This window comes from Anabrus simplex, chromosome 8, assembly GCF_040414725.1.
Source record: "Anabrus simplex isolate iqAnaSimp1 chromosome 8, ASM4041472v1, whole genome shotgun sequence".
Lineage (NCBI taxonomy): Eukaryota > Metazoa > Arthropoda > Insecta > Orthoptera > Tettigoniidae > Anabrus > Anabrus simplex.
Genome location: NC_090272.1, coordinates 236,869,829 through 237,014,007, shown reverse-complemented (window position 1 = coordinate 237,014,007; position 144,179 = coordinate 236,869,829). Strand labels below are relative to the sequence as shown.

Sequence of the window (144,179 nt, the reverse complement as noted above, 5' to 3'; positions counted from 1 at the left end):
CTTCTCCATCTCTCGTTCACATTCGTTGACTGACCGACTGAGGCCTCTTCATCTAGTAGACTTCTTCACTGTACTGCTTCCGTTTAAATAATGACTGACGCTACAATATGCATCCACCTTTTATAGACGTTGGTTGACACAGCTACGTAATCTCCAGAAATAACAATGACATACACCCACAACGCCTCAAACTGTTGCATGTAATGGTGAAATCCCCTGGGGCTCCCTAAGAAACTCAAAGGAACAGATCTCAGTGCTAAAAGCTTACGATGACGTAGCCATGACGTAGCAATGACTTGGCAGAATCGCCTGCAATATTGCACAATGTAACGATGCCATATCCAACATCTGATATATAACAATTCTCACTGTACATGTATTGAGTGTTATTTTACACACACGTATATATGCATACATCCAAGTACAATCCTGTAAGCGACAAGCATTGCGAATTGAATTGAACAAGAATTATAACAAAATAATAGTAATCTCACAGATAAAATAATAATAATAATAATAATAATAATAATAATAATAATAATAATAATAATAATAATAATAATAATAATAATAATAATGAAATGAAATGAAATGGCGTATGGCTTTTAGTGCCGGGAGTGTCCGAAGACAAGTTCGGCTCGCCAGGTGCAGGTCTTTCTATTCGACACCCATAGGTGACCTGCGCGTCGTGATGAGGATGAAATGATGATGAAGACAGCACATACACCCAGCCCCCGTGCCATTGGAATTAACCATTTAAGGTTAAAATCCCCGACCCGGCCGGGAATCGAACCCGGGACCCTCTGAACCGAAGGCCAGTACGCTGACCGTTCAGCCAACGAGTCGGACATAATAATAATAATAATAATAATAATAATAATAATAATAATAATAATAATAATAATAATAATAATAATAATAATAATAATAATATACATATTATCTTGTAACGGGATTTGAACCGTTACAGTACCTTCTTAGTTTCTTCCTTTGTAGTGTTTATACTGTATGTGTGGACATTAAACTCAGTTGTAAATTGTGATAAATAAATACATAAATTTATTGTATTTACGTTTGTGTTTATTGCACTGTTTGCAGGTTCGATTCGCCTGGTGGGGGATATTTATATTTGACGCCCGTGGGCAACCTGTATTTCTGGGTGTCATGATGCGATAATGAGTTAGAGAGCGGCTGAAAATCTGTGTCAGCACATAACCCACACCTGTCGAATAACGCATACGGATCTTCTCAAGGCTTAACGCTTCCATCCGGCGGATCGCCATCAACAGCGTGCAGATTTAGGATTAAATAAAACCGTATGGAACGCAACTCAGTGATTATAAATCGTAAACCACCATCTCTCCTAACCTGCCAGACAACATTCTAATGGTGAAAATTTTTCCCACCAATGGGACTTCAACCAGCCAAGTGTAATGTCACATCATAGAGCTTTGACGCCTTAAACGATCGAGCCACCATTCGAGTAAATCAATCAATCAATCAATCAATCAATCAATCAATCAATCAATCAATCAATCAATCAATCAATCAATCAATCAATCAATCAATCAATCAATCAATCAATCAATCAATCAATCAATCAATCAATCAATCAATCAATCAATCAATCAATCAATCAATCAATCAATCAATCAATCAATCAATCAATCAATCAATCAATCAATCAATCAATCAATCAATCAATCAATCAATCAATCAATCAATCAATCAATCAATCAATCAAGCAATCAATCAATCAATCAATCAATCAATCAATCAATCAATCAATCAATCAATCAATCAATCAATCAATCAATCAATCAATCAATCAATCAATCAATCAATCAATCAATCAATCAATCAATCAATCAATCAATAGTGAATACATCTCTTCACATAGTGTTGGCATCAAATAATTGGGAAAAAGGCAAGGAAGAAGGATAAGGATAAGAATAAGAATAAGATGACTTGCCATTCAGTTTAGAAAGAGATAAAAATGTGGTTCTTGATTTCACTTGATTTAAAAAAATATGCAAAATAATTTGAAATTTTAAAATGTGTGTGTCAGCCAATATTGTAAATAATGGTGTAGAAAAAGAGTTTGTTTTGGAGGTTTATTAATAATAGATTTCCACCCAGTAATGGGTTAGATTTCAACAAGCACGCACGTAAGTACAGTAGGAAAAGTTGCAGAAATATTAGTTGTTTTTAAAGATACGTGCCCCTAACGTTTATGCAACTCTTTAAACAGGGGCGTTTTGTGGACCTGGAAAAGCTTTCTATTCGTTGTAATCTAACCTATCACTGCTTACAAATCCGCTCCCAAGTTACAAATAAATGAAAGATCTTCCACAGCTGACTGGATCCCTCGCTGCGCTCCTTATACCGACCTTGACGATCGCTTGTAAAGCCCAGCATAAAGCTGTAATTGGAAAGTTTTACCATAATGCCGCTGAAGGCTGCCCTCCTACGTCACTGACAGGAATACGTATACAGCAAATTACCGCATTTCCAGTTTTATTTATGTTGTTTTCCGGTCGTAAATGTTGGCAATGTGTTCGCAATGTGGTGTTTATTGGCTTGATATTGACGGGTGATAGTTATGCGCTAATCAGTTCAAAACTAAAATGGCAATGGGTAGGACACGTAGCTCGACAAGACTACAACAGGTGGACCTCTAGGATTGTTCACTGGAGACCATGGGGACACAAGAGAGGCATTGGAAGACCCCTGAAGAGATGGCTCGACGACATAAAGCTGTTGGCTGGAACACGCTGGTTCCAAGTGGCTCAAGACCGAAGACGATGGAAGCACATGGAAGAGGCCTATATCCAGCAGTGGATTGAAATAGGCTAGAAAAGAAGAAGAAGAAGAAGAAGAAGAAGAAGAAGAAGAAGAAGAAGAAGAAGAAGAAGAAGAAGAAGAAGAAGAAGAAGAAGAAGAAGAAGAAGAAGAAGAAGTTCACTTTTTATTGTGTAGTGTGGTGATTTGATTTGTAAAGTTGTGTTTATAAATCGTGGTATACGTGATATTATTGTGTGCCTTTTTGTGCTTCTAATAAGAAAAAAAGAGTAAAAGACCAGGACAAAACTACGGAGTGGCTCAAAGCAGTTAGCACTTTCATCTCAGTTTTCTGTTTCTATTTAGGGTACTTACCTTCTTTCTTTAATTTGTTTACCCCTCCAGGGTTATTTTTTCCCTCGAGCTCAGCGAGAAATCCCACCTCTACCGCCTCAAGGGCAGCGTCCTGGAGCGTGAGATTTCGGGTCGGGGGATACAGCTGGGAAGGATGACCAGTATCTCGCCTAGGTGGCCTCACCTGCTATGCTGAACAGGGGCCTTGTGTTGAGGATGGGAACATAGGAAGGGATAGACAAGGAAGAGGGAAGGAAGCGGCCGTGGCCTTAAGTTAGGTACCATCCTCGCATTTGCCGCGAGGAGAAGTGGGAAACTATGGAAAACCACTTTGAAGATGGCTGAGGTGGGAATCGATCCCCGCGTCTACACAGTTGTCCTCTAGAGGCTGAGTGGACCCCGTTCCAGCCCTCGAACCACCTTTCAAATTTCGTGGTAGAGCCGGGAATCAAACCCGGGTCACGGGTGGTGGCAAATAATCACACTAATTGGGTATTTATTATCTGTAAATTTTCTTTCATTGAATAAGCCTTTAGGTGGAGTCATATTTGCCACATGACAGCAAAGCAACACATTTTTATCCAAGATAACCTGAACTTTAACATGTAAACACTGTCAAGTAGGAACCATTTCTGTTATGATAGCAAGGTCAATATATGAAGTGTTACCTCTGCAATGAACAGTTTACAACGTATTTACTTAAAAAAAACAATATTTTCTCCCACAGAATTTGTAAAATTCTTTTTTTGCTATTTGTTTTACGTCGCACCGACTCAGATAGGCCTTATGGCGATGGTGGGATATGAAAGGGCTAGGTGCGGGAAGGAATCGGCCGTGGTACAACCTGGTGTGAAAATGGCAAACCACGGAATACCATCTTCAGGGCTGGCGAGCCGACAGTGGCGTTCGTACCCATTATCTCCCGGATGCAAACTCACATCTGCGGGCCCCTAACCGCACGTCAACTCGCCCGGTATTTAAAATTCTAGTGCAGGGTATGAATGAAATGTAATCTGAAACTATATATATATTGAAATTAAAATTTAAACATGTTTGAGTCAGAATATTTATGTTATCCATACACCGAATATAGAAAAAGTAAGACTTTTATGATTTGTCCATTCCCCTTCCTGACAGCAGCACTTGAAGAATTTAAAAACTCTAATTGAACAATGACTTTTAATCTCAACATTAACATCAGAAGACAAAAGTATTTTGATAAGTTCTGCTATGTATCTAAATGCTATGGATAATAAAAGTGATTACTATTATTCCTCACAGTTAACGAACGTCAGTTGGACTACTCCATCTCTCCGCAGTTTCATTTCATGACATTATTTTCTCAAATATCAACGAAAGTAACCTTTAAGATTAATCGTTTTAACAGTATTAACCTATGTAACATTCTCCGTACCTCTAAATTACTATGAATCGGCAATCAAAGTCAATATCTTTTCCATAAAGGAGTATGCATTTCTACCGCAAAAACTTAGGTCGCCAGCGCCACGTGAAACTACTCCGATTACAGTGCGTGGACTCAATTGTCAAGGTCGGTAAGATCTCTCACAAGTAGCTCCTACGAATTGTCAGTGTAAGCCACCCACTATGCTCTAAACTTAGCTGCTGTTCCAGCCCACGTTATGTCTTCCCTTGTAATCTCTTTTACTTTTTCTCTCTATGGTAGACACTTTATTTACAAACTTTGACAAATGAACTGCCAAAGGGTGATGAATTGATTAAAGACGCCGTCTTGACATAAATTTATAAGTTCTTGAAATCACATGTTCTGGCCCCGTGGTCTAGGGATAACGAGGCTCAGGGTTCGATTCTCGGTTTTGTCAAGGGTTTTTGCCTGGTAATCATGTCTGAATCACCGACATGCAGCCTGATTTTTATGTCGAGTTGTCAATATTATTCTGGCTCTCTTACTCAATGTGAATGTTCAGTCTGATATAGAATATGCCGAGAGATAGTTTCTCACGGACAAGTTTCCAACCTGCTTACAGTTATACAGTTTTGTTTGATCGTCTGAAATTTTGGAAGATATCCGGCTTTTAAATTATAATCCAGAAAATATGAAATTTTATTTTCGAAACCTTTCCGTTAATAATAATAATAATAATAATAATAATAATAATAATAATAATAATAATAATAATAATAATAATAATAATAATAATAATAATAATAATAATAATAATAATAATAATAATAATATTGTACCATGGTTACATCTTCCCCGGCTATTTAAACTGTGCGCCTTCTCTAAGGCCATCTATGCCAACGGACTTGAACTTGTGAACTTCCAAAAAATTTTGTCTTCTACCGTTAGATGGCTAGACCATCGATTTATAATTACTTGATAGAGTAATGTTTATTTTGGAGTTGGTAAACCTGGTACGGAGACTTTTTTTAATGCACGGAAGTTGTCAGCACTTCAGTTGGTTCCTTGTCGATTGTAATCTGCCTGTCAGATACTTGGAAATATGTTCTCAAGTCAATTAAGACCGGGGGTGTGTATAAGAATCCAGCCTATCAGCAAAGAGTTCTGGAAGCTTCCCCTTATGGAACTATAAAAGTATGGCATTTTAGGTCAATCCGGTCTGAATTGCTCCCGTGCTTGGGGGTGCGACTTGAACTAAGGGAGACAGGGGCGAGGCCTGCGTGAGGAAGATCCAGCGGCACCAGGTAATGGCAGAATTTACCTACACATGTGATAGCTCCTGCGGGTAGTTTGAAGGGAAGGTTTCGACCTCTTTTATTTTCATGTAATTTTGTAAACTGGTGGTTTCATTGTAGAATGTTCGGTGAAGTCTGGGAACTCTGGTTCTCTTCTCTTCTGGGAAATATGTAATGTAGGGGAACAAAGAGTGATGATCCTCTGGTGTTTCCCATTCAACCTTGCATTGGCTGACTAACGTTTTTAAAATTTCAAAATTTCGTAAATCTTGTCTCGGCCTTAAATGTACCTCCTATAGTCACACTTTGTAGTATAGGATTAGCCTCTGTAGCATTGGTCCATAAGCCCATTTAGTGTTTTAACAATTTCTGTAAGGAGTACAGGTGTTTCGCCTCCTTCCCTTTTGTTAGGTGCAGCCTTTCCTTTATTATTAAGGCCACGTAGTATGGGCAATGCTGCTCCTGTTTACTAGGTGTTATTCTTAGGGTATCTGTTTCTCAGTTTCGGTTTCCTTTTGGAACGGTTATCAATCTCATTGTGAAGCAATGGATAAGCCCACAACGGGGCCACTGTGTACGACTACTTTACTGCTAGGCCAACCGATAACTTGTCTGATGGAATTTTAGTGCGCCATAAGAAACGGGTGCCTCTCCGAGGCTGTTTTGAAGATAGTTTCCAGTGGTTTTCGATTCTCCTGCACCAAGGCGAATGTCGGGCCAGTTCCTAGTGTAGGGCACCACGGCCAACCCTTTCACCTTCTCGGCACATCTCCTTCTACCCTACAAATCTCCTGGCCTAAGAAACTGAGTTACCGTCTAAGAGGCCCGCCTCCTGCTTCAGGGGAGGAATGAAAACATTTAGTAGTGGTAGTCTCTCAAGGACTATCTTGACTGTTGCATGGACGAGTGAGGTTCACTTCAAACCTAGGACAGCTTGCGTGCTGGGACAACAGATAACGTAGGCGGCTTCTTCGTACTAACCATGTCAATAGTGGTGACGGGAAGATAACAGCTGTACCTTATTTTATTTTAATGTAGGGAGTTTCTAACTTATATTACATTTGTATAACGTAGTTTTTCTAGGTTTTGAAGACGCGAATGTAACTGCCCTAATGGGAGTTTTGTACTATAGGGAAGCACGAGTATTGACCCTTGCTTCCTTTTATCACTTTTGTTCTTCTGATTACACTTTTCTAAATTAATTCATTCTTCAGTCGTTAATTTTTTGGAAGCTGCTTTACGTCACATCGACACAGATAGGTCTTATGGCAACGATTGGATAGGAAAGGTCTAGGAGCGCGAAAGAAGCGGCCGTGGCCTTAATTAAGGTACAGCTCCAGCATTTGTATGGCGTGAAAATGGGAAACCACGGAAAACTGCCGACTGTGGAGTTCGAAACCACTATCTCCCGAATGCTCAGTCGTTAATTTTCCCCCTCTTAGTAACCTTAGTAAGCCTTTGCTCTGTATCACTGAGCCTTCTGCCCCATTACATTTTATTACGGCAATGCCATGGGATCGCTACTGTGTGTTCTACATCCCTTTCTACTTGTACGTGGCCTGTTTTTCTATTCTATTAGTATTTAACTTTGTCTTGGCCAATTGTTTAGCATGAGCTTTAGCTCATGTATTACTTCGGATGTTTCCGATTCTAGTATGCATTTTCTTGGCGTCGCTGAGGAATAATGAACAGCGAGTGTCAGAAGAGCCTGTGAAAGTGGGAGCTCATTCTTTCTGGTCGATGATGAAGCTCTAAGAGCTGTTATTTGTGGGAACATTTGTAATTGTTGTTGCTAATTAAAATTATTTACAATCTGTTATTTAACGAAATCAGTCACAATCGTTCTATTTGCTGAATTATTGAATCGAAAAGAAATCAACGAGGGAAGGAAAGTTAGAAAATGAATTAAAAAAATTAATTTTAATGCAGTGATTTATTTGTTCAGTCCTTCAGCCCTGGCGTTTCTTTCCTCACCCCCAGCTCTCCACTGTAATAGTAATGTGTTGTTGGATCATCAGTACATGGACTGCTTTCATGCAGCTCTCCATGTCACTCTATCCTTTCATTTCTACGGAACTACTGCAGCCCAAATTTACTCTAATCTTTCTTTCATATTCATACCTTGGTCTAACCATACCATTCTTACGGCTTAAACTTCCCTAAAAAATAACTGAACAAGTGTCTTAAGACATGTCCTACATTTTATCTCGTCTTCTCGTCAAATTTAGCCAAATCGATCTCCTCTCTCCAATTCGATTCAGTATCTCTTCATTCGTGATTAGATCTACCCATCCCACCTACAGCATTCTTCTGTAACACTACATTTCCAAAGCTTCTTTTCTCTTCCTTCCTGAGCTAGTTATCGTCCATGTTTCACTTCCATACAATGCCACGCTCCAGACGAAAGTCTTCAAAAACATTGTTAAAATTCCAATATCAATGTTTGAAGTGTGAAAATTTCTCTTCTTAAGAAAGCTCTTCCTTGCTTGTGCTAGTCTACATTTTATGTCCTCCTGACTTCCGCCATCGTTAGTTATTTTACTACCCAAGTAACAATATTCATCTACTTCCTTTAAGACTTCATTCTCTAATGGGGTATTTCCTCCATCAGCTGAGTTCGCTCGACTGAACTCCATTACTTTTGTTTTGGACTTATATATTTTCATCTTGTACTCCTTACCCAAGACTTCGTCCATACATTCAGCAATTTCTCCAGATCTTCTGCAGATTCAGATAAAATAATAATATCATCGGCAAATCTCAGAGTTTTGATTTCCTCTCGTTGAAGAGTGATTCCTTTCCAAATTCCTCTTTGATTTCCTGTATCGTCTGTTCTATTTAAGCATTGAAAAGCTGGGGGCATATTGCAGCCCACCCTCACTCCTTTCTGGATTTCTGCTTCTTTTTTTCATGGTTTTAGTTTCTCATCACTGCAGACTGATTTTGTTCAGATTGTAGATCATCCTTCGTTCTCGCTATCTGATCCGGATCACCTTCAGAATGTCAAATAGCTTGGTTCAAAAAACATTATCGATCTGCCTTTCTAGATCTCTGAATGGGGCCGATGACCTAGATGTTATGCCACTTTGAATAACGAGCATCATCATCATCATAATCAGATCTGTGAATGCCATGTGGGTAGGCTTGTCCTTCTCAATTCGATTCTCTTAAATCACACGTAAAGTCAGGACTGCTTCACGTGTTCCTAACATTTCTTTGAAGCCAAACTGATCTCCTCCCAACTCTGCTTTAATAATAATAATAATAATAATAATAATAATAATAATAATAATAATAGCGAGCGAGTTGGCCTTGCGGTTAGGAGCGCACAGCTGTGAGCTTGCACTTGGGATATAGTGCGTTCGAACCCCACTGCTGGCAGCCCTAAAGATGCTTTTTTCCGTTGTTCGCCATTTACACACCAGGTAAATGCTGAGGCTGTACCTTAATGAAAGTCGCGGCCGCTTCCTTCTCACTCCTAGGCCTTTCCTATCCCATCGTCGCCATTAAGACAATCATAAAAGTGTGAGTTATCTCCATACAGACCATGAAGTCCCCTGTAGAATGTATGGTATTCACTATTCACATACTGTATGTGCGACCTTAAACAAATTGTATATTATTGACTTTGTTCACGGGGTTCGAAATAGTATCGCATTATACTTTCCCCTCTCCCCACATTCACTGGCTAGACGATAGGATATTAAACAGGGTTGCTTTTAATCGTCTAGACTAGCGCGATTAATGCCTGTGTTCAGCTGTGGGGTCAGCATCGCTCCATACATCAGAGTATAGGTCCTCGTCAATCACTGTGCTGACTCCCACTCCCACCGTGGTACGGATATTGGATTCAGTCTCTTCAACTGAGGTAGAAAATTCGTGGATAATATAACACCGAAATACAGACTATTGCTGTAATAGCTTTGAAAGAAAATTCTGTTACTTTCTTCTCTAAGGCTTGTATTGACCAACGCGAGAAAAAGTTTGGTTTAAACGTAAGAAAACCAAGATAACAGTTATATTTGTATTGACCAACAACATTATCTCGGGTAGCAGGTGTTGTCTCGGTTTAAAATTTTACTGGAGAAAGGTCGGCAGGTAAAATAGGAAATCTAAGACAATACCTTTTCAAGATGGCAGTTCATAGACGATTGGAATATTTAACTGGAAGAGAAAATCACAGCGACGAAGAATATGACCAAACTAATGCAATAAACGTAGGTGAATTACAAGCTACGATGACACACATTTTGGGTTATCTAAGCTTCGACACTGTCAGTGTTATGCATCATCCAAAATAACCTGGAATTCCCAACACATAGGTAGGCGTAAGATGAATTCCCGATTATATCTTGTATGGTACACGATTGTGTACGAATTATTAATGTAGAACTAAGAAATATCACCGTATTTTTTAAGTGGCATAATTCAATGTGTAGGCTCTATTTTGTTTCCTTATTCTCTATGTTAATGTTCTAATGGTCAGCATTGAAACCTTCGGTTCAGTGGGTCCTGGGCTCGATTCCCGGCCTGGTCGGGGATTTTAATCGCGTGTGATTAGTTCCTTTGGCTCGGAGATAGGGTGTTTATGTTTATCCCAATACTTCCATCTTCATATTCAGACAACGCACTACACTACCAACCAGAAAAGAAACACGCTATAATGATTACATCCATCCATATACAGTTAGCGTCAGGAAGGGCATCCGGCCGCAAAACAGGACCGAATCCACATGTACGACACACTTCGCACCCACAACCCCACAGATGTGGGAAGATCGGTAGAAGAAGAAGAATAATAAGATTCTCTATGGTAATGTTTTTTTAAGGTTGCTTTACGTCGCACCGACACAGATAGGTGACGATGGATTAAGAAAGGTTTAAGAATGGGAAGGAATGGCCGTGGTCTTAATTTAGGTACAGCCGCAGTTTTTGTCTGGTGTGAAATGAGAAGCCACAGAAAACTATCTTCAGAATTGCCCACAGTGGGGTTCGAATCCACTATCTCCCGAATGCAAGCTCAAAGCTGTGCGCCTCTAACTGCACGGCCAACTCACTCGGTTTATGGTAATGTTTTGTGCCACCAAATTTAATAAGATTTCCTTCTCTTGGAACGCCATATTAGGCTTTTTTCTTTGTTTCTAGTCAATAGCGGACATAATTTATGATATAATATTTGCTAGCACCGAACGTAATTAAAAACTTCTTTACATTTCGAATACGGGGAAAGAACGTGTTTTCGTACGTCCGTATGAAAAAAATTAAGGTTCAAATTCATATTGAAAGGAAATCGTAGTTTTCTGTGGTGAATACAGAAGTGGCGTCATCCGAATACTGACATTGTCCGAGTTTTGGGAAAACAGAAAAGTCAATTTATCTGTGTAGTTCTATCCATCGTCCGTTACTTTCTTACTGTACAGTATAGTCAAATAATTTGATTGTCATTGCATAATAACGGCGTAGTTCTAATTAATTGTAATGCATATCTAATTGTTCCTTTCGTGAACGTACTGTATGGTACTGAATCGAAATCACAAAATCTATTATTACCACACTTAAGTTTGTAAACTCTGTCGAAGTTCACTCAGAGAGCATCAAAAACTTAACATATTGCAGCTTTTTAAAAATTCTCTTGTCCACCCCTCCCCTTCCGAACTAAAACCTCCAGAACACTGGTACTTTTGGTTGTCTGTAAACATTTTAGCCGTCCCACTTCTAATTCCCAATGGCGGCGTTTTTCCTTTTATTTTGATGCACTTAGACATTTTTCTAGGAAGTCACTAAAACACCACAATGTACACTTTACTCAACTGAAATGTTTGGCTATAGCTTCACGATGCTCAAAAGTCGTTGTTTGTATATCCATAGCTACAAAGCTACCCCTTCCTTGCGTTTTAGCATGCTTTAAAGACGCTTTGCATGGATAATCGTTATTAAATGACGATTGAAAGCACTCGATCAGTTACTGAAGACATTTTATCATAACACTCTGTTTTCTATGTCCATTTCTGTGGCAAATACGCATCAGATTGATAAAGGTAAATAAAGCTGTTCCTGGATAAAATAGAATATTCAGCACAAAGGAAGAACATCATCATAATATGTCAATTATTCAAAACTAATTCATGCATTGCCGCGAAGTGAGATAACGTTGCTAGGGTGAGGATCGTTTAGCATACATTTAAAAGTTGCGTAGAATATAATTTGTTGTTTGTTCACAATTTTAACGGATAAACCGAACAAATTCGTAGACATGTGAGTATAATTTAGAAAAGGACATTATATACTCATATTATTTAGTTATCATGAGGTCCTTCTTAGCTTCAATCAGTGGGCGAGTCCATTATATCATCACTGAAGTGCTGATGTTCATTACTGAAGACATTTTAGTTTAACACCCTATTTTCCTTGTCAATTTCTGTGGCAGATGCCCATCAGACTGAAGTTCTTTAAAGCATAAAATGCTGCACTTACCCCTCGAGCACGGGTTTCCGGGCTAATCTTATGACTGAAATTTTATCATGATCCGATTGATTCGATCGTAAATGCAATAGCATTTTTGAGGAATATATCACGTTCCAACTTCCGTACGAGATGAGATAGTCACCATAATCCTGAAGAAGAGTTGTCAAATTTTGAATCAGCATCTTAATCCTCACCTCTAGATGATGTTCGAAACCTTAATTCATATTTTGCCATTGATGCTTTCACGGCCCGTACTTATAGACATGATAGTGTATAAGCTTTTGGGCTTATGCCGTGTCAAGAAAATGAGGTGAAATTCTTTACGTTTCGCAGAGAACTGTGCTCTGCGTCCTCAGGAGAAAATCTCGACTGTCCACGAGAAAGGCTTCTTAAACCTTATTTTCTTGACACGGCATAAGCCTAAAAACCTATGCAGTATCATGTCTACTTATATCATATTATTATTATTATTATTATTATTATTATTATTATTATTATTATTATTATTACTTTTACAAGCTGCTTTACGTCGCACCGACACAGGAAGTTCTTACGGCGACTATGGGTTAAGAAAGGGCTGGGAGTGGGAAGGAGCGGCCGTGGCCTTAATTTAGGTACAGCCCCAGCATTTGCTTTGTATGAAAAGCGAAAACCACGGAAAACCATCTTCAGGGCTGCCGTATTGTTATACCTCTGAATTTTGTAAGAATGATATTTAAAAATTAAGAATAGATACATTTGCTGTGTTTATTTTTAATGCTAGGGAAACAATGTAAATTACATATAGATTTTCTACTTAAAATATTAGTAAGAAAATAACATTTATAATATTTTAAATTTTAACAATTATTTCATGAAGTTCAATAACTTGTTTTTTGTATATTTGTACCAGGGGTAACTTGGCTGCTTCAAGTTGTGACTGATCACACACAGTTATGCTCTCCTTCGCCTTCAGCGGAAAAGAGCTGCAAATTCTCTTGGCAGATGATTAAGTAGAATATTTGAAGATAATGAGCTTTCTTTAGTGTACTTCTAGGATTTGCATTAGGAACACAAATAACAAAGTCTATCACAAGATAGGGTTTCTTGTTATCAAATGGCACTCTGGACGATTTTCTTGCAGGAGATTTCGTTATCTCTCTTTCTTCTTATCGACAACCGAGATAAGATGGCTGGTGACCTTAATTACTTCGTCCCTGAAAAAGAGAATACAAATTTAGAACATTCCGGAATGCCATAAACTAAAATTATACAAACACGGAAAATTGAATACAGATCTTCACTAACCAATTCATGGCTAGATGATGCATAAAAGAGAATCGGGAAGGAATTTTAAAGAACAATATGAAAATGAAAAAGCACTTTCTGGCTTATCGAGGAAAGTAATAGCAAACTTCCTCACTACTTGTTCTGCCGAATTCGTCTTATTTGGCATCGCCATCAGATTTTTCTCTTCCTCTATAACTATGTACACCTCGGTGGGGCTCTTTGAGGATCCAACAATTCTGCTGGCTGATGACCTTAAAGCAGAAGTTTGCTATTACTTTCCTCAATAAGTCAGAAAGTGCTTTCTCAGCACACCTGTCCCAGACAAGTAGAGGTGCTCCGAATGTCGTTATTCAGCACCTCCGATACCTCACTCTAAAATAAACACGAGACTTGAGTGGAAGCTACAAGAGAGGGTGCATCCGTCAAAACATAGCAACAACGGAGATTTGAAAGCAGACAAATATTTGATAAGGAAACAAGTACACTAGAAAGTAGTTGTAAAAAATCCTGAACCTGTTTTCTGTCATTCGACCGGGTCAGTAATGGAATGAATGAAGCCCCCATCTGGCGGCTAGGATAGTTATTGTGCCGGTTGCCGAAGCTTGTCGCACTCCTCTGCGGGTATGATTAATGACTTCACAGATGAAATGATATTGGAGAGTGTTGCTGGAATCAAAGTCGACAGGAAAAACCGGAGTACCCGGAAATAAACCTGTCTCGCCTTCACGGATTTGAACCACGGAGCCAAGCGGTCAGAGGCCGGTGCTCTATTGGAGTAAATTAGATTATGTTAAAGTTCAAATGAACGTAGATGTGAAGACGAGAATCAAAAAACAAGTAATTAAGTCCTATCTCCCTGTGGATGTGGGTGGTAGAATATATCCACGGTAACCCCTGCCAGTCGTAAGAGGCGATTGAAAGGGGCCGCAAGGGCTCTTAAGTTGTGAGCGGGGGTGGGGGGTGGGAGGGCTTGGCACCCTTATCTGAGTCCTCATATTGCTTCTACTTACTTGTGGCAGGTTCCTATCCGACCTCCCTTGATCAATTCTTGCTCTTTTCTGAACTCGACGGTATTAGAGCATTCGAAGCCTAGGGAGTCTTTCATTTGCATGCCCTTCGAATCCCTTGTCTTTCTTTGGCCAATATTTTCAATTTTTGAAGTGTCGGATCCCTTCCACTTTTTCCTCTGATTAGTGTTAATGGAGGTTGGTTGCCAAGTTGTACTTCCTCTTAAAACAATTATCAGCAATACTAATACTGTTCTATTGCTTCTCGAAATGAAGAGCTTCCAATAGAATTACGTAAAATGGAATTCTTTTTACCTGAAAGTTGTTAAACACTACATACTTGTTGCTAACAAATGATTTAGCAACTTTATCCTGACATTTTACATTATATTGTAGAAATGTCTAAGTGTCCTATATTTTAAGATTCCGATTTTAGTTTAGTAAACGGTAGGACTACGAATCAAATCCGGGCCAGCCAGATAGGAAGATATAAAGCTTAGTCGTAGATCAGACTGATGGTCTCTACCGCAATCTTCAAAATTAGGTACAATTGTTCGAAAGTTAGAAAACCAAACAGAAATGTAACACAACACGTGCTACCATTCCCCATTTCTACTAGTATTCTTTTCTTAATTTTGAATGAGCAATATCTCCCAGCTTTACTTGTGTCGTGTGTAACGAAGTTATTTCTCTTTGCTGTTTCTCGCATTTCCTGTCCTTCTTTGTGTTTTTAATAAATGCAGAGCAATTTCCTTTACCTGGGAGAATCATAACTGGCAGTAATGAGCAGGAGGGGGAAAGAACGTCTGAATAAGTAACCGGATGTGAGGTGCTGCGTTGCGCTGGCTTCTCTAAGATATGAGACACGCACCAACATCGCCGTGTTTTCATTATTATATTCCTGCACACTCCACCACGTGGTATGCGGCCACTGGAACTTTCCAAAACTTCAGGAATCACAATTTCTTCACCTTGTTATTGCAGTTTCTGCCTGAGTGATTCACTGTCACAGTAGTCAAGCCATTCGTCTCTCAATCCGAGTATCCAAGGTTCGAATACGTGTCGGGTAAGTTTTTCAATAGGACCAGTGCGTAGCGGCATTGCATCTCTGCCCAAGTCCTTCGCCTATCCGATATGAACATGGGTGGCGGCATTCGTCTTTGCTTCTATTTTGTTTGTCAATCTCCTCCAGTCTTCCTATACCGAGTGAGTTGGCCTTGCGGTTAAGGGCACGCAGCTGTGAGTTTGCGTTCGGGAGGTACTGGGTTCTAACCCCTCTGTCGGCTGCAGTGAATAGGGTTTTCCGTGGTTTCCCATTTTCATACCTAGCAAAAGCTGGGGCTGTACCTTAATTAAGGCCCTGGATGCTTCCTTCCCACTTCTAGCCCTTTCCTATCTCATTATCACCATAATACCTTCTGTGTCGATGCGACTTAGCAGATTGTAAAACAAAAAAAATCCTTCACAGTTCTAGCCATTCAGCAAGCAACTCATTGTTGAAAACATCCTAAGGATATGAGCTACGGATTTTAGGTAAATAAAATATAATATAGTATGAGAATATATTCTTTATTTATTCCTAAAAATTACAAAAAATACAATCCTTTTCTTAATCATCCTTATCCGGTCGATTAGATTTGCAGTTTGCCTTTTTCTACCACTACGAAGGCTAATTTTAATCAATGAGTTGTTTCATGTAAGCACCACTAGGAGCGCTAATGTGGGTCAATGCAGAGTTTCACTTAAGTACCACTCGGAGCGCTAATGTGGGTCAATGCAGAGTTTCACTTAAGTACCACTGGGAGCGCTAATGTGGGTCAATGCAGAGTTTCACTTAAGTACCACTGGGAGCGCTAATGTGGGTCAATGCAGAGTTTCACTTAAGTACCACTGGGAGCGCTAATGTGGGTCAATGCAGAGTTTCACTTAAGCACCACTAGGAGCGCTAATGTGGGACAATGCAGAGTTTCACTTAAGTACCACTAGGAGCGCTAGTGTGGGAGATTGCAGAGTTTCACTTAAGCACTTATAACTACATTCGGTGTGGAAATTTTTCAAAAATCAAAACAACATGTCTCAGGGTATTGAACCAAGGAACACATTACAGAAAGAATTATGTAAATAAGTTAATTTGGCTACGATTTGAATAAAGAAAACGAGTAAAGAAACAAGTGATTTAGGCTGTTTTTCCGGAACTGCACTTAGAGCGGAAATACTTTTCGAAATTTATTTTTTAAAAGTTTGAATGAGCTATCCAAGGCTCATAATTTGAAACATTTCCGTCCCCTTTAGCCCTTCAACTTACGGTACAATTGAGGAAAGTGCTTAATTTTACATTTCGCATAGTATGGGTCCCCTACTTTGTCTGCTAAGGATTTCTTTCAACATATAAAACCTCCTACCTGTCTTGTTTCTCTTGATCAACACTCTGTGTTGTCACTGCTATGCTTTAAGCATATAAAACCACAAGCCCTCGTTACTCCGACACAAGTAACTTAGTTGTGAATGGAGGTTCTGTGTTCGAGTCCAATTCAAGTTCGGATGTTTTAAACCAGGGTGTATATGGATGTTTTGGGGACACATATTTGAACTCCCACCTTGGAATGTCCTTTGCCGTTATAGATGGACCACAAGGTCTTGAAGTGGTTAGTGTGATTGAAGCGCTGTAATTTAGGACACAAGATGAGTATGCAAATGTGAGCCTGACCTCCATCACTTGAGCCGGAAGTACTCCGAACAATAGCTGATGGTAGTGAGAGAGTTGGGTCGACCTTGGAGTAACATGATAGGACTGACCTACTTAATGGGCTACTAAAAACAAAGCAAGCTGACTGTTCACCAATAGGACCACAGTTTTGCGTCAGATCCGAAAAACAGGGAAGATGATATTGTTATTTTATCTGAGTCTGCAATTGATCTGGAGACTTTGCAGAATGGTGTGGACACAGTACAAGATGAAAATAAACAAAACCAAAATAAAAGTAATGGAGTACAGATTAGATTAGAAAATGAAGTCTTAAAGGAGGCACATGAGTATTGCAACTTGGGTAGTGAAATAAATAACGATAGCAGAAGTAAGGAGGACATAAAATTGAGACTAAGAAAGGCAAGGAAGGAAATTTGCTCACTTCAAACATTGGTACAGGAATTACAAAGATGTTTTTGATGACTTTCGCCTGGAGCGTGGCATTGTATGGAAGTGAAATATGGACGATAACTCGCTCAGAAAGAAAGAGAATAGAATTTTTTGAAATATGCTGTTACAGAAGACAGGAGATGCATTTGGCTAAATTTGACGACAAGAGATGGAATGATAGGACACATCTTAAGACATCCACAACTTGTTCTGTTAGTTTTGAGGAAAGTATAGGCGATAATAACGGTGTTAATATGACAAGAAGATTAGAGCAGATGTAGAATGTAGCAGTTAGTATCACATGATAGGGTGGAGTGGAGAGCTGCATGTGCCACTCTATGGACTGACAACAGCAACAACAATAGGTAAGACAACATAATATTAATTAAGGAAATAAAAAATAAAAAAACTGATTCAAACTGAGTTCTTAATTCTGGAATTGTGGCTCTTTATTTTCGAAAAGAATGGCATGTTTTCAAAATTAATTTCTTGTTTTCAGGTTTACAGTTTGGTTGTAATATTATACTTGTTATTAATTAAAAACCATATTTTAACAACATTTTTCTTGAAACGGCATACTGAAGGTATTTCTGTGCATTTTCAAGGCTGTAAAAATGGATACTGTAAATTGTGAAAAACATACACGCACGCTTTTGCCAATTTTTAAGGTAATACCGAACGCCAAAATCTGAAAAAAAAAAGACTTTTTTCGTTGATTGACATGTTACAATTCGGACTTTATCGAACATTTTGGTGTATCATTTATATAGAAATTCGTCCTAGAAGTATTTTTAATTTTTTTTAAAATTTACATCTACACTGCATGGATTTTCGTTTAAGTTGCACCGATTGGTATAGTCATTGATATATCAGGAACTTCTTGACCTAGAAGGCTGTGGTTTGGCTCATTTTAAAGTTCCGGAAGTTGCGCTCTAGGATGTCAGCCTACTATTGTTTACGAACAAATAAGTGGCGATAAAGTTATATGCTTATTGAATCCTTGTTGTGGCTTCATATTTCTTTCAGTTTTTTAATAATATCTTCTGGACCAGGGTTCGTGGGATATAATACATTAAAGTTAGGGGTCTCAGATGCTGTAATAACCTTAAATCATGGAAATTCAGGCAGACTTAAGGTTCTTGAGGAACTGGGAGTAGAAATAGGAAGGCATACAGCATCTGGATTGAAAGTGCTATACAGGTTAAGGGTGCAAAAAGCAGAATTTGGGGCAAATCTGGCAACAAGAGAAGCAAGAAAGGAGAAAAAAGGAGAAGATTACCCAGTGACGAGTCAGATTATGATGGTGGATGCTTGTAATTGGTCTAGAAAAACGTATAAGGTAACTTTTAAGATACTTTTTCACTGTTCAACTTTGGAGTTGATTTCCTCGAATCTTAAAAAATCTCAATAAATGCTCCTTTTTCTTCAAAACTATACAATGTATAACCATGGAGTGTTGACAGGTGCTTAATGTATATACAAGACAGCTGAAGATCTACAATCAGGTCATTGCGACTAATACCTTGGGAGTTATGCCTTATTGTTAATGATTTTTTCATTGGAATGTATCTTTTCAATAAAAAAATATTACTCCCACATTTATTGAACCACAGTTTCGATTGTAGATCCCAGCACTTAGTAAGAGTTGAGGAATATACTGTAAAAATTTCATGCATTTATCTTTAGCAGTTTCTGAGAAAAAAGAACATAAATTATACAAAATTAACATTGTCGAGATAGGTCACTCGGTCTTACCTTAAGCTAACCAGGTTAAAACTGGTTTTCCTGGAGCATGTTGAATTTTGGAAGAAGTTACTTTTGAGAAAAAGGCATGTCGGTGTGGTGTACATGGTCCAAAAGTGGTACCACCATGTGTCCCAGTTTTGAGTGACTATTAACGTCATATTACATGTTATAAACCTCATTTTAGGTCCGTATTGAAAATTTACAGTTCAACAACAATAAAGGTGTTTTAATTTGTTCCACCTATTCAATACTTTTATTTTCACTTATAGTGGTTACATATATAGACTCTTAGTTAAATGGGACATGTTTCTCCCTCAATTAAGGGCATCTTCAGCCTAAAAACAATCATCAAGTATACAACTAATATTAAAAGTGAAAGCTAAAAGTTTAGCCAGTTATTAAAATTCAGAACATAAAAATGTGAAAGATGATACAATATATAAAGATGCTAATGGAAAACTGTCTATGATTAAACTATAATCTTGTCGGAGACTAAAACTTCTTCCATTAAAAATCTAATTAAAAACAGTTCATTTAAAATATTAGTGGAAAGCCAAAGTGGTAATAATATAAAGCCAACGACATGAGGGCGTGAACACAAGCATAAGCATGATTGTCATAAATACAATCTGTCGAAGGCCGCTGATGAAATTCGTCAGCATAAAGTGAGACAGAAGCATCCGTTGAAAAATTGTAAGTGGCCCTTAGCACCGGTAGGTAATACAATTGGCTGGAACCTAGCCAGGAAATGTCAGTAGATGCAGAAATAATGTTTTATGTTAGTGGAAGTTGTTATTTGTTATCTACTGTTGTGTTGGTTGCTGCCTGTCTGTTGGCTCTGTTACAACACCAGACTCAGGAGTAAACGTTGCCTGTAATTAGTTGAGGAATCGAAATGGTTACTTATGACATAAAGAAACCTAAAGCCTAATGCAACTAAATCGTTACAGATTTGACTCGAAACTTTGTGTATATAATGTACAGTGACATAGGCAAGAATTAGGACATAGAACTGAAAATAATACTCTAATTTCTTGAAGGATGTAATAATAAATAATTGGAGATATGTGGAACTTGACACGGTTTAGTGAACTACTAAGTAAGTAGGGTGCTCAATTTCTAAGAAAAATAAAATTGCATTGGAAACAAATGAATTTATTTCGAAATATAACTTTGTTATTTGAGATGGTAAGAATTTTCACTAATGTTGAAAATTTTGATTGATTTCACCTTCGTTGGCTGGAAGTAGAGTACACAGACGATAACAAATATTTTTTGATTCATGAGTAAAAATCGTAGCGAAGTTCAGGAGGTATAAGCACTTGTAAATATTATTTTTTCTTCTTCACATTGAAGGAAAAGAGTTAAAATTTTAGTTGATGGAATAATGTCGAGAATTTTCTTAGTGTTAAATAAATATCCATTTTATTTTTGTTTTGTGTAATTTCTTGTGGCATCCATCGCCTATCCTGCCACCAATGCCCTGCGAATATATATATTATTAAAATGTTCTGATATAGCAATTTCGGCTCTATGAACGTTCCACCCTTGGAACTCTTGTGCAGTCGGCTGAGCGAGCCCGGGAAAGGGGACAATATATAAGATAGATTTGGGTTAATTTTAAGGCAGTGGCTGTATACTGCATATGTATAAGTAGTGTACCGAAATCAGTTATGTATTCTTTCATTTTATGAAGCGTAATTAGAGATATTATGATTTACTTGCTTTATCATTTCGGCAATATCAAGTGTCTGTGGAAGAATTTTTAATTCTGAATATTATTGAAGTATTGTTGGAAAAACTCATTATGAGGCTGTATGGCTCAGGCAGCAACGCGCCTGACTCTCACCACTGAGTTCCGTCGTTCAAATGCCGCTCACTCCTTGCAAGAGTTGTGGTGGACAATGCGGAAGCGGGACAGGTTTTTCACTGGGTACTCTGGTTTTCCCAGGCTTTTGTCGATTTTGGACTTGCTCTCTCTCTCTCAAGTTTTTAATAACTATTCAACTAAACACTAGAAGGGTCTTGGCCTTCCAAGCGACCGCTGATTGTCGGTAGGCACGACAAATGTTCCCGGCCGTTATTCCTGGGCTTCTAGATCGGGATTAAAATCTACAAAGAGCAATTTACCTCAATATCCAAGTCTCTTTAAGAGAAGGGGCGGAATGTTTATATATATTTTGAAGAGAGGTGTGTATAAGACGTCCCACTGACTGTATCACTTTCAGAGAAGAAGGAAAGTCATTTTCCGCATCAATGAGAGAGTTCTAATTACTTATTTTAATATCCTAGGAGCTCATCATCTTTGACTTGATATTTATTTTATCGTTCTAGATATGCAAATTCTAGTCGTATCATTGGAACTCTCGATCTTCACTTGTAACTAATGGAACAACACTTGAATGAACAAAGCTAAGTCTTGTTCGTCGAGCCCTCGGGGAATAAGACTCGTCTTCGTTAGCAGAGTGTTGAAGGAAGAACAAAGGAGAAGTATTCCTGGTATCTTTGAGTATTTCCCATGTGATTACACGTTTTAGCTGTTATACACCGCTCCCCCATGCGATTGATGCATCATTTCCTGCACTTATCGGGATGAATGAATGAATGAATGAATGAAGGGAGGAAGGAGGGAGGGAGGGAAGGAGACTGTGACACTTGTATGGAGGTAGAATTGAAGGACAATAGTACTCAGAAGGATGAGTGTTCTTGCACCTAGAAGGAAGCAAGGAGAAAAGGATAGATGACAAGAACGTAATGGATTCGACCATCAAGGGCAAAGGAAATAGTCGCAAATCAAGGTGGCGATGGTTAAACCCAGTTTTTAATCATTTAAAATGATTTATGTATTTATTTGTCATAAGTCGGTAGAGAGTTCTCCTCCACATTCAACAGACACTATGCATGAACTGAATAACTGAATGGCTACATGAATGCGTGAATGAATTAATTAATGAATGATTCCGTGACCGAATTGTCATGCTTGCATGAAAAGAAAAGAAAACTCTTCACTCGCAGTAACGGATAGCCAGTAACTGCGGAGAGAGCCCTCGTTATTGAATAAATGAATAACTAATTGTATGAATGAATGAATGTTTTCATCCTACAGCTACGGAACATGAGCAGCTGAGGAAGAATCATTCCATCTACTGGACGGTGACCCATTTCATGCAATTTAACAATTAATTACATTATAGAGTAATCAAAACAATGACAATACAATGATACTAACACTATACTAATTTCCAGTATGGACAGATTCTTAACTCACCGGTTCATAACTCAAACATCCACCCGTAATCTGCTCTATCCGCGTTACAACTTTCTTCTATGTGAAATGAAAATCCACAATCTGTTTTCACACATTCGACCGGTCAGGAATGGAATGAATGAAGCCCCAATCCAGAGGTGAGGATAGGAATTGTGCCGGCCGCCGAAGCCTGTCGCACTCCTCTGGGGCAATGATTAATGAATCAAAGATGATATGAAATGATATTGGAGAGTGTTCCTGGAATGAAATATGACAGAGAAAACCGCAGTACCCTGAGAAAAACCTGTCCCGCCTCCGCTTTGTCTAGCACAAATCTCACATGGATTGACCGGGATTTGAATAACGGAATCCAGCGGTGAGAGGCCGGCGCGCTGCCGCCTGAGCCACGGAGGATCCACAACTTAAACATTTCTAATTACAATTAATAACTTACTGAGATTACTAGCTTATGCCATTCTTTGCTTATCATCCTATTCTATAGCCATTCTCATCCTCAGTTCTTTGCTATTCAAAGATTTCCTTCTAGCCTCGAGGGTTTCTTTACAGGATTTCAGCATGTGAAATTCTTCTCTATGTTTACTACAGAGAAGGCAACATCCTTCCCCGTAATCCATCTCTTATTCTTATAAATTCTCATCATCCACCATATCAAACCTCGGGTTTCTCCTCTATTTACATTCACAATATTTATGCTCATACTCTGCCTTATCCAACTGAACTCTGAGAGGGTCCCCTTGCTCCTACATTCGGATACCAATCACTGTCTTTTAATATCCCTAAGTCATATAATGATTAGTTTGCTCGTCGATATCGCCAACTTCTCGAGGTCCTTCTCCGAATAATTTCCGAATCCCAACCTGCCTAGTATACTTTAGTTAGCCAGTAACCTCCCTGAATATTTGCACTCTGATGTCGATATGCAATCTGCAGAAGCTCGCAACCCTCTCTTCTTTTTAATCTTAATAAATATTTGAAAATTCTTTTAAGAATATCTACTTGAATACTTTCATCGCATATTAATCGTACTCCACAGTTCACTGTACAATTTTTTAACCCCATTATAGTTTTATAAAACTTATTTGTTACCTGGCTAAGCATTTCACACTCTTTCTGTACATCCAAGAGTTCAGCTTCATATAACATTGAATTTTTCACTACAGCTTGCAGGACATTTTTCTGACTCTTTTAATCAATATTTGGGATTTTTTCAAGAATTCTAATTACTGATAATGCTGAATGACCCTTCTATTTTGCTTTTTTTATCTGGTGGACCCATTTCCCGTTACTTGCTATGTATATTTTCAAGTACTCCAATCTATTCGTGACCTTCACTTTATATCCATCTATCATCCATTGTTCATCCTTCGCTCGCTTACAGTCATTTTTACAAATCAGAACTTGCGTCTTGGAGATGTTAATTTTTAATGACCAATTTTTGAAAACTCTGCCACAGCACTGGTGTTCTTTTGCATGCCTCCGGCCGTTAACATCATCAGAAGGTCATCGTTCGCGAAAATTTGGCCTGGTATTTCATGATTTACTAAAACTGGACTCGTCCACTTACCTCCTCCATGTCCAATTAATATATCGTTGATAAATAACAAAAATAAAATAGGAGATAGCTTACATACTTGTTTCAAACCCAATTTAAATTATATTTGACCACATGCTACCCCATCACCTACCATAATACTGCATTGCACCTTCAATAGATCGCCTCAATCGCTTGTATCATCTTTCTAGGCACCCCTAACTGGCGTAAGTTCGCGACCAATGTGTCCCTGCTGACTGTGTCGAAGGCTTTTTAAAAATCTATAGCCGTTGTATATAGTGTTCCTGCTTTCGGTTTTATATATTTATCTATTATTGTTTTTGCAATCATAATGTTATCTACTGTTCTTCTATCTTTCCTGAAACCACTCTGATATCTCGAGAGGATGGAAAATTCTTCCGCCCATTTCAACAGTCTATTTGCCAAAATTCCTGTATATAATTTACTTAGGGAGTCCAATAGTGTTATGCCTCTGTAATTACTTGGATTACTTCTCTCTCCACGCTTCTGGTACATTGGACATATTATACCTATCTGCTGTTATTTAGGAAATTCCGAAGAATCAAATACCTTATTGAATAATTTTACTAATATTTACAGCATTTGTTGACTTTTGACTACTTCTTTCCGAAACTCATTTGTTATACCACTTAATCCCCCGCTACTGCTTTTTATAGCTACCAGTGTACTACACATGCTAGTCCCCGAGCATTTACTCACAGGTTGCCCCTCGGCGCTGGAGACAACGCCCCCATTTTCAGTTGGTGTCTGCAAACCCGTCGGCACGTGCTCCACTCGTATTTCTTTCGCGTCATCATTCATTCTTCCGTGTTGTGATGGTACTGCACTTCCTTCTTCCGTCAAGGCTTGCAGCTGGGATGACGAGTAGTTCTTTCCCCAACCATCGCCTATGATGAAGAGTCCCATGTTCCTTATGAACGCTGTAAGGCACTCTCTTCTTGCTCTCCCTAGGTGGAATCGAAGAACTCTAATCTCCTTTCTTCCTTCAACTCCCAGGTCTCTCTGGATCCAAACTTCCGTCCCTTTTAAATTCCTGGCATTCCAGAGGATTTGATAAGCTTTCATCCCGGATACCAATTGTACTTTAATGGGCCATTTCCCTTGTGTACTTCCTATTCTCTGCACGTCATTCACATCGGATTCCGTGCAATATACTTTCACTCCTGCCGTAAGCACTTCCAACACAGATAATAATACCAGTTTGTCCTCGCTTCGATTCACTTCAATCCCATATATGAACAGGCATCTGCACCGTTGGGCAAACATTGACCTCCGGACCTGCATCTCCAGCTCTCGTGTGCGCTGCTCCAACACCAAGCGATGTTCCTTTGCAATTTACACTTCCTCCTGGTATTTATCCAGGGATTCTTTTATACCTGCCACGTCACCCTTTAGGCTATCCTTCATATTCTCAATGTCGTTATTCTGCGCCATGATGAGCTCCCTCGTTGTGTCTGTTTGGCTGACCTCTTTTATCACCTCCTTAATCTTTTCAATATCCTCCCAATTCAGTGGCCTGGGATGGATTTCCACTCCTCCAGTTACTAATAGCAGCGCAATCACTATCGCTGCCAGCAGCATTTCAAAGTACTTTACATCGCATTTTAGACCACTTTATGCTATTGTTCCACTGGCCGATGACCGCTCGGTAGAATTCATTATTTGTTGAAGGCAAAATAAATGAGAAAGCCTTTTACTCATCTGTTTCCGCGAATACCCAATGAGTCGCAAATTTTTTTGTTTACTGCAATGGCGAGAGAAAATTGATCTGGCTGGGAGGCGGTATTTTCCATCCCACCAAGGAAGAAAACCCCTCATCGCTCAATTATGTTTTGAAATTTTCAGGTCGGATTGTTTGAGGGGGGGGGGTGGCGGGGTTGGAGGGAATACCTCCCTTATCAACGAACGGTCCCTTTAATTTTCTTTAGTTCTTTAGTTAGAAAAAGGATCAACATTTGGAAAAGACCGAAAGGATTGATAATTTCTTCTTAAAAACAGGTGGTCACAGAGTCAAGGGCCACGACCCGTTTTTATAGTGGGATGCTAGGATCGGTTGAGTGGCTAAGGAGGATTCTAGGTTTCCTGATTCTAATTGAGGAGAGAATAAAATAAAAATGAAGCCTATCGGTCCAGTAGACCGGACGGACGGATTTGACAAAGCTGTTTTTAGTAAACTCTTTTAATATATAGATAATATCTCTCATAAACATCAAGCTGCAGGTTCAACCGAATCCAAAGGACTGCTTGCGCTCCAAGGAGCGAGCAGTAGAACTTAGAGCGGGCGTACTAACTGACTAAAATCGGATATAATACGAAGATACAGAGTATTCGACATCACCGCTAAGTGGTGTGTATGCTTAGGAGACGGCTTGCGTGAATCGGGAAGGACAAGTGGACCGGCTAGTTACAAGAGAACGCAGGCTACAGCAACAGATGGGCTGTTAAGGTCTGACAAAGAAGTATACAGCGAGACAACATGTTCAGCACTTCATTATGTATCATAAGTAATAATCAGAGAGTAGATTTTTATGTCGAAAGTTTAAATAAAACAAGCATACATCACATACAAAGGTAATATCCAAAACCAATTCACAAACTCGTTATTGTAAAATAAATCAGTGTAATGTTTAATTATATTCGGAATGGCATAAACCGAGATATTTCTTCCCCAGATAAAACATAGATGGGTCATAAATAACGCAAGGAATATTCTAAGGTCAAACCAGATTATTATTGTTATTATTATTATTATTATTATTATTATTATTATTATTATTATTATTATTAACAAATATTTCGCAATAGAGAAATATCACGGTGGCAATGGTCACTTACAGTAGTGTGATAAGAAGGTAAAATTAAAACCGAACTACCCAACAACACCACTACAACAACTAGGGTACAATAAGCAATTCCGTGGAAAGAAAATTTTACGAGAAATAAATCCTACTAGTTCAACATTCTAAATCCAACATCATAATATATATATATACGAATCCACTCACAACTTAAACATTTCCAGTGCGTAACACTACGGCTTACAGTGCTATAGGCTTCGCGTACATAACAAGTTATAATAAGGTATACTTAAATCATAACAACCTAACAACAACTACAGCAACAGGAGTACAACAAGCAATTCCATGGAAATAGAATATTACAAGAAATACTACTATAGTTTAACATTCTAAACCCAGCATCATCATAATAAAATTCATATACAACTTAAGTATTTCCAGTGCTTAACACTACGGCTTACAAAACTATAGAACCAACAACAACAGCAATTGCAAATAGAAGCCTCCTGTTCAACGGGCACACTTTCCGTATGAATAACGAGCTGGTGACAAAGAAAATCTGGAATTTTCTGAATCAGAAGGCATTCAAGTTAACTCTACAAAGACGAAGGTTTGGTTGTTACACGGAGGACTAAGAGAAGACGAGTAGGGGAGGCTTCTGAGACCCATTCTAAAAATATATATAACAAACCTGGATTCTACTGACATAAATTATCAAACAGAATTTAATTAATAATTTGTAAGGTAAACTTACGTATAAAATATTAAATTGACATTCACTTCGCCCAGATATTGATTACGCACACAAATCAATCACGAATACTTTTCTTGTCGGTCAGCGTTATTTACGGGATCATATAATGTATGCAGATTACAGTTTTTCATCAGTCAGAGAGTTATTTGTCAAGAAATTTAGTTCATTATCATAAGCATCTTTATCATTAGCATCATTTGACCCCGAAATTAAATCCACCCCAATATTAGTCACAAAGGCAAACTGAACACAAATTTATTCGTCCGAAGAATCTAAAATATTTTGCTCCACATCGTCCTCCTTTTTCTGTTTATGATTCACAGCTTATACATCGCCTGAATCTTGATACATTGGCAGGTCTCTAAGTTTAGCGAACTTTGAGTAATAATAAAATAAAATAATTAAATAATGACCATTCCAGTAATTGAAAACGAAGGCTTACCCCAACCCGCAGATTACTAGCAGATTACTAGGCGACTAACACTTTGATTAATATACGATGGGTGATTTTCATCCTTAGTAATGTGATTGAATGCAGCCATGTTTGATTGCTACCTGTCACGCCAGAGACACTTCCTCTGATCATGGAAGAATACTATTCCCTGCTAGATACTCTTTTTTTTCTCTAACCTCACCAAGCTTCCAAATATATTCAACAGATGACATAGTGTTCCTAATAACTTACGTGCTGCTAAGAGAAAAACGTCTACGTACAAACAGACCCCATCATGACATACGCCTTAGACATTATCTGAGTCCACCTATCGAAGAATAACCTAGCAACACTAGAAAGAGTGAAGGCCATGTATCTCAAGAATATCTCTGCCTGGCAAAAAAAGAAAAACGCTCCTTAGAGGCTAAACGATGAGCTAAAAAGACAACCGTTCTGTATAGAACTGCGATTAAAAATACCATTGCCTTTTAAGACAGAATGCCAAGCTTTACATCAAGAACTGCAGGATAGGAAAGCGAATATATGGACTGATTTTTACCAAACAGACGGCGTGATGACGTCATAATGGATGGATTCTGACTACGAACTGCGGCGCTTCTTATTAAATGTTCATAAAACCATTAAAAATGGCGGGCAAAGCAACATGACTACGAGAGGGTTATCAAGACGAGTTATCTGACCTATCTGCGGGTCCTCTAATTATTATTATTATTATTATTATTATTATTATTATTATTATTATTATTATTATTATTATTGTTATTGTACCTGGAGGTACACCTCAACGCCGCGCATTCAAAATCAGCGCCTTAAGAACTCCCCTATCGATCAAAAAGTGAAACTAATAACACAACAAGTTGGAACTTTAATCAGAAGATGTCACCACCGAAATATTAAGTAATTTTGTTGTTGTGAAGTTTGCTAAACTGACTGAATTTCTCCTTGTTTTGTTTTGCTATACATCAAGAAGTTTGGACATTTTTCTACAGATGGCACTACTAAAACTTATGATCATGCACTCTGGTGCAAAGTGAAAGAACTTAGAATTTAAAGAAGTTTTGTATTTCTAGGTTGTCCATAACTGATCTCTGTTCTTTTATTTGTGGATTGACAATACTTCCGTTTCTTTCCGCCAGTTTTGAATCGGACCAATCATAAATTTTTGTAATTAATTTTCAACCAATCCCGCATTTCTTGTTCACTTTGTGTTAGCCAATAAAAATTAAGAGGGTGTGTCCTGATTAGTCTTGAATGATCTCGAACCTTCCCTGAGGGTGTATAAACTGCGGCTTTTCACATTTCTTTGCCAATTGATCGTCGTCCCTCTAAGTGTGTGTGTTTAAGCAGGAGGCGGGCGGCCTCTTTCGTAGGCCGCAGAACATCTATAAGGTAATGGCCACATAATTTCATTATTTCTTGCTACCTGCGCAAATTATTCCGAGGGGAAGGTCCGAATCTTTACTATGTAACCCACTTTTCTAAAAATGTAACTTTTCTTTTGGCTAATGTAAAAATTTCATATAATATTTAATTGAAAATTGTGGATAGAGAGTGAGTTACCCTCTCGAGCTCCCCTTGATCTTAGTTTGAGGTGTCTGCGATTTAGCAACCTTTTTTCCTGTAATGTATTACAGTTATTTCCATGCGCGTCACCTCAAGTAGCTTGGGATTAGCCCCTGTTTCATCGGCCGAGAGCCCTGTAGGTTTTAATTTTCAATATCTGGAAGTGCAGTGTACGCCTCCATTCAGTTTGTGTTTCGGGCCGTTTACTTAACCTGTTCTTTTTCGCAAAGGCCCTGTAGGTTGGGTACTGGATACCCTGTACAAAATGATTTTCAATTTGTTTGCAGTGCCTTGACAGGCCAAAGATTGCAAATTTTGATGTTGCCTTGTGTGGGCCGTAAGAAACTGAGAGCCTGTCAGCTCTTTTTCCAAAGTTTGTAAAAGAAACGTGTGAATCTGGAAGGCCAGATATTGTATTTTGGGAGCAAGTGCTCTTGGATTAGGGGATTTCTGCTCTTAACTAAAGGATCCCTTATTTTTAATTGACGTTCTGTAAACTGGATCCGGTATATCTGGAATTGTAAAACTACGGGCCTGAAGCCCAGAATCTGTAAAGTTCACTGTTTTCGAATTTTCCTAGTCTTGCTTCAAGATTGCTTTTGTATCTGATATGTTGTTATATTCACCTAGTGAAAAATTGTTAGGTTTTAAGTTCTAAAAGAAATATAATCTTCAGTTCAAGTTTTAAATTAATTTTGATATTGTAGATAGACCCATTCACCCCGGCACATTCTTTAACCTCTTTCTGCTCCACGGGTATCCCCGTAACAATTATTGTCATTATGATTATGATTATTAATATTATTTTCGTTATTTGTATTATTATTACAATTATTTTTATTACACATTGGTTCTGTGCTAGTAAACTTATCACCTGTGCGATATGTTTAGCTACACAGATAGAAACGCGATATTATTACGAATTCTTCATTGTACGTTTCACGTCCCACGAGGGTTTGTTTGACTACGCCCGCGCTTTCTTGTTATGTTGTGGCATTCATATCCATTAGTACTAACGAGACAGCTCGACGCTACTACTAACGAGGCTTTGCTGTGGGTGATATCGGACGCACAGGGAATTCCCTGCTGAATTAAGCATGTTGCTGTTGTAACAGGTAGTCAGTCATATGGACTCACTGAGTACCTCCCTTCCTCTACTTGTGTGAGAGATATATTGTCGTCGCATATGACAAGCCTCATTCATCGTTCTAAAATTATAGATAATCCCATATGTCCATGTAATGCCAGTGACTGTTTATTATTTCATTGGAAATTAGTTGAGAGGGAAAGAAGGTACAGAGTCATGGCCAGTGAGCAAAAGGGGCTAGTCAAAAAATATTTTAAACAGTTCTTACTTTTCAAGAACTCAATTGTATTTGAAAAACTGTGAAAGAAGGATATGGTTTTGTTTACATAATCATATTGTTTACTTATGTACATCACAAAACCCATCGTATTAAGAATGTATCTCACATGCAATTAGATTATCAGGTTTTGTTTGTAATATGATTACTCAAGCATGTAGCATTACTGTCATGTAATGAGGCATGCTGTGAATAAACGGTTATTAAATAAAGCCTCACTCATGTATATAACGGCATACTTCCATGGGACATAGAACAATACAGACACCTACAAGTTAAAACGGAATAGCTCGGCCACTTCGTGTATACATACTGGAAAAATCAAACTATGGCGTAATTGCCTTCTTCCCGCACTCAAGAGAGCACGAAAAATGACACATTACCCTACTGTATTTACTTTCCGCACTGTTCTATTATAACTCGTCTCAAAGAGCACGGAAAATGGCGCTTTACCTTACTGTAATAACTTTCCGCACTGTTTTGCTAGAACTCGTCTCAAAGAGTACGGAAAATGGCGCTTTACCGTAATGTAATTACTTTCCGCACTGTTTTGTTAGAACTCGTCTCAAAGAGCACGGAAAATGGCACTTTATCGTACTGTAATTACTTTCCGCACTGTTTTATTAGAACTCGTCTCAAAGAGCACGGAAAATGGCACTTTATCGTACTGTAATTACTTTCCGCACTGTTTTGCTGCAACTCGTCTCAAAGAGCACGAAAAATGACACATTACCCTACTGTAATTACTTTCCGCACTGTCTTATTATAACTCGTCTCAAAGAGCACGGAAAATGGCGCTTTACCGTACTGTAATTACTTTCCGCACTGTTTTATTATAACTCGTCTCAAAGAGCACGGAAAATGGCGCTTTACCGTACTGCAATTACTTTCCGCACTCTTTTGCTGTAACTCGTCTCAAAGAGTACGGAAAATGACGCTTTACCGTACTGTAATTACTTTCCGCACTGTTTTATTATAACTCGTCTCATAGAGCACGGAAAATGGCGCTTTACCGTACTGTAATTACTTTCCGCACTGTTTTGCTAGAACTAGTCTCAAAGAGTACGGAAAATGTCGCTTTACCGTACTGTAATTACTTTCCGAACTGTTTTATTATAACTCGTCTCAAAGAGCACGGAAAATGTCGCTTTACCGTACTGTAATTACTTTCCGCACTGTTTTATTATAACTCGTCTCAAAGAGCACGGAAAATGCCGCTTATCCGTACTGTAATTACTTTCCGCCCTGTTTTATTATAACTCGTCTCAAAGAGCACGGAAAATGGCGCTTTACCGTACGTTAATTGCTTTCCGCACTGTTTTATTATAACTCGTCTCAAAGAGCACGGAAAGTAGCGCTTAACCGTACTGTAATTACTTTCCGCCCTGTTTTATTATCACTCGTCTCAAAGAGCACGGAAAATGGCGCTTTACCGTACTGTAATTACTTTCCGCACTGTTTTATCATAACTCGTCTCAAAGAGTACGGAAAATGTCGCTTTACCGTACTGTAATTACTTTCCGAACTGTTTTATTATAACTCGTCTCAAAGAGCACGGAAAATGGCGCTTTACCGTACTGTAATTACTTTCCGCACTGTTTTATCATAACTCGTCTCAAAGAGTACGGAAAATGGCGCTTTACCGTACTGTAATTACTTTCCGCACTGTTTTATTATAACTCGTCTCAAAGAGCACGGAAAATGCCGCTTATCCGTACTGTAATTACTTTCCGCACTGTTTTATTATAACTCGTCTCAAAGAGCACGGAAAATGGCGCTTTACCGTACGTTAATTACTTTCCGCACTGTTTTATTATAACTCGTCTCAAAGAGCACGGAAAGTAGCGCTTAACCGTACTGTAATTACTTTCCGCCCTGTTTTATTATAACTCGTCTCAAAGAGCACGGAAAATGGCGCTTTACCTTACTGTAATTACTTTCCGCACTGTTTTATCATAACTCGTCTCAAAGAGTACGGAAATTGGCGCTTTACCGTACTGTAATTACTTTCTGCACTCTTTTATTATAACTCGTCTCAAAGAGCACGGAAAATGCCGCTTTACCGTACTGTAATTACTTTCCGCACTGTTTTATTATAACTCGTCTCAAAGAGCACGGAAAATGGCGCTTTACCGTACGTTAATTACTTTCCGCACTGTTTTATTATAACTCGTCTCAAAGAACACAGAAAATGACACTTTACCCTACTGTAATTACTTTCCGCACTGACGGATAGTCAGAGAGATCATGAATCAAGGAGCCGCAAACTTAACCTTGTTGATTGATTCTCCACTTGATTGCAGGACTGTGGTTCCGGACTCAAGTGCACTAAAAATGGCGTCTCCCATCTCATGTAATCTGCTGCAATCACAATTCTGAACAACGTGTATTTTAATCCGTTTCCAACAGATAAATACAGTGTATCATAAAGTTCGTAGTACCTTCATTAATCCAGGACCATGTTCATGACTCCGGTAGCTTAGGGGATTGTTCACTGCTTCAAATAACGTTCATTTCTTTCTTCTATTACAACGTGACGCCATGTACATATCTCTCACGTCTTCTATAGCAAAAGAAGTACAACGAAACATTGATCAACCATGGGCGACTGGCGTCGTGATGAATACAAATTATTTACAGTTAAATTCATTTAATTTTAAATAACTAAATTCACCTCAAAATGTAATAAAATATTGTACGGGACAGCCACTAAAGTGATAAGTTTACGTTACTCGTTTAGAAATCCCGCACTCGCAGTGAATATCTCACTCGTAACGTTAAAGATCACTTTCTGTTGCTGTTGCGTGAATAACTATTGCATTACAACTTATACTGAATGTATGAGGAAGCCTCTGTAGATTCTTCTTAGATGATATTGTTTGTACCTGAAGTTAACGATATTTTCAATTCTTTCTACAACTGGTTTTACGTCGCACCGACACACATAGGTCTCTTATGGCGACGATCTGATAGGAAAGTGCTTGGAGTGGGATAGAAGCGGCTGTAGCCTTAATTAAGATATAGCCCCAGCATTTGCGTGGTGTGAAAATGGGAAACCCTCGAAAAACCATGTTCAGGGCTGCCGACAGTGGGATTCGAACCCACTATCTCCCGGATGCAAGCTCACAGCTGCGCGGCCCTATGGACACGGCAAACTCGCCAGGTATTTTCAATGTTGCTTGGAGGACTGAGTGTGTAGTCTCCCCGCATTAGTTACGCAGGTTTCGAACAGATCAGTCTGGTTCGTATTTTACTACTGTAGTTGTGAGGAATGCATCCTGGAAGTTTGCACGTACCTCATTTTTACATCCTGTATACCAGCCAACGTGCTGAAACGGACGGCTATACACGACGTTTTTAATTTGTCCTGTCCACTTTTATATTTCTCATTCTGTCTATCCATTTTATGAGATTCATATGTGTATAATGCCACGCTTCACATAAGTACAGATTTTACAGTCAGTCCGAGTTGCGAACCAGCAGATTGGTGATGGAATAACGAGGTATTGAAATTAATTTCTTTAATGCAATGTACAGTGAGTTGCAACTGTGAACATAGTCCTTATCTTTTCTGCACATTAACTCAATATTTCTAAGTTGGAACTAAAGTGTCTGCTTCAGTAATTGTAGGAAATGAAGGGTGATGAATTCTAGTTCAAGACATAGTGAGTGTTTGATACTCATCGATACACAACTATTCATGTAAAGGCACATGTCGAAGTCTGTCTTAGATTTACATCATGTGACACATCAGGGGTTAAATTAGCACATCATTTAAGAATAAGGCTGTGATGTAAGATATTGTTACCTAGCAATCGTGCAGGCAGTGATGTAAGATATTGTTACCTAGCAACCATGCAGGCAGTGATGTAGGTAAGATATTGTTACCTAGCAACCGTGCTCACAGTGATGTAAGATATTGTTACCTAGCAATCGTGCAGGCAGTGATGTAAGATATTGTTACCTAGCAACCATGCAGGCAGTGATGTAGGTAAGATATTGTTACCTAGCAACCGTGCAGGCAGTGATGTAAGATATTGTTACCTAGCAACCGTGCAGGCAGTGATGTAGGTAAGATATTGTTACCTAGCAACCGTGCTCACAGTGATGTAAGATATTGTTACCTAGCAATCGTGCAGGCAGTGATGTAAGATATTGTTACCTAGCAACCGTGCTCACAGTGATGTAAGATATTGTTACCTAGCAATCGTGCAGGCAGTGATGTAAGATATTGTTACCTAGCAATCGTGCAGGCAGTGATGTAAGATATTGTACCTAGCAACCGTGCTCACAGTGATGTAAGATATTGTTACCTAGCAATCGTGCAGGCAGTGATGTAAGATATTGTTACCTAGCAATCGTGCAGGCAGTGATGTAAGATATTGTACCTAGCAACCGTGCTCACAGTGAGGTAAGATATTGTTACCTAGCAACCGTGCTCACAGTGAGGTAAGATATTGTTACTTAGCAACCGTGCAGGCAGTGATGTAAGATATTGTTACCTAGCAACCGTGCAGGCAGTGATGTAAGATATTGTTACCTAGCAATCGTGCAGGCAGTGATGTAGGTAAGATATTGTTACCTAGCAACCGTGCAGGCAGTGATGTAAGATATTGTTACCTAGCAATCGTGCAGGCAGTGATGTAAGATATTGTTACCTAGCAACCATGCAGGCAGTGATGTAGGTAAGATATTGTTACCTAGCAACCGTGCTCACAGTGATGTAAGATATTGTTACCTAGCAATCGTGCAGGCAGTGATGTAAGATATGTTACCTAGCAACCATGCAGGCAGTGATGTAGGTAAGATATTGTTACCTAGCAACCGTGCAGGCAGTGATGTAAGATATTGTTACCTAGCAACCGTGCAGGCTGTGATGTAGGTGAGATATTGTTACCTAGCAACCGTGCTCACAGTGATGTAAGATATTGTTACCTAGCAACCATGCAGGCAGTGATGTAGGTAAGATATTGTTACCTAGCAACCGTGCTCACAGTGATGTAAGATATTGTTACCTAGCAACCATGCAGGCAGTGATGTAGGTAAGATATTGTTACCTAGCAACCGTGCAGGCAGTGATGTAAGATATTGTTACCTAGCAACCGTGCAGGCAGTGATGTAAGATATTGTACCTAGCAACCGTGCTCACAGTGATGTAAGATATTGTTACCTAGCAATCGTGCAGGCAGTGATGTAAGATATTGTTACCTAGCAATCGTGCAGGCAGTGATGTAAGATATTGTACCTAGCAACCGTGCTCACAGTGAGGTAAGATATTGTTACCTAGCAACCGTGCTCACAGTGATGTAAGATATTGTACCTAGCAACCGTGCTCACAGTGAGGTAAGATATTGTTACTTAGCAACCGTGCAGGCAGTGATGTAAGATATTGTTACCTAGCAACCGTGCAGGCAGTGATGTAAGATATTGTTACCTAGCAATCGTGCAGGCAGTGATGTAGGTAAGATATTGTTACCTAGCAACCGTGCAGGCAGTGATGTAAGATATTGTTACCTAGCAATCGTGCAGGCAGTGATGTAGGTAAGATATTGTTACCTAGCAACCGTGCAGGCAGTGATGTAAGATATTGTTACCTAGCAATCGTGCAGGCAGTGATGTAGGTAAGATATTGTTACCTAGCAATCGTGCAGGCAGTGATGTACGTAAGATATTGTTACCTAGCAACCATGCTCACAGTGAGGTAAGATATTGTTACCTAGCAACCGTGCAGTCAGTGATGTAAGATATTGTTACCTAGCAATCGTGCAAGCAGTGATGTAAGGTATTGTTATCCAGCAACCGTGCAGGCAGTGATGTAAGTTGTTGTTACCTAACAACCGTGCAGTCTGTGATGTATGGTATTGTTACCTAACAACCGTGCAGTCTGTGATGTATGGTATTGTCACCTAACAACCGTGCAGTCTGTGATGTATGGTATTGTTACCTAACAACCGTGCAGTCTGTGATGTAAGGTATTGTTAGCTAACAACCGTGTAGTCTGTGATGTAAGGTATTGTTACCACCTAACAACCGGGCAATCTGTGATGTATGGTATTGTTACCTAACAACCGTGCAGTCTGTGATGTAAGGTATTGTTAGCTAACAACTGTGCTCGCAGTGATGTAAGGTATTGTTACCTAACGACCGTGCAATCTGTGATGTAAGGTATTGTTACCTAGCAACCGTGCAGGCTGTGATGTAATATATTGTTACCTAGCAATCGTGTAGTCTGTGACGTAAGGTATTGTTACCTAGCAACTGTGCAGGCTGTGATGTAAGGTATTGTTACCCAGCAACCGTGCAGGCTGTGATGCAAGGTATTGTTACCTAGCAACTGTGCAGGCTGTGATGTAAAATATTGTTACCTAGCAATCGTGCAGGCTGTGATGTAAGGTATTGTTACCTAGCAACCGTGCAGGCTGTGATGTAAGGTATTGTTACCTAGCAATCGTGCAGTCTGTGATGTAAGGTATTGTTACCTAGCAACTGTGCAAGCTGTGATGTAAGTTATTGTTACGTAGCAACCGTGCAGGCTGTGATGTAAGGTAATGTTACCTAGCAACCGTGCAGGCTGTGATGTAAGGTATTGTTACCTAGCTACTGTGAAGGCTGTGATGTAAGGTATTGTTACCTAGCAACCGTGCAGGCTGTGATGTAAGGTATTGTTACCTAGCAACTGTGCAGGCTGTGATGTAAGGTATTGTTACCTAGCAACCGTGCAGGCTGTGATGTAAGATATTGTTACCTAGCAACCGTGCAGTCTGTGATGTAAGCTATTGTTACCTAGCAACAGTGCAGGCTGTTATGTAAGATGTTGTTACCTAGCAACCGTGCAGGCTGTGATGGAAGGTATTGTTACCTAGCAACAGTGCAGGCTGCGATGTAAAATATTGTTACCTAGCAACCGTGCAGGCTGTGATGTAAGGTATTGTTACCTAGCAACCGTGCAGGCTGTGATGTAAGGTATTGTTTCCTAACAACAGTGCAGGCTGTGATGTAAGATATTGTTACCTAGCAACCGTGCAGGCTGTGATGTAAGGTATTGTTACCTAGCAACATTGCAGGCTGTGATGTAAGATATTGTTACCTAGCAACAGTGCAGGCTGTGATGTAAGATATTGTTACCTAGCAACCGTGCAGGCTGTGATGTAAGGTATTGTTACCTAGCAACCGTGCAGGCAGTGATGTAGGTAAGATATTGTTACCTAGCAACCGTGCAGGCAGTGATGTAGGTAAGATATTGTTACCAAGCAACCGTGCAGGCTGTGATGTAAGGTATTGTTACCTAGCAACCGTGCAGGCTGTGATGTAAGGTATTGTTACCTACCAACAGTGCAGGCTGTGATGTAAGATATTGTTACCTAGCAACCGTACTGGCTATGTCTTATGGCTGGTTGCCATCTTAAATTAACAGCCGTTGATGGATGGGCGTGACCGGGAGACATACTTATGATCATTCTCTTTTCGCAAAGGGGAAAGTGGTTTTTTTTAACTAACCCCATGTTACTATAGCCCTGAAGGGCCTTAGCCTACCAAGCGACCGCTGCTCAACCCGAAGACCTGCAGATTACGATGTATCGTGTGGTCAGCACGACGGATCCTCTCGGCCGTTATTCTTGGTTTTCTAGACCGGAGCCGCTAGTCAGGTAGCTCCCCAATTCTAATGAGGTAGGCTGAGTTGACCTCGAACCAGCCCTCAGGTCCAGGTAAAAATCTCTGGTCTGGGCGGGAATCGAACCCGGAGCCTCCGGCTAAGAGGTAGGCACGGTACCCGTACACTACGTGGCCGGCGCGGTTTCTTTGTGCTAGTGGTTTAACGTCGCTTTAACACATTTTTGAATTTTCACTCGACATTCCATATTTTCTGTGTTCCCGACAAAACCTTTTAAAATTCCGCCACAGATCGCCCGAACTCCCACGCGGTAGAGGGAATCGGACGTCGAATATGACATGCACGCAGCTGGAACGGTATCAAATCAAAATAGCTGAAAGTCTCTCGCTGAATTTATATGTTTTATAGTTTCTTTCCCGTGGATTGGTGCGCACGTCTCCTAAAATATCAATAGACAATTTAGAGCTTTAATGGATTCACAGGGGAAAATAATATTTCGTATACTTGATACTCTTCCTGTAAGGTACTAGAACCACCTTACACATACCTAAGAAGATTTTCCTAAGTAGGACATCAATGATCTGTGATAACAGTCACTCAAAATAATGTTCTATTTACAAATTTGACAGCATTTATTTGTATGCGATTTCTTTTTGGTACAATGTAAATACATATAATAAATTTCATAATATTAAGCTTAAAGTTCCTTTAAGAAGATTATATTATTTCTAAAGGATGTCACTGTTTCTTGCAAGAACCTCAGTAAAAACAGAGTCACTACAGTAATGCCGTTAACATCACTAATGTCCCAGTCGCCAGCTGGCGATCGTATCTCTGTTAACGGCGTTACAAGCCTTCACATATGACTCAGTTTCTAGTGCGATATCGATTTTCCACATCCCGTTAAACTTTTCACTTTATATTTAAATATTCAGAAAAATCAAGAGAGATATTCAATCATCAGTGGTGTTTCTTTGGTGAGGCAAAGAGCCACACAATTTGATCGAATCTTACAACGTGTAGACAACTTCATATACAACTGTGTATACAATGTAGAATTCCGTAGCGAAGCACGGGTACGTCACGTATGGGGGTTCACACCCCACCTTAGATTAGTTGGCAATTTTATCCGTCTTAGTATTTCCAGTGTAGCACTGTACTGTACCTTCAGACACATTTTAGACTAACGTTTACAGTGCATAATCAATATTTGTGTATTCTATTGTACAACAATACGTCTCGGCTTGCAGGAGGTGATATTTTACAGGAGCTGCTCTCTCATTTTGAAGAGACGGTCTGCAATGAAGAGGACATACCGGATCTGGAACCAGGAATAATGGAGACGCGAACTGAAGAGAACGAAAAGCTACATATTTCTGTTCCCGCCGGTAATACTGATGCGGTGGAACTGCGACAAGACGTCGAGAAAAGACAACCTCGTAAGTGAACACGAAAGACAAGCAAATTAATGTGTAACTATGATCTCGTTTATTGCAAAAGTATCAATAGCACACACATTCTCAATATTTCTGCTCATGACTTACACAGAACTGAAATTTACGTGGGAATTTCTGTAACGTTAAACAATAGTATAATTTATATTTCAATAATTTGTGTTTATAAACGCCATTTGATGATGTTTTAATAAATTATAAATACGCATAATAATATAAATAAATATCAAAACAATTTTTATATGTGCTGTTTTCTAATGTGATTTGACAGCTTACCAATCTAGGGACGAAATTTCACCTTGTCGTTCTAAGGCTAGAATGCCGAAGTCGATTGAAATAAAATGTATACTTTCAATGTATGCTCTACAGCACAATTCATGTACTCCTGGAAATGTGCATAAGTTTAATCGCTCCAGTTTTGGGATGGAAACATGTACACACTCCACATATCTGTTAAATATCTCTCTTGATGATCGAATGGGAAAGTCACTGTATGGCAAGCACAGAATGTCACTTGTTGCTGGTGGCAGGCGCCTCAGACTTGTCCGCCTCTTCTACCGCCGCTGGTGCCGGCGCCGGGCTACTAGTGCTAGAGGTGGAGCCGTTGCGGTCGTACAGGTATGACAGATAAGCAGTTGGCCCGCGATACAAGGAACTGCTGCCCCCACCACCTCCGCGGTTACTGCCCCACGAACCACTCCCGGAGTCACTGTTCCATGAACCGCCTCCACCGTTTGACCAAGATCCTCCGGGTCCTGACGGCGGTGGGCCATGACTGCCGTGGGCGCCATGGCTCCCATGATCACCATGTGGCGGTCCCCCATGGGTCCCATGATGTGGGGCTCCTCCCTCGTAGTAGTACTCCCGGTAGTCAATAGGTGGCGTGCTGCAGGGAGCAGAATCATGTGGTAAGTGTCTGCAACCAACAGACAGGGAGATCCTCAGTGGTTAGACACTGATACTGAAGAAGAACACAGTGTCTGGCAGCAACATGCGTTGTCAAGCATCATGCTTAGAAAAGAAGCAGCAGAAGGAGCAAAACGAAGACATTCATTAACCATTGCGGAGAGATGGATACAGAGAAGACAAATTCAGAAGACATCAAGAAATATTTTAGAAATTAATACTGTAAATCTAATTTAACACAACAAAACATTTCGAGTATAGATCTACTGAAGAAAGATCATCATGCTATGTAAGAAAGCAGATTGTTCGATAAGCACTACAGATAATGAAGGCAGCTAAGTTTTACTGAGCACAGAGAAGAATATATTGAACAGACTATTGCTAATAGAGGTAAAAAGCCATGCGTTGGAAGAAACGAAATTTTGAAAGTGGAAAGTTTCAATAATTTGATGAACATTACCATAGAATAAGCATGCGTATTCTATATGCTAAATTATCTTGTAGAACATTATAATATAAAGATTTTCATTCACTAGCGTATATTCTTATTTATAAATATGAAGATCGTCTAAGAATGAGGGAAGCAGTGGGACCAAAACAGTAAATTATGTGCTGATGGGTGTTGAAATCAATTTTTTTTAATAACATTGATAAATTAATCAACCGTAGAAGATAGTATATGGGGGTAAGCAAGATAAAGCTTAGGTAAAATGCACTGCGAATCAAGGAAGCTTATAAAACAAAATATTTGTAAAGAACAGAAGAAAATGCAGGAATACCATTCGGAAATAATTTTTTGAACGAATTGTAAATATTGTCAAATGCTGGAAAAACTCGTCCATAATGCAGACAGAAAAATGAACTACGTAAGAAACAGGAAGATCATTGTCGAATATGGTATAACGTAGTGTTCGAAACCTAGTATCCAACAGCCGAGAAATGGATTTCTGCTGTGATGAAACGTAGACAAATGGGGGACTCATTATTAAGATGGATGGTTGCTCATATTTTATGAGCTGTCTGAAGGACGTGCCACGAAACAGAATGTTTTCTACTGACGATGTTTTCAGGGGATCATACCATGTTGTTAACTTTACGCCTTTCAGAGGCAAATTTTAATACTTATTCCACCAGAACAAAGAACTCCAGTTCGTTTCTTTGCTTGACTTTTATATTCTATTCACATCTATGCGGGTTTCATTCATCTTCTTCTTCCCACTGGGACACGGCTGTACACAATTAGTGCGCGGACAGAAGTTCCATCAAAAGAAACGCATTTTATACTATTATCTACTCTTCGTCTTTAAATGAGATTCCTATGGCTAGAGGAAATACAGGATGTTCCCATTACAAATTACTTGGGGTTGTAGAGGGAACCGTGCTACACATACAACTTCAAATCAAGAATAATCTCCGCCTTGCGCTGACTGAAGGTCCGACGTGTACCTAGTCTGGTGTAAATTCTGTCAATTTTTTCGCTAACGCCGGGCGACTCAGACGTTAAGCAGTACCACCCCCTCCCCCCGCCAGGCTGAGTGGCTCAGACGGTGGACGCGCTGGCCCTTCTGACTCAAATTTGGCAGGTTCGATCCTGGCTCATTCCGGTGGTATTTGAAGGTGCTCAAATACGTCAACCTGGTGTCGGTAGATTTATTGACACGTAAAAGAACTCTGCTGGGCTAAATTCCGGCACCAGGGTGCCTCCGAAAACCGTTAAAGTAGTTAATGTGACGTAAAGCAAATATTATTAAATATTACTACCCGCCCCCAGACAGTAACCAGATTTATGATTGTCTACAGTCGTCTCTGTTGTAACCAATAGCAGATGTCTCTTGACCAATAGCACGCTTGCTTTGTCAGTGACAGTCCACGTAGAGTACTCCAAATGCGTGCCGGCGCTGGGGCCGACTCTAGTGTCCAGTCCAGTCTCACTGCTTCAGAGACTAAGCTGATGACGCTCTCTTGAGTTGGGGTAATCCTGGCGCTCCGCGATCAAGAAATGTAAACACAGCCTGCCAGCTAGGCTTGAAAAGCGTGCCGATCGTTGGCGAGAACTATACGCGAGCGGTTAACGATGTGAGGGTTGTCTAAGTTACACTACGGCGATCATCCTGTGTGAAGTGATCTCTACCCTGCCTCATTCACTAGCTATTGCGTCTCCGCCACGTGATTAACTCAGTCAAAACTATCGCGCCTTCGCCCAGCAGATAGGAGCTTTAAGCAATAGATCTGAAATTGTTGGACCTATAGAATGGAAACGGTACGTTTCTGGACATCGGTTTCTTCTGAGAATATTATCAACTCGACACTCTCTATAACCGCAAGGTGATGATTTCCGTGCTTTACCACTTTTACACCAGGCAAATGCTAGCGCTCTACCTAAGGCGTCCGCCCCTGTGGTATAGTGTTAATGTGATTAGCTGCCACACCCGGAGGCTCAGGTTCGTTTCCCGGTTCTGACACGAAATTTGAAAAGTGGTGTGACGACTGAAAAAGGTTCCACTGAGCCTCGGGAGGTCAACTGAGTAGGCGGGTAGGAGTCTGTTCCGACCTCAACCATCCTCTAAGAGGTTTCCCACGTCTCCTCCAGGCAAATGCCGCGATGGTGCCTAACATAAGACCACGGCCGATTTCTTCCCACTCCTAGCCTTTTCGTATCCCATCGTCACCATAAGACCTATCTGTGTTGGTGCAACGTAAGGCAAATTGTAAAAAAGGAAAAAAAGAAAAAAGAAAAGTTTGTGTAGAGACCTACCGAACACTCTCTCTTTCCCTTCGGTCATGTACAGTCCTTTCCATCTAGTCCAGCAAGTGCTATGATACCCTTCATCCTGAAGGGGAATATACGAGATACTCGCGCACTATCCTTGGTAAGACTGGTGTAGATGCACATGTGCTAGCGAGTTCCAAAGAACAGACTACGTTGTTGCCATTTTTCCTTGTACGCCCGTGGAATTCCGTGCTTCTTGACATAATAATGGTCACGAACGACTACAAGCATCAGTTATTGAAAACTGCACTGTAAGCTGCTAAATGACTTTAAAATATTACAACGCTCTCCAAATATGGGGTATCAATCAATCAATCAATCAATCAATCAATCAATCAATCAATCAATCAATCAATCAATCAATCAATCAATCAATCAATCAATCAATCAATCAATCAATCAATCAATCAATCAATCAATCAATCAATCAATCAATCAATCAATCAATCAATCAATCAATCAATCAATCAATCAATCAATCAATCAATCAATCAATCAATCAATCAATCAATCAATCAATCAATCAATCAATCAATCAATCAATCAATCAATCAATCAATCAATCAATCAATCAATCAATCAATCAATCAATCAATCAATCAATCAATCAATCAATCAATCAATCAATCAATCAATCAATCAATCAATCAATCAATCAATCAATCAATCAATCAATCAATCAATCAATCAATCAATCAATCAATCAATCAATCAATCAATCAATCAATCAATCAATCAATCAATCAATCAATCAATCAATCAATCAATCAATCTATCTATCTATCTATCTATCTATCTATCTATCTATCTATCTATCTATCTATCTATCTATCTCGAAGATTAGAAAGATTAGAAGGAAAGGGAATCATAAAAGGATTGGGGAAGTGAAAGACTCCCTAGGCCTCAATGAGGCCAACCCACAAGAAAATAACGTAAAGGTCAATAAGAGCCGTAATTTCTAAAACTAATCAACAATGCCCTTTCTCCATTCACCATCCCTAAATTGTAACTACAATTAGTGGAAAATAAATAATAATAATTGTACCGGGCGCTACACCTCCACGCCGCTAATTTAAAATGTGCGCCAGTTGAAACTCCTCTTCTGGAGGAAGTCTGAACTTTATCTACGGTATTAATTTTCTACTTTCTCAGAAGATGTCACTACGTGGAAAGTTTGGAGTTTTTGAACTGTGTCATTTTCGACGTATTTTTGTTTTGCTTGTAGTAAGAAGTGTGAACTTTCTCTTCTAGAGGACACTACTGAAGATCAACAATAGTGCACCCTAGTGCGGAGTGAAAGAACTGTTTTTTTTGGAGAAAATTTAATTTCAAAAGTTTGTTCTTTGCTAAATTTCCTTCAGTCATTGTTTAAGTTGGCAATATTAACCCTTTCTTTCCCCTTGTTTTGAATTTAGCCAATCTCGAATTTCTTAAATTAATTTTCCATCAATGATGTGTTTCTTCTTCATCTTGTGTAGGGGTTTTCTTTAACCACCAATAAAAGATTGTGGGCGGGTGTTTTCCTTCCTGAAACGCCTCGAACTTTCCGCGAGAGTATATAAACTGCTGATTTTAGGGTCTCTGCGCCACTTCTGTTCCATCTTTTCGTGTGTAAAGTACATAGCAGGGGGCGGGAAGCGCCTCTTTCTTCGGCGGCAGTCAACAACCAGGTAATGGCCGATTAATTACTTCTTTTCTTGCTTGCTCAGCAGTTTAACTCTCGGGGCGGGTCCGAAGTTTTTCCATTATGTAACCTTCCTTAAAATGTAAAGAAACTTGTATCTATTCTATCTTTTAAACTACATATTGGGATAGAGAGTGCTTAACCCTCTCGAGCTCCCACTCATATTGTTTTGAGGTGAACTTATTTTCTCAACCTATTCTTCCTTAACATTTTGTAAATTTGTTTCTTTCTAAAGTCACCTCTTTAGTATGGGATTAGCCCTTGCATCAGTGGCCTAGAGCCAAATTAGGTTTTGAAACAAATACATTAGGAGTGCAGATCGCCTCCTCTCAAATTGTTATTTTAGAGGTCATGTAATTATCCTTTTATCGCTTAATAGACCTCAGTAGGTTGGGTATTTTACCCCTGTGCTTACGTCCTTAGAGGACAGCTTGAAAGTAGAGTTAGGTGTGGCCTTGTGATAGGCTTAAAACTTTGAGAGCGGATCGCTCTTTTGCAATTTGTTTCTGCGTGCCTCTAGGAGGTATTACTGTGTAATTCGGAGCAAGTGCTCCTGGGCATGATTGGGGTTTTCTGCCCCTTTGCTAAACCTTATGTACATGTAAATTCGGGCTAACTGCTCGAGAATTGGAAGTTCGGGGCCCGAAGCCCAAAACCTGTAAATACTATTGTTGCTCTTTGTTGCCTTGCTACTCTGTACCTGCCATTCTTGTTATTTCTGAGTTTGAAAAGAAAATATAACCTTGTTAAATTTTAAATTAATTTTACTTTCGTAGCTTGAGACCTGTTCACCACCCCGCACCTTCTTTCACCTCTAACTACCACAAAAACACGGTAACAAGTGGTAGCAGAGCGTGGTTGAATGGGTCTCAATTTAGCCCCTTTTGACGGCTAAACATTGTTTTGTTCCGAACTCTAACCATTTTCTCAGTTGCTGGAATTTTTTGAGTTTTTCAAAATTGTTCTGTCATCATGCCCGGCCCTCGCGATGTTCTCCATCTTAACTATTTGCGCAAAGAGGAGTTGATCTATGAGTTAACTATCAGAAATGTGCAATCTGGAGGCACGGTTGCAGTAGACACAAATAAGCTTAGAGAGTCCCTTGATTTGCCCATTTCCATCCCCACCTTGGGAGAGAAAGAAATTGACGACTCTCTTTCCACGATCGTCGAGAATATTACTGGGCTAGCATCTGTAGTTAGTTTTTTTGATGAAAATGATCCTTCTCCTAATCAAATTAAGCGTGTGCAAGCCAGGCTGTTTCATTTTTCAAATAGAGTTAACGATCTGTTGTCTCTGAAGTTGAATGACGTTCAGAGGAAGGAAGCTAGTACGTTGCTTGAAAGTATTTCTGAATTATCTAGCAAGGTCACTCAATTGTTAACTGGGGAGGTTCCTCCCAAAAATTGATCAACCCACCACGATAAATGTAGGTAGCGAGGAAGAGCCTCCTAAGGGAGAAGCCAATAGGATAACCGTTGCTGCTCAAACTATCTCTGCCCCATTGGACAACGAGTCTGAACGCCGTGCATCGTTGAATAATATACGTTCTGAATTAACTTCCTTGCCATTGAAACCTTTACCTACTATGTCACCCGGGTTTAGCAGCTTGCCTCATCCATTGGCAATGTTGCTCAGAGGTATCTCTAAGTTTTCCGTTAATACCACCAGTGACGTAATTTCATTTTTAAGATTTTTAGTTGAATTTCAGGATCATGCCCTTGTGTTTTCTCTGTCCCCATGTCAGATTTTGCAAATCATCTATCTCTATGCAATTGATATTCTCTCAGACAAAATAGTAAGAGCCATTGCCGAGCAATCATCTATTGAGGATTTCCACGCCCACTTGCTAGCTAACTTCATCCCGGCTAGGGCCAGGTCCTCCCTTATTCAGAAATACTATTATCGTGTACAGCGTTTGGATGAAAACTTAGCAGACTTCATCCAAGATATTAAATTCTATACTAGGGTGTTTGCCCTTCATTTTCCTGAAGATCAGATTGTACAGGCTATTGTAGAAGGAATTTCACCATCCTATAGGTCATATTTGTGTTTCGCGGCGTGCCCGCAAACCTTCTCTGAACTTGAAGCATTGGCCGTCTCAGCGGAAGGAGTTAGATACGCCGACTCTTTGCGCGTCGCGAAAGAACCCCCTCCCTCTTTTAGTAATCTTTGGCCTCCTCCTCGCCGACCAGTCACACCCCGTAAATGTTATGCTTGCGGGTCGCCCGACCATCTGCGCAATAAGTGTCCACTGATCAAGTCGAGTGGGACAAGGAATGGGGCTGGTTCATCACAAGGCTGTTTTAAATGTGGGGCTTTCTCACATATCGCCAAAAATTGCCCAAATTCAAATAGCACCCCCTCCTGCTCAACTTCTGGTGCAAACTCCACCAATGCCAATAATAAAAAATGACTAGTGGCTTCGGCTGAGTCGACTAATCCCTCTTCCCGAGGCTCAGCCCCTGGTAAACAGGTCGAAAATTCAGGGAATGTTCTATCTTCAAATTCATCTTTCGAATGCCCCAAAGAATGTCTTAGGATTGCGGCGGATACCCCCGCAGCTGTTCCTTTTCTTAAGATTGAGTTAAATAACGAGCCTATAACAGCTCTATTAGATTCAGGCAGTGTTTGTTCAATTATTTCGGACCAATGGTATTCAAAATTGAAATCTGTTTGTAAACTACCTGACTATATCTCATCTCCTGTTCAATATGTTTCGGCTAATTCATCCCCATTGGAAATCCTAGGTTCTGTAAATGTCAAAATTCGTATTTTTAAATTTACATGGAAAATCAAATTGTTTGTGGCTAAGCACTTGTCTTGCCCCATTATATTGGGAGCCGACTTCATTTCTTACACTGGTCTTGTGCTCGATCTTCAGAGTAGGTCGTGCACATTCAAATTTGCGTCCAATTGTAAAATTCCCTTGTTAAAGTGTAATTCTGTATCATGTTCATCTATTTCGCCTACCCAGGATGAGATGTTGTTAGATCTTAGACATCTACCTGAGGAGCAGGCTGATAGTATTCGTAAATTATGTCAGTCATTTCCAGAGGTGTTCTCTGATACTCTTGGTGTTACTGACCTTATTGAATACAAAATTGAGGTCACGGATTCGATTCCTGTCCGTTTTCCACCATATAGGCTATCTCCACCTAAAATGAAGGCATTGAAAGAAATCATCGATCAAATGTTGAAGGATGGTATTATTAGGCCCTCTAAGACGGCGTATTCTTCGCCTATTTTTCTAGTCCCGAAACCCCAAGGAGGCTTCAGGCCTGTCATTGATTATAGGGCTCTCAATCGGAAGGTGGTGTTGCAATCTGTGCCCCTTCCTGACCTTCATTCTTGTTTTTCATGGTTTCGTAAGGCCAAGTTCTTTACTATCTTGGACTTGAATCAGGCCTATAATCAAATTCCCCTTGCCGAAGAGTCTAAACATCTTACAGCGTTTGCCACGGACTGGAACTTATATGAATACAACCGCGTGCCTTTCGGGCTCCCCACGGGAGCAGCTGTACTCACTAGGCTGCTAGATAGGGTCTTCTCCGACATCAAATTTGAGTACTTGTATCACTACTTGGATGATGTCGTCGTATTTTCGGAGACCTTTGAAGAAAATCTAGATCATCTGCGAGAAGTTCTCAATCGCCTTCGTAAGGCTGGGTTAACTGTCAAGTTGTCCAAGGTTGCCTTTGCTAAGCCCTCTATGTCATTCCTAGGGCATATTGTGTCACCTGATGGTGTGGCAGTCGATCATTCTAGAACACTGGCCATCCGTGATTTTAAACCCCCTAAGGATATCAAAGGTATAGCCAGGTTCATTGGTATGGTGAATTTCTTCAGGAAGTTTATTCCTAACTTCGCTAATAGAGCGGCGCCCTTAAACCTTCTTCATAGGAAAGGCATCAAATTCGAGTGGGGACCTTCTCAACAAGCCGCTTTTGAGGATCTTAAATTAGCTCTCTGTAATGCCCCTGTACTTGCTATGCCTGATTTCTCGAAGAAATTCATCGTCCAAACCGACGCGTCGTCGTCAGCAGTAGCTGCAGTCCTTCTTCAAGAGACTGAACTAGGGAGGCGACCCATCGCCTATGCATCTAGGACTCTATCGGCTCAAGAAGCCAAGTATTCTATCTATGAGCTCGAAGGGTTGGCAGTCTTATTTGCCTTAGAGAATTTCCGTCTCTATCTGGAACATGTCAAATTCGACCTGGAGACAGATAATCAAGCCTTAAGCTGGGTCTTAGGTAGGCCGCGTCGTACTGGTCGTATAGCCCGTTGGGCCATCCGTATTTCTGCCTTCCAATTCGATGTCAGGCATATCAGAGGTACCGAAAATGTTGTTGCTGATGGACTCAGCCGTATGTTTTCCAACGACGTTGAGAACCATGAACCGGTCGATAGTTCATCTCCTCCCGAGTCCATGCTATCTGATGTTAATGCCATCTTAACAGATGCTCCCATGCTCTTTAGGGATATCGAGAAATACCAACGTGAAGATCCGACGCTGGCTCCGATAATGGAAACCCTTTCTTCTGGGGAACATGTTGTCCCTTATGTTCTGAGGAATGGTGTTCTATGTTGCCCTTCGAGGCATGATGAGATGATGAAGGTTGTCGTTCCAGCTGTTCTTGTGCCTATGATCTTCAAATACTATCATGAGACCCCATTAGGGGGGCATCTTGGAATTTTTAAAACTCGTGAAAAGATTCGTGAAAGGTTCATCTGGAAGGGTATGGACGGTGAAATCCGTGAACTAGTAAAAGCTTGTAAATCTTGTTTGCTCAGTAAACCCACCATGTCCACCAAGGTAGGCCTTCTGTCTTCGCATCAAGCGTCGCGCCCCATGGAACGCCTGTGTATTGATTATGTAGGACCCTTCCCCCAGTCAAAGGGAAATGCCAACAAGTTCATCTTTGTATGCGTAGATGGTTTTACAAGATTTTCCTGGTTATTTCCGACTAAGCTGGCTACCGCTCAGTCCACCATTACTTGCTTAAATTCTATTTTTGCCTCTTTTGGTCCGTGCCAATATATTGTGTCTGATAATGCTAAGGCGTTCACATCAAATCTTTTTCGTAAATTTTGTTTTGACTTGTCCATCTCTCATGTAACTACTTCTGCTTATTACCCTCAACCATCTCTGGCTGAACGGGTTAACCGTAATCTCAGGTCCGCGCTTATTGCCTATCATCATGAAGATCATTCCAGGTGGGACACGTCCCTGCATTGGTTAGCTTTTGCTTTGAATTCGGCGGTTCATGAATCACATAAATTTACTCCAGCCTCTTTGATGTTCAAGTTTGTTCCCAACACGCCGCTCTCTAACCTCTGGTCCCTGAGTGACATTCTACCTGAGACAATAGATCCGGACAACATTAAAGATCTTTGGAAGAAGGCTAAAGCCAATCTTAAAGTGTCTCATGAAAAGGTTAGGGAAAGGTATGATCGTGGACGGAGACCCACCCATTTGAAGGTAGGTGACCAAGTAATGGTCAAGAATTTTGTTCCCGCGGGCAAGCTTGCCCCCAGATTCCATGGGCCGTGTGTCATTCTCGATTTCCTTACGCCGGTTACGTTGTTATTAAGTAATCCAGCCACCGAGAGGATATTTAGGGTTCACTTGTCGCAGGTGAAACCTGTATAATTTCTGTGCTAACTTGCCTCATATTATCTTGAAAGAAATCGGAAGGTTATATTTTTTTTTCTGTTTCTCTGAGAAGTTTCACTTTTAAGGCTTTCTGCCCCTTCTATAGTATTTTGTTTTATATGTAAGCATTTTTGTAAAACCAGCCCCGAACCGTTAAACTGCCATCCTGTCCTTGCCACGGCCATTACCACGCTCCCGTCTCCTGCTCCACTCTACACAGTGGCTTAATTAATGCCATGGATATCTGCACGCCGCTGGCCCCTCAACCTCTCCACAAGCCTGTGCCCTCAAAAAAGATGATGGTGCAACAAATTCTGCCGCCTAGCTTTAATGTTTCAGTGCCCCCGCAGCCGCGCGGCGCTGTACCGCTACTGGAATAGAGGAAGGGCCCCCTCTCTTCCAGCGAGGTCGACCAGTGTACGGCGAGCCGGAGCCCTCCTCCCGGCCAAAGCTGATGTGCGGCGCACGACCTGCTACTTGCCCGCAGCCTGTATATGTTCACCGCGGGCGCGGCGTGCTTCAACACCACTGCTCCCCTCATAGTGCGGGCGAGCGGTATCTCAGGGTACTTGTGGGGTCCGAGCGGCCGCCTTTGGACGCAAGCTGCAACGGCCGGTCTGGCCATCCAACTTAATCAACATTAACTACATGGACAATTACTATCAGCAATTACTATACCTGAGAATTCAACAACAATATCTGGTGGACTTAGAAAATTTTTCCTCAACTTTAAAACTAAAGTTTTCCTTCTCAATTCAACCTTCTACAAACATTAAGACAGTACTTCCGCTCTTACTAGAAGAAATTTTGAAACTGAATCAAACTAAATTTCAACCATTTCGATAAATGCTTCTGCAATCAATCTTCATATCCACATCATAACTTGGACCTTGTTTTCAAACAAATTTCATGTGTCACCCCTGGAGGAACCTTTGGGGGGGGGGGGAGGTCTGTACCGGGCGGTACACCTCCACGCCGCTAATTTAAAATGTGCGCCAGTTGAAACTCCTCTTCTGGAGGAAGTCTGAACTTTATCTACGGTATTAATTTTCTACTTTCTCAGAAGATGTCACTACGTGGAAAGTTTGGAGTTTTTGAACTGTGTCATTTTCGACGTATTTTTGTTTTGCTTGTAGTAAGAAGTGTGAACTTTCTCTTCTAGAGGACACTACTGAAGATCAACAATAGTGCACCCTAGTGCGGAGTGAAAGAACTGCTTTTTTGGAGAAAATTTAATTTCAAAAGTTTGTTCTTTGCTAAATTTCCTTCAGTCATTGTTTAAGTTGGCAATATTAACCCTTTCTTTCCCCTTGTTTTGAATTTAGCCAATCCCGAATTTCTTAAATTAATTTTCCACCAATGATGTGTTTCTTCTTCATCTTGTGTAGGGGTTTTCTTTAACCACCAATAAAAGATTGTGGGCGGGTGTTTTCCTTCCTGAAACGCCTCGAACTTTCCGCGAGAGTATATAAACTGCTGATTTTAGGGTCTCTGCGCCACTTCTGTTCCATCTTTTCGTGTGTAAAGTACATAGCAGGGGGCGGGAAGCGCCTCTTTCTTCGGCGGCAGTCAACAACCAGGTAATGGCCGATTAATTACTTCTTTTCTTGCTTGCTCAGCAGTTTAACTCTCGGGGCGGGTCCGAAGTTTTTCCATTATGTAACCTTCCTTAAAATGTAAAGAAACTTGTATCTATTCTATCTTTTAAACTACATATTGGGATAGAGAGTGCTTAACCCTCTCGAGCTCCCACTCATATTGTTTTGAGGTGAACTTATTTTCTCAACCTATTCTTCCTTAACATTTTGTAAATTTGTTTCTTTCTAAAGTCACCTCTTTAGTATGGGATTAGCCCTTGCATCAGTGGCCTAGAGCCAAATTAGGTTTTGAAACAAATACATTAGGAGTGCAGATCGCCTCCTCTCAAATTGTTATTTTAGAGGTCATGTAATTATCCTTTTATCGCTTAATAGACCTCAGTAGGTTGGGTATTTTACCCCTGTGCTTACGTCCTTAGAGGACAGCTTGAAAGTAGAGTTAGGTGTGGCCTTGTGATAGGCTTAAAACTTTGAGAGCGGATCGCTCTTTTGCAATTTGTTTCTGCGTGCCTCTAGGAGGTATTACTGTGTAATTCGGAGCAAGTGCTCCTGGGCATGATTGGGGTTTTCTGCCCCTTTGCTAAACCTTATGTACATGTAAATTCGGGCTAACTGCTCGAGAATTGGAAGTTCGGGGCCCGAAGCCCAAAACCTGTAAATACTATTGTTGCTCTTTGTTGCCTTGCTACTCTGTACCTGCCATTCTTGTTATTTCTGAGTTTGAAAAGAAAATATAACCTTGTTAAATTTTAAATTAATTTTACTTTCGTAGCTTGAGACCTGTTCACCACCCCGCACCTTCTTTCACCTCTAACTACCACAAAAACACGGTAATAATAATAATAATAATAATAATAATAATAATAATAATAATAATAATAATAATAATAATAATAATAATAATGACTAAACATTGCTAGTCCCATTAGGCGCAAATACTGTTGCAATAATTGTACAGGAACTCAAAGTAACCTATTAACTAACGGCGGGTACGATAAGTGGCTCTGAAGGTAGATGGAAACTGAAGTGGTGAATTGGAATTAAATTGCTAATTCAGATTTCGGAATGAATACTGTACTTTAAAATAGAATGGATACAAGGTTTACTTGATGAAAACAAGCGTACGTTCATATTGTACGTGTTCGTAATTGCTGAACCGTTCAAATATGGAGTAGTCTAAAGTGTGTTTAAAAGCTAATGAACATCTCTGCGGACACAGGAACAGAACTGCAATTGGAATCTCGAGGGCTAGTATTGAAATCCGGCTGGTATTACCATCACAAGCACGTTCATGTAATGCGGATTTCTATTAAATGAAACCCAATCTACGAGAAATTCACAAAGTACAGGTTATTTCTCCCAGCCCTTCACATTTAATTCACTTCAGGACAAACTCCTTGTGTTCTGAGGATACATGGTCTGCTGTACCTATTTTATGCCAGAATGTAATATCATTTCTTTATTTGAAGTTTGAAGTTATGAACATCACAAAAAAAATGAACAAGCGAAAGGAAAATCATGAGAAACATCTTGAGACCCAGAATTAAAAATGGAATACATTGCCCCAAATCCAACTCGGAAATATGTTTAAACATTTCTATACGTACTGATATAATGATACTGCGACGAATTCAACTTTTAAACCATCTGGCAAGAATGAACAAGACCAGACGTACTTCTCGAGAACAAATCAAACATACGAGATAAAAATGGAATAAGCAAGTAGAGAAAGGTCTCACTGAATTAGGATCACCAAATCTACAGGATAGAAATATAATGAGAAAATTGTTCACACAAGGGGATTTGAAGAAGACGAGAAGAAACCAACACGACGTACTCGGTCGGAGGAACAGAAATTACAATAATCTATGAAAATAAAGAACTATTGGGGAAAGATCAACAAATGTTGATATATAACAGCATAACAATCGTTAAAAGAGGCCCCAATGTGATAGATCTGCACTATATAGGTAACTTCCTGTCGAGCACGGTGCTTCGAAAAGTAGATTGTGCGTTGGTTGCTTGATGTGAAAACTGTTGTTAGAAATGATGAAACACAATGGAAGGGTCTAAGAAGACCACAGAACAAACTGATATGGTTGCTGACCAATAGTTAGCGACTTTTAGGGACTCAGGTGTTGCTTGCATGCATGGGGCCTTCCATAGTACATGTAGTTGGACACAGTTTGCGTTGGAGAAGATGACGCGATGTCTGTGGAGAACCACAATCACACAACGGCGAGCCTACGTGAAAACTGCAGTTCAGTACGTTAGATTTGTATCTTGTAACAACTAAGAGCAATCAATTGAGAGATTTTCACGTTCTCCAACCTTCTGAACGCCCAGGAGGGCGTTCTTCTGTTGGAGTCAGCCATTCTCCTGAGGGTTTGAACCTCCATCGCTTGGTGTACGGCCCCTACGAGAGCCCCCGCTGTTCTGAGGAAACTTTTCCTTGAATTAAAACGTGGACAAGCTGGGTGGTGATCTACATCATACACTATGCAGTGCATTTTTTAAGCATCATAAATATACATCATTTATAAAATATATAAAGATACGAAGTGAGATCTAAAAGTTCAGATATTATCAGGCCACTGCTTCCACCAGAATGCCAACATTTGCAAAATTACTGGGTATTACTGGAATTGAAGCGAGGAAAGAAATGATAGATCCGAACCAAATGCCGTTTGCAGCTCCAGAACAACATCGAACCAAAGGACTCTTCTGAGGCCTACTCCGAACATTGTGTTCTTACAGCAATACGTATGAAGCCAATTATCCCAAAAGAGAATTATTGTATTAAACAAAACATGGAACTAGGAAACCAGTTCGCCAAATTTGTAAGCTGGAGAACACAACAGAATTATTTATTTTGTCAACAGACGTGACGTAAAATCACTGTCAATCGGCAGACAATTAGTTACTCCCTTTGTATCACCGAAGCGGAATTTAATTGAATTTCCATAGAATAGATTCCGTTCCATTCATATCTTTGATAATTAAAGCATTAGGCATACATTTACAATGCCCTTTGCGTATCTCAATTAATATCTCGTCGAGTGGTGGCAATATTCCAAGCGAATTAATGTATAAACTAATATTCCTGTTTCCCACAACCCCTCCACCGAGAATTAATTAGTCTGATGAACAAGTGGCACAATGGTTAAATAATACAGTAAGAGGCAACAAAGACAAACTGAAATAAAGGGAAATGATTTTGTGTCTCGGAATTGGAATAACACAAGGCATTTCAGATTTCATGTTTCAATTTCCAAATAAGCACAGGATTACAAATTCTTAATTAATGTTTTTGTCAGCATTGCGATGGTACATAGTGGAGTCATTAAGTTCGTAGTGTTGCTGCGGTGCACTAAGGCGGACAGTTTGTACCTCAGAATGTTGCCTTTACTGTTCTTCGCTGGTATACAGGATAAGCAGAACTACGGTCTCTACTGTGAAGGGTAGCTGAGTGTCAGCGGCGGAACTTGAGCATGTCGTAGTCTGAGCAACGAGCAAATTTAAGGTTCTGCCAAAAACTAGACAAATCCGCTAGCGAAACGTTTGAGATGATCAAGTCGAAATCGTCCAAAAAAAGACGCGAAAAGGCGGGTCAAGAGACTGTGTGATCCTTGAACTGTCAGCGCCAGTCTACGAACATATTGACTCTAGTACGTTCATAGATGTATACTGTGTTGCCTACCTTGTAGCCACCTTGTAGCTGTTACATGAATGTACGCCGTATTGCCTACAGTGTAGGCGTTAGTCCATGAACATATTCACTGTAGTACATTCATAGGTGTATACTATGTTATCTGCACTATAGGCGCCAGTCCATGAGTGTTCGCCGTATTGCCTACAGTGTAGGCGTCAGTCCACGAACTTATTAACTGCTGTAGTATAGTACTATTACATTACGGGATAAATACCATGAGGTGATCATCAACCTTTTACTCATATCGTAATAGTTAAAGGAATGTGGTGGAGGTGGTGGTTGTGATCATTGTTTCCTACACAACTCTCCGCTCATTTCCCCAATCAGAAAAGAAAAAGGAAGAGATCAGACTCTTCGAATACTTGCTTTGACAGGTGTAAGTTACGTTATATGTCCTTACCATAGAAGTCGCATCCCGAAGTGTCTGTTGGTGTCTCTTTAATATCGTCAATATGTATATGTGTGTGATATTTCTGAAAAATGCAACCAAACTGAAAAAATATATGAATATAAGAAATATGTTTTGAATTAAATTAATTTACAAGGACAGTACTTAAAAATCATCGCAATCGTATATTTTTTTAATACACGCGGGATAATTGGAAACTGCTACGAGCGAAAGAGACAGTTATGTTCATGTTTCGTAGATCAGGAAAAAAACACTTGGCAGAGTACTGAAGGAAAATATGTTCACCGAACCGGAGAACTAAGGGCAGATTACTGAAGTAAATCAAAGTCATTTGTTTTGACAATTGGCCTGTTGTCAGAATTGATGGCAACAGAACGAGATCTTCAAGGTACTTACAGAAAATGGAGTAGGATGTAATCTTTCACCTTATTTGTTCATAGTAAGTTAAACATGGATCATTTACTGAAGGTTATTAAGTGGCAGGGAGGGATTCACTTCGGTAGAAATGTAGTAGCAGTTTGGCCAGTGCCAACGACTTGGGTTCCGTGTGATAGAGAGCTGAAAGCCTGCAGTCTAACGTCGTGGAACTTGAAAATTGGTGCAATGAGTATAGTACGAAAATTAGCCTTTCCAAGACTAATATGACGTCAGTAGGTAAGAAACCTAATTGTATATCAGATTGGGAATAAAAAGCTGGAATAGGTGGATAATTTCGAGTATTTATGATGTGTGTTCTCCCAGGATAGTAGTATAGTAAGCGAGATTGAATCAAGGTGCAGTAAAATCAATGGAGTCAGCTCGCAGTTGTGATCAGCAATATTCTGTAAGAAGGAAGTCAGCTCCCGGAGGAAAGTACCTTTACATCGGTCTATTTTTCTGACAAAATTCACTTTATAGGAGTGAAAGCTGAGTGGACTCAGGATATTTTATTCATAAATTAGAATTAATAGGCAATAAAGTAGCGAGAATCATCGCGCGGGACAAGCAGGTGGGAACAATGGCAGGAGTAGGGTACTCTGCATGAGGAGATAGAACCTAAGTTAAGAATAAACTTGACTGGTGAAGCTGTACGCATAAACCGGCGTCGGCGGCGGGGTCATGTGAGGCGAATGGAGTAAAGGTTATCTAGGAGAATAATGGACTCTCTCATGGAAGGTAAGAGAAGTAGTGTTAGACCGAGACGACGATGGTTAGACTGTTTCTAAGGATTTAAAAATAGGAAATATAGAATTAAATGAGGCCACAGCACTAGTTGCAAATAGAGGATTGTAGCGGCGATTAGTGAATTCACACAGGCTTGCAGATTGAACGCTAAAAGTCATAACAGTCTATAATAGATATGTATGTATCGAAAAGGAGACTAGGACTCTGGTTATCAAAACCGCTCGAGTAAGAGGTTGACGAAAACGAAGTTCGAGATGTCTCGTCATAAACGCAATGGCTCGATCTATGAGGGATTTCATTCCTTTCTGTTGTCTCGAAACCTGGAAAACGCAGTCTTCTTCCGGTAATGCCAAATTTAAACATTCTAGTTTGAACACGTGAGAAACAAGTTCATTTCTAAGTTCCGTGGGAAGATCACCTTTATTGTAACATCAAAGAAAGTTAAAGCCGTAGATGGAATATAGCCGAAAAATTCATATTCTATCCTAAAATCGAGGTATTGAAGTGTAGAAGCGAAACTAAGGGTAGATTATACTCTTACATAAGGTACCGTACGAGAAAGAAAACTTTTATTATGTAGCCATAAAGGAGTTGACCTCAGCCTTCACGTTTTACTAGTCCCTGTAAAACATGTGCTGCGTGGGAACTTCATGGAGCTCCACAATGTTAGGTTCAAGAAAGCCATTCAACAATTAAAAGATGTCGATACAAAAACCATCAGTTTCATATTTACACTAATCAGCTCTAATTCCAGTCACAACCACAAGATTAGCAGCCTTTATCATGTGCTTAAATGCTACATTTCTGGTCGAGCAATAATTTAGAAAAGAAATATTTGAGAAGTATTTTAAGAAATCCATAAAAATGTAACTTGATGAATCTCTTAGTGATCTCTTTTCTTTCTTTCTTTCTTTCTTTCTTTCTTTCTTTCTTTATTTCTTTTTTCCTTCTTTGTTTCTTTCTTTCTTTCCTTCCTTCCTTCTTTTTCCTTTCTTAATCCGTTTATCATCCAGGGTTGGTTTTCCCTTCGGACTCAGCGAGGGATCCCGCCTCTACCACCTCAAGAGCAGTGTCCAGGAGCGTGAGATTTTGGGTCAAGGATACAACTTGGAAGGAGGACCATTAACTCGCCCATGCAGCCTCATCTGCTATTGTGAACAGGGGCCTTATGGGCGGACGGAGAGATTGAAAGAGATAGACAAGGAAGAGCGAAGGAAGCGGCCGTGGCCTTAAGTTAGGTATCATCCCGGTATTTGCCTGGAGGAGAAGTGGGAAACCACAAAACCACTTCGAGGATGGCGGGGGTGGGAACAGAATCTCCTCTACTCAGTTGACTTTTCAAATTTCGTTGCAGAGGCGGGAATCGAACCCGGGACCCCGGAGGTGGCAGCTAATCACACTAGCCACTACATCTCAGATGTGGGTATTAGTGTTATCGTACAATAAAATGTATTATTCATAGGCTACTATAAAAGCTGAAATATTGCGTTTCCGAGAACGTTTAGATATAAGAAATATTTGTGGATACAAAGACGTTCATCCAGCGGAATGGCTGTGCTCTGCTTTCCGAAGACAAGTGGGTTTGAATCCCATATTCGGCTCTCCTGAGAATGTTTTTTCATGGTTTACCATTTTCACTCTCAGGCAAACAGTTCCCTTTCATAGGCGACAGCCGATTCTTACCCAATTTAGTTCACTGCTATTCATTTCTTCCTCATTAGGTCCTCAGCTGGTCCCCGGAAGGTCATTCGGCCGTAAAAATATTCATCTCTTGTCATACCCAACCCTAACAACATTCCTTGCAGAAAGACAATCCAAGAGACGAGGGAGTTCAATCTATATGCTTCTCGACAACTTCCACCGTTAAAAAAAGAAGAAGCCATTGCCTGTTAATTCAGGCACGTTCCGTTTTCACCCTGTACACTTGGTCAGATTCCGGGGAGCGTGGTTCGCTTCCCGGTTGATTATGAGCTGATATTTTCATCTCAGAAATCACGTGCAGTCAGGAAGAGCATCCGGCCTAAAACGAAATTCCAGTTCCTTTAGACAAAACGTAGTGTTACCATAACTTGAGAGAAATGTTCGTTAAGAGTAAAAAGACCTACTCCCATACTGATAAATACTTCTCACTCGTATGTTTTCTTCGCAACGGGCTGAGTGGCTCAGACGGTTGAGACGCTGGCCTTTTGACTGGGAGGTTCGATCCTGGCTCAGTCCGGTGCTATGTGAAGGTGTTCAAATTCGTCAGCCTCGTGTCGGTAGATTTGGTGGCACGTAAAATAACTCCTGCTAGACTAAATTTCGGCACCTCGGTGTCTCCGGAAACCGCAGAAGTAGTTGATGGGACGTGGGTTGGGCTTAGAAGAAGAGAGAACGAGTTAAGATTCCTTGGCTGCTCCCGTTTTAGTAGCTTTTTACGACATGCAGAGGTTAATCCACCCACAGAAGATAAACAGTTCCAATAAATCGAAAGAAAAACGTGTGTATACATAAAAGAGTGGTGAGATTCATGAACTGTGATAAAATGAAGGTCATCATAGAGCACGTAAATATAATTTCTTCTTCCTCTTCTACATTTGTGAATGAGCCCATTAGGACTACACAGAGTGCTCAGAGGCGAGCGTTAACTGCGGGCTTCCTTTCTCTCTTCAGACCAAGTACTTTCGGTCTTTCCTCTTGGTCAACTTGCCGTTTGTCAATTGTGAGACTCAAGGTTACCCTGCTGGTGTAACTGTTGCCTGTTTCAGATCAGTTTTGATTTCGCCAATCCATTTCATCGTGTCCGTTTTGCCTTTACTCCTGTTTTGATGGAATTCCTCTATTTGTTTTGTAAGTCTGTCTGGATGCATTCTTTTAATGTGTCCACAGAATCTTAACCTGCTTTTTTTGATCTCACTGTGAATATTTGTCTATTGTTTGATTTCGTGTGTGCCTCTGAGCCGGTATTGTCAGCCGCCGAGTTTGGGCCTGGAATATTTCTTATCATTTTGCGTTGCTTTTCATCTTCTTAATATTTTTAGTCAATAATGTTATTGGCTTTACATCCCACTAACTACTTTTACTGTTTTCTAAGATGCCAGAATTCAGTCCCTCAATAGTTCTTTTACGTGCCGGAAAATCTACCGACACGAGGCTGACGTATCCGAGCACCTTCAAATACCACCGGGCTGAGCCAGGATCGAACCTGCCAAGCTGGGGTCAGAAGGGCAGAGCTTCAACCCTCTGAGCCACTCAGCCCGGCTAGTTTTAGGCAGCCCTGTGTTGTATAGCTAGAGTGAGTGCCTGTATCTTATTACAATCCCCTCGGTTCGTTTCCCGGTCATTTCAAGGATTATAGTTCAGGACTGAGGAGTAGAACTGGGTTCACTTCATACGGGATTTTCTCAAGCTCTTATCTACATGAAGAAAGCGCACGGTGAGAAGATGGCGCTACTCACCGAACACGAACATATCCATGTTTTTAAAAAAAGTTTGGGTGCTTCAGGGACTAGGTCAGCTACCCGGAGTGTAACACCTCAAAGACTTAGAGTTAGTATTCCTGATGCACTAAAAATGCGTGGAATGTAAGAGACTCTCAATTACATTGTGTAACAACTTATTATGTACAATGTTCTCACACAGCTGATGTTAACGGTAAAACTCTGCACTTATTGTTCAATCCCCCGAATATTGCTTCGCCACTGTACTCGGCTAACTCAGAAAATAAATATAAACTGTTTACAAACATACGACTTTGAGATATGGAGGCCAACACACTACTCTTGATCACAGGCTCTAAAAGATCTTCTTCAAAAGAAGATAAAAATTTGTCATGTTTACAATGATATATTTTCCAATTTTACAAGTAAGCGAGACATTGTTTTGTTCAACTGTATCAATACGTATTATTTATTTAAAATAGTACATCGATTATTGCCATATCTCGTATTAGAGATTCCCCAAGCCTATCTGAAAAGTGTGCCATGATGGAATAGGATTTCCTAAAAGTTATGTCACATTAAGTCAGATACTTCATAATGTGAGCCAGGCTGTGTCGATGGTAGATCGGTGATCACTGGACATAGCCTTTCACGAGCCACGCTTAATAACCTACCGAGGAATGCAATATGTTAGTGAACCATTCCGAACATACTCAATACGATCAATCACAAATTTGAAATTTCTCTTGCATTGACTTCCCATGGTGTGAAATTTCCATATCCATCACTTTGTCTCAGAATTAATATTCTAACGTGTTGGCTTATATGGTGATGTAAGAATAGCATGCCTGCATCGTACCTGGAGGCCCCACGTTCGATTCCGGATGAGGTAGATTGGTACAAGTGTGCATATTCACACATGGTCCTGCAATATTACCTATCTTAATGCATTGCTGATCTTCTTCTTCAGAAAGACGTTTTTACCTGGATTTGAGGGTTTATCTAACAAGGTATTTTAAGGGCTCGACGCCACCACCACATCTCAAGGGCCTTGTGTTTGAGCAGTTCCAGTTTCGCACGGTTAATGCTTACAAAACTTCATTAAAAAAATTTCACGAAGTGTTTTCGTACGTCAGTCTCGAGAGTCTTAAAAGTCAGAAGAGAGTTCTTTTTGAGAAAGCTCCTTTCCCTTATGCAATCTGGGACCTGGGAGGCTAAATTATTACCCAATTCAGTAGTTCGTGCAACAATTAAAAGAAACCCGTTTACCATCCAGGTTTGGTTTTTCCCTCGGACTAAGGGAGGAATACGACCTCTACCGTCTCAAGGTCGGTGTCTTGGAGCGTGAGAAATGTGGTTGTGGGGATACAACTGGGGAGAAGGAAAAGTACTTCATCCAGATCGCCGCATGTGCTATGCTGGACAGGCGCCTTGTGGAGGATGGGAAGATAGGGAGCGATGGACAAGGAAGAGTGAAGGAAGTGCCCGCGGCCTGAAGTTAGGTTTCACCACGGTATTTGCCTTGAGAAGGACTGGGAAACGACGCAAAAACCATTCCGTGGATGGCTGAGGTGGGAATGTAACCCCTCACTACTCAGCTGGCCTCCCTATGGTGAGTGGGCCCCATTCCAGTCCTAATACCAGTAACCACTACGCCACACATGCGGGCCGTAATTTCTAACATTAAAACAATTAAAAGGTAGTGTACAATCTTTCTCTGCAATTGTGGTTACAGCGAACGTCTTGTAATAGTCTATTGGCGTTTGAAAATAAAAAATGTTCAGCCGTGTTCACCGGCTGCTATGAGAGTAAATTTCACAATTTCACAACAAGGGCATAAACGTGAAATAACTTGGAAATGAAGCCTCACGTCTTACGAGGTAAGTTTGGATATTTGTGAAATAAAAATTATTTCTATAAAATATTTCCTTAAGTCTGCAAAAATAGCAATTTACAGACCTTTTGTGATCTCAATAATGATGTTTTTTAAATTTTCAATTTGCCTTACGTCGCACTGACACATATAGGTCTTATGGTGATGATGGGATAGGAAAGGGCTAGGAGTAGGAAGGAAGCGGCCATGGGCTTAGTTAAGGTACAATTCCGTCATTTGCTTGGTGTGAAAATGGGAAACCATGGAAACCATCTTCACGGCTGTCGACAGTGAGGTTTCTAACCTACTATCTCCCGAATGCAAACTACTTCTATTGAATAGTCAATGAGATTAAAATGTAATTTAACGTTTGAAACGAGCTAAGTTTTCGAGATATTCCATAAAATCTGAATAAGAGCCGATGACCTAGATGTTAGTCCCCTTTAAACAACAAGCATCAACATAAAAATTTGAATACATACTTCATTGTGCGGTCTGCTGATCAGCAGATGATGTGTTATGTTCTGGACAGGGCGATCATTTGAGTCAATACCTGCTTCATCTACAGACACACACAGGACTCGGATAAAGTGTCTTACTATACAACAGTTTTGTTTAAAATATCCGTAGAATATTTTTTAGAATGAAATCTAAATGGTAATTTAGTATATTTATCAATCTTTGTACGTCCATCTTCAGTATGAAGATAGGTCTTCTTATCACATTTAAATTTTCAAAATGTTGAAGTAAAATATTATCCTTTTGCCTAGTCTGCTGATAGCAAGTCTTTTGATTTCACACCATGTGGGATACGTCCTTTTCTGCATTGTAAATTGCAGCATCATATTTATTACTGTAATTAACTCTCATGGAAGCAAAACGGAGAATTTTTATAGGCGATAGAATGCAGCGGGATAGATTACAGATCGTTGTCTAGGTACGAATCACTTATTCGTTCCGGAGTGTCCTTGAAGAGAAATTTACCGTATAAGCGATAATCAATTCAATAGCTGCACCGAACGTGTGTCCTTAATCAGTAAAATTTGAAGGGTAGTTTTCAGCCATGTTTGTGGGTGATTTGAGTTATATTGAAAAGCATTCTAGCATTGGGGAGTCATTTAGGATTCTCGAAATCCTCGGTGTTACTGAAATTTTATCTGAGAATTAATTTAGATAGATCAGAATAAAGACAGAGGGATCGGCGACATTGACCCAGATACAGCGTTGGAAAAATAAAATAATACGATAATGATATCAGTTTTCTTTTATACGTAGAGCAAACTTCCCTTCAAACATGGTTTACAAATATCCCCCTCCCTAGCATTCATTAGTGGTCTTCTTCCAGTGTAGCTATTAAACTGATAATGGTCGATGAATTTTGATGCATAGCCAGGTTAAAAGAGCTGTCACCTTCAATTACAAACTGAATTATTTTAGAACTAGAAATATTTATGGGAATCTAATTCAGCAATTTGGTTGTGGTGTTAGGTGGTGGGGGAGGTTTCGCGTCGACGTTTCTTTAAAGACTCTCACGTTTCCCAATGCATTCGTATCATAATGTTATAATTAATTGTTTCCTCTACGTCGAACTGCAAGTTTCGAAAATTGTTTTAATGTTCCAATAATTTTGTTATTAGCGTCACACTTAGTCAACAGAGACAGGTAAGTAAAGAACAGAAGCAATCAACATAGTTTTCAAGCAAGAATTGTAGTGTAAAGCATGCCTTGCTAAGATGAGTGCATGAGCATGAAAGATAAACATAGCAAATAAACGAGAACAATTAATTGAATATTGTAGACGTTCAATTAAAAACTTGTTCAGTATCAAAGCATAATTTTAAAGTGAACTACTATGTAAGAAATTAAATGTATGGCTGATTGTATGATACAACCATGAAAATATATTATCTTGAATAGTGGGAAAATAACTACTCTAATTGAATCTTCCTGTACTAAAGTTTAGGCCAGTTTCTTCAAAAGATAAGATACGATGAGGAACTGAGCTTCGTAAATCAATCATGTGCACGATTATTCTCCGAGCGTTTGGACATATTCTGTAGTTCTACGTTTCATTTTCAGTTCATTGAAAATTAATATGGTGAACAAAACTTTCCCTTTAAATGTAAATAAACCATAATTCTCAGTTATTTAAGTTAATTGTTGTGAATATAGATTTTTTACTAAAAGAATACATTAGATTTCTGTTAAGATTTTACTCAAATTGTTGAATAAGCTTTTGGTAGGAAAGTCATGAAAATGAGAAGAAAGTTCACATTCCGATAATGTAATTTGATAATATCAGTTTTATAATTGCGCCTAACTAGACGTAAACATGGCAGTTATTTTTAGACAGAGCCCTTAAAAGTGTTAATGATAAAAAACTCAGTCTTATAAGCCTCTATAGTCCTAATATTAAAAGAAGCGTCCTGCTCTATGGTTGAATGGTTAGCATGCTGACCTTTGGTCCAGAAGGTTGCGGGTTCGATTCCCGGCCGGGTCGAGGATTTTAACCTTCACTGACTAATTCCAAAGGCTCACGGACTGGGTGTGTGTGCATTCTTTATCATTATAATTCATCATAGGTAAGCGCCCGTCTTCATAGAAGCACAGGTCACCTATACGGCCTCAACTCGAAAAATCTGCACCGGGTCCCTTCGGAGGCCACACGCTATTGAAATGATTAAAAAAAGCGTTCTGACAGCTAGTGCAATTCGGAGGGGTACTGTAGTACAACTCCAGGTGCACAGCAGGTTCGTCTCCATGGCGACAGCTAGTGCGATAGGGAGGGGTAGTGTAGTACAACTCCAAGTGGACAGCAGGTTCGTCTCCATGACGACAGCTAGTGCGATAGGGAGGGGTACTGTAGTACAACTCCAAGTGGACAGCAGGTTCGTCTCCATGGCTACAGCTAGTGCAATAGGGAGGGGTACTGTAGTACAACTCCAAGTGGACAGCAGGTTCGTCTCCATGGCGACAGCTAGTGCGATAGGGAGGGGTACTGTAGTACAACTCCAAGTGGACAGCAGGTTCGTCTCCATGACTACAGCTAGTGCGATAGGGAGGGGTACTGTAGTACAACTCCAAGTGGACAGCAGGTTCGTCTCCATGGCGACAGCTAGTGCGATAGGGAGGGGTAGTGTAGTACAACTCCAAGTGGACAGCAGGTTCGTCTCCATGGCGACAGCTAGTGCGATAGGGAGGGGCACTGTAGTACAACTCCAAGTGGACAGCAGGTTCGTCTCCATGGCGACAGCTAGTGCGATAGTGAGGGGTACTGTAGTACAACTCCAAGTGGACAGCAGGTTCGTCTCCATGGCGACAGCTAGTGCGATAGGGAGGGGCACTGTAGTACAACTCCAAGTGGACAGCAGGTTCGTCTCCATAGTGGCAGCTAGTGCGATATGGTGGGGTAGTGTAGTACAACTCCAAGTGGACAGCAGGTTCGTCTCCATGGCGACAGCTAGTGCGATAGGGAGGGGTACTGTAGTACAACTCCAAGTGGACAGCAGGTTCGTCTCCATGGCGGCAGCTAGTGCGATAGGGAGGGGTACTGTAGTACAACTCCAAGTGGACAGCAGGTTCGTCTCCATGGCGACAGCAGTCGGCTCATCCACGTTTCCATAGCAAACTTACTCTACTCCCTTCTGTCCAGCCAGGCAGACAGAAAACGGACGTTGCCTGCGCTGGCCATCAGAATGATTCTACATATTTTAATGGAATATTCTGGTTATAGATCCCTCACTAGTGTTTTCTGAAATGGATTTTGCAGGAAGATAACCGAAGTGAATGGAACATTCAAGTTCATATAATTTAATTTGATACTTCTCAAGTTTATAATTTCACATCTACAATTTATCTGCATAAGAAAGAGTGTAGCTGAAGATCATCAAGGAAATGAACTTACCCTCTGTCTCTCCAGCCTCCAGGTTCTCTCCATTCCCTCCTGTTGCCTCCACCTCCGTAGTCCCAACCTGCAGCATACCCGCGGTCATAGCCTTGCCCCCAGCCACCTGAGCCGCCATGGTTACTGCCTCCTTCCCAGCCTCTCCCTGCTCCATCCCATGGTCTGAATCCGCCACTGGTGCTCGGAGGAGGACCACTGTCTCCTCTGTTCCAGCTCGATCCCCCACGTTCATCCCACCTTCCCCAACCTGACCCTCCCCCACCACTTTGAGGGCCACGTGATCCAGATCCACTCCAGGGACCTGGAGGCTCTTTCCAGCCCGAAGATCCACCTCCCCCTGGCGACAACCAAGGAGGTCTACTTCCCGCTGCTGAGTTGCTCCAGGACCCAGGTCCACTCGGGGGAGGACCAACGGGGCCGGGTTCCTTCCATCCTGCCATTCCTCTGCCTCCACCAGAACCCCAGCTGCCTGGTCCAGTGGGAGGCTCTTTCCAGTCTCCACCTCCACTACCCCAGCTTTGACTTCCTCCACCCCCACTGCCCCAAATTGGTGATCCTCCTGAACCCGCACTCCAAGAAGGAGGAGGTGGAGGGGGCCTTCCTCCAGATCCGCCCCAACTGCCCGAACCTCCACTTGGACCCCAACTGGCAGAACTCCCTCCCCCACTCCAGCTACTTCCACCTGCTCCACCACCGTAGCCCCCCTTTTCATCCCACCTCCCTGAGGATCCTCCAGAAGGAGGCGGAGGTCTGCTGTTCCACCCTGGATCACCTGGGCCTCTGTTGATAGAACTTCCTCCTCTGTTGTCCCATGAAGAACCTTTGTTCCCCCACGCCGGATCTGGAGCGTAACCTCTGTTGTCCCAAGAAGATCCCTTATTCCCCCAAGATGGATCGGGCTCTCCACCCCTGTTACCCCACGATGAAGGTCCCTTATTTCCCCATGCCGGGTCAGAGCCTCCTCCCCTATTATCCCACGATGAAGGTCTCTTATTCCCCCATGCCGGATCAGGACCCCCTCCCATATTTTCCCACGATGATGAACCCTTGTTTCCCCAAGAAGGGTCTGAGCCCCCTCCCCTGTTATCCCAGCCAGAGCCTTTACTATCCCACTTGCTACCCCAGGAACTGGCCCCTCCAGAATTCCTGCTGTCCCAGCCTCCTCCACCAGCAGTGCCGCCTCGGTTACCCCAGGAACCTCCACTCTCCTGTTTTTCGTTCCAAAGCGGACTGAGGTTGTCGTAGCCATTTCCACGGTACTCCCGGTCCAAACCGCTTCCAGTTCCACATTTGTAACACCTGTAAACGTTAAGAAACATATATGATATTTATATTGAGTTCATAATGTACAGCACACACAGATTTTGAATGTCACATTTAACCTGAAGTAGTGAAAGGAAGTTCGTGAAAAGTTCAATATTCTTCTTCAATTAAATCCCATTTCATATTCGTGTATGATTCAGCGTTCCATAAAGGCTTCTTGTTAATCATAAATAATCATCTTTAAACTAATCACTTAGCGCTCCAATTTCAGTCACATGATAATATTGGGAAGCAGAGAGTAATTCAATCTTAAAGGGGACTTATTCATTATTAGTAAGTTTAACTAAAGCAAATCGAAAACTGCGGCACATTAAATTCAAGACGACTGATGCATTTGTAAAGGGCCTTCAGACACTGGAGTGTCCCTCGGCCATACTGCTGAACTAGATTTCTTGACCACGTGCGCTGCCTATCACATCAGACAGTTTCTCAACTGGTCTTGCGAGGTTTGGAGAAACCCTTTGACGAGACTAAAATGGAAGTAGGGAAAGACATGTTTCATTACAGAACTTATGAGTTTGTACTTGACATTTGAGCGCTGCCTTTTGGCGGAGGCTAAGCGAATTAATAAACAACCAATCACAGGTAGCCGATAGCTCCGATAGAGCGCGTTAGACTCTAGTTCCGGTTACCAGTGTTGTCGATCTGTTGTTTACTGTAACCACGTGCCATCAGCTGTGTGTTGTATTGTGCTCAGTTCTTTTTGTTGTCTTTGTCAGTTCACTCGGTCATTCTTGACAAAGCACCAACAGTGACGACTAAAAATAATGAGTTGATTGAGTGGTTGGAGGAGGACAATATTTCGGTTCGCGATGACATGAGGAAGGGGGGATCTCATGCATGCGAAACCAAACAAGCCCTAGTACGTGGTGGGTGAAATAGCCAGGAGGCATGGGCATTAAGTTGTTCACCACGCAGACATGAGTGGTGCATTCCCTTTTTAGGATATTTTCCTTCCTCAGGAGAAATTGAATCTATCTTCAACCCGAGCTCTTCTTGATGGTGAGTAGAAATTTAATTTTCTCACATCTATTCGAGCATTGATCTAATTTTATGGTATAGCCTTATCCTAATTATGCTATGTGTTAATCTTATGTGAATTAAGCATGTTGCTACAAAGAATAATTGATTGTGAACTTATATTCGGGTACATATATTGCCGTTCGTGTTATGTGTCGCGAATCAGCTGTTTGTACTCGTAGCAATTTTGGCACCGATGTATGATTTCCGGTTAACTGTCAAGTCGAAACTCAGAATAACGGAACTATAGTCCTAATATTAAACATACAATACTTCAGTCAGTACGGTAAGAAACGGTGTTAGATAAATTGGACGCTGAATTTAGGAAGAGACCTCTCTCTTGCCTACAAAATAAATAAACAATTATTTTTCAAACTTGGAATTTCTCAACAATGACACCCCTAATTTCACCTATACTTTCAATTGTTATTTATAAGTCTTATAAGAAACATTTTGGAAAAATGAATATGAAATATATTGTGTCCTAATTTAACATTTCTTAGTGTTCCAAATATTTTGCAAATAGTTATGAAGTCATTCGACAATACTGGCAATGGCTCTTTAATTTCACTGTGAGATATTTACCAAATCAATGTAAATAACTATTTGAAAAGCTGTTGTAACTGATGTGAACATTTGTATGATTTTCCCATGTCTGAAAATGATTGCTTGACAATCGAAACATGTAAATTTACTCTCCACATTTTTCACTGTTATTTGTTTCCTATATTTATGTCTTTCTTTTTGAGGTAATCTCCTTTAGTGTTCCTCTTGAAAAATAATGCTTCTAAACACATCTTCGCCTTTGCTTTTGCTGAGGGATATGAAAGAAAATTTTATTTGTGCTATTTGCTATACGTCGCACTGACACAGATAGGTCTTATGGCGACGATGGGATAGGAAAGGCTTAGGAATGGCAAGGAATCGCCCGTAGCCTTGATTAAGGTACAGACCCAGCATTTTCCTGGTGTGAAAATGGGAAACCACGGAAAACCATTTTCAGGGCTGCCGACTGTGCGGTTCGAACCCACTATCTCCCGGATGCATGCTCACAGCTGCGTGCCCCTAAACGCACGGCCAACTCGGCCGATATGAACGAAACTAGTGAATGGAATGGTTAAATCTTTGAATGGGACGTCTTATCGTTTAGATTCAAGGAAAACGCACAAGAAATGAAAGGGTAACGTTCAGTCAGTAATGTATTATTTGCAAGTAGATATTAAAGAAGGCATAATTTAGTGAAAGAATACTGGGTAAAAAAACAGAGGAGAGTGCAGGTAGCGAAATTTTGTGTGAATGTGGCGAAATGGCAAACACGTTCTGTATCTTTCAGCAGTTGTTTGTTTAAACTAGGTAGATCTAGGGTTGATACTTTCAATCAATCAATCAATCAATCAATCAATCAATCAATCAATCAATCAATCAATCAATCAATCAATCAATCAATCAATCAATCAATCAATCAATCAATCAATCAATCAATCAATCAATCAATCAATCAATCAATCAATCAATCAATCAATCAATCAATCAATCAATCAATCAATCAATCAATCAATCAATCAATCAATCAATCAATCAATCAATCAATCAATCAATCAATCAATCAATCAATCAATCAATCAATCAATCAATCAATCAATCAATCAATCAATCAATCAATCAATCAATCAATCAATCAATCAATCAATCAATCAATCAATCGGGCTATCGCTCGGGTGACAGATTCCCTACAAATATAGATTTATTAAAGAAATAAAGTGAATATTCCGATCCGGAATACGATCATGTTACAATTTCAATATAATTTACGGATGTCAATAATTGGAAATGTACAATTGTTAACTCTGTTCTTGTATTATTTTTTCTTCGGAGGGTGGCGGGTGTAGGAATTTTAATCATGTTCTCAAGTACAGATGAAAATGAATGATGTGTAGAGAATCCCTCAGAATCTCTATTATTATAGCTTCATACTTCTTAGAATGGAACTTTCAAAATTCTGAGGTATGGTTGACGTCTGACTAGGGAGGGTGTCTCTTGCATCGAGTATCAGGCCTCTGACATTCCACCGATCGATAGGTATTTTGTACTTTGCTGACAGGTAAGGCAAGCCTGATACCTAATAAGTGTTGCTTGTTTTTCTTGGTTCATTTTCCGAGCCTGATTCGAGTCTCTTTCAAAGCGAATATGGGATCTAGGACAAATGCATTACTATCATTTCTGCTGATGACTATGATGTCAGTCCTCCGATTAGGGTCATCGGTGGAGATGAAGTGAACCTCCTCGTGTACATCTTATCCACGCTGTCTCAAGCCTTGAGCAATCGACGTTCTTACACGGTGGTGGCGATGGTTGCGCATTAGCTCAGTGCCCCGGCAGAAACCAAGCACATGTCCGAGGGGTTCTGCCTCGTTGCAGCCATTTTAGTGGCAACGGGTTGTGCTCAATGATCTACCTGGAACCGATTTGCATTTATGTACTCAGACGAAGACAGAGGTGATTTATGAGTCAACCAGTGGATTGTTTTTGGACAGTCTGAATATAAAACTACTCCCTTTTCCTTAATGGCACCACGACTGAAAAGATCGATCTCTCATAATTTCACGTATTTTTCTTCCGTCAAGCTTTGGGAGGATGCTTCCTTTGTGTATGCCAAGTCTCTGGAATGCAATATATTTTTCTTCGAGTAACTTCTTTACATAATGTAGATGAACATCCTGAATACTGAGTAACCGATTGCAAATATTATGATGCTATATAATAACTTAACATTCTAAGCAGATGATTCCCATCCGTCTGACCTTTCTGGAACTATACAGCATGAAATTCGGAGTACCATATGGCAGCATAATTATTTCCTTTACGCAACTTCTTGTAAAATTGTCCAGATAATCAAGAAAGGAGTCTGATAGTTGTGTAAGAGGGGCAAATTTTAGCGGATAGATTAAACCCGGTGAAACATACAGTACTCATTAATACTCTTTATCTTTTGCTCTGGTTTTAGAAGTTTTGTTTTTACCAGAGTATTTAAGTCAGAAGTTACAGTGGTTATTATTTGACGTCTGGCAAGAGAAATTTCGTCGTTGAAATTTATTCGTAAATACTTGATTCGTTCGTTGATGAGATTATCGATCTTCTTCTTAAGTATAACGAGTGTTGTAAGAACAGAAGTGTGAGGTAAAATAATTCCCTAGAAAAATGACGTAAAATGACACAAAGAGGTCAAAAGTGACAAAATATTTATGATCAATGCACTGCAGTGTTTCAGGTCATGTAATGTGAAAATCGTATATCGATATTATTGTACTTTTTATCCTGCTTAACTCTGTTTGAGGAACGCAAAAAGGAAAATGTGAAGTGTTCCATTTCCATTTCTGTAATTGTACAATTTCTTTATAGTACTATTCTTGACTGGATATCGAACATGTTGTGTAAAAGTTGTGAGTTTTAACAATCTCAATAAAAATACCATTAAACAAAAAAAGGATTTGAAGGAAATTGGAATTTACCTAACATTTTCCTTGACAATGTATTCCAATCCCTCACTATTCGTTCTACAAATAGGTATTTACTCAAATTTGTCTTCTTGAATTCCAACTTTATCTTCATATTGTGATCTTTCCTTCTTTTAAAAACACCATTTAAATTTATTCGTCTACTAATGTAATTCCACGCCATCTCTCCAGTGATAGCTTGGAACATACCACTTAGTCCAGCAGCTCGTCTCCTTTCCCCAAGTCTTCCCAGCTAAAACTTGGCAATATTATGTCCAGTTATCTCTGACTGATTCCTGTGGGCCAAGCCGTTGTCAAGGCACGATATGACGTGCACGTGGACCAAGGAGAGGGAACTATAGTCCTAATATTAACAGAAGGGAGTAGGGATATGTTGCCATGGAGACGTGCCTGCTATCCACTTGGAGTTGCCAGAACTTTCATCCTACAGCTCCAAAATGAACCAAGTGACATTAAAAAGTTATTGGCAGCGAACGAAAGCTTTAACGATGCTTCCTTTTACGCCAAAGGGATCCATGGTGTATTTGTACTCTAACTTCCATTAAAGAAATGATTTTTATGGCACAATATCATTAAAACCATTCTTCACGTTCCAAGCGAACTTCAGACTAAATGTGATGACCACCCTAATGCAGATTAACCTAAGATTTAGTCACATTACAGAACACAATTCAATGAATTGCTTCATTTTTGTTTTTCTGATCAGTTATCACTTTTATTACTCCTTGCACTACTAATATGTTTTAACACTCAGTAGCGTATTGCCATAAGAATCCTGAATTCCAAATTTATAGTACAACGATAATAAAAAATATTGCATGCGGTGGTTATAACAATTGTAACCTAGGAAGACTGATAAAAATACAGCATGCCACCTTGAGGTTCAAAACGGTAAAATTATAAGTAAAGAAAACTATAATTCAATGGGAAAACAATTGAGAATGGTCTGAAAACTGAAACAGAGTCGCGAAAGGTACAGTTGATGGTGCAGGATGCTTAAAGAATCCTTGATAACACTATTGTGATGTCTTACAAACGTTTCTCAGTTTTTATCGTAATTATGTTTACGTCACTTTCAATCAACTTGTACGAATCAGCACAGAAGAAAAAGAGCAATGCCCATTGAAGGACGACGAGATCAAGAACCCCTGTGTAAGAAACAAGACCCCTCCTTGGAGTTTACGATGATGATGATCAGCACACCAACCTGCTGTCGGAGCGGTGTTCGGGGCCCGCCTCGTGTAGGTCCCACGTTCCTCCAGGTAAGACGAACGTCTTAGCTGATTCACTGCCGTACCGGTTATAGTAATAGCGGTCGTCTCTCGTGGGCCGGTACAAGTTGCTGTCAGCTGAGCAGCTCGCTAGGAGCAGTGTTAGAAACAGCATCGCCTGCAACAAGTTACATTATTGATGATCCCATTATTCCATCTACTACAACATCAGCATTCATTAACGTAATTGGAAGGAACTGGATTAATAAACAAATGCATTTCTTTAAAATACTGTAATTACATCCCATTAATTTAGTTTTTCTAGAATTTTAGTGAATTCCTTGGTGATTGCATTGCAATTAATTTATATTAGTTGTAAGATGTATGTATGTTGGATATTCAGCCCAAAGGCTGGTTTGATCCTCTACAGCTCCACCAACAGCTGTCATAGATACCCTAGGTGTCACTGGAGAGGCATACTAAGGGAATGAGGAGTGAGGTAGTTTCCCGTTGCTTTCCTCACTGAGCCAGAAGTTGCTATTACGTATCAGTCTGCCAAGCCCACTGAAATGCACCCACCAACTGACCCTATGAGCGATATTTTCACATCATTCATAACAGGGACTGGCTGCATAAGGAACGGTATTACTAGCATCGTTCATACCTCAGTCACTTTCATATTGTCAAAGCTAAGGATGAGACTGAGACAGGTCAATGAAAGTAACAAATTTATTCTAGCCCATACCAGAAGACATAGTGCACTGTAAACACTAAATCACGCCAATAAAGGCATAGTTGTGAGAAAACATTTGAATTTATTTTCTGTAAATTCCTTAGCAGTGGATTCAAGTATTAAATTACACTAATATCAAGTAACTTTTAATCTCCATACATTTCTGTTTCTCGTTTTCTAAGAACTTCTTTTTTATCATTCTTGCATTATTATTACATTTCTTTTCATATAATTCCTTGTAATACTTTATGCACAAACGTCATTTTTCTGAGACCTTATAAGGCAAAGAAAGAATTCACCATGAAAACTCTCTGGAGTTTCGAGAGATATCAAGTGATCCACAACGTCTGAGGAAACCAATCAACGATTCAACATATAACCAGGCATAGTGTCTGTGTACTTGGGTTTTGAGTTCTATGTTCCGGATTAAGATTGTTAGACGAGCGTGGGTTCGAACCTGGGAACTCAAGGATACTCCTGCACCACAAGGCTGACATTTCGGCAGTTAAACTGTTTAAAATCTACAGGTAATTAACTGTGTTCCTAAATACACAGTATGTAATTGTAAATTATTATTTCTTTGACGAGTTATATCATAATATTAACACAACACTCACTGAAATCAACGGCTTTGTTTATGGTGTACAGAATCGCTGACATCTTTGCTGATTCTGAGGCTCATGCATGCAAATCTGATAGCAATGTTGACACCACAAGTTTGTTGTAAATATATATTTTACATGAAAACAGCCTAGCAGCTCCGAGTACACCTTTATGTATAAATCATTGCTTGGAGTAAGTGCGAAGGAGAGGTTGCTACATCTTTTATTTTCAATGTTCGTACCACATTGCGCAACTCGGGCACACACTCAGAGAAAGTTTGTAAATAATATTTCAAATACATTTTGTCACCAGAAAGAAAAACATGAAACTAAGTTAATTCGACGCTTTAATATTCTTCTATATACATAATTTGATATTTCGTCATATGATGTGGATTAAAGTAGATACGGTACGATGCGGTACAAGGTAGAAATTTCACTCTGAAACTCTCTACTATATTTAATTTTATAGTAGAGTTTTTCCCGCGCCTCATGCGTCTAATTGGATTAGCTATTTTATTATATGTCCGACTCCTTGGCTGAATGGTCAGCATTGAAGCCTTCGGTTCGGAAGGTCCCGGGTTCGATTCCGGCCTGCTCGGGGATTTTAATCGCGTGTAATTAATTCTTCTGGTTCAGGGACTGGGTGTTTGTGTTTTTACCAACATTCTCCATTTCATATTAAGACAGCACACTACGAACCACCACATGAACACGCAATAGTGATTACATCCCTCCATAGAGGATTGGCGTCGAGAAGGGCATCCGGCGTAAAACACGGACAAATCCACATGTGCGACACAGTTAGGATCCGCGACGTCACAGATGTGAGAAAAGTGGTAGAACAAGAAGATTCGATTTTCCATACATTTTGAGTAGAAGTACCGGTAGTTTGAACCGTCTTATGATGGTTATGCCGTTTGTGACACAGTTACTGCTGATCGCCCAGTCAGATATATGGAACATTTATGTGAAGTTAGTGAGCGTGTTGCTGCATTCCCTCCTGAGCATGTTCTCGACATTGCCAGGCACTGTTGGCACAGACAAGATATTGCCTTCTCATATTGAATTCACTTTTCCGAGGATACTGAACCTTTCATGTATCTCTCAGAACATACATACATACATACATACATACATGCATACATACATACATACATACATACATACATACATACATACATACATACATACATACATACAGTATCATTATAGACTGTTATGCCCAGTTGGCAAGCCTCTGTGAATTTGCTAAACGTCATAATCCTGTATTTGCAACTAGTGCTGTGGCCTCATTTAGTTCTATACCTCTTATCTTTGAATCGTTAGAAACTGAGTCTAACCATCGTCGTCTTAGTCTCCCTCTACTTCTCTTACCCTCCATAACAGAGTCCATTATTCTCCTAGGTAACCTAACCTCCTCTATTCGCCTCACATGACCCCACCACCGAAGCCGGTTTATGCGTACAGCTTCATCCATCGAGTTCATTCCTAAATTAGCCTTTATCTCCTCATTCCGAGTACCCTCCTGCCCTTGTTCCCACCTGTTTGTACCAGCAATCATTCTCGGTACTTTCATGTCTGTTACTTCTAACTTATGAATAAGATATTCTGAGTCTACCCAGTTTTCGCTACCGTAAAGCAAAGTTGGTCTGAAAACAGACCGATGTAAAGATAGTTTCGTCTGGGAGCTGACTTCCTTCTTACAGAATATTGTTGATCGCAACTGCGAGCTCACTGCATTAGCTTTACTACACCTTGATTCAATCTCACTTACTATATTACCATCCCGGAAGAACACACAACCTAAATACTTGAAATTTTTGACTTCTAGCTTTGAATCACTAATCTGACATTCAATTTTGTTGAATTTCTTACCTACTGACATCGATTTAGTCTTCGAAAGGCTAATTTTCATACCATACTCATTGCACCTATTTTCAAGTTCCAAGATATTAGACTGCAGGCTTTCGGCACAATCTGCCATTAAGACCAAGTCGTCAGCATAGGCCAAACTGCTTACTACATTTCCACCTAACTGAATCCCTTCCTGCCATTTTATACTTTTCAGCAGATGATCCATGTAAACTACGAACAGCAAAGGTGAAAGATTACAGCCTTGTCTAAAGAAATAAAGTTAATTGCGGCGTCATGTAATTTAATCGAAAATTAACACCTATCTTAGATTTAAAATCAGTGGAGAATGCTGAAATAGTATGAAGGAGTTTATTGACCTGGATGTAATTCTGAGTAACAGGAGAAACACATTGATAATATTATAAAGGAAGGTTTCAGACTACTTGGGTTTATCAGAAGAAATCGTACAGATTTCAGTGACATGTGCATGTGCCAAAACACTGTTTTGTTCCCTGGTGAAACCCTCCCTTCAGTATGGTTGTGTGGTGTGGCTCTCACATAAACCATCTCGAGGAAGTTCAGATAAGGTTCATGAAGTGGATTAGTTTTGGATTCCTGGACATGCCGCTCTCTTCAAGCGGATATGAAGAATTTGTGAACATTCTTGGAATGAATACGCTGGCAACGCGCCGAAAATGTGGGAACGCAATGTTATCAACTAAATGCTTGAAGAGTAAAGTGGACTGTCCGGCTATACTGGGGTTGATTCCGCTTCATGTTCCAAGCAGAAGAACAAAGCTGAAATTTACATTAACGGTTGCGCACCAATATTCTTGGTTCATGCAAGTCCTTAGAACCATTAATCAGTGGGATGGGTCACTTGACATTGTTCAACACCCTTCCACTGCAGTACGAAAAGTCCTTTTCAGGAATCGAACGTGGTAATTATGTGTAAATTATTATGTGAACAGTCGTGGCTTTATGTCGCACCGACAGAGATAGGTCTTATGGCCACGATGGGACAGGAAAGGGCTATAAGTGGGAAGGACGCGGCCGTGGCCTTATTTAAGGTACAGCCTGGGGTGAAAATGAGAAACCACGGAAAACCATCTTCAGGGCTGCCAACAGTGGGGCTCGAACCTACTATCTCCCGACTGCAGCTGTCGAGCTTGGTATGTGAACAGTATGTATATGCATCATATGTGTAGAAAATCTGTGAAGGTGTATATTTGTACGTATGCGTAAATTGGTATTTATTTGTACAATTTCTCTTATTGCAGTTAGCTATTTAATTTTCTATTGCATCATCTGTAATTGGGTTATCCTGTAGATGATAAATACATATATTTTAATCTTTTCTAGCTTCAGTGTATCTTCATGTGATTACATTCTCAGCTAGTATTTCTGATTTCTCAATATTTTGATGTTGAAGGTAATTTATTATAATTGCTATATGTATGTCTATGTGACAGCCGGAGCAAGTTACCACGTTTTCACGCAGGTACAGTCCACTTATATTTGATGTTAGATAATATACCGCTGTGTGTTCCGACAGTGCACTCCTCTGAGTATTATAATCCTACGATATTTTGACTCGATTTGCGATCTTTAACCTAATAATAACCGAGCTCGATAGCTGCAGTCGCTTAAGTGAGGCCAGTATCCAGTATTCGGCAGATAGTAGGTTCGAACCCCACTGTCGGCAGCCCTGAATATGGTTTTCCGTGGTTTGCCATTTTCACACCAGGTAAATGCTGGGGCTGTACCTTAATTAAGGCCACGGCCGCTTCCTTCCCTCTTCTAGCCGTTTCCTGTCCCATCGTTGCCATAAGCCCTATCTGTGTCGGTGCGACGTAAAGCAAATTTAAGAAAACTAATATTACATTATTGGACGTGATGTAAATAAAAACGGGGGACCCAGTGCCTGTGTTTTGTGACATTTAATCCCTTGCATTTCCATTTTCTTGACACATTTATTTATAGTGTGATATTTTGACATGAATGTTTTGCGGCTATGTGTCCTGTTATAATTATCTAGTCATCTTCCATGTTAGTGATGATACTTGTGAATTGTTGGATTGATGTTTTCTGTCCCTACGTTGTAACAGTCTGCTCCTGTTATCGAGTTAGCATTCACGATTTAACCTTGCCGAGGTGCCTATGCAGTAAGGTTACAGGAAGATATCATGAGTTAAATACTAGTATATGAAGGTCGAGAAATAACAGGATGCTTCTAAGATGACCATTGTAAGGAGATTTCCGTTCCGGGTTTTACCATGAGAATTGCGGTATTTCATTTGATAGAATTTATGAATGTGAGCTATTCGGACGGAGTTCAGTCCAACTGAATGAACATAATAAATATCAGTCAAGAGAGCGATCCATTACTTGCGTGTGAATCTCACCTTATCATTGATTTAATTCGAAAGGGAAAAGCTAATTCATTGAAATATCAACACCAAGCTCATAATGGGAGAGTATTAATCAGAAAGGCACCAACTATCATGGAACACATTCTGAGGAACTTAAGTCAAAATTAAACCACTGGCTCCTTTCTGCTGCAATTAATGTGGAATTGGCTCTGTTTTACGACAGGATGACCCCAACCCTGCGCGAAGGGATGTACTCACTGTTGCGTGTTTCTGTGGTGGTGGGTGTTGTCTGAGTATGAAGAGGACAGTGTTGGGACAAACACCCAACCCCCGAGACAGACACGCGATTAAAATTCCCGATCCGGCTGGAAATCGAATCCGGCACCCTCTGAACTGAAGGCCTCAATGCTGACCCTTCATCCAGTGAGTCGGACATAATAATAATAATAATAATAATAATAATAATAATAATAATAATAATAATAATAATAATAATAATAATAATATCTTTCCTTTTCGGCCATCTATGGGCCACGTTTGACAATGTTTGAAGTATTTACAGCCTCCTCTTCCTTCCCTCACTGCCAGTATATTTTCATCCTTTCTCCAACTTCCTTCTTCTGCTCTTCTATATAGGACCTCCCTTTTCTCACTACCGTTTCCCGGAAACCGCGGAACTTTCTGACGAGCTGTCTAAATTAATTTCTGTGCATGATGTAATATTCCCGAACCCCAACCTCACTTCTCGAAACCATGTCAGCTCTTTCTTCCTCTTCCACGAGAATTCAAAGACTAGTCTGTTGTTGTCCATCCTCAACAAGTGTCCATAGAACTGTAACTTTCCCATCAGTTCAACGACTTGATACAATTCCTTGTTAGATCTGAGTCTCCTCTTCCCATTTTTTATATTTGGGTCCAGAATATTCCTTGGCATTTTCCTTTCTCTCTTCAAGTCCACCTTTTCCAGTCATGTTCAATGTTTATTATTATTACTGTTATTATTATTGTCTGTTATTGCAGGTTCGATTCCAGGCGGGGATGAAGAGTTTCCCTGCTTAGGTTCTTTACTGGTTGCTTGTTTTAGTACACTTCTCTTCATATATGTAGAACATATCGCACTACTGACCATTGCAGAAGCAGCCAAGAATACATTCCTCCCTATAGATTGGTCTCCGGGACGGCATCCAGCAATAAAACTAGGACAAATACATGACATCTACAACCGAGAATAACGCCAGAAGGAGAAGAAGAAAAAGAAGTCTCTGTTACGCAGGGAGAATATTAAATAACAATAATAATAACCGAGCGAGTTGGCTGTGCGGTTAGGGGCGCGCAGCTGCGAGCTTGCATCCGGGAGATAGTGGGATCGAACTCCACTGGTTTTCCGTGGTTTCCCCACTTTCACACCACGCAAATGCTTGGGCTGTATCTTACGGCCGTTTCCTTCCCACTCCTGTCCCATCGTCCCTATAAGACCTACCTGTGTCGATGTGGCGAAAGCAAATCATAAATAATAATAAATATTAATAATAATAAAATAATAATAAAATACACAGGCCTAATTCATAAATGAATACAGTGACTAAATGAAATTTAAAATTAATTGGCCTAAATTGCTTCGGTTAGGATGGTGAAATTAGACAAGAACAAGTATGAAGGATGAGTTCTCCACATAATCAATACTTCATTTTACATAGTGTTAATGATTTACATAAAAACAGTACCGGTTTCGACCCGTAAATAGGTCATCTTCAGCTGTTAGAGAACTTACTTAATAGCGACTGTACAGAATAAACAGTACTAAAATTAAAACTAAACAAGAATGCCATTAAATAAACATGATACCACTATTCTAAAATTACTTAATATTTACATATATACATATGGTACAGTTTTGGGGTTAAGGGTGTTATTTTCAAATATTACATATATTGAGGCTGGAATCGAATACAGTTTTTGGAGTTGATCAGGAATCACTGGTATTCAGATGTCAGGTTATCTGTGTTAAAGCCACTATAATGTCCAACGGTTTATGAGATCTTTGAAGTTCATTGTTGTGCCGAAAATATTCGGGGGCCTACATTATTTGGGTCCAGAATATTCCTTGGCATTTTCCTTTCTCTCTTCAAGTCCACGTTTTCCAGTCATGTCCAATGTTTATTATTATTACTGTTATTATTATTGTCTGTTATTGCAGGTTCGATTCCAGGATTCCTTACTTGTATTCGTACATATCCCAGTGCGCAGGCTTCGCCGTATCGAGAAAGTCATGACTATGCACTGAACAACAACGTATTAAGTGCTGTATCCCGGGCATTGCAGCTCATCTGCCTTTCATCCAGTCTTCAATTCAGATTGTCCGACTCGTTGGCTGAATTGTCAGCGTACTGGCCTTCGGTTCAGAGGGTCCCGGGTTCGATTCCCGGCCGGGTCGGGGAATTTAACCATCATTGGTTAATTCCAATGGCCCGGGGGATGGGTATTTGTGCTGTCCCCAATATCCCTGCAACTCACACACCACACACAACACTATCCTCCACCACAATAACACGCAGTTACCTACACATGGCAGATGCCGCCCACCCTCATCGGAGGGTCTGCCTTACAAGGGCTGCACTCGGCTAGAAATAGCCACACGAAATTATTATTATTATTATTATTATTATTATTATTATTATTATTATTATTATTTAATTAAGATAAAATGGGCTTGTTTTTCTGAGTAATATATACGAATTTCAGAGAATCACATCGTCGAATGTAATAGCTTGTCAAAACCTGCTCAGATGAGTCGAAAGGAACCGGTCCACCAACAAGGAAATACGACCACTTCCAGACAGTCTGCAAGAGGCTCGGTTCTGGGCATTTACCTTTGATAGCCTTGGAGTCGTAAGAGCTTTGATAAATGTATCCTGTATAGTTTCAAAATACAAACGATTAGGGTACAAATTTGTTCGGGAAATAGTTATGATGCGCAACCAAAAGGGGAATATTAGAAGTTTAGAGGCTGTTCTTATTTATGGTTTGGTAAGAAGTATTTAAGATAGTTCAACAGCCTGGTAGCACATCTCTAGATTCTTGAATTAAACATGGTCAAATTCTCCACTGTTCTAGCGGGATATTGTTCCTTTCATTCTCTAAGAAATGTAACATCATCCCATAGTTTGTCACCTAGATCTGAGTCTGGCCTTGCTTGCACTTTCGTTATTCCCAACTGACCGCTTTTGTTCAAATCTCGTTTTCTTCCTGTCCGACCGTATCACAATTACTAGGCCTAGTGAATCATTAAATTTCACACCCCTCGTGGTTTCTCCTTTCTTTTGCTAATGCCTTCATTGTTCAGAGGTCAGACCCCTTTTTATTTACTTTGTGATTACTGTTAGGAGAGGAATGTTGTTTGCCTGGAAACAATAATGACCACCACCAGCTCAATCATCACTTTGCTTTCTGAGCGGTGTTGAGAGTGTATGGATACTTCACCTTGAAACACCAATCGTGGCCAACATCAACATTACCGCCGTAAGCTCGGGGTTATCTTGTTCATTAGACACCAGTCCGTTGACCAGGTTAAATTCGCGACACTATCATCCAGGACATAAGATACATTTTTATATGAAGTTTGGAGCAGGACCTATTCATCCTAGTGAGAATGAGTAAGAAGAGAAATGAATTTAAATCTCAAATTAGGCTAACATAGATGTTTTGCCCTGTGCCTATGAAGCTTCATGGTGATTCATATTTTAAACGGAAGTACAACGAGATAACCATCACTTGTTAACTTAAATCATAGGAGAAAAGGGAAGACGTTGGAACCTTCAAAGGATGGAGGAATCAGCACGAGAAAGACCATGAATAGTCTGAATATGAAATAATTCCTAGGCTAAAACCTAGTAACGTCAGAGTCGGCATAGAGGACGAATCTGCCATAGGAGGTCAGATAGAGCAGCTTGGCGCAAGTAACAGGTTGGGATTCCACAATTGCACAGTCCCATGCAGCAATTTCAGAGTGTGTGAATTACAGTGTCCAAAAAAAGTCAGAAAACTGTGGCAGTAACGCGGGATCCACCCACAATTTATCATGTTGTTAATTAATGTCCCTACATGTCGGAATAAATACAATAAAGGAAATATGTTAAAAAAGGCATCGTTTTACAATTAAGAAATGACGCGTAAAATAAAACTATGGCAGATACGACTGAAGCAAGTAATCCGCACCTAAAACCAATTATTCCATACTCATTCATGGAAACGATGATAATTTCCCAGAGAATTAATTGCTATACTGTATCATAGAGTAAAATCCAGCCGTAAAGTAATCTGTCATAGAAGGCCTTGAATACTTAAAGAAGATTTTTTTGAGGACGTCAAGAGATGACAAAAAAAAAATATGCAGTTGTTGAAGTTAGCCCCACCATTTTTGGGCGCTGCCTCTTACAGAACTCGAGGGAAAGTTGAATGAGACATATTCAGGTGGCGTTAGCATGGTTACCGTTGGTCATTCATTCATCAGTTTCCAAGAACGCAGAGTTTTTAGAAATACCTCAGAAATATCTCAGAAATGGTTGATTGTTGAGCATTAGATTTCTTCTTCTCGAAAACAGAGAATTGTTTGCCGCAATGACGGATGGAAAAAAGCTGTGTTAAGACGCTGCTACGACGACTTCGATATTTTGCCTATTTTATGGATTTTTCAGTTTTATGTGCCCTTACTACACGGAGCTGAAATTTGAATTTGACTATATAGTTTCCTCTACAACCCTTCCGAGATCCTCATGTGGCTTGGTGTAAATCCTGGAGAGCAAACTTACTTTTGTTTTTATAGATAGAGATTTTCATTTTCAGAACAGATTAATTATTAGTCTTGCTCTCCACCATCACACATTTCACAAGTTTCCTCTTTGCAGACTACATAAAGCAAAGCCGTCTCCCTAAAGGCCATGACCTTGTGGGGAGTGAACCGTAACCTCGTCTCAAAGTGAGGTGGAGTGTCCAGCTGCCTTTGCTTCTAGAAATGAACCCGGTACTATTTTTTGGTGAAGGCTGAATAAACCTCAGGGCCATGTGCCCCTTTAGAAATGGAAGTAAAATTGTCGAACCCATCTCATCCAGCCTGAGCCAAGAACGCCTTTACCGCCTCGGGCAGGCAACACCTTGTGCCTGAGGATAGTTCTGAAACAAAATATTTACGTGCGAGGAGACTTGTGGTCCTCACACGGAGAACACCCCGAAACCCGAAATTCTCCCTGACTAACGAAGAGAGGACTGACGGATCTCGTATGGCATCTCAGTCCAGTGTTCAATAGCAGAGATCACTGGAGCTGTAGAACGGCACTGTAATCTCTGGCGCTCATGTTAATCACGTCCTTCATTTCCCATATAAACCACATTAAGAAATCTTGGGAGTAAGAAGATGAGATGCTCGAGTATGTAGTTTGTTTCGAGCTGTCAGTGGAGAGATGGCATAGGTAGACGAATAAGCTTGCGCGGAACTTTTAAAAGTAGGAAAGATCATAATATGAAGATAAAATTGGAATTCAAGAGAACAAATTGGGATAAATATTCATTTACAGGAAGATGAGTTAGGGACTGGAATAATTTATGAATGGATATGTTTGATGCATTTCCAAGTTCTTTGAAACCGTTAAAGATAAAACTAAGTCAGCAATTGATAGGGAATCTGCCACGACGGCGACAGCTCTAAATACATATAAGTGATGATTGATAGATTGGATTTGTCTCTAAGGGCAACCATCATCTTAATCTCGAAGAGAAGTTAACATTGCCTTTAATTTTAAAAGAACTATAAGTTCTAATTATATTGGATGCAGACATACTCTATCACACATCTTTATCACCTTCGTAAGGTTTTTTTATTTTGGAGTTATTAATCACAAACCAAATTGATGCTATCCTCGCCCACGCTGCGCGTATTTCATTGAAGTCCATCGAGTGTCATATTTTCTCTCAAGTTCACATTTCCAGTCTAGCGGTATCTCACCCATTCGGATTTTTTGTTCCTGAGTTATATGCGAGCTCATAATTTTGATACACCTAAGTTCTTATCTACGTAGCCTGGTTTTATAGTCGTAGCCACGTAGAAATAGTTATCTTCTGCTCTACTTCGCACCTGGAGCAGAATGCTGTCTGTGCATACGACATAAATTGTTAGTTCTATGACGTGCTCTATGGAGCATGTAATATCCGAATGAATTAGTGAGCACTATCTGCGATCTACAAGGTCGAGCATTATTAAAAGGATTTTCTACCAGTTCCGTTGATATTTCAAGTAGCTTTTTTTACAACAATGCTAGGGAGATACAGCAGATTTACTTCATACCTCTATTGGTCAATCTGGTGTAAGAATATCATGAACTTAAACCAATCAACATCTACCTCTGTCCAGAAGATTATAACTTTCGTTTTACCACTTGCATTTTATCGGACCTACATGCACTTTAAAGATAAACGAGAGGATCCACGCTGCTCCGCAGTATTGGTTATAACTCGTCCTGACACGCATGTCGTAGTCATATTGCTTTGCCTGCCCTTTTCAATATTTTTATGAACATTTAATATGAAGCGCAGTTCGTAGTCAGAATTCATCCATTATGACGTCATCATGCCGTCTGTTTCGTAAAAATCTGTCCATATATTCGCTTTTTTATTCTGCAGTTCTTGATGTAAAGCTTGGTAATGTGTTGTAGAAGGCAATGGTATTTTTAACCGCAGTTCTTCTGTGTAGAACGGTTTTCTTGTGAGCTCATAGGTTAGACTCGAAGGAGCGTTTTTTTTTGCCGTGCAGAGAACTTTTTAAGATACATGCCTTCACTCTTTCTAGTGTATCCTTCGATAGGTGTTCCCAGATGATACGTAAGGCGTATGTCATGATGGGGCCTGTTTGTACGTGGACATGTATTGGCGTATAATTTTCATTTCTAAGTTCACGGGTTCAGTCTTGCATGAGGCAATCGACTTTTAAAGGACGGACAGAAACCTTGGCACTTCAAGTCATTGTTGTTAGCATCTTAAAGATCTCAGGTAGCGCCCTCAGTTTCATCGGAGGAAATTAAATTAAGTAAGACAAAGGAAAAATGCAGTAGAATTTTAGAATTCCATTTTCGTTGCTTTTTAGCACCACTATCTGAATGTTAAAATTTGCAGACAGGGACCTCCATGGCAGCGCAGCATCCCGCTAACTCAGGCCATACTCTTCTTCTTCTTATTCTTTTCTTTACTATTATTTTTATTATAGTCCACTTTTAAGTCTATATGGCCTTACACCGTAGTTAGCCAGTTCGTGTCCCATCAGCAGCATGGGATAGGATGTCCAATTATAATCTGAAACACCCCAAGAATGGTGTGATCTGCCTGTCGTAAGAGGGGTCCCAGTGGCTCTTATTTTGGGACCGTGGGTTGACGACCAGGCGACTCTTACCTGAGTCCTGGCATTGGTTGCACTTACTTACGCCAGGCTTCTCACTTTCAACTATCCTATCCGACCTTCCTTGGTCAACTCTTGTTCTTTTCCGACCCCTACGCTGTTAGGTTTCCGAGGCCTCACGCCCTTCGTAGCCCTTGTCTTTCTTTCGCCGATAGTTGCATTTTCTTAACTGTTGGACCCCCTCCATTCCTTCTCCTCTGATTAGTCTTAATTGAGGAGGGTTGTTCCTCTCAAGACAATAAACACCGCCAATACCACCTAATCTAAAAACAATTGTACGTATAATTCCTCTCCGCACTGTTCTCATGTACTCACAGGTGATAGTGATTCGTACGTCTTTGAGCTTTCAGCAGACCCTTTCTTGTTATTCGATAGGAGCAGGTTGTGCCGACATCAGGGTTCATCCTTTCCCATCATCACTGTTACATACGCAAACGTGCAGATTGCCCATGGGCGTCAACTACAAAGAACTCACCTTGTGTCTCCGATCATTTAATCGATCTATGTAATTACAAGCATAACATACTGTAAGTTACAAACTATTCAACTCGTAAGATAGTTTTCTAGTAAGATAGAAATTTTTTCTGATTATAAATTGGACATGCAGTATTAGGACACCGATCACTCCAAATGTTTCAGTAAATCGCACCTTCTATTTTATCCTTTCCTGGGCTATCTACAAACCTCAATGAAGCAACCTCTGATTTGTACGAATTTACATACAGGCAAACTGCTTGAAATTATACATACTGTACTTCCCTACCGTCTTAATTTCAACAACATTTGTTATACTGTGATTATTCCATCATGATAGCATTGTAATGGCATGCTATGAATCCCCGCCCCGGTGTTTAATACCGATCACCCAGAGAGCTTCAAACATCCATCCGATGTTTCGTCGACCGTCTGTAGGGAGGTGGATGCATTCCACCCGGGCTCGTCAATTGGGAAATGCCAGAGAGTCTGACCCTCGTCCATAGACCACATTCCTCGTGTTTGGTGCTCCACTATCAGCACAACAGTAGCACATACACGATAAAGAACGGAGAATTTTGTTTGTTAATCTTAAGACGTAGACTAAATGGCGTTATGAAATATAATTTAGTAATGTCATGTAATACTTTTAATATGCGACGCGCTTTGAACCTGCCCCCACCATCGTCTTCAGAGCATTAATAGTAATTTTAAAAAACATTTAAGCTCATTAAGTCTTTAGGCTTTCTCAATCGTGAAAATACCAGCGTTTCGCCCCATTGTAGCAGTGGGCTCATCAAGACACTGGTGCCTAGTGCGCCGTAGGGACAATCACTGCAAGCCTCCTATGTAGGTGTAACATTCCAACTGATGAGCCCACTGCTACGCTGGGGCAAAACACGGGTAATTTCTTGGCTGAAAAAGCCTAAAGACTTAAAGAGCTTAAATGTTTTTAACATTTGAAATCCATGAAATTAAATTATGGTTTCCTTCTAGGAACCTTATTTTTCAACAAAGATGTTATTGGCAAGTGCCACTCCATAGTAACCAGACTCAAGATGGAGAGACCCTGTTAGAAATATAGTTCATTCCAGCAATCAAGGCGAAAGACGTTGATGAGTTAACTATGGAGGGTAACCATGACCTACTCAGTATAGAGCCGTCACATTTGTTAAAAATATCCGAGTGTTTAGCAATTTCTGCTGTGGTGGAACATGCCATACACAATGACCACCAAATCATTTTTGATGCAACTTCTGTCATTTGTAAAGGGAAACACTTTATAACTACAATTATTCGTTAAAATTGAGAAATTAAAATTCAGCATATCTCGTCCCATTAATACTGTACAGTGTCCCTGTCGAAATAGCGGGTGGGGAAAAATCAAACTGGCCCAAAAAAGTGTTTATAAGACTGACATGGAAATTACCCTTGTTAATGAAGAGGAGAAGTGCCCATCACAGGAAATGCTGGAAACTGTGACTTCGATGCACCAGTCGGTTGCTGTCAGAGGTCTGCGTATGCGCATCTCCCGAGTACCTCACTGTGAGTGTGTGAGTGAGAGGAGCAGTGACCAGTGCTCACGATAAAACAGCGCATGTTCATTGTCGAGTGTTAAGCGAAGCACGATTCGTGGAAAACGTGTGCGGAACTGTTTGCGCAAGAGTTTAAGACTGGAAGTGTTTTGATAAAATCTCCAGCAAAGTCTGCAATGCAAATCTTAGTGACAAAAAGGCGCGAAACGGGCTCTGTAGCTAATAAAAACCGTAACAATCCGAAAAGATTTTGAACAACAGGAAACATTGCTCGAATGAAGGATAGCCTAATTCTTTAAATTTGAACTACATACATGCATACATACGTACATCCATATTCTTTATAGAATATTATGCCTTTCAAAGTTCCGTTCAGTCTGCAAGCTCTGTAGTTTATGCTGTGCGTTTCTATAGTCACGTCCTAGTTTGTGAACCACAAGCAACGGCTGAGTGGTCTAGTAAGTGGTCCTGAGAGTCGGTATACCAATTGCTACGGAATGGGAGTGGGCATCTCGGACATATTCTGAATCATGGCCCTCCTTGTAATAAATAATAATAATACTTGCTTTACGTGCCACTAAGTAATATTTTGCGGTTTACGGAGACGCCGAGGTGCGGGAATTTTCTCCCGCAGGGTTCTTTTACGTGCCAGTAAATCTACCGACACGAGGCTGACGTATTTGAGCAGCTTCAAATACCACCGGACCGGATCGAACGTGTCAAGTTGGGGTCAGAAGGCCAGAGCCTCAACTGTCTGACCCACTCAGCCGGGCGGCCCTCCTTGTGTTCAGGCGACTAGGATTATGCAATCCACCGGTGGTCCTAACCCGTTAGAGGAGTGATCCTCACTGGGACTATGTGTTAGTAAGGGTAGCATCCTGCTTCAGAGAATTTTCACCGAGCACGCTCAGAACGTTTTCACAGAATTTTAAAGTAGTGGTTGGGGTCATTCATTTGTGATCATTATAACTTTCCTCTGTTCAACAGCGTTAGTTACTATATTATAAAGGTTGATGAACAAACTATTAAAGATACGACCTTAATTTACGGTTGTATACTTTAATATAGAATAGAATAATAACTACACTGATATCCTCGAGTTGAATAGCTACTTCCTTCTGATGGAAGCTCAGTCGCACCCTTAACTGCTCACTCGTATAGCTTTTACGGCCCTATAGATTTGACAACATACATTTATTCAACTATCGAAATTAAAAGATCTGCGCCGTAGTCTTAAACTTCCGGGTAACATTTCCTTCATCCTGCGAGATGACGAGCAGTAAGCAGAACTCGTCATCCGTTTTATGGTGGATAGTGGCCTGATTTATCGTATATTCAAGTGGCTTTTCTATTAGTTGTTATCATATTGTTAACTACGTTGACTCTGCCTTACGTTGTCTTTGTGTATTTTAATGTGTTATTTTAATTTTTCTAATTTGAATAATTTGTGTGATAACACTTCGAAAAATGCCTTACCCTACTGTAATCCATATTTTCTATCGTTTTGTCAGACAATAAGCCATTGCGAATTAGATACACTGATTATTTCAAATTCATGATCAATTTTCATTATCATTCGTTTCAAATTCTAGTCAGTGGGCACATTTCAATATTTTAATTATCATTTCATTAATTTCCACCTTGTACCGTTAGGGGCTGATGACCTAGATGTTATGCCCCTTGAAACAACAAGCTTCTTCATATTCATCATCATCAACAACAAAATTAACATTCTAATGATTATCTCAGTAACACCGCGAGCAACCCCTCATTCTATTTTCTATCTGTAACTGAAACATGCATTTCGGACCTCAAAAAATTTGACGCGAAATTCTCCTTTCCTAAAATAAAAGTGCGTAGCTGGTTTTTAATTTATGGTATATGTTATTTGATAGTAACAGCTTAGTAACAATATAACCGTAGTGCAGTGGACTGAAGGACAACGGATGACTCAGGCTGTTGTAAATCGTCTCCGGGTGACAGGAACTGAGTCGAGTATGAAGGAAGGCGCACGTTCAGAACATTACTAAAACCATCACATAACTCGTGATGTAACACTGGCCTTGTTCTCGCCCGGATGTTGCAGTTCCTTTATTCATATTCAGCATCAAATCGTTTTTCATGACTAAACTTTTGTAGTGAAACAGAAACTAAATTCATTGTAGTGATCTGTAAATAGTCCTCAGTGTTCTGTTCTGCAACGCTAGCGAGGTTTGGAGAGATTCAGTTTGAAATTGGACATAAATGAGAGGACTTGATGCAGATGGTGATTGTTGCTTTAACAGCAGCAGTAACAAACTGTCAGCTCCTTTTATGTTTGGGGCAACGATCTAGGATAACATAGATGGGCTGTATGCCTGACATCAGCGCTCCCTGCGGGGAAGCAAGTTGATAAAGGGCAGCCATGTTAACGGTTGTCAAACCACAGCGAGTTGGCGCGAGAACATATTTTGAGGTGACAGGGAGATTGTGCATGGCAATTTAATTTCGTAAGTTTTAAGAAGTGAAAAGATAGATTCTCGCTTTCAAGAATGCCAACCGTATGCTCAGCGCACAGCGGTACTAATCGGAGCAATAAAACAAAGGATATGTCGTATTTTAAGTACCCAAGTATTACTGAATGACAGCCGAGATTACTTTTTGTAATTTCTGTTTGTAATCAAACCCATTTTATTGGTTACACAGTGAAAGTACTGATGGTCACGGTGATTATTTTCGGATTATATTTCAGATTTACTTTTAAGAACTGTACCGAGAGGTACACCTCAACTCCGCACATTCAAAAGAAGCGCCTTAAAGGACTCGATCTAGCAAACGAAACGCGAAACAGCCACTGCATGAAGTTGGGACATTAATCAGAAGATGTCACTACTGAATAACTGAGAAGTTTGTCATTTTTTAAGTTTCCTAAATTGATTGGATTTATTTTGTTTTGTTTTGGTGTACATCAAGAAGTTTGAACTTTTCTCCATAGATGTCTGTACAAAAACTGAGATCACGCACTCTGGTGCAAGGTGGAATAATTTGTTATTGAAAGAACATTTGTGTTTATAGTTTTTCTCTAGGAAATTAACTTTCATTTACTTTTTTTATATATTTCAAGGTTTGCAACACTTCCTTCTCTTAACGGCAGCTTTGGTGCATGGCCAATCAAATTTTTCTGTAATTATTTTTCAGCCTATCACAGGGTTGTTGTTGGTTTTTGGGCGTAACTTTTGATTCTGCCAATAAAAATGAGAGGGTGGGTCCGGATTTAGTCCAGAATCCTCTTAAACAATCCCCTCGGGTATATAAGCTGAGGCTTTTCTGGCTACCTTGTCTCATTGATCGTCGAAGTTCTGAGTGTGTGTGTTAAGGCAGGAGGCGGGTTGCCTCATTCTTCGGCAGGCCAGGTAATGGCCATCAATTTTCTATCTTTGTAGCTGTCTGCGCAAACTTATCCGAGGGGAAGGTTCTAAACTTTAACTATGTAACCATGTCATTCTGAAATGTAATAGTCTGCTTTCTAATGTAAACTTCATAAAAGTCTTTAACTGTAAATCGGGGATAGAGAGTGTGTTACCCTCTCGAGTTCCCCTTCAGTTTATTGTGAGGTGACTATGATTTTGTAACTATTTCCCTTTTCCATAAAGCATTAAATTAACCTTCATTCGAGTCACCTCAGTAGCTTGGGATTAGCCCCTGTATCATCGGACCGAGAGCCCAATTAGGATTTTATACTAAATTTTCTAGGAGTGCAAGTGTACGCCTCCATTCAGTTTGTGTTCGGGCCATTAATTCAACCTGTTCTTTTTCCACGAAGACCCAGTAGGTTGGTTAATAGATAGCCCTGTGTAAAAAAGAAAAAATGTACATTGGCCTAGAGAGGCCAGAAAATTGCAAGATTTTTGGTGTAATGTTGACTTAAGCGGGCTTTAAGAATTTAGTTAATGTTGGAGAGTATGTAAGCTCTTTTCTAAGTTTACTGTAATATTGAGGAGTGCCTTCGGAAGGCCTAAATTGTTACTGATGGAGCCAAGTGCTCGTGAACACTGCGCATTGGGAGATATCTCTCCTTTTCTGCCTAACACAACATTTGCGAATGGTAAAATTGGAGCTTGAAAGCTCAAGACTTGTAAATTACCTATCCTTCGGTTTTCGAACTTGTATCTCTATAGCTATTTTGTACCTGATTACCAGTGCCTGAAAATATTGTTTGTTAAGTTTGAGATTCTAAAAGAAATATAACCTTTATTTAGAGTTTTAAATTAATTTTTGATATCGTAGTTAGAACCATTTAAGCGCACACCTTCTTTCACCTCTTTGCGTTCCACAGATATCCCGGAACAAGGACAAGAAATTAGCGCAACAATGCATTGAGAGGACGGAAGTAAAGAAATATATAGTCTCCTACTCAATACACTCACTTATACGCTGTACATTTCGAAGGTAAATACATGTATGAAACAAATTAATGACAAATGCCGTTCCAACCCTATTTCATTTTCCTTCACATTTACAAACAAATAAAATGGAGCGCCCAACTCCAAGGAAACGTAACCGGCAAAAGTCACCGGAGGTGATTGATGAGGAACCTCCTGTTATTTGTACTTAAAATGTGATGTGCATTTTATGACATACTTCAGACTAAGACTAATGTAGTAGATGGCACTGTAGTGAAATATTACTTACGTTGATTTTTATGCAAACCTTTCTTTTATTATTATTATTATTATTATTATTATTATTATTATTATTATTATTATTATTATTATTATTATACCGGGAGGTACACCTCGTCCCCGTGGATTTAGAGGAAGCGCCTTGAAGGATGCTATCCAACATACAAAACTTGAAACACCTAGTGCAAGAAATTGTGACTTGATCAACAGATGTCACTACTAAAGTGATAGAGTAATGTGTTAGTTTAAGGTTTCCTAAACTGACTGGATTGTATTTTCTTTTTTTTTTTTTTGCGTGTACCACAGGTTGCAACAACTATTTCAAGAAGTGTGGGATTTTCTCCATAGATGTCTCTACTTAAGAACTGATGCCATGCACTGTGGTGCAAAGTGGAATAACTAGAAATTTAGTGAAATTTTGTGTTCATCGGTTTTCTGAAATGAATTGATATTCCTTATTTTTAATACTTCAAGGTTTACAACACTTCTTACTTATCCCGCCAATTTGGGATGTCAACCAATCGGAAAATTCATGTATTTATTTTTCTGCCAATCATAGGCTTCTTGTAACTTTTCGACTGTCCAATAACAATGAGAGGATGTGTCCAGATTTATTCCAGAGCCTTCTCGAACCTTCCTCTCGGGTATAAAAACTGACGCCTTTTCGAGCTAACTTTTCTTTCTGATTGTCGCGTTATTGCGTGTGTGTGTGTGTGTGTGTGTGTGTGCAAAGAGAGGAGGCGGGGGCCTCATTCATCGACAGACAGAACACCAGCAAGGTAATGGCCATCATCTTTCTAACTAAGTAGTTAACTCCGCAAGCCGACCCGAGGGGAAGGTTCCATATTTTTAGTAATGTAACCGTACATTTTCTAAAATGTAAACCTTTCTTTCTGCCCGTGTAATATTTCAAGTTAGTCAAAAGTACTTAACTGAAAACCGGGGATAGAGAGTGCGTTACACTCTCGAATTCTCCTTCAATTAATCTTGAGATGACGATAATTTTGTAACCGTCTTCGCTTGTAAATTGTAACTTAACTTATCCATCTAATCACCTCAGTAGATTAGGATTAGTCTCTGCATCATCGATTTATTTTTATCATTTCACAGAGGTTGGTACAGCCAAGACCAAGTACAATACCTCTGACCTTAACCAATTGGAGTGCTAGCATGTGTTTGTTTTGATTTGTGTAAGCCGTGCTTGGCAGGGAGGGATTCAGTTAAATGGAAATGTAGTAAGCAGTCTGGCCTATGTTGACGACTTGGTCGTAATGGCAGATTGTGCCTGCAGTCTAATATCTTGGAACTTGAAAACATGCGCAATGAGTATGGTTTGAAAATTAGGCTTTCGAAGAGTAAATTGATGACGGTAGGTAAGAAATTCAGCAGAACTGAATGCCAGATTGGTGACACAAAGCTGGAACAGGTTGATAATTTCAAGTATTTGATGTGTGTTCTCGCAGGATGGTAGTATAGTAAGTGAGATTGCATCAAGGTGCAGTAAAGCTAATGGAGTGAGCTCGCAGTTGCGATCAACAGTATTCTGTAAAGTAAGAAGTCAGCTCCCAGACGAAACTATCTTTACGTCGGTCTGTTTCCAGACCAACTTTGCTTTACGGGAGCGAAAGATGGGTGGACTCAGGATATCTTTTTCATAAGTTAAAAGTAACAGACGTGAAAGTAGGGAGAAAAATTGTTGGTAAAACAGGTGGGAATGATGGCAGGAGGGTATTCGGAATGATGAGATTAACGCTAAGTTAGGAATGAACCCGATGGATGAAGCTATGCGCAAAAACCGGTTTCGGTGGTGGGGTCATGTGAGACGAGAGGAGGAGGATAATGCACTCTGTTAGCTAGCTATGGGCTTTACGTCGCACCGACACAGTAGGTCTTATGGCGACGATGGGCTAGGAAAGGCCTAGGAATGGGCAAGAAGCGGCCGTGGCCTTGATTAAGGTACACCCCAGCATTTTCCTGGTGTGAAAATGGGAAACGACGGAAAACTATCTTCAGGGCTGCCGACAGTGGGATTCGAACCCACTATCTTCCGGATGCAAGTTCACAGCTGCGCAACTTTAACCGCACGGCCAACTCGCCGGTCAAACAAAAATCAAAATTGCCGAAAATGTGGTAAATAATGCGCCGTTAAGCGTTTTTTTTAAATACAGTGTTTATATAGGATCTCGATGGGGCCGTAAAATTTCACCGTTATGTCCAGTACGTCAAAAAGCGATGTCGTAGTAAATGATTTCGTCTGTATTTATTAATGGCCACCAAATTGTACTATTGATGTAACATAAACCCGTTAGGATCTTCTATTTAAGATAGAAATAAGAATGAACTTCACCGATAATCTTGGTCTCCGTGACTTAAAAATATTTTTTGATGCACAGCGTCCATTCAACGAATATAATTGAATATAATTAAATAAAAAGATTAAGGAAACGAAGAAGGATATGGAAAGGTTAAGCATCTTGGAAGATCAGCTGTTAGAAAGGAATACGTTTAGGAACACAATGAAGAATTTGGAAGGTGTTCAAACCGCAGGAAGAACTAGGAAGACCGGAAGAGCCTGGACAGATGAACAACGGAAGCAGATCAGCGAACGCATGAAGGAGTATTGGACACAGATAAAACTCCACACGAAAAGAAAGAAATGAAGTTGTAGCGTGATCCTTAGTGGTCTATTCGCTTGTAAAAAAAATGTGTTTAAATGGGTAAAGTATTAGCATATTTAATATATTATGGTATTATCATTGCCTTCAGAGCCCAGTTCTGAGGTTAACTGATTAGCATACTGGATTTTGATTTAAAGGGCCCCGACTTCAATCCTCGGCCGGGTCGGGGATTTTAACATTCATTGGCTAATTCCTCTGGCTCGGGGACTGCATGTGCGTACCGCAGTCAACATTAGAATTCATCCATCCTCACATATGTCATCCATGGGCGTCAACTCGGAAGACCTGCAGCACACCTCTATGCAGGTTATAAGACATTATTATTGCTGCCTTGAGTGCCCCAGTGAACATCCTACAACAACTTAATATTTATGCTGACCCAAATGATACCTTGAAAATCCACAGCCTGTTTCCAGTCATTCGACCGGGGCAGGAATGGAATGAATGAAGCCCCCATCTAGCGCGAGGATAGGATCTGTGCCGGCTGCCGGAGCCTGTTACACTCCTCTGGGGCAATGATTAATGACTGACAGGTGAAATGAAATGATGTTACAGAGTGTTACTGGAATGAAAGATGACAGGGAAAACAGGAGTACCCGGAGGGAAAGTTGTCCCACCTGTGCTTTGTTCAGCACAAATCTCACATGGAGTAACCGGGATTTGAACCACGGAACCACGATGAGAGGTCGGCGCGTCACGAAGGCTCTTCAATGATGCCTTGGGGTCCTAAAATGAACTTACGCCTGTAGTCTTCAACATTTCTTAACTAGTGACCTGATTTAGGCTCGAACGTAGACCAGACTGTCACAACGAGTACAAGAATGTTGGAATGGAGACAACGTGTGTACAAAGGCAGCTAATATTTGAATATAGAACAATGCACGGCTCTAATGTAAATGTATGGGCGTAAATGGGCTGTAAAATGGCCATTTAGTAATGTGGGTGCCATTCATGCGGAGAATGGTAGGATTAATTTAGTAAACGCTGCACAAATGAGGTTTACATTGACTGTTTAACTTCTGAAGCAATAAATCATTCAGCAAGCGCCGATGAAATTAATAATGGGCAGCTTCTCTCTTTACCGAGTATGAAGCTTGTTGGCAATTATTCAAAGTACTAAAAACTAAATGATACAATAATGTACCGCATCTGAAAGTCATGAATAAATGAACGAAATTTCTATTTCATAACTACAGTCTCATTCTCTCTTAATGATGGACGTGTGTATCTGAGTGTTCGAGAGATTTGGATAAGAGTATAATGTAATTAACTGAACAGTGTCTGTTAAAAAGAGGCTACTTCCACCCTGAGAAAGTTGTGGAAAAACGCAAGGAAACTTATAATACAAGGCAAATGGAACGCGCCCATGATAGGGTGGTACTGCATTTAAGGAATAATAATAATAATAATAATAATAATAATAATAATAATAATAATAATAATAATAATAATAATAATAATAATAATAATAATATAATAATAATAATAATAATAATAATAATATCATAAACACCGAGCTCGATAGCTGCAGTCGCTTAAGTGTGGCCAGTATCCAGTATTAGGGAGATAGTAGGTTCGAACCCCACTGTCGGCAGCCATGAAAATGGTTTTCCGTGGTTTCCCATTTTCACACCAGGCAAATGCTGGGGCTGTACCTTAATTAAGGCCACGGCCGCTTCCTTCCCACTCCTAGCCCTTCCCTGTCCTATCGTTGCCATAAGACCTATCTGTGTCAGTGCGATGTAAAACAACTAGCAAAAAAATGTCATAAAGAGGAAAAATTTGTATGTTTGTTTGTAACGGATAAACTCAAAAACTTCTGAAACGATTTTAAAAATTACGTCACCTATAGAAAGCTACATTGCCAGTGAGTAACAAGAGCTGTATTTTATTTTCAAAACAATTCGAAGAGGGGGGGGGGCACCGGGGGATATAAAAATACAAAAATAATAGGCTAATAGAGGCGAAATCGAATTTGTCGTACCAGGACGAGGCAAAACGCATTTCAAGACCCTTGACGCAAATAACAAACCTCGGTAAGTCCTACGGCCCCGAAAACCATGTTTTAAGGCCCTAAAACCAATCGGTATGGAGATATTGTCACCCCAATACCCCTGCTCTAGGAATTGGATAAAGAAATGAACTGCCGTAACCATGGCAACGTCAGCTCCAGGATTCTACAGCAGCGAAATTATCTACAATATATCACAAAAATCGAACATGTTAGAGACATTAAAACTGGTATTTGAAATCTCCTTTAAAAATAAAAGAACTCAAATTTTTGTTTTCAGAAAATCCACTTAAGAGACGGGGTGGGGGAGGGGGGTGGGAGGGTGAAAAGAAGTGAGGAAGGAGTTGAATTCTTTATATGAAGATACGTATATTTCAGAAACTGAAGATTTTACAGACGTTAAAAGTGGCATTTGGAGTCTCTTTAAAAAATAAATGAACACAATTTTTTTGGAAAATCCACTTAAGGCTGTGAAATAATAAAAAAGCGGGTGGATTTTTAAAATGATTATGTTCTTCTTATTCTGCCGCTTTTCCCACACCTGTGTGGTTGCGGGTGCGAACTGTGTCGCACATGTGGATTTGACCCTGTTTTGCGGCTGGAAGCCAACCCCGTATGTAGGGATGTAATTACTATTGCGTATTCCTGTTGTGGTTGGTAACGTGGTGTGTTCAGTGAATATGAAGAGGAGAGTGTTGGGACAAACACAAACAACCTGTCCCCGAGCCAGATGAATTAATCACAAGCGATTAAAATTCCCGACCGAGTCCGGAATCGAACCCAGGACCCTGTGAACCGAAGGCCTTAACGCTGTCCACTCATCCAAAGAGTGAGGCAGTTTTTAAAATGAGTATATCTACAGTGTATCTCATAACTTAACAGTTACAGACGTGAAAATTCGTATTTGTAATCCCCTTTAAAAACAAAGAAACACCTACTTTTTCGGAAAATCAACTTAAGCTGGAGATCGAAAATAAGTGAAGAAGGAGTTGAATTCTCTTCATGAGGGTACTTATATCTGAAAAACTAAGATTTTACAGACGTGAAAATCAGTATTTGGAATCTCATTTGGAAATAAAGAAACCCTTTTTTTTTTCGACTTAAAAGAGGACTGTTTCTCACATGTAGAGTTCCATGTCGCATGTTCCAGATTTAGCTCTGCCAGTAGCCTGGTCATCTTAGCCCCAAAAGGCAATGCCACAAACGTGGTTTACAAAGTGATCCTGGGATAAATGAAATGCAATTTTTCGGGAAGTTTTTTATACTTTCGACATTTTCATATAATGTGTTAGTGCAGTACCGAGGAACAATTATTTTTTATCAACTTACTAAATCCTCGCGGATGAAGCAGTGGACAACAGCTGGTAATAAAATAAAAATTGAAATGGAAATACAGAAGTTTGTTCGGGATCTGTGATGACGAGTTTGAAGGCCGTTGGTGGCGCTGTTATCAACTTGAGCACGTCAAAACGGGGGAGTGATGATTCACGTCAGTACTGAGGATGAGTGTGTAGAGTTTCGTGGCATTAGCTGCAACGAAGGGCTTCATAACAGCCCGTCCGATGTTAAGTATGGATATTCTGCAATCCAAGGAATGTGCAAGAAGCGTGATTCCTTCATATCAAATAACGGGATGAGTGCTGTATTGAATAAATAAGGCAAAGGACGACTGGACTTAATTCTAAAGGGGAAAACAACAGGCAAATCCACGATAACCACCAGCCGTACACCAAAAGTGGTGAGGAAATTGAAGGCCCTGCCCCACAAAGGAGTATTGCATGTAAGTTAGGGATGTCTGTTTCAACAGTTAACACCACAATCAACAAGGACCTGTAATTAGAAAAGCGCTATAAGCGCCGAGTTCACAAGCCGTTGCCTCGTCGCATTTCGGAACGTCGCACAAATGCAAGAAAGCTGTATGAGGTTTATCTGGCAGGGGAGAGATGACAGACGAAGCGTATGTGTATCTTAGTGATTGTAACAAACCCAGCTCGATTTACAACCGACCTACGGACAAATTTAATTAAACCAAACGTTGTATAAAGAATGCCAGGAAAGATTTGCAAGGGGTTTCATGATCATCGCTGGATGCTGCTACAATGGTAACTTAACCATTCGTCGTGTCGCTAATAATGTGAAGAACTCTACATACTATCATCAAGAGGCTTTAACATCCATTTACAACACAGATATCCCAGCATTGTGTGGGAGGGCGAAAAATCAGGTAACGGTACATCAAGATAAAGCATCCAGCCACACCTCATGTTCCACTCGTATGTTTTTAGAGAGAATGGGGAAGGAAACTGGAATCCGTGCAATTCTTTTTACTGACATTCCCGTGAAGGCATTCGATCGGTCACCTATGGACTTCTGTGCATTTGAACTCCTAAAAGGGGCCTTAGGGAATAGACGTCCACCCACTATCAATGGACTCTGCAAAGTCTGTCAGGAAGAGTGGGACCCCGAGCAACCTTCTGAAGCACCTTTGAACAAACACTCCTCAACTGATCTGCCGGAAAATTCTAACGGAAGGAGTATGCATATACCTAACTTCCTTCATTAATTAGACCAGTTTGAAATGTATATACAGAGGATTGATTTCCACAAGCATATATCCCTAATTAACAATTAAGTGTCTTCATTCTAGGACATTGTAACTTTTGATATGAATCAGTGAAGTTTTTAGAAATTGGAAGAAGAAGTTTGAGGACAAGATATTTCAAATCAGTCACTAACATGTAACATATGTTCTGTAATACCTAAGTATACTATCTTACGAAAATCATTCATATGTGTCATGTACAAAGCTTCTTATATTCATACGTTATAATTTTATATTTCTTTCTTTCTTTCTTTCTTTCTTTCTTTCTTTCTTTCTTTCTTTCTTAATCCGTTTACCCTACAGGGTTGTGTTTTGTCCGTCGGACTCGGCGAGGTATCCCACCTCTACCGACTCAAATGAAGTACCCTGGAGCGTGAGACTTTGGGCCTGGGGGATTCAGCTGGAGAGGAGGACCAGTAGCTCGTCCAGGCGGCCTCGCCTGCTATATTCAACAGGGGCTATGTCGTGGGGATGGGAAGATTGGAAGGGATAAGGAGGGAAGTCAGCGACTGTGGCCTTAAGTTAGATACCATGCCGGCATTTACCTGGAGGAGAAGTGGGAAACCACTTCGAGAATGGCTGAGGTGCGAATCGAATCCACCTCTACTCAGTTGACCTCCTGAAGCTGAGTGGCCGCCGTTCCAGTCCTCGTCGCAGAGCCGGAAATCGAACCCGGGTCTCCAGGGGTGGCAGCTAATCACACTAATAATTCACACCATACAGGCAGAATTTTTAAATTTAGTACATAAAATGTCAACATTCAGTAACATGGAATGTTGTAAAGTACAACTGAGGAGACAAGGGTCGACCTCTGGGTTACGGCTTGTTGGAGGCTGTGAGTTCAATGGGTAGTTCCTTTCAGAAATAATTCCGCGAAGGCCTTTCCCTGTCTTATTCGACACAGAAGCCGATCCTTTCAACTGACACTGTACTAATCCACTTCTTGCACCTTTCAGTATTAGCGTCGTATTACAGTTCATTTTACTACGGCATCGTCGGAACTACAGGCTTGTAAAGGCTACACAGACGGCATTTTAAATGGCTTAGTATTCACCCGGGACAGTGACAAGCGCCACGCACCGCTACAGTGATGTCAGAAAGAAGTCGGAAACAACCTCCGTATTGAGTAAAAATAAACCCTTTCATCAATGGCCAAACACGGTTTGAATTAACAAAGTGGAATGGATGGATGGAATCACAGACGAGGAGATAATCGAGATGACGAGAGGAGAATGATTTGGGGGAAATTTCACTAGAAGAAGAAATAAACTGAAAATATACATTTATACAACCATGACATGGCTGTGGGTCATTCGAAATTACTATGTAACGCGACGCAAAAAGAATGTGTGACGGACGTGTTACCTAGCAACCGCACAGGCTATGTCTTATGGCTGGTGATCATCTGAAATGATGGACGGCCATGACCAGGAGACTTATTTATCATCATTTGATCTTCGCAAGGAGAAAAGTGCATTTATTATTCTTTTCTTCTATTTTGCTTTACTTCGCACCGTCTTATGGCGACGATGGAAGAGGAAAGGCCTACGAATGGGAAGGAGACGGCCGTGGTGTAAAAATGGGAAACCACGGAAAACCATCGTCAGGGCTGCCGACAGTGGGGTTCGAACCCACTATCTCCCGGACGCAAGCTCACAGCTGTGCACCCCTAACCGCACAGCGAACTCACTCCGGGGATTTATTTTTACAAGTTTCTTTACGTCGCACGGACACATATAGGTCTTATAGCGATGATGGGATAGGAAAGGGCTATGATTGGGAAGGTAGCGGCCCTAGCCTTAATTAAGATACAGCGCCAGCATTTTACTGGTGTGAAAATGGGAAACCACGGAAAACCATATTCGGGGCTGCTCACAGGGGAGTTTGAAGCCACTATCTCTCGGATGCAAGCTCACAGCTGCGCACCCCTAACCGCACAGCCAACTCGCTCGGCGTGTAGAGGTTAGGACAAGACAGAGTGATGGAGAGCTGTGTCAAAGCAACTAGAATAACATGCGAAAGGATGTTCCGGCGACTACTGTAGATCAAGAGAGCTGGAGAAGTGGAGTGTAGAAGCAACGGTCGGGGATTCCAGTCACGCTCTGGTAGGCACTGAAAATGACTGGACATCACAGAAGTAACTAGTGTTTCCTTAGTCGAGAAGAACAGTCGAACTTAATATAGTACAGCTAGTGGTGGGAGTCCCACAGGGCGCAGTTATCCCCCCAATTCTATTCAACCTATACATTTCGTACATACCCCGTCCAAAGCAAGCGAATGTACACTGAAGACACACCAATCTCCTCTGTCCGTTTCCGAGCTGAGTGGCTCAGACGGTTGAGGCGCTGGCCTTCTGACCCCGACTTGGCAGGTTCGATCCTGGCTCAGTCCGGTGGTACGTGCTTAAATACACCAGTTTCGTGTCGGTAGAGTTCCTGGCAATTAAAAGAACTCCGCGGGACAAAATTCCGGCACCCCGGCGACTCCGAAAACAGTCAAAAAGGTAGTTAGTTGGACGTAAAAACAAAAACAGTATTACTATCTCCTCGGTATCGTGGCTAATTCCCAGAGAAAAAAAAAATATCTTCAGGGAGCTCTCTTTACTTTTGAATCCTGGCTTCGGAAATGGAGAATGAAAATTAATGTTACAGAAAGTAGCCCCACTCTGTTTTCAAAGCCCACCAAAGTGGACCCTTAGGTACTTGATCTCTTCCAGTGAAGTGGTCCGGTCCACCAATGGGAGTCACCCTAGTCAGAGCACTGCCGTTTCGGACCAGGTGATCAGACGCCTGTCTGAAATTATACCCATCGTGAAAACCACACTGGGCTCAATTTAGAAAACAGCCTCACGTTGCACAAGTTCTCCGTTCGACCACTCCTCGAGTATGCCAGTCCCATTGCGGAAAGGCAGCAACGGCATACCTGGATAGGTTTCAGACTGTGCGCTGGGCCTTATCTCAGGTGCTCAATGGTTTGAAAGGGACCGAGACATCCACAACGATTTCACCATCGAAGAAATCTGTACAAGAATCAACAAGAACTCACCAAACTTCTGTTCTAGTTATGTTTTTTTTTTTTTTTTTTGCTAGTTGTTTTACGTCGCACCGACACAGATAGGTCTTACGGCGACGATGGGACAGGAAAGAGCTAGGAGTGGGAAGGAAGCGGCCGTGGCCTTAATTAAGGTACAGCCCCAGCATTTGCCTAGTGTGAAAATGGGAAACCACGGAAAACCATTTTCAGGCCTGCCGACAGTGGGGTTCGAACCTACTATCTCCCGAATACTGGATACTGGCCGCACTTAACTGTTCTAGTTACAAGCCAACACAAACACCCTAATCTCAACTTTGGGTGATATGAAACCGAAGGCCTCCGAAAAAAGACGCCTAAGGTCGTCTTAAATTAATCCGCCTTCCTAGGGTGCAGGCATGTTGTGGTCACTTCGATTCCGTTCAAACAAACGTTCTACTAAATAAAAAAATGTCCTCAGTTGCACTCAAAGCCCATAAGGGCCGGTGTGTAATAATCCTTTCGAGGACCATGGTCTGTCTGTGCATGGATCGTAACTACCATTGAGCATTGAATGGTCTCCTAGTCTTTCGATATCCTATGTGCTGTTCATTGGTGTTCGGTTCAGTAGGATCGCGATTCGATTCCTGGCCGTGTCGGGGATTATAGCCGCGTCTGGCTAATTTCTCCTGCTCTGGGTGCTTGAGTTTGTTCCAGTATACATACTAGCTATATTACCCGCCGCACTTTAGGTATTCCATTACCTGTTAATTATGTGTGATGAGAATGTTTGTAGACGTTGACTGATTAAGAACTATTTTGTAGTTTAGAAGTTATTGTTGTGTTTAATTTCAAGTCTTATAGATTATTTTCTTTCTCGTTAATCAAAATAAATAGGTAAGTTTGGACATTTTCTTCATCATCATTTTTCGCCATGACTACGCAGCTGAACTGGTATTTAAATGGCATCCAGAGTGCCACAATACAACTCAGCGACCACGGAAACTATGGATTCGACGCTAATATTGGTCGTTTTCGATTATTCTAGTACGTCATCCCCTCCCTTAGGTTTACTAGGAGGTGTTTTACTCCTCCAGTATCTTTTCGAGATAGTAATTCGTATCTGTACGAAGTTTGGTTGAGAGCTATCTGCCTGTAGATGGGGGCTTCATTCATTCCATTGCTGAGCCTGTCCAATGCCTGAAAACAGGCCTTGGATTTTAATTCTCAGTAGCTTAATATATTTTCCAGCACAGTTGTCTTAGATCAACGTTCGTATGTATGGATACAAATTACTCTTTTATTACTATTATTATTATTATTATTATTATTATTATTATTATTATTATTATTATTATTATTATTATTATTATTATTATTATTATTATTATTATTATGGTATCAGAAATACAATTTACAGAGTTTAGTTATGAATAATAAGCTACATAAAAATCAAAGCACTTCACACCAATCTTGAACAGAACCTACCAAGCAAAAAGATTGTGTTTACACTGCAATTTAAAGAGAATAGTGCACAATCGGGAGACGTCAGTCGATTATTTAAAAACTGGTCTTTCACACCAGATATATCAACAGAGGAGCCCTTTTCAGGGCCGCAGTTAACAATTATCTCTGTTAATATGGAAATTACCCTGTGATAGAGTATGCGTGTGCTGAATTTATTCCTCTCCATATTTTCTTCAGCTTTTAGTTATATATTTTGGTAATGTAGACTTCCTCTTGTTGTACACATCCAACTTTATGCTGAAAATCAACGTTCGTCAAAATTGAAATTTTTCTACTTTCTTAAATATATTTTGTCAAGTTTCAAAAAATTATATGAAGAATTGCATGCCAAGTAAAATTCGCACAGTTGTTTACGGGGAATGGGAGGGAAAAACAAAGAAATCAAGAAAGGAAGAAACGGAGAAGAGAAATAAGTGTAAACTGAATGTAGAGTATTGTAGCAGTGCAATGAATTATTTGTAAGTCGACTACCCTGTATAATAGAGACTAATGGATATGGTCTGCAAATAGGAGATTTACCTGCGTCAGTGATAACAGTTATAAAATAAACAGAGAAATTTGTTTTATGATATAAAATTCTAGCTTAAACATTACCTCATAGCACTCATCATAATTATAACACATCAGAGTAATTAACAAAATAGAGGGCGGTTTGTCTAACTTAAGCATGGGTTGCTCTGCTGTGTTTACGCCGGCTTGTTTGCAGAATGTCTACGCGGCTAAAACAGGAAGGCAGAATACAAAGTTATTGAGATAAAACCCTTGTACACTGTTTGAAGAAGAGTCGTCATCTCCGACACTGACGGGCTAGAGTATAAGCAATGAGAGAGCCCCACTCATTGAGCACAGGAAGAGCCGAGAACAGCTGACTTCTAATAGTTTGTGCTGTAAAGACTAGATGGCGACATGCGCAGTCAAGGCGCAAGCAAAGCCACAGCAATGTACGTGGCTAAGTACGCAGTGCAATAGTACAGTTAGTTTGTCGACCAATGTTTATGATGTATTCCTAAATAAGCTGGTATGTTGGCGTACAGTATTTCTACGAGTACAGGTAGTAGTGGTTATCTGACCAACTAACCCCATGGCACTACAACCTGAATGGACTTGCCCTACCAAGCGACCGCTGCTCATCCCAAAGGCCTGCAGATTATGAGGTGTCGTGTCGTCAGCACGCCGAATCCTCTCGGCCGTTATTCTTGTCTTTCTAGACCGGATATTTGATTATCACATGCCAAAATAATTAATTTTGTTTCCTACACATAAACTGAAGAAATTAATATGATTACACGTATTTACTTAGCACAAGGTGTTTGTATACAAAGTAACTTATTTTGTTTCCCCGCCATAATGTAAGGCAGTGAATAGAACTAGACATAAGCACAATCAAACTTTCACGGCAACCGAGAAGTGTGAAACGATAGAAAAATGTAACTTCCGATGTTTAGTTACATACCTCAGAAACTAAAAGAGGTATTTCCTTGAATGTTTTTTTAATATGTTAAAAATATAATACTCATTATTTGGTTTGAATATGAAGCTTCTATGTTTAATATTTTGTGTCAGAATGAACATTATAAAATAATATATTTTAAAATATTGTTAAAAGTTCCCTCAACTGATGTTACTTTTTCTGAGAACTTCTAAAGTAACATTATTGTCCTATTGCTTGTTTTTTATAAAATTTCTGTAAAATTTTCAGTGCTCTTCAAGCTGACCTGTATGAACTAATCAAGATATCTTATTAAATTTACTACCATAGGCAAATCTCTATAGTGTCTAAGAGACTACTAAGTTTCAAATACATTGATGTGACAGTTTCTTAGGAAATGGTACATGAAGTTTCAAAAAATATGACTCACTGAAAATCCAAAAAAAAATATTTAATAGATACCTAGCATCTAACGATATTCAGCGGGCATAGTTATGTTTAAACATAATGTTATACTGTAGCCTCAAATATAACTTCAGCACAATAATTGATACAACAAATTCTTCAGGAAAGTTTTGAGATACTTTTAAGCTCGAAAAATGAAACTGGACATGACCCTATCACACTTTCCGGTTCCCTGAGTTTAAATATGTTTAGATACGTGCTCCTTCACTAGTTGTAACTGAGAGCCGTGCAAGCAGCTGCTAGGCTGTACTCTGCTCCTTCACTAGTTTTAACTGAGAGCCGTGCAAGCAGCTGCTAGGCAGTACTCTGCTCCTTCACTAGTTGTAACTGAGAGTCGTGCAAGAAGCTGCTAGGCTGTACTCTGCTCCTTCACTAGTTGTAACTGAGAGTCGTGCAAGCAGCTGCTAGGCTGTACTCTGCTCCTTCGCTAGTAGTAACTGAGAGCCGTGCAAGCAGCTGCTAGGCTGTACTCTGCTCCTTCACTAGTTGTAACTGAGAGCCGTGCAAGCAGCTGCTAGGCTGTACTCTGCTCCTTAACTAGTAGTAACTGAGAGTCGTGCAAGAAGCTGCTAGGCTGTACTCTGCTCCTTCACTAGTTGTAACTGAGAGTCGTGCAAGAAGCTGCTAGGCTGTACTCTGCTCCTTCACTAGTTGTAACTGAGAGTCGTGCAAGCAGCTGCTAGGCTGTACTCTGCTCCTTCGCTAGTAGTAACTGAGAGCCGTGCAAGCAGCTGCTAGGCTGTACTCTGCTCCTTCACTAGTTGTAACTGAGAGCCATGCAAGCAGCTGCTAGGCTGTACTCTGCTCCTTCACTAGTTGTAACTGAGAGCCGTGCAAGCAGCTGCTAGGCTGTACTCTGCTCCTTCACTAGTTGTAACTGAGAGTCGTGCAAGGAGCTGCTAGGCTGTACTCTGCTCCTTAACTAGTAGTAACTGAGAGTCGTGCAAGAAGCTGCTAGGCTGTACTCTGCTCCTTCACTAGTTGTAACTGAGAGCCGTGCAAGCAGCTGCTAGGCTGTACTCTGCTCCTTCGCTAGTAGTAACTGAGAGCCGTGCAAGCAGCTGCTAGGTTGTACTCTGCTCCTTCACTAGTTGTAACTGAGAGCCGTGCAAGCAGCTGCTAGGCTGTACTCTGCTCCTTCACTAGTTGTAACTGAGAGTCGTGCAAGCAGCTGCTAGGCTGTACTCTGCTCCTTCACTAGTTGTAACTGAGAGTCGTGCAAGCAGCTGCTAGGCTGTACTCTGCTCCTTCACTAGTTGTAACTGAGAGCCGTGCAAGCAGCTGCTAGGCTGTACTCTGCTCCTTAACTAGTAGTAACTGAGAGTCGTGCAAGAAGCTGCTAGGCTGTACTCTGCTCCTTCACTAGTTTTAACTGAGAGTCGTGCAAGCAGCTGCTAGGCTGTACTCTGCTCCTTCACTAGTTGTAACTGAGAGCCGTGCAAGGAGCTGCTAGGCTGTACTCTGCTCCTTCGCTAGTAGTAACTGAGAGCCGTGCAAGCAGCTGCTAGGCTGTACTCTGCTCCTTTACCCGCCTGAGCTGGAGCACTGCTCACTGAACCGAAATTTGCCCGCATTTAGGCTAGGCTTTGTGTAGTTGCAAACATATCTAGCGGCGATGAGTGGCAGCAGAAGAGACAGTGGTCTACTGACCATCCCATTAAGAGACACAGCACCTGTCAATTAACGGTAGTCAGTCAATATAATGTTCTACTTGGCTGAATGATTAGCGTAGTGATCCTCGATTTAGAGATTCCCGGGTTCGATTCCCGCCAGGATCGGGGTTTGTAATCTCATCTATTTCCCTCAGATCCAGGGACTGTGTGTTTACGTTTGTCTTATTATACTCCTCTTCATATAAACACAACACACCACACTACCAGAAACTCGCAAAAGGGAATCCATCTCTCTACATGCCAAGTCGACATATGTGCCACAATTTGCAACAATAACCCCACCAGACTGTGGAAGCGGTGGAGAATGTGTCAGTGAAACTATTAGATTTACCTTTGGGAAAATCAAATGATCACCAATATATCTTTAAGTACAATGTGTGACGATGTGTTACCTAGCAAATGTGCAGGTTGTGATGTGAGTGTTGGTAGATGGCCATGACATGGCCTGGGCAGCTCTCAAGGTACTGTTGCTAAGAAACATAGCGTCGCACATTTTGTTACATGGCACTTTATCGTCACTCAAATATTCGGATGAACTCACTTCTTGTGTTAAAATGAAGTACAGAGCGAATTCCGCACGTCCCCTGTATTCCACGCCTCGGTAAACGAGAACGCCGTCGCCGTCAAACTTTTCTCGTACACCCGTAGAAAACTCATCAAAACAATAAACTCGCTGCGAACTGCATTAAAAAAAATTACAGTAGATATACTCTTCAACATTTAATTCAGAATCCATCGAACGCATTAAACCTATCAATTGCTGCTGCGTAAGAAGCAATCACGTTGTACGCTGCACGGAAGCTTATCGCAGCTTATCTCTGGGGAAGCTATATGGGTCAGGTGGCTATTGCATCATCCACTGGCCCAGCCATGGGACAGGGAATAACCAGCAACTAGACTAAGGATCGCACTGTACAAATAAATAAATAAATAAATAAATAAATAAATAAATAAATAAATAAATAAATAAATAAATAAATAAATAAATAAATAAATAAATAAATAAATCTCTTGGTACTCTCATACTAATATATTGTATATTACTTCCAATTTGAGCTGATCAACAGCACAGTCATGTTGAAATACCGAACAGGGTTAGATCTTGGAAGTTAAGCAACATTAGGAGTGATCACCACTTGGATGGATATCTCACGAGGAGTTCGCTACTCAGGAGGCCTGATCAGTGGCCCTGGGCTTGACTGGGGACAATGTACACGTTAACTTACAGGTTTGGACTCGAGCCAGATCAAGTCTATACTTGCTGGGATAACTGTTCTTGTCCCTGAAAACCAGACAAAAAGTAAATAATAACTCAGCTTCAGGAACCACTTTGATTATGAGAGAAGCTTTCCCTCTAACCGTGGCATTCACATTGTACCTGTAATGAAATTCATGCAATCCTGTTCTATATTGTACGGTAGTTATTTAAGAATTTTAGAGACTGATTTATACTACAAGTAATTTCTTGTTACTATGAGATAATAACATAATATGCTCAGTACAGAAGCTGGTGCACGCTACAGAAAAACAGTGAAGCAGGTTGAACGAGTGTCGTGTTTAGCAGTGAAGGACATCTGAGGAGCAATGACCCACCGGAGATTCAGTCACGGCATAATGTGTGATGTCAAGATTAAGCCGTTTTAATACAAGCGAAAGTTAATGAACTTCACGTGTACTAGACGCCTACAAAATGCTTTGCATTATTTCTTCTTTCATAAAAGTGATTGTTGTTGCTTTAGTTAAGAATTTGGATATGACGTACACCAGTGTGCAGGCTGTCTGGGTGAGTGCGGTGGAACACCACAGATCAAATGGTGGAAAACTCCAGGGTCTGTCAACGTGACAGCGTGGATTGGCGATAAAGTGTCTGTCTTACTTCGACTAACTTGTGAAAGTTAGTTCCATACCCGACTTCCCTTGGTCAACTTTTGTTCTATTCTACCCCGACAGTATTAAGCTTTTGAGGCAAAGAGACTCTTTCATTTTCAAGATCTTTGAGATCCTTTGCCGACACTTTCAATCTGGATCTGCACCATGTTCCTCTGCACACTGTTCTGCATGGATTCATCTGTATAACAATGATTTTTAATTTTACAATTTGATTTACTTCGTATCGACACGGATAATCTCACAGCGTCGATGGAACAGGACGTGGCCTTAAATAGTTCACAGACGCAGCATTTTCCTGGTATGAAAATAGGTAACCACGGAAAACCATCTTCAGCGCCTCGGCGTCTCCGAAAACGGTAAAAGTAGTTAGTGGGACGTAAAGCCATTATTATTATTATTATTATTATTATTATTATTATTATTATTGATAATGAGGTAAGGAAATGATGAAACCTGGGTAGGTACGTAGCCTACTACCCTTTAATAACACCATGGATCTGTTCAAGGCTTAACGTATCCATCTGACGGATGTATCATCCCCTACAGTGCCACGTCCCTTAGCTCCATATGACATATGAACACTGGGGAGAGGTTTGGCATTGAAAAAATCCAGGGTTTTGGCACGCAATTTAGTGATTAGAAATTATACAACACCACCTCTCTCACCCTGGTGGCCAACATTCTGAAGGTGAACATGTTTGCACCTAGGGGACTCGAAGGGGGTAACTACGGTGTCAAACCACATAAACTTAACAACTACCAGGCAGGCAGATAGTTCTCCTTAGGTGTAGTTCATCTTAAAACAACTTCGGCACTGCCAAAGTAATAAATAAATAAATAAATAAATAAATAAATAAATAAATAAATAAATAAATAAATAAAAAATTCAGAATGTTAGTCAAGACATCTGACTCTCTCCAGTCACTAACAACTAAATCATTGCGTCCAGGAGTAGGAGTGAAATGGATTCAAGAAAGAAAAGACATCCATAGCGCTAGAATGAAGGAATACTGGGCTAAGAGGAAGAAAAGAGCTCACCAGAGTTAAGAACCACGTGGTCCATCGTAGGCCTAAACGAAGAAGAAGAAGAATGAATAAATAAATAAATAAATAAATAAATAAATAAATAAATAAATAAATAAATAAATAAATAAATAAATAAATAAATAAATGTTCATTCGTCTCGTAGGATTGCTCAGTTACATGACGCATAAATTTAGTGAAAATCTGATCCTGACAGTTCCCCTATGGTCTGAAACACACTGCTTTCCATTCCATTTACTCCTCACCATTTATTTTACCCTCTCTCCTTCCCAGAATATCAGTCAACACGTAACCTGCTCTACTCATCAACGAAATATCTCGATCAGGTAAGGGCATTTTTAACGATAGCATTTTAACATCGTACAAACACAAACACGAGATTTCGCAGACACTGGAATGGGAAAGGGCTAGGATAAGGAAGGTAGCGGCTGTGGTCTTAAAGGAAGAGCCGTGGTGTGGCGGTATTACGTAAGTACGACATTCATAGTTGTCCTCTTGCTCTCTTGATCTTAAGAGACTGGTTTTACTAAATGAAGCAAAAAGCATGAGATCTGGGACATGCGCCATGTCCAGGACAGCTGAGCGTACCGGACGCCTCAGGGAAGCCAGTAACCTGTTTTATTCGAAAATAATGTAATATCAAGGTCAATAGGCTTCCCCATCCGCTAAACCAGTTCTATAATGTTACGAGGATCTGATATAAGAAATTTATGTAATTTACTGCGAGATAAACATCCCGAGAGCGTCTTTTTACTTACCGATCTACAGAATATTAAGGACAGGTATAACAACATTTGTCAACATTTAAACGTTACGTTACATCATCATCATCATCAATAATAATAATAATAATAATAATAATAATAATAATAATAATAATAATAATAATAATAATAATAATAATAATAATAATAATAATAATAATAATAATAATGTCACGGACTATACCACGATTTTGCAAGCTGTCCACTTCATGTCCGTATCGATGATTACAATCAACAAATTAATTTTAAAAAACACATAATCGATACTTTATGTTTGCCTTCGACAAAATTAAAAATACATTAGCACACACAGAACATGTTTCGACCACTTAGTGGTCATCTTCAGGTGTATAAAGATAGCTTAGATGAAAACACTTGGACAGTAAGCACATTAAACCTTAAAACTATGTCCCACGGGATCCTAAAACCTATTGCTCTAGGTGCTTTAAATGAAAGGAGAGGGGTGGGAGGGGGGGTTGGGGGAGGTGGGGGTAAGGTAATGTGTGTGGATGATACTTAAATTACGATTCGCGTCTACAATTGTGTTTAAAAAACTTATTTACTAATATACATATTAAAAATGTTAAAAACGTCTATGGTAAAACAGCCAACGGCCGTAGCCGTGTTGAAACACCGGATCCCGTGAGATCTCCGAAGTTAAGCAACTTTGGGCGTGGTCAGGAGTTAAATGGGTTGCCACGCGCTGTTGGTAGGGGGGTAAGGGAATGGAGGAGCGGAAAGGAACTGGCCACCCTACCGCACGTAAACTCCGGCTCAGGAACACCTCTGCGGAGGTTCGGACCTGCTTTCGGGCAGAATAACCCTTACCTACTACTTTATGGTAATACACTTTTTGTAATAACACTAGGTGGCACGAATAAAGAAGTCATTGTTGTAACAGTCTTCAATAACAAGTCAATGTATGTAACAATCCTCTTACAAATACCTCAAGACTGTTACAACATTGACTTTTTGATTCATGCCACCTAGTGTTATTACAAAAAGTGTATTACCATAGACGCTTTTAATATTTTTAATATGTATATTAGTAAATAAGTTTTTTAAACACAATTGTAGACGCGAATCGTAATTTAAGTATCATCCATACATATTACCTTACCCCCCCCCCAACCCCAACCCCGCTCCTTTCAAGTAAAGCACCTAGAGCAATAGTTTTTAGGATCCCATGGGACATAGTTTCCGAATGTTTTCATCTAAGCTACCTTTATACAGCTGCCTCTGTGGATCCGTGGTAGAGGGTTCAAACCCGGCAGAGATAGTCGGATTTTTGAAGGGCGGAAAAAAAGTCCATTCGACACTCCATGTCGTACGATGTCGGCATGTAAAAGATCTCTGGTGATACATTTGGTATTTACCCGACAAAATTAATTAAATCTCAGCCATAGACGCCCAAGAGAGATCCGGTTTACTCTGTCTGCCATCTAGCGGACCTAGAGTAAAACGGAACGTCGAAATTGACGAGCAGACAGCCAGATGGCGTCAAATCGAAATGTCTGCACATGGTAGCTGAGGCCATACGATTATTATTATTATTATTATTTATTATTACAGCTGAGGATGGCCACTAAGTGGTCGAAACATGTTCTGTGTGTACTAATGTATTCTTAATTTTGCCAAAGGCAAAAATAAAGTATCGATTAGGTGTTTTTTAAATTAATTTGTTGAGTATGCCACGGTTATCAATCCAGAGGGCATTTACAGTTCAGAATGTCTGATACTGAATAAAAATGGGGAAGTGGATGAGCTAGGAAAGAAAGACAAATCTTGAGAAAGATCTTTGGACCCATAAAAAAAGGGTGGTACATGGAGAAAGAGAAGAAATGAAGATCTATACAGACAGACAGAGAAGATCATACGTGAGAGGGACTGAAGTTTCATGGGCACCTCACAAGAACGAAGGAGAGTCGACTAACAAAGGAAATCTTTAACTACATCATTAAATTAAAAGCAACTACTGAATGGATAGAAGAAACAGGAAAAGACATGGAGGAAGTTGGCATGAATCCAAAAGAAATCTTTAATAGAAATATGTTTCGAGCTGAAACTGATAAATTCAAGGGATTCCAGGATAAGCAAAATGAAAAGTCCAAGAACATGTGGTCAAAGGAAAAGAAAATGAACCACAGCGAAATGATAAAGAAGTTGCGGGAGAAGAAAAAAGACTAACCAGCAAGTCAATTGTTTACTGTAGTACAAAGTAGGCCAAAATCGAAGTAAGAATAACAATAATAACAATAATAATAATGAGCTCCATGAAATCGCATCTAGAACAGGACTCCAGATCCCATGTCAGAAAACTCACTCATGAAAGGATATCTTCGGAACCTAGATGGACAACCAAGGAAAACCCGATATGGCAAAATATCCTAAGTGTCTAAATTCAAATACCTTGGAGAAATTAATACAACTTTCAGGACTGAATCGTGAAGCAATCAAAGAAAAGGTCTCTAAACTACAAAGAGCACACAGAGTTACTTGGGGCAGACATAAAAAATCTATATCCAGAAATGCAATATTAAGACATAATAACACTGTAATCAAGCCTGAAGCACTAGGCCTATATGCACCTGAAGCAGTGATCATTGGGGGCATATCATTGATTAAAGGCGTAGAGTAGTATGAAAGAAAGTGTTAAGGAAAATTGTTGGTCCCGTCTGCTCAGGAGGAATCTGGGTGATAAGGAAATCTCATGACCTCTACCAACACTCCGAGAAAATTTAGGTAAAGGCGTTTGAAATGTTATGGACTTATTCTGAGAATGAATAATCAGAGATTGACCATAATAATTCTGAACATTGCCCTATCAATGAAAGTACAAAACAATTGGCTGCTGGAAGTTGGAAAAGATCTTCAGGAAATAGGCATCACAGATGGCATTGTTTTAAACAGATCTAAGTTCAGAGAATTAGTCGGCAATCACCGCTTTAAACATCATCCAAGCATTACCATCATCAAAACCTGGTCAAAAGATGACAAAAAAGGCCACAGCGAGAAGATGAATAGATTTTGGGAGAAGAAAGCAATCACGTCAGCTAAATAAGTTCAATCAAGCTCTTAAATCAGGCACAAGGAAGGAAGAAAGAAAGAAAGAAAGAAAGAAAGAAAGAAAGAAAGAAAGACTAATGGCGGTGTTGATTGTTGTTTTACTGCTTTAGGCAGGCAGTCACTTGTCTTTTGCACTAAGGACGTGGAGCATGCGCTGTGTCATGAACATTAACCCAGGAACAGTGTGTACAAAACATTTAGCTGTGCTCCGGAAATTGTTAACGTGTGTGTTTGCTAAGATATATGTTTATCTGTGAGGTCAGGTATTGAAGGCCATGTCTTCACCGTGAGAACATGATGCGTGTGCTGCCAATTACAGGTTCAGTAGCCTGTTGTAGGCTAGCAGAACACGAACCCTGAGGCCACAACGACGAGCGAGTTCAAGGGCTCGACTCGCTCATCACACCGCCACAGAGAAACTCCTTCAGCCAAGGAAAAGAAAAACAAAATTGAAACACTTCTTAAAAAAATGGAAGAAATAGAACGCTCCTCAAGACATTAGCAGATAAAATCACAAGTAGTTAACGACTGATATTTTGGAATAAAGCCGTTAATATCAAGATCAGAGGATTAGTTAGAGCAGATGTACGACTTTGCATCGATCATGATATTTATTTATTTATTTATTTATTTATTTATTTATTTATTTATTTACTAAGTAGGCCCTGTTTGCTTGCGGTATTTTTTTAGCTTGAAACATAAGATAGAGCGGGAATGATAAAGAAATTACTATTAATAAGACTAAAGTGAAATCAGATAGAAAGAAGCCTAACAGGACTGAAAGTGAGGAAGAAAATATGAAGCTGGAGCAGGTAGATTATTTAAAATATTTAGGGTTGGTAGGGTTGGTAGTCGAATCGAATTAAGGTGTGGAAAAGGTAATGCAGTTAGCTCGCAGTTGGGAAGAGGTGAGTCCCGGGCAATATGTCGCTTACATTGTATGATACCTAAGAAGTAGTATAGGAAAGACAGAGTGAGAAACGAATATGTTAGAAAGGAGGTTAGAATAGAAGCCTAAATGATGGGATTGATAAGAATAAACTAAGATGGCTTGGACATGTAAAAGAGGATGCAGGAGAAAGGGAAACGTTAACAGATTATGGAGACGAAATTCAAGGAAAAGAGCGAGAAGAAGATCTAGAACAAAGTGGATCGATTCAATAAAGAGGACTGCAAGAAGAAGAAACCTGGACTGGAAGAAAATGATGGAACAGGAAGGTGGAGAAGTGCCATTAATGCGCTGACCGGGCAGGAGATCGATAAGACGAAAGGAGCAGGATGATCTCCACTTGTTGCGTACTGTGAGACGTAAGCTATTTTATTGCTGTAATCACATCGACTTTGCTGTACGGGACTGAAAGTAACAACAATGATTGCTGTTACGAGGAGGTGGGAACAATCGCACGAGGATAATTGAGAAGACACAGGAAAAGCTAGAAAAGAGATCGATGTATGAAACTGCGCTCATGAACCGGTTTCAATGGTGAGGTCATATGACCCGAAGAGGCTAGGATGTCTGTACGAACATTGAGTTCTCTTCCCGAAGGCTGGTTGGATCTTCTACAGCTGTTATACACCTAGTGGTCACTGAAGAAGTGTAATAGGGAAATGAGGATGGAGCTGTTTTCTCGTTGCTTTCCTGACCGACCCAGCTACTGCTAACATACGGGTTGTCCAAATAAAACTGAGACTTTAGTACGATCGTCGTTATTCGAAGGAGAACAGCCATGGTTACGTACGTCAGAAAGAAATCTGGTGTTGCTAGAAAGTTTTGTGTGCTGTTTGTACGGGCAGACGCAAAGTGACTAAGCACAGCTTTGCCATGAATTCATCCAGAATAGCCCAGCGTCAGTTCATGGTGAGTTGACATTTACCGTCGCATGAAGCATGTGTATCACATTTCAGACCGTATTGAGAACATCGTCATGGATGAGTAAGTACGAGGTAAGGCACAGTGGGCACTCTGCTGAGAAAATTAAAACAATCAAGGGAATGCCGGTGCGCAAGCAACGGTGAGAAAGCGCACAGTGAGAAGATACATAGTATTCATAGACCAACCCGGGTCGCCATGGTTACGATGGCGTCGGGAAAATTGACGACGCTAATTACAGATAGACCGCAGCCCAGAAGACATATCCATGTTCATAAACGACTTTATTAGTACGAATATTTGTCCATCGACAATGTACAGTCACAACCGTTTATAGCGACATCGCTTATAACGACATATCGAATATAACAGTCTTGTCTAAATCCTATATAAACACTCTACTGAAAATATCGCTTAGTCGCCTATTAAGACAAATCGCATAATAGGGCGTATTTTATTACATTTTCGGAAAAATGTATCAGCTACAACGTTCCATGACATTTTTGCGTACTTGGGGAGTGCTAACAACAATGTAACGCTTATTATTGTAGAATTCAAATCAGTCTGTTAAATACTCCAGGCAGGCATCGCTGTGAAGATGACGCAAAATAAAAATGCATAATATTCGAGAAAAGTCACACATAATTTGGCGATTGGAAAATGGGGAAACAAACATCAATATTGCGAGGGAACTCGGTGTAACACACTGAACGATTTCTGCAATTAGCAAGGACAGAGAGAAAACACATTCTCTTTTCTAATATTTAAAACTTCAAGCGGGCCAGATCACCTGAGCACAAAGTGCTGATCGGTGGATCTGTTCTTCAAGCGAAAGCCAATCAATTTCTTCTCACTCCCATTCCGCAAATACTGTACTTATTTCATCAGTTTTAACTTAACATTTTGTTAATTAACCGTGTAAGTGTGCAGCTTAAAACTTACAGATATTACATTTTTAGGAAAAAAATAGAAAACAGGTTTGTGCGGCTATCGCCTATAACGACTATTCATTGGCGGTCCCTTCGGATTCGTTACCACCGGTTTGGACAGTAGTTTGTGTGATAAAAGGCAAATTGTCAACGATCCTTATTTTACATCCGCGATGTCGACAGAATAATGTATGAGATATACAACTTACGTTAAAGTTACCATTTTCGTTCATACTGAGAATGAATTACTGACTTAATAGGTTGGCGCTTATTTGCTAGCGTAGAAAACAACAAAATAAAGAGGGATATCTGATGTTAAGACTGACAACTACGGCACGTAACAACCAAAATGGAAAGCGAGCATATGTAGGCTTTAAAGTGCTATACATTAACACCCTCTATCTGAACATCGTTTAGCAATTCCTCAAGGCTGACCGGGCTCGAATTCAGTCGACTGTAAAATTAGGAAGAACCTGTCAGGCTATCTCAGCTTAGACAGCGCGTCAAGCAGCAATAATGGCACGTCGTCTGCGTAAATAAGTGTGAGATAAAGAGAATAATTTACATGAATATCACTGGCAGAAGGCGGAGAAATAAGACAGAATATCATGTGAGAGTTTAAAGAAGGGCCCTCGGTGGGGAAAGTGATGTAATTTGTCAGTTGCCTCAGCTGAGAAGCGAGATGGAAGTTATGTCGTCAGTCATCTGTAAATGCCTGAGATCAGGGGTCAGTTACGAACGCTGTAACTTTAACTGTCCTATTTTTGCAAACTTCACTCTGCCTCTGAATCATGAAAACTTTTTTTTTGATTTCTATAGTTCAGTTATTATGAGTTTCGACTTGACGTTTCAGCGCTGCCTTTTGGCGGAGGGTAAGTGAATTAATCAACAGCCAATCATAGACAGCCGATCGCTCCGATAGAGCGCGTTAGACTCCAGTTGCGGTTAGCAGTGTTGTCGATTTGTTGTTTACTGTAACCACGTGCTATCAGCTGTGTGTTGTATTGTGCTCAGTTCTCTTGGCGATCTTTGTGTGTCTTTGTGCTAGGTTGTTGTTCGTTTATATTTCGCAGTGTAGAGTCTATAAATGTATTGTTCAGTATTTTTTAATAGTATAGCGCGTTATATTGTAGTAAAGAGTGTGTAACAGGTGATCTATTTTATATAGTAGCTTAGTTTAACATTTCGTTCGGTAGTTATATAGTAGGTTAATTTTAGGCCCGTGTGTGAATTTGATGTTCTGTCATGTCGACGCCTACGTTTAAGGATGAAGCTCCCAAGAGAAGAAAGTCCTTCGGACTAAGGAGCCGGGCCCGGGAAATTGTTTGTAATGGTAGGGAGTCATTCTTGACAAAGCACCAACAATGGCGGCTAGAAAGAATGAGTTGGTTAAGTGGTTGAAGGAGCACAATATTTCGGTTCGCGATGACATGGGGAAGGGGTATCTTATGCATTTCTTGAAACAAAACAAGCCCCAGTACCCAGTTTATGTGGCGGATAGCCAGAAGGAACGGGCATAAAGTAGTTCAGACGATTATGTTGAAGACTTTATTATCTCTTTAGGGTCAAGCGAGAGTGAAACCTCAACAGACGATGACAATGCCGATAGTGACTGAGAAAAGAATGGTAGGCCTATATTCGCTTTGTAGGATTATTTCCTTCGTTACGGGAAACTGAATCTAACAGCAACGCGAGATCTTCTACATGGTGAGTAGAAATGTAATTTAATTTTCTCACGGTTTATCTGTTCAAGCATTGACATATTTTTATCTTGTAGCCTTATCCTAAATGTGTTGTGCATTATTGATTTTACGTGAATCATGTATGTTGCTACAAAGAATAACCGATTATGGACTTATATTCCAGTATTTACATTTCTGTTCGTGTTGTGTATCGTAAATCAGCTGTTTGTATTTGTGGCAATTTGGCACCACCGGCTGACTTCCGGCTGTCACGTCGAAACTCATAAAAACGGAACTATAGTTTTATACCAGTTTGAATCAAATATGTGTTTTTCATTCTTCGCACGCGTGGATGTTCATCTTGTGGTCATTTCTAGAACAATGGGCTCTGGAAACTGAATGAGAATGCGTTCGACATGTTTTAGTGATGTTTGATCATGTTGGCTTCTCTTGAATTTTTGGAACATTTTCTTAAAAATGTGGTAAACATGTGAAGGAACCATCAGCTCTTAGAAAATCGCTGAGGGAAACAACTATTTGTTTTGCCTCGCACGGACAAAGATAGGTCTTATGGCGGCGATGGGATAGGAAACCATCTTCATGGCTATGAACAGTGGAGTTCGAACCCACTATCTCCCGAATGCAAGCTCGCACCTCCGCGCTGCTTATTCGCTCGGTCGATCGGCAAGAAACGCTGCTACTAGCACATTCAAGTGTTACACCAGTAAACTGACCACCTGTTTGGTGCTAGAAGTAGATAATTTGGATTTCTTGCAGCAAGCAGAAAACAAGTACCGCTATTGTCAGTGGCAGTGAACCGCGAGGGAAGTCGCTGACTCATTGTTCACTTCTGTCCGCATTCTTGAGGTTGAAAATAAGATGACTAAATAAAGATCATTTTTCGGTGTCTCTGCTCTAATTCTACCAAGTTTCATGAAAACTGGGTTAGCAATTTTTGTGCTTACTTAATGTTTTAACAAAATGACAGACAGAAAAATTTTTCAGAAATGACGGATATCAACTTTGCAACGTGTATGCTATCTACCTTCTCATAATTTAGGCAATACATGAATGTACAATCAGGGACTATATTATTATTATTATTATTATTATTATTATTATTATTATTATTATATTGGTCAGAAAAATTAGGGGCTTAGGTCAGAGTTTCCCAAACTTTGTGTGTCTGAGGCCCCCTTAACATATTGCAATCATGTCCAAGGACCCGCCACAGAACATAATACTGAAGTCAGTGAACATAGAACACAATTTTGTAATGTTACCATGTTTGATTGAATTCGTATAATTTAGGACTAATATTCACTTTACTTTAAATTTATATATAACTTCATATAAATGAAGATACTTTATGTATGAACATAAATGATGAAACATTGTGACAGTTGGCTAATAATTAGAACAGTGTAGATCCTGAGAGTTACTTGAGACAGTTCACTTGGCAGGCTACGGTTGTTAAATGCTGCTGTTTTCCGAAGAACAATCACAGCTGCGTGTGTGAGAGCAACAAAGGTCCACAGTGAGGATTGAAGAAGATTTGCACGCCAGTGATATTCTCTGCTATAGTCATCAACGTAAAAATTGTATTGTTTGTCCAACCCTTGCCCTGTTTCTCTATGGCGTTGGGGTAGAGGTGACATGAATCTGTCATGGCCGGTTTTATGACCAGATGCCCTTCCTGACGTCAACCTCATCAGAGATCAAATGAATGACGTGATATGTGATAGTAGGAGGGAGAGGGCGAAACCCGGTATCGGCACATAGCCTACTCCTGTCGAATATCACCAAGGGGTCTGCTCAAAGATTAACGTCTCCATCCGACGAACGAATCACCAGCAACAGCGTCATATGTCCTCACTCCATATGAGCACTGTGCACAGGTTTGCAATTTAATCCAGGCTTTTGGCACGCAATCTAGTGATTAGAAATTGTAAATCACCACCTCCCTTGCCGGCCAACATTCTGATGGTGAAACTTTTGTGACCAACGGGACTCGAACCGGCTAACCATGGCGTGAGGCCGTTTAGACTTCAATGCCATAACGACCGTGGCCACCAGGCGGGCTTACAAGGTAAAAATTGTATCAGATGTAAATGATCAGAAATCTTAGTTTCTATAATTGTTGTTATGTACAAGTTTTAGATGGAACAAATATTTCTGGAGTTAGTATACTAATTGCGAATATTGTTCTTGTATCGTAACAATGCACAGAACGTAAGATTGAGTGTTACATTTAGCAAACATTTCGTTACGTACAGTTTTCCGATACACGTAATATTGACGGAAAAATTTGTCATTTCCTCGCTTGGTGCATTTAGTAACCAGATAATATACGGCCTAGTTCACAGTCTTTGTACTTAAGTACTGAATTTGCTGAAATTCTGTTGTGTAAATTTCCCGCACACTCGCAACAAACAAACAAACAAACAAACAAACAAACAAACAAACAAACAAACAAACAAACAAACAAACAAACAAATTAACACAGACAGACAGACAGACAGACAGACAGACAGACAGACAGACAGACAGACAGACAGACAGACAGACAGACAGACAGACAGACAGACAGACAGACAGACAGACAGACAGACAGACAGACAGACAGACAGATGAAAATTAAACTGAACCTAATTCCGATTTTTGTATACTTAATGCGACATGACAAACATTTAAAATGCATTCAGAAAAACCATAATTTTAGTTACATCATCACTGCATTTCTCGATACGAAATATGCACCGGAGAAAAAAGCCCTGAAACGCTTGGAAGCAGCTTTCCCAACGCCCTTATCAGCCTAGATCGACCTCATGGTGGGCCAAATTCTGCCACTACACCACAGCAGTACGCCCTCAAGCCTTATGTGCTGCTGATGAATGCCTCGCCTTCACTCACAACGCGGAGATAAAAGAGAGGGAATTCCTAAGAAAGCTCCTTGGCCCACGTCGAAATTCTCAGGGCGAATATCGTCTGGGATGAAATGCAGAGCTGTACTCTAAATTTAAAAAGCTCTAGCTTCTTACGAGGAAGCACTGTCTTATGTTTTATGGTCATCTCGTAGAGCCCGGATATTATGCAGTAATAGGTTACGATGCAAACTGACTGAAGCGAGTAATAAGTATACTCTAATTTGCAGAACCGTTATGCTATGAGTTTTGCTAAACATTAGGGGCGTCAGAATCCTAGAAGTTATGTTACCCTCACTACATTGCACACGAGCGGGCTAGACTAACGTATTACTGCATAAAATGTCTGGTCATCTGTCTCGAATGCATAATTTGGAAATCTACCACTCCATGAGCAAATACAGTGAAGGAGGATCTGCATGGTGTCGCTGAGACACTGGAGTAAGTACAGTTCTTCGGTGGACAGGATAAAGGATCTTCCGAAAGGAGTGAGAAGACGACCTGGTACAAAGTCGTCTGAAGGGTGAAGAACTGCATTCTCCAGCAAGATGAAGGAGTACTGGACATTCAGAAAGGCTGACAGGTGTAAACCAAGGTCCTAATAATAATAATAATAATAATAATAATAATAATAATAATAATAATAATAATAATAATAATAATAATAATAATAATAATAATAATAATAATAATTATTATTATTATTATTATTATTATTATTATTATTATTATAATTTGCATTTCACTACCTGTTTCCACGGTTTCTTGGCGACATTAAGGTGCAGGATTTTTTCTATAAGAAGATTTATCTTCAGGTAAATCTACCGACATGGAACTAACGTATTTGTGCAACTTCAAATACTACTGGACTGAACGGTAATCGAACACGCTCACTTGGGTTTAAGAGAGCGCTGTATCTTTCGGTCATTCAGCTTGGGGAGCTAAGAAGAACTGGAGAGAGGAAAGGAGGCTGATAGACAAGGAGTACTTCAATCCTGACAAAATCATTTACTTAATTTGAGTTAATTTACGTGGTCCTAAGCTGGCCTTAAACCAAGGAAACATTAATAATAGTATAATAATATGGCAGGAAATACTTAAAATCACACATGTGGCTGTTATATAGCGAAATCATTAGTGCTGAAATTTCAATTATGAAAGGAGTTGGCCAAGGCTGCCAGTGCTTTTCAACATCTACTCAGAAAATAATTTTCGAGATGTTCTTTGCGGAAACACTCAAGGAGTTGTGTTAACGGAGTCATCATACATAACATCAGGTAGCCTATAACGAAGACACTGTCAATATTGCAACCAATCTCCAGGATTTACAGAAGTTACCTAATGTTGTCACTGAAGGCAACAACGCCATGTGCTTGAGGTTGAATGTAAAGAAGACCTAGTGGATGGTTGAAAGTAGGAAAGAAGGTTGTATTCGGGGTAGTGTCACAGCAGGAAAAGACCGGATCGCGAGAGTGGCAACATTTAAATACATGAGACCTTGCTTCCATGATCCGTTGTAGAACTGACCAAACCAGAACTCCTTTTCTAGAAACTTAAAAAAGCTTTTGACAAGCTATGACCTTTCCATTATACTAGGGACACGACTACTCCGGTGCTACGCTTTCACAATCCTACCATAGGGCGTTGAGGCATGGGCATTTACTGAGACCATGTGCAAGAGATTGCAAGAGAGTGAAGTGTGGACGTACGGAAGGATTCTGGAGATACGTGGGACAGGTAAAATGACCAGTATAGAAGTTTTGCGCCGCATGAACAAAGAACCAAAAGTTCTCACTACCATCAAGAGAAGGAAGCTACAATACTTTGTTCATATGATGCGGAACAATAATTACTACCTTCTATAAGTAATATTCCAAGGGACAGTTAATGGTAAACGTTGTCCGGGACGAAGTAGAACATCGTGACTCAGGAACCTGAGCCAGTGGTTTCGGGTGTCGAAGCTTTCTCTATTCAGAACAGCTATCAACAAATAGCAAATCATGTTACTGATCACCAAAGTTCTTCCAGTACATGGCACATGAAGAAGAATTAGAAAAAGGAAAAGAAGAAGAACATCGGGACTCAGGAACCTGAGCCAGTGGTTTCGGGTGTCGAAGCTTTCTCTATTCAGAACAGCTATCAACAAATAGCAAATCATGTTACTGATCGCCAAAGTTCTTCCAGTACATGGCACATGAAGATGAATTAGAAAAAGGAAAAGAAGAAGAACATCAGTTCCTTGTAATGTTGCTGTAATGAGTGGAGTGTTACATCCACATCTCTACCTCTGATGTAAATGTGTATGATCTGGCCTGAGATTGTGGAGGAGCCAGTGAGATGTCGCCATTGAACTTCATGTAGGGTTGTCGTCCAGGTTGACAGTACTATTCTAGAATTTACAGGATGTCTGACAAGAAAATTCTGTGAGAAATTTGTTGCCTTGGGGGACAGTTGGTGGTAACTGTGTTCAAGAAACCTGTAAACCTGCAAATTTCGTATGAATTTCTATGTGATTGCATGTATGTATACAATTGTTAACAACTGCTGAGTAATTGTTAATCTTTATGTATTTATTTTCTTGTTTCCACGAATGTATTTATCTATTTTTCTTATTTCTTAGAACGAATTTCCCAATTTTAATATAATACTGTAACTGTTTGAAAGAAATTCTAAGTTGTAATGTTATATTTTAATGCAATTTTGTTCCAATGTTACAGTAAGCAGACACTGAAACCGAAATATCGTTCAATTTCAATGTAGTTTTTAATAATTCTTTTGTATAGCAGCTAACTGTTCATCTTCTGTTCTGAATTAAATTCGTAATCATCAAAAAACAAACCTAACACATTCTGCATAGGTTATAAAAAGAATGTAATTAAGTGTTCCAGCTGATGGTAAGTCCCAATTTAATTTTATATAATGACTTTTATTGTGGCCACCAATTGTAGACGACTAACGTGGGAGTTCCTCAAAGATAAACTGTTGAATAATAATGTTGTGAGCTCATCTTTCCACCGTGATTCTGTCTGTCTCGACCGTTGGTGGATGTTGCTACCAGTTACAGCTAATACTGACAACCATATCTCCATATTTCTACACCTACACCATCACTTCATAAGTCTGCTCATAGTTTCACGAAAATTACCCCGTAGATCTCCATCCAGTATTTAAAACTACGTCTTGCACGAATGACTTTATATTACTTTATCGTGTTTAACTTACACTCTTATCAACACTGCGAAGTCGAATAGTGCAAAGGAAGTTTTATCCTTAAATATGCGTGATCTGTACTTTTGTATGAATTACTGTAATATAGTGAGTGTGAAGTCTAAGTATGATAGATTTGCCATTTTCTTTAATAATTGTAAATATTCCATTCATTACAATATGTATATCTTACTGTAATACGTATTGTAATTATTGTGTTATAATCATAACACGAATAAAAAAAGGAGAAAAACGAATGAAGAAATGAAAGAAAGGAAAGGGAAGGAGGATGGCTAGGAAGATGCGTCCGCAACCCTTCGTTAAACGCTTACCACTGCTTGTTTCCCAACTCCTTGACTTCGATTCTCTAATATATTTTTTACAAGTTGCTTTACGTCGCACCGACACAGATAGGTCTTATGGCGATGATGGGACAGGGAAAGGCTAGGAGTGGGAAGGAAGCGGCCGTGGCCTTAATTAAGGTACAGCCCCAGCATTTGCCTGGTGTGAATATGGGAAGCGACGGAAAACCATCTTCAGGGCTGCCGACAGTGGGGTTCGAACCTACTATCTCCCGAATACTGGATACTGGTCGTACTTAAGCGACTGCAGCTATCGAGCTCGGTTTCGATTCTCTCACTTGTGGTTGCAGGGTATCTCGGAATCGCAGTGAGATTCACCACAAACTTCTAGATTATGAGGAAGTTACTATTTGGCATTATCTGTCGCTGTTTGAAGTGATTGGTCCGTATTATTTTCTTCAAATGAAAGCAGACAAGTAAGTGACAATAACTTGAGTCCACTTCGTCCAGATGTTCCGTTCATTGATAAACCGTAGCTGGAACGACGTGCCCGATACCAGCAAGATGGGGCAACATCTCACAGATGATGAATATCCACGGCTTCCCAGTAGCGCCATTTCCAGGCGATGAGGTACTGAATGGCTCTCAATAAATGCGATTTCTATCTGTCGGGGTACCTTAAGTCAAGGGTACAAGTAAAGAAACCACGGATAATGAGAGTCATGAAGAGAATGCGTAGACATCGGACATCTAAAATTCTTCATTTTTAAAATCTATCAATATTCCTTTCAGATAGAGTGCAATTAAATCAATCACTGTGTTTAACACCAAGAAAATTTGCATTTTATTTTAAATGGAAAACTGTGAGGTATTTTTGTCTGACCCTGTATAATAACCTCACTCAAAAATCCCTACTCATGAGATCATTTCCTCTTACCACAAAACTCCAACTTTTTTGGACCCAACTCCTTCAATCATACCTCCAAATCCAGATCATTTGTTGGCCAGCGAATGGACATAACTCAAGCGTGGAGCCACAATCAATGCTCACGTTGCAGAAATTGAAGCGCGACATAAAGTCTAAACGCCCAGGAAAGATATAGACCTGTATTGTCCATTTCCACGACAAAACATTGCGAACTCAGTGAGGAATGTGCTTCTTATATTTGAGTAGGAAACGACTCAGTGGACTGGCCGCGCTATGGTTATGGAGCCGAGCTCAATTGTTGGCTGTTCTGGGAATGGTTTTCTGTGGTTTCTCTTCCAGGCAAAAGCCAGGGAAATTCCTATTCATAGGCCACAGACGATTCCTTCCACCCGTTTACCTCCTCTGATACAGTAACATAACGCAATTTTGCAAGTTGCTTTACGTCATCCCGACATAGATAGATTTTCCGGAGACGCATGCGATACGAAAGGGCTAGGAGCGGGAAGGAAGTGGCCATGGCCTTAATTGAGGTACAGCCCCAGCATTCGTCTGATGTGAAAATGGGAAACCATGGAGAAACAGGGCTGCCGATAGTGGGGTTCGATCCCACTATCTCGCGAATGCAAGCTCACAGCCGCGCAGGTCACGAAATGAGAAGGAATGACTATTTAGTGGTAAAACAGTTTGATCTGGGTGGAATACGCCCACGTGGAGGACCATTAAAACGGTGGACCGATAACATCCAGGCTGACAAGCGTGACGTTCCTTTAAAACCGGAAGACGTCAGCTACAGACCGAAATGGAACAGGTATAACAAAACAGCGGACCTTATGTCGGGATGAACGCTAGAAAAGAGACAGTTACTCAAAAAAGGGGATCCGGATGCAAAAACATGCTATATAAATTCATCTGACCTTATCGTCGAACCCGTTTCAAAGAACGGGACTAAAGTGTAGAAATACATAAATTTGGGTAGCAACGATTTCAGAAACGGCCCAGATCATTCTCTGCGCGATTAATGGGGAGTTGCATTCGTGGACATTAGTGTACACGGACTATGACGTGTGCGACTGGGTACAGATCTGGTGATTATAAAATTACGATTATATTATACCTGTTTTACAGGTGTACCGTTTACATTTGATTTTCCCATGAAATTTAACGCGGCTCATATTATTTTTCTACATATCTGTTCGACTGTCATGAATCGAACGTCTGCTTTAGTATTGTTTCCAGTAATAATAACGAAGAAAGATATATTTTGAACATGTGATAACTATTCCTCCCTAAGAAGGAGAGAATGCTACTGAGTCTAAGGCAGACAATTTGACGGTTATAATGTGCCTGGATAAATATTCACGAAAATATGTTTTTCTCGGTTTCTGGAGATATTTGAAGAAAGGAAAAATCAAATGTATGAGCTATCCTATGCCAATACGACGGACGATTTGGATGAACATTGCCAACAGTTATTACACCCATACGTTGAAGAGACGACATTGGAAGTGGAGTACGTCTAGAATTGCGTTTGTTAAAGACAATGTGAGGCCTCGTGCGTTCATTGACATCTGGAGAAAATTGCACGTGATGGCATCACATTGAATGAAAATTTGCCTATTGGATTTAATTTGGTAAATTCAACGATCTTAGAAACGATTTTATTACAGTTTTGGATTCAGAATTCTTCGGCTATAAGTAGATGGCATTTCAAAATTTGAAATTAAAAAATATCGAGTGCAGTGATAGCAGAACATAATTTGTTAGATGAGTCAATATTTCTGTTAAATGCACAAAATTCGTATCGTTGTTAATTAAGAAATCATTATGACCTTCCAGACTATCTGTACATTATATATTATTGAGAAAGCAGCCAGTGGTTGTTATTTTATTCGGCTACAAAAGGAAATGTCACATGCGTAGCTAATAGGTGAAGTGTGTAAGACTTCTGTTATTGGTTCCAGAGCTACATCAAAAATGGATGTTTGCCTCGTTTTGTGCATATTGTACTTAATTTCTTTCATCACGAATAAAACCGATACAGAAATACGAGCTAAAGTGGAATATTACTAAATGCCGGTTGCACAGCGTTTGGGTGATGATTATCGTAACATTTCATTTGAGATATCCCAGTTCCAGAAACGAGGCACTGCAATAATTCTCATCTCACGGTAAATGAGTTTTATTTTTATCCGAGACTTCACCACAGATACACCATCTTACTACCGTAGTTCGTAAGTTCAATCCTTTGCGACCTGATACCGAAGGCACTTTAACTTGTTAAAGGATACTTTTAATCATAAAACCAATTAATTACTAAAACTATATTTAGTCTTCAGCACGAAGGTTGCCTTTATCTCCAGCATTTCTACCACCAGATGTCACTGAATAGGCGTTATACAGAAATGAGGAGAAAGGTAATTCTCCGCGCGTTGTAACTCTGAGGCAGAAGATGCTATTACATGTCAGTATATCAAACTGACTAAAGTCTGACTGGAGTCAACCGACTCTACACTCTATTCATATTTAGCTGAGTATATTTCGCACATTTTCCTCAAAAGTTTGAGTTTAAAAATCAATGCATGCGCGGACTCGACGGATGCAGAGTGGGTCTCAGCCCACAAGTGGCCACGGCTGCCAACCCGCTCACCTTCTCCGCACATCTCCTTTACGGATACAAGTCTCTTGGTCTGAGAGACCGTCTAAGAGGCCCGCCTCCCCCTTCAGTAGTAATAGTAGTAGTATATGTTCGGAATTACGAAATCGAACTTATTTAAACTAATAAAGCATCGCATTTTCAAACAATATCTTTATACTTTACTAGCAAGATACCCGTGCTTCGCTACGGTATTATACTGAAATTTAAAATTGAATGCTTATTGTTTTAGATATATAATCCGCCGAAATTTGCGATCTGACTAGTTTTCGGCGAGAATCCACCAAAATTCCCGATCTGACTCGTTTTCTATTAGATTACGGCATGTCTCCTCCCATTTTTCAATCTTCCTTTCCAGCAGTCGATTTCGTACTTCCCGGGCTAGGCTCAGGTATTCCTCCCGGTCAGTTGGGTCCCTAAATCTTTGCCATATTTTCCTATAATCATTTTTAATATGGATAAAATCCTTCAGGAGATCCGGCGTGGTGTCATATTGGGTGCCTTGGCGGCACTGAACCCGCGGCCGGACTGCATTCTTAGTCATTACCCGTCCAGGAGCCGTTTCTAGCGCGGTCCGCACATTTGACGACGGTCCGGATTATTATTATTATTATTATTATTATTATTATTATTATTATTATTATTATTATTATTATTACTATTATGTGTTGCTGGAATGGCTGATGACAGGGAAAACCGGAGTATGCGGAGAAAAACTTGTCCCGCCACCGTTTTGTCCAGCACGAATGTCACATGGAGTGACCGGGATTTGAACCACGGAACCCAGCTGTGAGAGGCCGGCGCGTTGCCGCCTGAGCAACGGAGGATCCTTATAAGTACATTAATAACAGTAAAATCAATTGGTCTCACCTCCTTCTACACCCCACCGCCGTTAAGTTTATTTACCGCCACCCCCCCCCCCCCCCACCAAATTGAAAGAATGCTTGTTTCTTTATGTTTAAGGGAGATTCCAAACACCAATGTTCACGTCTATTACCTTCAGTTTTGAGATATAAGTATCCCAATAAAAATAATTTACTTTCTGCACTTCATATCACAATACACCCCCCCCCTAAGTGAATTTTCCCGCAAAAAATACTTGTTTCTTTGATAGTAAAGGATCTTCTTAAATACCAATGATCACGACTCTAACTTCTTCAGTTTTTGATTTATGTGTCCTCATGAAAGGAATTCAACTCCTTTACACTCCCGCCCTCCAAGATGGTTTCCCCACCAAAACGCGCTTTTCTTTGTTTTTAAAGGAGATCCAAATACGAATTTTCACGTCTGTAACAACTTTAGTTTTTATTAGGTGTATGTATTCTCATACAATTAAGCTAATTTTTTTTCAATTCTTCCCCCCCCCCCTTTCATTGGACTTTCCAAGAATACGTGTTTCTTTACTTTTAAAGCAGATTGCAAATATCAAATTTCACGTCTGTAACGTCTTCATCTTTGTGATTTCAGTAGCCTAATTAAAAGAATTCAACACCATTTTCAGTCACTTTTACCACCCCCCCTCCACCCAAGTGGTATTTCCGAAAACTAAAAAGACACGTTTCTTTATGTTTAATAGAGATAAAAAAATACCTTAACTTCTGTAACATGTTAAGTTTTGTTTAGATATACTGTAAAAATTCTCATTTTAAAATTTCACCCCTTTTGAGTTCCCCTTAAGTGGAGTTTCCAAAAACAAATCACCTACGTTTATTTACATTTACAGGAGATTCCAAACACCCACTTTTTACGTCTGTAACATTTTACGTTTCCAAGATATTCTGTAGATATAGTCTTTCAAAAAATTCACCCCAATTTGTCACTCCTGTTTAACCGCCATTAATTGGATTTCCCAAAAACTAAGAATTACGTGTTTCTTTATTTTTAAAGGAGATCCCATATACAAATTTTCAGTTCTGTAATATCTTTCGTTTCTGAGATATATGTATCCCCATTAAAGGCATTCAACCCATTTTCACCCCTTTTACACCCCTCCTATTAGGATTTACAGGAAACAAAAAAATACGTGTTCCTTTCTTTTTAGAGGAGATTCTAACTACCAATTTTTACATCTGTAAATTTTAAAGTTTTAAGATGTAGACGCACTCATCTTAAAAAATTCACCCCCCTTTTCACCCCCCAATATTTGGATTTTCCAAAAACGAAAAAAATACGTGTTTCTTTACTTTTAAAGTAAATCCAAAATACCAATTTTCAGGTCTGTAATATCTTCAGGTTCTGAAATATAAGTAGCCTCATTAAAGGCATTCAACCCATTTTTCATCCTTTTACACCCTTCCTATTGGGATTTTCAGAAAACAAAAGAATACATGTTTCTTTATTTTTAAAGGAGATTCTGAATACAAATTTTTACATCTATAAACTTTAAAAGTTTTGAGATATAGATACACTCATTTTAAAAAATCACCCCCTTTTCACCCCCCCCCCCATTAATTGGATTTTCCACAAACAAAAAAATACGTGTTTCTTTATTTTTAAAGGAGATCCCAAACGCCAATTTGCAGGTCTGTGATATCTTCAGGTTCTGAAATATAAGTAGCCTCATTAAAGGCATTCAACCTATTTTCCACCCCTTTTCACTCCTCCTATTACGATTTTCCGAATTTAATGAAGATTCTAAATACCAATTTTTACATCAGCAAACTTTAAAAGTTTCGAGATATAGATTCACTCATTTTAAAAATTCTCCCCCTTTTCACCCTCCCATTAATTGATTTTCCAAAAACAAAAAAATACGTGTTTCTTTATTTTTAAAAGAGATCAATAGTACCAATTTTGAGGTCTGTAATATCTTCAGTTTCTGATATATAAGTACCGGTATCCTGATTAAAGGCATTCAACCCATTTTCCCCCATTTTCACCCTTTTTCACCTCTCCTATTGGGATTTTCTGAAAAAAAAATATACGTGTTTCCTTATTTTTAAAGAAGATTCTAAATACACAATTTTCACATCTATAAACGTTTAAAGTTTTGAGATATAGATACACTCATTTTAAAATATCACCCCCCTTTTCTCCCCCTTACCGAAGGAATATCCAAAAATCCTCTCTTAGCGAGCACCTACATCATAATGTGAATATATCCCCAAAATTTAATTTCTTTATGTTCAGTAGTTTTGGCTCGGCGATGATGAATCAGTCAGTCAGTCAGGACAAGCTACTTTATATATATATAGACTAGCAAGGTACCCGTGCTTCGCTACGGTACTAAACTGAAATTTATAATTGAATGCTTATTGTTTTAGATGTATAATCCGCCGAAATTCGCGATCTGACTCGTTTTCAGCGAGAATCCACCAAAATTCCCGATCTGACTCATTTTCTATTAGATTACGGCACGTTTCCTCCCATTTTTCAATCTTCCTTTCCAGCAATCGATTTCGTACTTCCCGGGATAGGCTCAGGTATTCTTCCCGGTCAGTTGTGTCCGTAAATCTTTGCCATACCGTATTTTCCTATAATCATTTTTAATCTGGAAAAAATCCTTCAGGAGATCCGGCGTGGAGCCATATTGGGTGCCTTGGCGGCACTGAACCCGCGGCCGGACCGCATTCTTAGTCATTACCCGTCCAGGAGCCGTTTCCAGCGCGGTCCGCACATTTGACGACGGTCCGGAACATTATTATTATTATTATTATTATTATTATTATTATTATTATTATTATTATTACTATTATGTATTGCTGGGATGAATGATGACAGGGAAAACCGGAGTATCCGGAGAAAAACCTGTCCCGCCTCCATTTTGTCCAGCACGAATGTCACATGGAGTGACCGTGATTTGAACCACGGAACCCAGCTGTGAGAGGCCGGCGCGTTGCCGCCTGAGCAACGGAGGATCCTTATAAGTACATTAAGAACAGTAAAATCAATTAGTCTCACCTCCTTTTACACCACACCGCCGTTACATTTTTACTGCCACCCCCCCCCCTAAAAATTAAAAGAAGGCGTGTTTCTTTATGTTTAAGGGAGATTAAAAACACCAATGTTCACGTCTATTACCTTCAGTTTTGATATATAAGTATCCCCATAAATATAATTTACTTTTGTCACTTCATTTCAAACTACTTCCCCCCCCCCCAAGTGAATTTTCCCGCAAAAAATACTTGTTTCTTTAATAGTAAAGGATCTTCTAAATACCAATTATCACGACTCTAACTTCTTCACTTTTTGATTTATGTGTCCCCATGAAAGGAATTCAACTCCTTTACACTCCCGCCCCAAGATGGTTTCCCCCCCAAAACGCGCTTTTCTTTGTTTTTAAAGGAGATCCAAATACGAATTTTCACGTCTGTAACAACTTTGGTTTTTATTAGATGTATATATTCTCATACAATTAAAGTCAATTAATTTTTCAATGTTTTCACCCACCTCCCCCCCCCCCCCTTCATTGGATTCTCCGAGAATACGTGTTTCTTTACTTTTAAAGCAGATTGCAAATATCAAATTTCACGTCTGTAACATCTTCGTTTTTAAGATATCAGTAGCCTAATTAAAAGAATTCAACACCATTTTCAGTCACTTTCACCCCCCCTCCACCCAAGTGGTATTTCCAAAAACTAAAAATACACCTTTCTTTATGTTTAATAGAGATAAAAATACCATTTTTCACTTCTGTAACATGTTAAGTTTTTTTTTATATACTGTAAAACTTCTCATTTTAAAATTTCAACCATTTTGGGTTCCCCTTAAGTGGAGTTTCCAAAAACAAATCACCTACGTTTCTTTACATTTACAGGAGATTCCAAACACCCACTTTTTACGTCTGTAACATTTTACGTTTCCAAGATTCTTTCAAAAAATTCACCCCAATTTGTCACTTCTGTTTAACCGCCATTAATTGGATTTTCCAAGAACTAAAAAAAAAAATACGTGTTTCTTTATTTTTAAAGGAGATCCCATATACAAAATTTCAGTTCTGTAATATGTTCCATTTCTGAGATATATGTATCCTCATTAAAGGCATTCAACCCATGTGTTCCTTTATTTTTAGAGGAGATTCTAACTACCAATTTTTACATCTGTAATTTTAAAGTTTTAAGATGTACACACATTCATTTTAAAAAATTCACCCCCCTTTTCACCCCCCAATATTTGGATTTTCCAAAAACGAAAAAATACGTGTTTCTTTACTTTTAAAGCAGATCCCAAATACCAATTTTCAGGTCTGTAATATCTTCAGGTTCTGAAATATAAGTAGCCTCATTAAAGGCATTCAACCCATTATTCACCCTTTTACACCCTTCCTATTGGGATTTTCCGAAAACAAAGGAATACGTGTTTCTTTATTTTTAAAGGAGATTCTAAATACCAATTTTACATCTATAAACTTTAACAGTTTTGAGATATAGATACACTCATTTTAAAAAATTACCCCCTTTTCACCCCCCCCCATTAATTGGATTTTCCAAAAACAAAAAAAAGTGTTTCTTTATTTTTAAAGGAGATCCCAAACACCAATTTTCACGTCTGTAATATCTTCAGGTTCTGAAATAAAAGTAGACTTATTAAAGGCATTCGACACCTTTTTCAACCTTTTCCACCCTTCCTATTGGGATTTTCCGAAAACAAAATATACGTGTTTCTTTATTTTTAAAGGAGATTCTAAATACCAATTTTCACATCTTTAAGCTTTAAAAGTTTTGAGATATAGATACACTCATTTTAAAATATTACCCCCTTTTCACCCCCCCCTTAATTGGATTTTTCAGAAACAAAAAATACGTGTTTCTTTATTTTTAAAGGAGATCCCAAACACCAATTTTCAGGTCTGTAATATCTTCAGTTTCTGAAATATAAGTATCGTCATTAAAGGCATTCAACACCTTTTTCACCCCTTTTCACCCCTCCTATTGCGATTTTCCGAAAACAAAAAAATACGTGTTTCTTTATGTTTAATGAAGATTCTAAATACCAATTTTTACATCTGCAAACTATAAAAGTTTGGAGATATAGATTCACTCATTTTAAAAATTCACCCCCTTTTCACCCTCCCACTAATTGGATTTTCCAAAAACAAAAAAATACGTGTTTCTTTATTTTTAAAAGAGATCAAAAGTACCAATTTTCAGGTCTGTAATATCTTCAGTTTCTGAGATATAAGTACTGGTATCCTGATTAAGGGCATTCAACCCATTTTCCCCATTTTCACCCCTTTTCACCCCTCCTATTTGGATTTTCTGAAAACCAAAAAAATACGTGTTTCCTTATTTTTAAAGAAGATTCTAAATACCAATTTTTACATCTGTAAACTTTCAAAGTTTCGAGATATAGACACACTAATTTTAATATTTCACCCCCCTTTTCACCCCCTTAACGACGGAATTTCCAAAACTCCTCTCTTAGCGTGCACCTACATGTTAATATGAATGTATCCCCAAAATTTCATTTCTTTATGTCCAGTAGTTTTGGCTCGGCGATGATGAATCAGTCAGTCAGTCAGTCAGGACAAGTTATTTTATATATATAGATAGATTGTATTCCAGAAAATGTTATTATATTTTTACAAATGTATAAACGTAGGAAGCATATAATCCCAGCCGAACAATAGTCAGCGAATTCAATCAATTGAACTTTTAAACTTAAATGTTTCTACGCAACTGATTTACAAGTTAAACAACGTTGAAAAGCAAACTATACTGCACTCGAACTTACATCTTAGTTCTAGCACATATCGTGCTATGCTGAAATTGTAGACATTTCTTTTGCTTTACTAGGTAGTGCAGTACTATAAATGCTTACCTGTCTTTCATGTAAACAACGATATAGTGCTAGTCTTTGAACTGTGAGCGAGCATGCATGTCACACGGCGTATTTTTGTCATGCTTTTATTAACACCTGAAGATGAAAGTATGCTAGGTAAATGCGAGGATTACTTTTCTCCCTTAATTCCATAAAACAAATTAGGGTAACTGATATACTTGATGGCGTGATATAAGTGAGTAAAGCTGAATAATGTCTCTCAAGCCTTCGTCACTTTCCTAACCGTAATGGTGAGGCTGGGAAAGCTCAACTTGTTCTACCCCACAACAGGAGATATAACCGACTGTAAAGATCGATTTTGTAATCATTAATATCTGTGCAATGTGTTTTCCGTCACTCATTCCCAATTTTATACAGAACAGCTAGACCTGAGGGTTGATTATGTGTTTGTCAACAGAGTCCACGACGATTCGATAAATATGATTTAGGCCTAAAGGGCTAGTAAATAAAAGTGCTCACAGACTCATGATCGTAATATTCATCATGAGTTAGTTAACGCCCCTTCAGAGCCCTCATAAAAAACTGTAGTAGTTGAAAGGACGCAAACCACACAACACTTTGAAAATTATAATATAATAATCTTCTCCCGTAAATTTAACATTTGTTAGCGAGGATAAAGATTACACTCTGATGAGAGTTCAAAATTTATACAAATTTCGTAAGTGGAGTGGTTTCAGATAGATAGACAGACGACGGGCAGACGTACGGTCAACTGAGTGACGTTATAAGGGACATTTGTCGAAGGTCTTGAGATATGATTTTTGTTTAAATATATAGCGTCGAGCCAACGGCACTAAACGTCAAATAACTTATGAAATACAAAAATGTGACGAATATATTTTGTTACTGAAATTTCATGGTTAATTTGTATTTATTGAATTCATTATTTTAATATATTTGCTTTGCTATTAGTCATGTATTGCTGTGAACCGAACGGCAAACATGTATCTATACCTGCAAAGGGAAATTTCCTTACTGATTGTCAATCAACGCCCATGCAAAACCACTGGACATAAAAGAAAAAAATTAAATTTTGGAGGTACATTTCTAGTACAGTGTACTTGACCACTAAGAAAGGGTTTTAGAAGATCCCATCTCTAAGGGAATTAAAGCCAACATATTCATTCCACCGAAACCGTTCACAGGAAAAAGGTGAATTTTCACTCAACCCCTGCTCCTGAGATTATAATAAGACAAGTTTAGAAAAGAAATCGGCCCTTAAGGTGTTAAATATCGGACTAACACCCAAAAACAAACATGTTCATTTCTCTGAAACCGGTTGATATACGAGGTTGAAATTTCACACGATGGTTGTTCCTGTTTGTCTTAGATTATAAAAAATGAAATGATGTGTGTGGTCAGATAACAAAATTATTCATTTCTCTGAAACCGCTTGACTTTCGAAGTTAAAATTCAGATGACATCCCAGGTGTTAAATAACAGAAGGTTTCCAAAACAACCAGACCCTAACGGAGTTAAATAGGGTTTAAGATGCGGTCATTCCTCCGAACCCGTTTAAAGTACAATGACAAATCTCTAAATGGATCCTAAGTGAGAAATACGTATTTTAAAACATTTCTCCGCTAAGGGATTTAGATGGGTTTGACTCTGAAAGTCCCAATATTCATTCTTTCTAAACCGTTTCACGCAGAAACTTACAATTTTACTTGAGGCTTGGTTAGATTTAAAATAAGAAATATTTTTAAAAACATTCTCCTAAAACAAAACATTCATTCCTCCATTTCTGTTAAAATTAATGTTCAAATTACGAAGTCAGAATTTCACATGTTGGTCGCTTGTACACCATAGATATTAAATGAGATAAGGTTTACAAACATCACAATTCTATGGGGCTTAAATTAACGTTAGATCCAAAAATAAATAATTATTTCTCCAAACCCGTTTGACGTCTGATCTGAGGGTGTATGGTACAGGTTCAGCCGACAGTGGACTCTCCAAGGCTTAACATTTTGAAAGATAACTTTCAGTTTAAAAGCGCCAGTGTCCTGCCAGTAATACATATAGTGTCGATTCAATGAAACTAAATGTTAAACATTTTAAAAATCTAAAATTATGAGGACTAATGTTTATGTACAGTATTTTATTCCATATTGATTTTGTCTTATATGTCTTACGGCTGGGCGTTATCCGAAAATTTCTGGAAAGTGACGCGACGAAACATGTGACGGAAGTGTAACCATAGCAACCATGGAGGTTGTGATGAAAGGTATGGGTGGATGGTCAGACAGTGTAACCATAGCAACGGTGCAGGCTGTGATGAAAGGTATGGGTGGATGGTCAGACAGTGTAACCATAGCAACGGTGCAGGCTGTGATGAAAGGTATGGGTGGATGGTCAGACAGTGTAACCATAGCAACGGTGCAGGTTGTGATGAAAGGTATGGGTGGATGGTCAGACAGTGTAACCATAACAACGGTGCAGGCTGTGATGAAAGGTACGGGTGGATGGTCACACAGTGTAACCATAACAACCATGCACGCTGTGATGAAAGGTATGGGTGGATGGTCACACAGTGTAACCATAGCAACCGTGCAGGCTGTGATGAAAGGTATGGGTGGATCGTCAGACAGTGTAACCATAGCAACGGTGCAGGCTGTGATGTCAGGTAAGGAAGATGCTCAGACAATGTTACCTAGCAACCGTGCAGGCTGTGATGTCAGGTATGGATGATAGTCAAACAATGCTACCTAGCAACCGTGCAGGCTGTGATGTCAGGTAAGGAAGATGCTCAGACAATGTTACCTAGCAACCATGCAGGTGGTGGTAGAAGGTGTGGCTGGATGGTCACACAATGTTATCTAGCAACCGTACAGGCTGTGATGTACAGTAAGGCATGGATGATGGGCAGACAATGTTACCTAGCAACCGTGCAGGCCGTGATGTCAGGTATGGATGATGGTCAGGCAATGTTACCTAGCAACCATGCAGGTGGTGGTAGAAGGTGTGGCTGGATGGTCACACAATGTTATCTAGCAACCGTGCAGGCTGTGATGTAAGGAATGGATGGATGGACAGACAATGTTACCTAGCAACCGTGCAGGCCGTGATGAAAAGTATGAGTGGATGGTCAATGTTACCTAGCAACCGTGCAGACTGTGAAGTAAGGTATGGATGATGGACAGTCAATGTTACCTACAACCGTGCAGGCTATGTCTTATGGCCGGTTGCCATCCCAAATTAGAAGCCGTTTATGAATGGTTATGATCGGGACATATATTTATTATCATTTAATTTCCACAATGGTAAAAGTATTTCCTTCTTTTAAAGCAATTCCTTCGCTATCTAAATCACGAACCTAATTAACACTCGTAGACAAAGGCTCATTTGAATAAAACATCATATTTTACCAACTGAATTCAATACATGAAGTAAAATATAATAAAAAATAATATTACCTTAAGTTACTCGTTAATTTTAACCTAAGATTCGTGTTCTTCGTAACTCTTAATCCGATGTCGTACACAACTGAATCTAAATTTTTGATAGTTTATGAACAACGTGACTTTTAATTTCCGAAATGTCAGTCACATTGAACGGAATTCGCACTGCAGTCGCCTAGGCGAGCGCTGAACGACGCCCTCTGTGAATTCTGTTTCTACTGTGATGGTGCTGAATGAGGAGAGCAGGAGGTACTCACCGTAACCGATGCCATCTTCAAGCCACTGAACAGACTAGGAGTCTAAACGTGTTTGAGGTGCAACTCTCTGCTTTATAGTCGGCTACCACGTGAGTTCCAAGAACCTTGTCTTCCGCAGCCGGGGCCTGGACATCAAGCGGAACAGAGGCGAGTTCTTTGTTCTCAACATCGTCTTAATAATATATACCGCCTTCTTTCCTGGACTTACTCAGGAGGCGGGAATTTCATTCACCTACGAGAACCTCTCTTGAATATTATAATTCTTCAATTAAAATCGAGCGCACTGTTGAGTATTCGAGAGGCATATGGGTTTGAATTTCTACGTTGGGGGATTTTCTTTCATATTCTTGATCAACCTGAATTATCATATAATGGTAACAACAACAACAATAATACGAGAGATGATCCACCTGATAGTCGTCCATATTAGGGAATCGAAATATCTGTCTCTTTATCAGTTGATATGAACAATATTTATTTTATATGATGTTTGGATTGATGATGATGATGCTTGTTGTTTTAAGGGGCCTAACATCGAAGGTCATCGGCCCCGATATTTGGATTAAACAGGACTTGAGTCACATTAAGAAAAACATTAATAATAATTAGTGATTAATGCCCACTAGGGAGCGCTTACGACTAGTTCTTTTTGGATGCTCGCTTTCGTTCCCAATACCTGTTATTAGTTTTTCCTGTGTGAGATGTTTTCAGATTTAACAAACTTTGGTAGAGGAGACCGCGAGTTTACCATTTTACAAAAATTGGAACGGTCTGAGATATCCAAGCGGAAGGTAAGTTGTTTCTTTCCTTCACTGAGTCTTGTAGCTTTTGAAGAGTGAGAAGATTTTCTTTGCAAGCCTGCCGTTATCCATTCTCAGAAGGTGCCCCTAAAACTTCAGCTGCCAACGTTGCATGCTAGTGTAAGAGTTTGCAACTGTTGGTACAGTTCAGAGTTCGCTTTCTGCCGGCAGGTTCCATCCGGGAGCCCTCTTCGCCCACGAATTCTCTGAAGGATACCTCTTTCGAATTTTCCAGGTCGTCCATGGTTCCTTTCCTGCTCATTGGTAAGGTCTCCAATAATAATAATAATAATAATAATAATAATAATAATAATAATAATAATAATCATAATAATAATAATAATAATAATAATAATAATAATAATAATAATAATAATAATAATAATGTAGGGGTAGCGTGCCTGTTACTCATGCGCAGGCATCAGGTTCGATTCCCGGCCAGGACAGAGATTTTTACTCTGGGGGGATGAGAAGAGGAGAGAGAGAGAGAGAAGGAGAGGGAGAGAAAATGAGGAGGGAGGGGAAAGAAAAAGTGAGAGAGAAAGAAAACTTGACGTACTCAATCATCAGTGAGAGAATTCAAAAGGTACGGATGACTAGTTTAAGGGAGAAGAAAATGTAAATACGATATTTTCTGAATAATTTCGTATTTTTAGGAAAGACAGGAGAAAGGGAAGTCGCAAGATATATGTTTGGGTGCAATTTCATCTCTCCGTTTTATTCTTTCTCTTAGGAAGGTTAAGGACCTTTCACCATGGCAACGTTTTTTCCGCTGTTCTTATAAACGAATCATATGATCTGGGGAAACTGGAGAGTTACTATCTCATTGTGTACATTACTCTTTTATAAAATATAAATGACGTCTGTCTGTCTTTCTTCCGTAATATCATCGCTTGTAAACCACTGGGAGGGTACGAGAGGCCGTGGTATACAATTTCCAATCACTGATTTCAGTTCCTAACCTCTCCGCAGTGTCGTGTGGAATGAGTGCTGGCGGTTCGTCCGACGGATAAAGACGTTCTTCCTTGAGCAGACCCCATGATGTTGTTTGACAGACATGTCCTCTCCCTTCCTATTATCATATATCAACTCATTCATTTCATCTCAGTGACTCGAGTTGGTGGTTGTAGTGTTTATTGTTTTAAGAAGAAGTACAACTAGGCAACCATCCTCTCTGTAACACCAATCAGAGAGAAAAATGGAAGGGTTCCGACACTTCGAAAACTGAAGGTATCGGCCAAAGGAAGACAAGGGCCACGAAGGGCGTGAAAATGAAAGACTCCCTGGGTCTCGAGTGCTCTAATAGCGTCGTGGTCGGAAAAGAACAAGAGTTGACCAAGAGAGGTCGGATAGGTTAGATGAAAGTGAGGAGTCTGGCACAAGTAAGTGGAAGGAATGCCAGGACTCAGCTAAGGGCCCCGTGGTCCCCATCCCACGCTCCAAAGTACAGAGCTAATGGCCCCCTTTTAGGCACCTTTTACGTCAGGCAGGGGATTCCGTGGGTGTTATTCTACCAATCCCACCCACGGGGTGATGAATCCAATTGACGAGGTTGACGACAGAAAGGGCAGTGATAGTGGTGATTATTGTTTTAAGACGAAGTACAACTAGCCAACCAGCCTCTATTAATACTAATCAGAGGGAAACAATGGACGGGTTCCGACACTTCGAAAAATGAAGTTATCGGCCTCGTTCTTTGCACTTATCAAAACGGTTATCTTTAACACAGATAGTGAAATGCATCACTTTCCATAATGCAATGTATTTTTATGTTATTATCCTATTTACTTGGCAGGTGATGCGTAAGTAATATTGTGGCATGCGATTGTATTTAAGGTTGAAATTTGAAATACACAACATCACGGACGTTATGTGAGGACGGCATTAATTAATTAATTAATAAATTCCACAGTATAAAACAATATAAAACTGTATATGCAACGTAACAGTTAATCAATATTTTGTGCGGAACCCCTTGCCTTTTGTGACTGCTTCTATTCTGCAAGGCATGGAGCCAACTAACCTTTGAAGATCGTCTGCAGTTATGACCTTGGACCAAGCCTGGATGATAGTTTCAACAAGTTCCATTTTATTCCTTGGATTTTGGCACGAAAGGACTACTTTCAGTATATCCCACACGTTTTTGACTGGGTTTAAGTCAGGGCTGTTATC

At 39.9% G+C, this 144,179-nt stretch overlaps 1 protein-coding gene across 1 annotated transcript; it reads right to left on the bottom strand.

Moving 5' to 3' along the window:
* Nucleotides 1-40,831: 40,831 nt before the first annotated feature.
* LOC136879088 (uncharacterized) lies at nucleotides 40,832-118,003 on the bottom strand. Its single transcript, XM_068229100.1, has 4 exons — nucleotides 117,801-118,003; nucleotides 110,737-110,792; nucleotides 67,373-68,671; nucleotides 40,832-41,193 (listed from the first exon to the last, which is right to left on the bottom strand). The coding sequence occupies exons 1-4, from the start codon at nucleotides 118,001-118,003 to the stop codon at nucleotides 40,832-40,834; spliced, it is 1,920 nt and encodes a 639-aa protein (XP_068085201.1).
* Nucleotides 118,004-144,179: the final 26,176 nt, after the last annotated feature.

Excerpts from the sequence above, each read along its gene's own strand:
- LOC136879088 (XM_068229100.1), bottom strand. The coding sequence starts at position 118,003 with ATGGCTGTTCTCCTTCGAATAACGACGATCGTACTAAAGTCTCAGTTT. Across the intron at positions 68,672-110,736 it reads TCTGGCTCGAGTCCAAACCT|GTGTTACAAATGTGGAACTG; the intron begins GTAAGTTAACGT and ends TAACGTTTACAG. Across the intron at positions 41,194-67,372 it reads GGAGGCTGGAGAGACAGAGG|ACACTTACCACATGATTCTG; the intron begins GTAAGTTCATTT and ends TGTTGGTTGCAG.